Genomic DNA, 144,179 nt, shown 5'->3' with positions numbered 1-144,179 from the left:
TGCTTTGAACTGGAATATATGGCAGTGTGGACTCATACATATAACTCGGTTCAAAGGAAATATTGTGGATTATCTGCCTTGATATTTTGGGTTATATGGCTGTGTGGAAGAGCCCTGAGATGCATTTCTTCCCAGCTTGATTCTCAACTGGTCCTGATCCCCTTTAATATCCAGGGCCCTTCCACGCAGCCATATAACTCAGAATATCAAGGCAGAAAATCCCACATTCTCTGCTTTGAACTGGAATATATGGCAGCATGGACTCAAAAAATGCAGTTCAAAGCAGATATTGTGGGATTTTCTGCCTTGATATTCTAGGCTATAGGGCTGTGTGAAAGGGCCCTCAGTCACAAGTGTTTTCTGTTCAGTTAAACAAGACTCTGTTCTTCCCTGACAGGAGCCGACAAACTCTCCTTGTTCCTCCAGGAGGCGGATATTCCCATCATTCCTTATGAACAGTGCTGTTCCCAGCAAATACACGGGAATCGCATCACACAAGGCATGCTTTGTGCTGGATACCTGGATGGAAGAGCTGATGCTTGTCAGGTGAGCCCAATTTGGAGTAAAGGGAGCACAGGGAGATTTGAGGAAGCCCGGGGTCATAATAAGGACAGGCACTTAAACTAAGGGCCCTTCCACACAACCATATAATTCAGAATATCAAGGCAGATAATCCAGAATATCTGATTTGAACTGGATTATCTGAGTCCACACTGCCATATAATCTAGTTATACAGCTGTGTTGAAGGGGTCTAAGAGATTTTAATAGAAACTGCCATTTAACTACATGTTTAAACCCTGCTTTCGGCACTAGATGCCCCACAATAAACTTCAAGCAATAAGCCATTTATAGTTTCTCTACTGACACGCTTCTTTCAGTGAAGCTCAATCCTATCATAATCCCAAACAAATATAGCTGGCCCAACCATCAGACAGAGTAAGGTCAACCAAAGTCTCGGAGGAATGGGTTGTGCATCACACAGCTGGCCATGCTCTCCACTCCTAATCTGGCCTGCTGCCTTAGATGCAATGGATGATACTTTGAAGAAAGCTTTGGTTGCGGGTCTAGTTGGATTTTCTCATGGAGTAGAAGGCAGCTTCTTTGTCTGAGGGTGTATTTACACTGTAAAATTAATGCAGTTCAACACCACTTTAGCAGCTATGGCTCAGTGCTATGGAATCATAGAAGTTATTGTTTCATTAGGGCTTCAGCCTTCTCTATCAAAAAGTATTAGTGCCTCACCAAACTACAACTTCCAGGATTTAATGGCATTGAGGCATAGTAGTTAAAGTGGTGTCAAACTGTATTAATTCTACAGTGTAGAGCCAGCCCCAAATAGAAAAATAACTTGCTTCAGTCATGCAACCAAACTACCTTTCACTATATATACTCATGTTAGGGTGTCTGGGAAACTGTTCCCTGGTTCACCTGTTCCATGACTGTTTCAACAAAACCCACAAATGAAAGAAATTCAAAACACTGTTGTATAAAGGTATAGGATTCTGACATTCACGGGAATTATACACGTACACATGCCACTCATACCATGTTCCTTCTTACCTTTCCTTCTCCCATAAATTTCTTCTTCATGCACGAATCATGGGGCATTATTTACAGCAGATGTAGATTGCCTTTAGACTTTTAATACCGCCTTTATATATATTAGAAAGAAACTTGAAGTCCATCAATATGAGCCCTTTGGCATTGACCAAACTTGCTGGTAGGTTCCTAGAGGGGTTTTGTTTGTTTGTTTTTTTAAACCCAACATCTTTTCAAACCCTTTTAAAAGAGAAGCATAACCTTTTAGAGATCATAACCTTTTAAAGAAGAGTCAAAAACCTATTTGAGCAGAAGCTTCTCAAATGGTTTACAACCAAATGTAATTATGCAAGGCAGTTGACTTCAGTTGTTAGACTGAACAATCTGTTGTCTCTGATCTGTTAGGAAAACAGAGAATATGCCAGTGCATAAAAATAGCAGTTCTTCAGAAGTGTTTTTCAGTGCCCCAAAATATATCTACTCTCCCATAAAACAACTTGTTTTATTTTACAAAATAAAGTAGACTTTGGTAAAAAAAAAACCCAAACATATTGGGTTTACTCACGACCTTCATGAGTTCAGCACACATAGGTACACAATTTATTAGTTAGTAACAGACATGCTTGAGATAGTTTCTGTGCAATCTGGTAAGAATATCTCTCTCTTACAATAAACAGCAGGCAAATGTTTCCAAGTCTGCGATCTGAGCAGTCCCAAAGTCTAAAGAAGACTTTGTTCTGTGCTTTTCTCAGAGCAGATCACATAGTCTGCAGCCCCTCCCACAACTTCTCAGGAAAACGTAGAGCAAGGAAAGAAAGCTGCATATCAGAACATACATACAATAAGTAAGCAACAGGATTATAGAGAAACAAATTACTAGAAGAGGCTTGAAGTGGGGGCCCTTCCACACAACCCTATATCCCAGAATATCAAAGCAGAAAATCCCACAATATCTGCTTTGAACTGGGTTATCTGAGTCCACACTCAGATAATGTGGGATTTTCTGCCTTGATATTATGTGATATAGGGCTTTTTTGGAAGGGCTCAAGGTTGTAATTTCCAACACCCTTAATATAATGTTATCTTAAAAAAAAACATTCTGGAATGATTGAATAACTAACTTGTGGAAGAAAGTATGCAGTTCATGGTCCCTCAGACTGTTGGGGGAAAGTGAGAGAAAGTGGGATGCCAGGCAAGAGAGAGAGAGAGAACAACAAAAGAGTCTCGATAATAGCTTTGAGGAAGGACTGTGTCAATAGGAAAGTAGCTGGAGTCACAGAGAGCACATAGAGACTTACTTCTTGTAACAATACAGATAACAATACTGAAGGATGAGCAAGAGAGCTGTTGAGTTCTGTAACAGATGTAGGTGTAGAAGGATTTGGCACCTTTAAACATTTGTGAACACTTTCTCCCCTTCCCCTCATGTTTCAGGGAGATTCTGGCGGGCCCCTGGTGTGTGAAGGACAGAGCGGAGCCACAATCCGTGGCATTGTCAGTTGGGGGACAGGCTGCGCACAGGAGAATAAGCCTGGGGTCTACACCAATGTTGCTGACTACCTCGACTGGATTCAAAGTAACATGCATTAGCAGTCGCGAGGGTATCATTCCACTTCAGTCAAGCCCAACATCTGTGCTGGCATCTTATTTTCTCCAGCGGTTATTGATTATTTCTTATTGGTGTGGCATAGATCTAAATAAAGTAAGACACACTACTGATAACTGCAGAACCCAAACTAAGTAATAAACAAACCAGATCCATCAAGGTTTTTTGTTGTGTGTCTTCAAGTCCCTTCCAGATTATGGTGAGTCTCCGGACATTATCATTTGCGACTCTCTGACAGTGTGTGATTGTGTTGTGTTGCTTATAGCACAGTGTTGTAGCATACTAATGGCATTCTAACTTTCCCTACATTGCATGGCTATACCTTTTCATTCATGAGGGGAAACTATGAATAGGCTCCCAAAAGCTCAATGTTCCAATTATGCCCCCTGTGTGATAGGAAGCTGCTGAGATATTGAGTTAATCCAAGTGGTGTTGTGAGCACATTGTTGAATATAAACTTTCTTTGCAAAACTTCCCCCATTCCCAAGTTGCAGCCATTTAACTTCCAACAAGCAGACAGAAAGGACTTCTGGCTACATTGCCATTAATTACCCCCTTTGCCTTGTTCGCCTACATTAAAAAAAATTAATTGTGAAGTTTCACAGGTATTTTACTGGTTGTGATGTGTTTTATCATTTGTTGTGTAAGCATTGTCTTCATGTGGGATATACTGCGGAGATATTTTTGGAAAAGTTCCTGTTTGTTTGTTCAGCTACATTGATGTGCGTGGTAATGGCACTGATTTGTCAACAAGGATTGCATTATGAATGTGGATGCACACCTTTAATTGTGTTGTGGATTCAAATATTGTCACCAACTGCAACCCTCTGAGTTCTGCTGTTGTGGCCCCAGCACCCCAAAATGAGGGTTGGCCCTGATAATGACACCATCCCCTGGCAGCATGAACTATTTTTATAAGGCTGGGATTTGGATACCTTGTCATCCACAGGAGTCAACAGTATTTCTGTATTTATTATGATGAGAAGTATGGAAAGATCAGCATGTGCAACCGCAACCACAAAATCACATATTAACAAAAACATAAAATGGAGGATTCTCATAAACAGGGGTCCTCCAACTTTTTAAACAGAGGGCCAGGCCACAGTCCCTCAAACTGTTGAAGGGCCAGATTATAATTTGAAAAAAACACGAATCAATTCCTATGCACACTGCACATATCTTATTTGTAGTGCAAAAAACCACTTAAAAACAATATAATAATTAAAAAAGAAGAACAATTTTAACAAATATAAATTGATTAGTATTTCAATGGGAAGTGTGGGCCTGTTTTTGGCTGATGAGATAGGGTTGTTGTTGTTGTTGTTGTTGTTGTGTGCTTTCAAGTCATTTCAGACTTAGGTTAACCATGAGCAAGAGCCGGGTAAATGACCTTGGAGGGCTGTGTCTGGCCCTCAGGCCTTAGTTTGAGGACCCCAGCTCATAACAGTGGGTTGTTGTGAGTTTTTTGGACTGTATGGCCATGTTCCAGAAGCATTATCTCCTAACATTTCACCCACATCTATGGCAGGCATCCTCAGAGGTTGTGAGGTCTGTTGGAAATGAGGAAAACGGGGTTTGTATATCTGTGGAATGTCCAGGGTGGGAGAAAGAACTCTTGTCTGTTCGGTAGGTGTGAATGTTTCAATTGGCCAGTTTCCAACAGACCTCACAACCTCTGTGGATGCCTGCCATAGGTGCAGGTGAAATATCAGGAGAGAATGATGTTTTCCTGTTTAAAAAGATGTGGGTGGGGGGATGGGCGGACACTAGGAAGAGCAAAACATGGTTAGGGAGGAGTGGACTACAAAGTAGTGTGTTAAGCAGGTAGCACGATCTGTGTTAATAAAGTGCTATTAGGAGAACTGTGTGAAAGGAAAAGGGGCAATGCTGGTGTGTTCTCATTTTCACAGAGAACAGGATTGCAGCGCTAATAGAAACTAATAGCCCATGTCTTAAGGTGAGCCTATCACGGGGTTTTCTTGGCAAGGTTTTTTCAGAGCTGGTTTACCATTGCCTTCCTCTGAGGCTAAGACTGTGACTTGCTCAAGGTCAACCAGCAGGTTTTCATGCCTGAATGGGGGCCCTTCTACATTGCCATATAATCCAGATTACCAAATCCACGTTATCTGATTTGAACTGGATTATAAGAGTCTACACTGCCATATAATCCAGTTCAAAGCATATAATCTGGATTTTATATGGCAGTGTAGAAGGGGCCTGTGTGGTCTGAAAGAGCTTTGTCTCTAGTGCAAACTGGGTTGAATTGGTGGCCTCTCATCCTCTTTAGGATGCAACCATTGAATAATTTGTTATTTTTTCTTCTTTGTTGATCACTTGATGCATTGCGAAGATAGTTTCCTATCTTTTCCTTTTCTTCTGAATGCCTTAACTTTCCTCTCCATGCTTTCCTCCCCATTTTTCTCTCTCCATACACTTCATTTTCTTTAGCTCTAAGCAACATTCCTGAGAGGGGTGGAAGAATGAATAGATGTAGGTTTTGAAGGCACAGAACCACGGAAGCTGCAATGTCAGATGGTGAGATCCATGAAATCACAAAGTTGGTTCAGCAGGAGAGGGTTTTGTTTTTGTTTTTGTTTTGCATACAGTTGAATACCAAGATTATGGCCCAATCTGGTCACATCTTTATCTTTAGTATGTTCCTCTAAGAAGAATAAACCAAGGAAAATATGCCAGAAGAAAATATACGCATGTTTATGAGGACACATGATTTCTTAATCTCCACAGGATCTGAACACCAGAGGGCAGCCCATGACCACACTGTTCCGAATGAGAGACCAAAAAGCACGGAAGGCACTTTTGCATAGACTAAAAATGAAACCATTGAACACCAATCCCCTTTATTGTTGGACCCTAAGTTTTCAAAAGGAACTAAATTCCATCTAATCTTGGAAGCTAAGTAGGATCAGCTTTGGTAAGCAAGTAATCGGATGGGAGAGCATCAACGAATATCAAGAACCATAGGTCAGATTTCAGGAGAAGAAACTAGGAATACCACATCTGAGAATTCCTTGTCTAAGGAAACCCTACGAAATTAATTGGGTGTCATATGTCAATTGAGACTTGAAGGCACGTATACACACTCAGAGAGAGAATGAGAATGCAGACCCACATAATCAAAGAAACCAGAGTTCTCTTGTTTGGTGTGGCAATGGTACAATGGAAACGTACAGAGAAAAACAGAACATGTAAGAGGCCTTCTGAGGGGAGACTTTAAATTCTCTTAATCCATGCAAGCATTCACCAGGAGAAGGGCAGCCAATTATTCTCTTTGCCTCCCACTTTCTTAACTATATTGGGAGTCAGCACTGGCCATTTTCCAAGTTGTTGCAGTTACTAATCAAGCTTGCTCATTTCTAATCTTGACTGCCCTAAGGTTTGTGTGTGTGTGCTTCTCTGTGTCCAATTGGTCTATTTAAAGAAGTTCTCATTGTGGGCATTCCAATTGTTACCCGTTACCAGCTGCCACCATATGCACCTTTCTTACTCAAAGCCGTGTTATGATGGAAACTCAATGAGGCTTTTACTGCAGAATCACACTGCCTTATTAATGGCAGTGGACTTGAGGTGTCTGGACAGCATCATTTATCATTGTCATCTCTGTTGTTTTATCTTATCAGAGAAAACCTGTTAAGGAGGAAAAAAGGTAAGATAGGTGTACAATGCTGTTTGAGTAGTGAGTGGCTACTCCAAAATACAGTCAGCCCTCCACATTAGGTGTGGATAGGGACACAGGACCCCTGCAAAAGTGGGGAAAAGCAATTTTTTTAAACTTGAGGGAACACCTCTCTAGAAATCTCAAGGCCCACCAGTGCAGCAATACTGTCAATTTCTGCCAGTAAGTGACCTCAGAGCCCCAGGTGGTGCAGCAGGTTAAAGCACTGAGCTGCTGAACTTGCTGACCAAAAGGTCAGTGGTTCGACTTCAGGGAGAGGGGTGAGCTCCCACTGTTAGCCCCGGCTTCTGCCAACCTAGCAGTTCAAAATCATGCAAATGTGAGTAGATCAATAAGTATTGCTTTGGTGGGAAGGTAATGCCACTCCATGCAGTCATGTCAGCCACATAGCCTTGGACAACACCAGCTCTTGAGCACCCCAGAGTTGGACACAACTAGACTTAATGTCAAGGGAAACTTTACCTTTACTAGATGACCACAGAATCACACTGGGAGACCCACAAGTGCCTAGAGAAGTGTTCTCTCTAAGAACCATTGGCAACTGAAGGGTACGAAGAAAGCACAACTGATCCCCAAAATAAGCAACAATGGTGAAACAATTACAAATATGTAGCAAATTCAGAAGGTATTGGGAAATTACTATTCAAATCTATATAAAAAAGATCAGGAAGATATAGGCAGAACCTCACAATTGGTAAAAGAGGCTAAGGACAGTTCCATGTCAGGCTTCTTAAACCCAATTAGGCAAGGTTTGAAGTCCACACACCACCCGCCACTTTCCTGGGGGAGGGACATTCAGATACCCTGCCAGGCCTTCTGACAGGGCACCCAAACACAACCCCCCCCCCCCCCCCGAAAAGCTCTTTAAAAAGAAAACAAATTTCCTCCCCACTCCCCCCCCCCCCAGTGTGTCATTTCTACATGCCAGGAGAGCTCCAGTAGCATGGTAATGGTGGCCAGATAAGTTATTTTCTTGTTTAAAGGCTTTGGGGGGGGGGGGTTGGAGGTGGTGGGGCTTGTCTTGGGTTTCTTGGGCTCCAGGAGCCCATCAAACTTGAGACAGCTGTGTGGATGGGTACTGGTAGTCATGTGATGCAATTCCCAGGCTCAATCCACATAGTGCCTGCAGCTGGAAAGACCCAGGTCTTCTGAAAGGCCTGGGTCTTTCCAGCTGACAAATTACTTCAGGACTAAGCTGGGTTTTCCTGCTTTGTCTTGAAGGAATTCCTTTTTATGTGGGGTGTCATTTGGACGCCCCACGTGAAAACGTGGGAAGGCATGCATTTTGGGTGCTGTCTGTATGCGCCCTAAGATTACAAGACTAATACAAGCAATGAAAGGTAACCTAGATAGATTAATCATATCAGACAAATTAATGGAAAGAATAAGTAAGCTTAGATCAAATAAAGCCCCTGGTCTGGATGGCCTCTCGGCACTTTATTATAAAACATTTAATGAAGAGCTGACACCAATACTTGTTTCCGTAATGAATAAAGTTTTGGAAAAGGAGAGATACCAGAGTCTTGGAAAGAAACCATAAATAGTACTAATCCCAAAATCAGATAAGAATATGAACCAAATTAAAAATTACAGACCTATTTCATTATTGAATTGTGATCATAAAATATTTGCCACAATTTTGGCAGATAGATTTACTCAAATGCTAGCAAAGATTATTCATAAGGATCAAGCGGGATTTCTGCCAGATATACTTTTGAGTCAGAATGTCAGAACAATTCTGAACGTGCTGGAGATAGCAAAGAGTGACCCCAGTATAGATCTGATATTGTTTTTCCTGGATGCAGAAAAAAACATTTGATCATGTTAGCTGGGGGCTTTGGAGAAACTTCTGGATGTGTATGAGGTGGGCCACCGATTTTTAAAAAGCAGTGGGGGCAATATACTCTAAGTAAAATGCTAAGCTAAAAATAAATGGACAATTGACCAATGCTATAGATATACAGAATGGGATGAGACACGGTTGCCCACTCTCACCATTGCTGTTTATTTTGGGATAAATAAGTGGCTGCTTTAGAGACACCTTGAGATTGCCTGATTTTAGGAGCTGCTGATGGGAGATGGTAGGAGAAATTGACAGTCTTCCTCATTAGGGATCCTAAGGCAGAAAACGCGATATGGGGAGGGGAATGATTTTCAAAAAGGAAAAAACATTCAAAAGTGGTAAAGCAGCAACAACAGCATTAGTAGAAGCTTCTTACGCCAGCAGTAGAGCAATTGAGCTTAAGGAATTCAGGAGCAGAGTGAAGCTTTAAACTAGTTATTCAAAGAACTACATAACTAAATAGAATGGTCACCAGGGCCTTGCTATCTCACTCACTCACAGCTGACATCTTATCTCTCCATGCTCACAGGAGAAGAATAAATGAGGACTCAGGGGCGCACCATGTGCTTGGAAAAAGAGACATGTCCCTGAGAAGTATCAGTCTAACAAGCAAAGTGATAGGAAGAGAGAAAGGCAGATAGGCAGACATAGAGGCCAATAGGGGAAGGGCTTGTCCCTGCCAACTAACTAATCTGCCTGTCTAAGTCCTTGATGAGGACTACAGCCTTGTGCAGGATGTGCTTGAGTTCCAATAGGAGGCATGCCTCCAGTGCAAAGCTTCCCCAGATATTGTGAAGAGCATTGCAGAGTAGAGAAAGTCTTGAAGGCTTTGAGGAGCGGCTGCCTGAAGCATAAGGAAAGAGGACTGTTTGTTTTATGCATGGTATCAGCATAATATGGTGTTTGCTAAGCTGGGATGGAAAAGAGAATAGCCCTGGGCTGGGAAGCACATGACAGAAAGGGAGAGTGTGAAATGTGGGGGTGATTTACTGACAAAGTCTCCCCAAATGCCATTGACCACATGTGACAAAAAGAAGAAGAGTGTATCTTGAGATAAATAGCAGCTCTTCCACACTTTAATTCTGCTCTCTCTAGTGGGATAGAAGCAAAGGAGTAGCAAAGAGAACATGAGAGTCTTAGTGACAATTAAAAAGTTGAGAAAACAAAACAAACTCTTCTGTCAAGGAGCAGTTATAAACTGGGGTGAAGTTCTTTTATAATGGAAAGCTATACTACATTGTAAAATTTAGAGATGCAATATGAGGACACTATCCAAATGACACTCCAGCATTGAAACAAACACACTTATTTCACTTTTTCTTTTCTTTTCTTTTCATTTTGTCATGTCAGGAGCGACTTGAGAAACTGCAAGTCGTTTCTGGTGTGAAAGAATTGGCCGTCTGCAAGGACGTTACCCAGGGGACGCCAGGATGTTTTGATCTTTTACCATCCTTGTGGGAGGCTTCTCTCATGTCCCCGCATGAGGAGCTGGAGCTGACAGAGGGAGCTCATCCACGCTCTCCCCGGATTCAAACCTGCGACCTGTGGGTCTTCAGTCCTGCCGGCACAGGGGTTTAACCCTCTGCGCCACCAGGGGCTCCACTTATTTCACTGTGTCTCTTTGACTGTGACTGTACTGTTCTCTTTGGATTGTCTGATGGATCTCCTTCTTTCCACCCTATCCAGTGGCCAAAGGCTCCCCAGATTGATTGCAGATTAACTAGAAATAAAATCAAAGTTATGAGGAAACAGGATTCAAAATTAAGCAACTTGGAGATAATTTTTCAAAGATAGATATGTAGCTGCTCAGTATCGGGTGAGAGAAAGTACTAATCCAACCAAAATTTGAATTGTGCATTTTTACTACCATTTCCAGAATCCCCCAGCTATGATGGCCACTAGTCAAACTGGTTGGGGGATTATTTGAGAACTGTAGTCCAAAAAGGAACTTTTCCTAAGCTCTTTATCTACTCTAGTCCTCTAGGATCTCAGGCTGAAAACTCCCCACTCAGTGGCCCTCCAGGTATTGATGGACCGCAATTCCACCATCCCCCTCCATTGACCATGCTTGGCCAGGCTGATGGGTACAGGTGTCCAACAAGATCTGGAGGAGCACAGGTTCCTACTATTGCACTGGAGGTGTCAAGTGTTGAATGGGGGAGGCCTTCAGCCTAGTAAGCCTGTGTTTGTCTCCCTAAATAGTTGACAGGGAGACTGAAAAAAAAATCTCTTCCCATTTATAGACATGTTGTTGCTCTTTCTGTTGCCATTTATCAAGTAGGCAATCACACAAAACCTGTAGAATCCATTTACTAAAATGCTAAATCATAAGCCATAACCATTGTTTTCAGCCACTTCTCAGGTTTAATCTACACTGCCATATAATCCAGTTTCAGATCCTAATTATCTTCCTTGAACTGGATTATATGAGTCTACACTGCTATGTAATCCAGTTCAAAGTAGACAATCTGGGATCAGAAACTTAATTACATGGCAGTGTAAAAGAGGCCCCAATGTATCTGTGTAAATATATGTGTAAGAGACCATCCACACTACAGAATTACTACTCTAACACAAAATTGCCATAGCTCCAATGGGATCCTTAGATTTGCAATTTGTTGTGTCACCAAACCTCTCTGGCAGAGAAGGGTACGTATTTATTTTATTTATTTATTTATTAGTACACTTGTATACCGCTAATATCTCAGCCTAAATCGGCGACTCATTGCGGTTTACAACATTTAAAACAACAATATTCCGATTAAAAATATAAAACACATACATATACAATACACAGTATTGGGCCACCAATACAGACCAATGCATCTCTTAGTTTAAAATCATAATCCAATTTCGTTGTCTGTGATTGCCAGTCCTTGATCAGAAACTTCATCGCATCGGATTAGCCGAATGCTTGCTCAAACATCCATGTCTTCAGTTTTTTTTCGAAATACCATCAGCGAAGAGGCTGATCTTATCTCTATAGGGAGGGCATTCCAAAGCCGCGGGGCCACCACAGAAAAGGCCCTATCTCTCGTTCCCGCCAGCCGCACCTGTGAAGCAGGCGGGATGGAGAGAAGGGCCTCTCCCGAAGATCTTAGGGTCCTGGTGGGCTGATAGGCCGAGATACGTTCGGATAGGTATGTTGGGCCAGAACCGTTTAGGGCTTTAAAGGCCAATGCCAGCACTTTGAATTGGGTCCGGTAGCTAATCGGCAGCCAGTGGAGCTGGTACAGCAGAGGAGGGGAATTTCACATCACTACCAATCCAGAATTCCACATAATTGAGCTATGGCAATTAATGTGGTATCAAACTGCAGTGTGGATACAGCCTATAACTCCATATAGAATGATAGAATCATAGAGTTGGAAGAGACCACATAGTCATCTACTCCAACGCCCTGGCATTCAGGAATGCACTCTATTTCTCTTTTACTTAGCAGTTGAGTGCAAAGCTTGGAAATTTACTCTTTTGCTCCCACACATCACCACCTCCCTCCTCTGATGATGCGGGGATTTATAGTTTTTAAAAAGTGAAAGAGATTAGCTTTTCCAGGCTCTAATCATGTGTAGGAAATGCCATAAACGGCTGCTGGCTGGCTATAGCTTGTATTTGGTATCACAGGAAGAGCAGAGATCAACACCCACCAACAAAAGAGCCTGGGCCAAACCACAGCGATGATAGATGTTCGACTTAACCTGGTGGTCCTTGGTTTGACTGCTTATCTTGCAGCATCGCTGAGCTTAAAAGCTGAAGTCTGCCCCAGGATCTTGGAACTGGGCCCTCTTGGTTGTGGAATCCAGCTCCCATGGCGCCAACAGCCGTTTTTAGATAGGTGAAAGGTCAATGTTTCAAGTTTTTCTATTTTGAGCCACAAAGCTGGGGAAATTAGTCAGCCTCTGGCCTCTGCAATGTCTGAGCCAAGACGACTGGTCAGCCTGACTCTCTCAGAAACAGAGTAGGAGGGCTTAAGACCCCCACCCTTCTGCACAAAGAGGTCCCCTCTCTCCACACACATTTTTTGCCCCAAAATCCTATCTGGGGCCCCTCTGTGTGCTTCTATATTCTTCCTGCACCCTGGGGAAGGCCTCATTCAAACTGCCTCATAATTAGCCCCTTCTCATTGAAATCTGGTGGATAGGGCTTCCATTTCAGCTCTTCTGACAGTGACCCTCTCCCATTTCCTTGGATCTCAGTTCTGTGCTGCTCCTCCCATCAATTGTGAAACTTCCTCTATCAGTATCACTGAAAGCCACTGTGGTTTGAGCCCTGGACTTCAGTTCTGGAGAGCAAGATTGAACCCTCTCCCAACCATGGAAACCATGACCCTGGGCAATTAACACTTTGCATCAGTGGACGGCACCCCACCCCCTCAAATCTCGCCAACAAAACCCACTGATGGAGTCGCCTTGGAAACTATGAGACAACAATGAGAACACTTTATTTACATTTTACTTTAAGATGGAATTGTCCCTGTGCAGCAATGCACTGCTATGAGTTTCAATGCGCGTAGTTTCAAATCTCACTAAATATTTCTCTTGTAATTTTATGATAGTTCTATACTATTGGGATATTTCATCCTGTTAAGGATGTATAGATTTAGAGGAGGGGTTGCAACAGGTATAGAATTATAAACTGTGAAGGCTTCATAGTGTTTTGGTGACACCCTCTGTATGTATTATGTATGTTTCTATATGTGTGTATGTCTGGATTTTGGGTTGATTTGCTGTAAGTGCAGAACACATAGAGTCCCATTGTTGGGGAAAAGACTGGGTATCCATGGAAACTCACTGGATGATCATGGGCAAGTCACACTCTCTCATCTCAGAGGAATGCAAACCCTCTTAGAACATATCTTTAGAAGAAAATCTTGTGATAGGATTCCCATAAATCTGAGATGATGAAGGCACACAATAACAACAACAATAACAACAACAATAACAACAACAACAACAACAAGAAAACAAATTCATATGTTGCTACGGATAGAGTTTTATAATATATTGGCATATTCAAATGGAAAAATGCTAAATCACATAGGCATGTCCATGTGGTAAAGTGCTGATTCACAGTGGCTCATGTAACTATGAATGCAAGATTGTATCATAGGAGGGTATATAAGCAAGCAGCCATCATGTGCTGATTGAGGGACAATTGCTGTTGGAGACTTGGAGGATTGTTGGGGAGAGAGAGAAGGCCTTTCCACAGAACCATATAACCCAGAATATCAAGACAGATATCTGCTTTGAACTGAGTTATCTGAGTCCACATTGCCATACAACCCAGTTCAATGTGGATTTTATACAGATGTGTGGAGTGTACATCTGTGTATAGCTGTAAACGTCTGCAATCCTGCAACTAAAGATAAAGCCTTCCTGTTGGAATAAATCTCTGTGTCAGCCATGTGCTGTTCCTGCAGGTATCTCCCACACCAAGAGTGCCTATAGTCTGCTTAGTGTGTGAGGGCCCTTCTACGCAGCTGTAAAAAATCAAGATTATCTGCTTTGAATTGGATTATATGGCAGTGTAGATTCAGATCATCCTGTTCAATGTAGATTATCTACTTTGATAATCTGGAGTATATGGCAATGTAGAAGGCGCCTGAGCAGAGTTGCTTCCAGGACTCTGCACGGGTATTAGCCTGACAGATACATCTTTAAAGTACAAATAATAAACTATGCATAATCAGCCATCTGGCCCTTGTTGCGTTCCATGACTAGCCTGATCAGACTTGACTATGATTATGCTATATGCCAAAGATGGGTCTGTTTGCCATTGCTCCATCCCCTGCCTTTTTCTGGAAAGTCCTTTGAAGGGCTCATATTGTAGGACTTGGGATGTTATTCCCAGAGTCAGGTCAGGTTGCACCCAACATGGTGTAGATGCATTGCTGAAGATGGAAATGTAGAACTTCCTGGCTGAGACTTCCTGTCTTCAGCCTTGGGCCAGAAGGCAAGATAAAAGCTGTCTCTCTTCCCCGAACTGACACCTCTAAAGGAAACGGGAGAGAGATGGGAGGGGGGTGAGAATAGCAAGCGGGTCAAGGGGTAGCCAAGAAACAGCCTGAGAACATATTGCTCTCCCTACCTCCTTGCACAATCATTAACTATACTGCTCCCTCAGGGCTCATCCCTCCAGTCAGACACCAAAGCCAATTCCCACCCCTGTTCTCCCCTGCTCACACTGCCAGCTGGCTGTTGCTCAGAGATTTGGGGCGGGGGGGGGGGGGGACGGTATTGGCAAACCAATATTCAAATGTAACTGCCTCTGCCTTGGATGGAGAGAGTCATTTATTCCCAATACACTTGACCTCCTGTGCAGAGCTCTGCCAGATACTGTGGATCACAGAGGTGGCCACCAAAAAATGTAGGGCGTGCTCTTTGGTGACACAATTTCTCTCAGAGGGAGAAATATGGCAGGCAAACATTGTTTTAGATCAGGCCTGGGCAAACTTGGGCCCTCCAGGTGTTTTGAACTTCAACTCCCACAATTCCTAACGGCCTCAGGCCCAGGAAAGGTCCTGAGGCTGTTAGGAATTGTGGGTGTTGAAGTTCAAAACACCCGAAGCGCCCAAGTTTGCCCAGGCCTGCTTTAGATGAATGAAGAGAACTCACTGAAAATGCAGCCATACCCTTCAACTGTCTCAGTTTTTCTGGGACAAATAACTCATCTTTTGTCCCACTTTCCCAGTTATTTTTAAAATGCTTAAAGACTGTCTTCTCCTCCCACTTTTCCCATTTTCCCTGTTTACTCCAACTGCTACAAACTGAATTCAAAGGGCAAAAGTATTTAATACCTGATGCAGTTATTAAGAGTTTAAGGCACACAGCAGCCAGTGTCGTGTAGGAGGGGTAAGAGATGGACAAGAAGGCCACCTAACTGGACAGGATGCCAAGGATATTTTCTTTTAAAATAATAATGAATTTCTGGTTAACACTGTGTATGCACACGCATGCATGCTTTCAAATCACCTGTCAAGGTATGGCAACCCCATGAATTTCATTTGCAAGTTACTTCCTCTGAAATGTAGTCTAGAGCACCTTGATTTTGCTGGTATTCAAGCACTAACCAGAACTGACCCTGATTTGCTTCCAAGATTAGACAGGATCTGGTACCTTAGGGTACTTAGCCCTTTTTATATTATTATTATTATTATTATTATTATTATTATTATTATTATTTGGCATAAACATTGCGCTAACATTTTAGACCAGTGGTTCCCAAACGTTTTTTGACCAGGGGCCACTTGACCAGGGGCCACTTGACTCCAACATTAGTACCAAAAGGGTTACAAATCAGTTTTTGTAAATCAACTTTAGATTTGGTTTGGTGTGCTGGTTCAGAAAATTGCACAGGATAGACCACAGCAGCACTAGTTTCTGATACACAACGTATGCCATGGTCAGCAATAGGGAAGGAGTAGCAGGTGGCATTAAAGGAGTGGAAATAAATTAAAATAAAGAGGAAGGAGGCTTGTGGACCAGATTTTCATCCTTATGGCCCACTGGTAGTCCGTGGCCCACAGGTTAAGAACCACTGTTTTAGACAGTAATTTTGGTGTTGCACTCTCAGATGGTGTCACCTAATGCAGTTTGCACCATTGAGACAAAATACTGTGCTTCTTTGTAGACTCAAGCAAAAGCAAGCTGCTGTAGCCTCTCTCAGCTCATGTGTTCTCCCCCTTAATTGTTTGTTTAAAGTATTTCTGTATTGTTTCTCTCCCCACAAGGGCCCTGGGGACAACGAACAAATGAAAATGTTTTAAAAGCATGTAAAAAAAATATAAAACCAGTCTGAAAACAATTCTAGAACCCATTTTTGAAAGCACTGAAACAGCAGTTTCAAACATTGAATGCCACGTGGAACAGCACTGTCCCAAAGTCCCACTTTTGTCAGAAAGGTTCTGTCAAAGTCTTTCATTGTTGAAGAGCTAAGGAAAGCTGCATTTTGGATAACACCTATCAAATCCCCTTGCTATGTTGGAAAATTATGAAGCTGTAATCCAAAAATATTATTTCATACATACATACATACATACATACATACACACACACACACACACACACACACACACAGAGAGAGAGAGAGAGAGAGAGAGAGAGAGATTTCTTGAAGGTAAGATGTCTATTAATATGGAAGAGAACAGAGCTCCTGCATCTTTGGCTGTATCTATACTGCCCTATATCCCAGGATCTGATCCCTGCTTTGAACTGGATTATATGAGTCTACACTGCCATATAATCTGGGATAAGACGATTATTTGGGACCAGGCCTTGGGAGATAGGGCAGTGCAGATCCAGCCTACATCAGTTGAAACAAGAGGGAATTTCATTTATTTATTTATGGGAGGTTCAGACTAGTTACATGCCTGTTAAAATGCGTCTCCTACATAACGATGAAATGAATGAGAACTTTATTCTCTGAATGTATATTCCATTGTCAACAGCTTTTACCATCACGAAGGTCTTCTGAATGTTTAGACAGAATATCTTCTCTTAGAGTTTGAATCCATTGCTCCATGTTGTAGTCTCTAGAGCAGCAGAAAACAATCGTTTTTTCCTTAATATGACATCTTTTCAAATATTTAAACATGCCACCTCTACCTTCTCTTCTCCAAGCCAAACATATGAATCTACCTAAGATGCTTTTCAGAGCCTGTCCACATGGTACCTTTATCCCAGGAGCTCCCACAGCAAACAGGAGGGTGGGTGCTATTCCCTGTAAATGCAGAAGCAATCACTAGAAATAGCAAAAAATGTGAGATTTTCAGATGCGGGAATATCCCAGTTCTGAGCCAAAAATCCACATCTTTGAATGTCTCTATGTCCCTGCACTCAGATATCACGGGATTTTTTAATCTGGATTTGTTCCCAGGTTTTAGTTGTTTGTTCCTGATTGGTCGGTTCTGAAAAAGGTGACAGTTGAGTCGAATGTGAAAACATTGTTTGTGTGCCAGAAACTTAATGAAATGTGTGGAGGGTACGTTTTCTCTAGCCAAGTTGTGGCTCCCCCCCCTCCCCCACAGTCAACATTGTACATCTTTTCACAATAAGATCAATCAGGAACAGACATGTGTAACCCAGGAACAACACCCTGTTTGCACAGATGGCCCTGCAGCTTACATAACCCAGGAACAAAACTTATACAGTTTTTCGCATCTTTGCATGTTCGTATCTTAAGTTAAAAACCATTGAAATTTCCACCAGAAGTTCTGCAGTTGTCATCTTAGGAGCCTCTATATACTGTAATGAAGCAGCAAGTGTGGATGATGGAGGCAGAAATCTCGAGACCAACAGTCCTGTGTGTGGACCTCTTCTGAAGTCCAGGGATTTTATGTCCCTGATTTATTTATTTTGTATCAAAAACATTGCATAAATTCATATAAAACTGATAAAAATAGAAGGAGCACAAGTGGCTAAATATCTTTTGACCAAAAACGGGCAACAGCGACCACATTGTTTGTAGCCTCCAACAATTCTTCCCCCGTACATGAGGCAGAACATGATTAAAACCTGTGATTTGGTGCTATCTGGAATCAGCTTGGCTGCTGGACCTTCCAGATCCAACAAGTATCTGGGTGCAATGTTTCTCTTGCTTAGGCAAATGGGGTAGTGGCCACCTCTAACTCTCCCTACACCCCTCTCAGCCAAAGGCCCATGGTCCCACAATGCAAGGAAATAAGTTTGGTTAAAAAAATAGTTGTTTCTCTCTCTGGTGATCCCATCACGTGTTCTGTCACTTCCAGTGGGCGTCAGCAGAGGCTGCCTCGGTGCCAGACTCACAACTGTCTCTCTGTTTTTCTGATCCCTGTTCAGTGTCGGGAATTGCACTTGGCTTCTTTGTATATTCCATGGTATATGACTATGGAGACATCCGTGTATCATCAGGCATGCGGATAAAAAACAAAGTATGGTATATGTGTGTGCTGGATAGAAAAACTGAAAATTCACAGTTGGGCAACAGCTTTATTAAGACCAACTGAAAGTTCACAACATCTCTGGAAATGTTTAAACCTGTAGAATCCAGAATGGGTTGATTGGGGGAAACAGAAGTTGCAACAAAGTATGGCCATGTTTTTTGACACTCGGTGCATGTCACACCCAACACATTTACAAAGAAAGAAAGGCCACTGGCATTTTTAACAAATGAGGGAGGAATTAAATGTGAGAAGTGGGTAGAGATTTCCAGTCAACTTTCAGCTGACAAGAACCACCAGGAAGAATATTTTGTCTTGTAATCTGGAAGACATTTGAAACATGTCAGGTATTGGGGAAGCTTAGCTGTAGTGGCAGGAACATTGGATGTTTAAAGAGATGTGCATTCTGTTTGTAGTCTATTTCTTGCATCTACCCAAGTGGGCAGTCAGAAGCTGAACCCAACAAGAGTCTTCATCTGGAAAAGAGGAGTGTTGACCTGACAAAAGCCAAGTACAGGTGCCACTGAGTTACTGTATATACTCATGTATAAGTTGAGGACAGGTTTGGGGGCTAAAATTATGCATTTTGAAATGACCTGTGGGCAACTTGTGGGTCATTTCATCCCGAGGGGAATGTGCCAGTGGCACCTCAAGCAGGCAGCCGAGCATTTAAAAAGGCCAGAAGCAGCACCATGGCAGAGAGAGAAGGCAGATTGGTGCTTCTTTTAGGTTCTCCCAGGATGGAGTAAGCTGTCACCTTTCAGCACTCTATACAGAGAAAGTTTCATTTTGTATTAAGAATCAAGCTACAGTACTTGCAAAGTCCCATAAATAATTCGGCCTTGGCTTTTTGTGTCAATTTTTCTTCTAGACTTATACATGAGTATATACATTAAATTAATGATTAAATATCCTTTCTCCATGCAAATCTATGCAATGTTTACATCTCCACTGAAGTTCTTTCTTTTCTGGAAAAGTAAACTTCTGAGTGCATTTGTGTGAGTTATTTAAAATGTCTGCCATACTGAAGTTTTTGTTCATCTCTATAAGCACAAAATTGGTGATGCTGGAAGTACTTGGACGTATGTAAAATTCAGTCATCCTCTCTATTGGTGGGCTTGGGATAGATGTATTGCAGAAAAATGGTATTTGTCCTTCCAACATGTGGCCAAACTTTCCCATTGCATTAACCCCACCACAAGATCACTCCTACAACAAAACAAACAGGAAGCAGCTTTACAGAAAAGTAAATTACAAGCATAATATTTCCATGTCTTATTCTTATCCTACTTAGCAAGAGTTGTTGGTATCCAGCTAAGGGGGGGATCAAATAAAAGAGGCAGCTTGTGACCACAAAGCACAATCAGTCGATCAGCATTTAGCATTACAGCTGTCACATTTTGTTTCCTTCTTAAACAGGCACCATATCTTTAATGGGTACAGAATGAACAGAAATTAAATAGCAACAGCTCTCCACCCCTGTTTGCTATGTGAAGAAAAAGCTGCCTCTGTTGAATGTGTGCCTGACACACAGTGATTAAAAGACAGTGAAATGGGACGGGTTATCTAAATACAAATTCAGGAATGGAGTAGTTGAAACTTGTACCTGAGTCCACTCCACCTCTTGCAGTATTTAGGAAGGTTGTGTGTGGAAATATGCAATGTAGGGGAGGGGAGAAATAAGAAACAGGTCCTTGGTCCTGAGATTTGGGAAGCACACATTAGAAAGAACAGACACCTGTGCTACGGATTCAGCCCCAACTAACATACTGCTACAAAAAAACCTTGAGTAACAGAAAAAGCCAGGCATCTCCAAGGTTGCATCTGTGCTGTACAATTAATATAGTTTCACAGCACTTTAACAGCCATGGCCTCATACTATGGAATCCTGGGGTTTGTAGTTTGTTAAGATTTGCACTCCTTGGCAGAGAAAGCTAAAAAATCTTGCATAATTCCAGGACAATGCTATGACATCTTGTCATTGTCTTGGAATGATGTCATAGCATTGAACTATCGAACTGCATTAATTCTACAGTATTAATGTGCCCCAAGTAGCTGGATGCAGGTACTGCCTGCAATCTCTACCTAACATCATGGAGTGCCCTATTTGTCAGCCCAGTGTGACCAAAACCAGAAGAGCAAATACAGCTGGAGCAGCATCACCAGCTGGAAACATCCCGGGGCCTGAGTATAGGAAAAAGTCATATCTTTAAAGTTAAACATCCCAGGATCCTATCACAAGGCAGAGCCCTTGCCTCACCCAAAACAGTCAACAAGTCCCCTGGACACAGTGTGACTGACAGAAAGCCATTTTTCAATGTCTTTTGCTGGCATCTGCCCAGCTTTGGGATCTGGGGCAATGTTTCCCAGACCCGAAGCCAGATGGCTGACTGACTCATTCAACGTCTGATCTCCCTTTTGCGGTGCCGAGCTTTTCTCTGATCTGCAAACAGACAGGCTAGGCAGAGACACAAGGCAGACATCCCAAAAGCCCAGAGCTCCGTCCCCGAAACTAGGGACAGGGTGAACAAATAGTGAACAGAATAGGTTTCTCCCAGAACTACCTGTGTCCCTGAAGGAAATCTGCTCCCAAGGAAAAAACAACTTTCCATCAGGCTTCTTCTACATATTCTGCAAAGTTACATAGAGATACCAGTCTCTTGTTCATGTGTTTGTTTTCTACTCCTGCACCCAGTGCCCTGCAGAGATAAATGACATTGCCAAGCCTCCCTGTATTTCTGCTCTCTCTGAGGAGGGTGTAGGCCACAAATACAGCATTTTAGGCCCAAAAGTGATACAGAAACCATGTTGGGAGGCAGTGTGCCTCCATCTGTGAGACACAGAGGTCAAACAAATGAATATGGCTATATCTCCAGTTTGTGAACTACCTAAAGCTAATGATAGTGGGTTATTACCCCGATCTCCCATCTGAAAGTCACTTCTTATACTCTTCATATGCCCGCGCTTCTTTTAAACATTTGAGTGAATCTTTCCCTTTTGCTCTGGCCCACATTTATTTATTTATTATTTATTTCGAGGTTTTATATACCGACCCTCTCACCTTCAAAGAGGGATTCACATTCGATTCCTTTTCAAATACAGGCTGTCCCCAAGTTACAAACAAGATAGGTTCTGTAGGTTTGTTCTAAAGTTGAATGTGTATGTGTATGTAAGGAAAGGGTGTTTGTTTTGCTGTCTGTGCCCCTGTTCCAAAGATTTCACCTCACTTTCTGGAGCTCCTGGTGGCACAATGGGTTAAACCCTTGTGCCAGCAGGACTGTTCAAATCTGGGGAGAGCGGGTTGAGCTGCCTCTGTCAGCTCCAGCTCCCATGTGAGGGCATGGGAGAAGCCTCCCACAAGGATGGTAAAACATCAAACATCTGGGCGTCCCCTGGGCAACATCCTTGCAGATGGCCAATTTTTTCACATCAGAAGTGACTCGTAGTTTCTCAAGTCTCTCCTGACATGGGGAAAAAAACCATCACTCTCTCTCCCAGTGACAATTGGATTTTGAAAAATGTGGCTTGTTGTGGAAACAAGTCGCTTCTGGTCACTTCTGGAGTGAGAGAATCAGCAGTCTACGAAGACGTTGACCGGGGGACACCCGGATATCTTGCAATCCTGCAGGGAGGCTTCTCTCATGTGCTCTGTTTGTTTGTTTGTTTGTTTTTAATGCAATACAACTGTTTTGGTTCACTCCTGACATGATAAATAAAATGTGAAAACAAGGATTGGTGCTAAAGCTCCAGTGGAAACACCTTTTCCCATTTCCCCATGATCACTCTTTCAGGAGTGAATTTCCTTTCTGATCGAGTGGTAGATTTCTCTGACTTCCTGTTGTCTCACCCCCATTCTTAACTATGAGTTGTTTGTAACTCGGGGACTCCCTATATCCAATCTTTCCTATCCTGTTTATGAAGACCTTTGTGAATTTTGGAAACTTCTCGTCTGAGTAGACAAAACAAATAAAATCCCACTGCCATTATTTTGATAAAGTATTTTGAAGGAGGAGAAGCAGTTGAGATCCTCAGTCCTAACACAGAAATAAGTCACCGCATTTAATCTTTCTACTCGCAGTCCTCCTGCTATTCTCCCCTGTACAACACAGCAGCTCAAATGGTGTGAAGCTTTCAGGACTGAGAACAGTTTTGTATTAAGAAGAGCTACATATTTCAGAACATGGATCTCTGTGTCTGAACTAAAGCCCCAAAGCGGAGGCAGCAGAGAGCAGATCACAAACATGCTTACTTTTCTTGCAGGAGTGGCTACACTTTGTGGGAATTCTTCCACAAATCAAAAGAGAAGTTTTGTGGCCCATCTCTCCAACCACAAGGCCATTTTCTTTTTGGTGAGGCAGACAAAAATGTAAACTGAATTCTAGGCCACTACCAGGCCACATAAACTTAACATATCACTTGGCACAGTAATGGCAGGCCAAATAACCTAAGTGCATCACTTGGCACGCTTATGCCACTGGCGTGCAACTCTTGCTTTATCAGTTCATCAGCCAGAGCCGACCAGTTACCTGTTTTATCATCCCAGGCCTGCAAGGTTCTGTGCACTACTGTCTTTCTCACTTACACACTCCACTAAAGCTCTGCCAAGATTCTCATTTTCGACGCCGAAGTGGATCAGCCCGGGACAGAAGGTGCTGGAAGGCTCTGCGGAAGTCCCGGTTGAAGATAGTGTAAATGATAGGGTTGAAGCTGCTGTTGCAGTAACCGATCCAGAAGAAGACTTTGAAGACAGTCCTGGAGATGCAGCAGTCTTCCCCGAGCACAGATTCGAGGCTGTACATGAAGAAGAACGGAAACCAACAGAGCACAAATGCTCCAATGATGAAAGCCAGGACAAAAGTGAACCTGCGCTCCCGGGCCTGCATCAGCCGGTGGGTGGAGAAGGACATGTCCCGACTTCGGCGCCTCTGCTGGCCAGGGGAGAGGGGCAGGTCCCGACTTCTGCGCTTCTGTTGGCAGGAGGGCACAGACCAAGAGAGCTGTGGGGTCTTGCCTGGGCTGGCCCCACTGTTGCCCATCTCTTCCACCATCCTCCTTTGCCAAGAGAGATGGGGCACGCTTGGCCGGATGTGGGCAAGCTGGCTGAGCTCGGAGACTTCGGTCTGCCCTTCCTCCGAGTGCTGCTGGATGCTCACCCTCCTGGCGTCACACTTGCCCACTGAGTTGAAGGTGGGATGAGAGGCCCGCCTCGCTGCAATGACCACAGAGTTGCTGCGCTTGGCCACTTGGTAGATCCGGCAGTAGACGGCCACCATGATGAGGCAGGGGGCAAAGAAGGAGGCCGAACAGGAAGCCAGCACATACCAGGTGTCGTCGTTGAGCAAACACACATTGTCCTCGGGTGATGTCTTGAAAAGAGGCGGCAAGGCGACGAAGGCAGCAATGACCCAGACAAAGGCGATGGTGGCCTTGATCCTCCGGGGACTCCTTTTGAGGTTGTACCGGGCGGCCCGGGTGACCGCCCAGTACCGATCCAGGCTGATGGCACAGAGGTGCATGATGGAGGAGGTGCAGAAGAGCACGTCCAGCGACAGGTAGAGCCGGCACCAGAGGTTGCCAAAGCACCAGTAGTCCATGACCTCATTGGCCAAGGAGAAAGGGAGAATGAGGGTGGCCACCAGGATGTCCGCCACGGCCAGAGAGACCAAGAAGAGGTTCTGAGGAGCCCGGAGTGCCCGGCTGGTGCACACGGCCAGTACCACCAGCACGTTCCCCATCAGTGTCACACAGGCCATGGCCAGCACCGCCAGCAGGATGAGCGCCGTCTCCAGGGGCGTGTAGGGAAGGCCGATGGGCACACTCCGGTTGGCCGATGATCCATTGTGCTGCGGCTCCATCCCCTTCAGCCCCAGCCCAGGCCATGGGAGAGCCCAGAAAGGCCTGCACACTGCTCACAGGCGCCGGCCTTCCTCTGGCCCCCTTAAAGCGCTGGGCCCACTTCGCCTCCGAGAGGGGCGCCCAAAGTTGCTCTCCTCCTGCCAGGAGACATCCTAGACGGGGCCACCAAAGGGCACCGCATCCGGTTTTAGAGGCGAGGCGCAGATTGCAGTCGGGGCGGGAAGTCCGATGGCTCGGCTGCTCCAGAAAGTGCGCGCATCCCTTGCGGCTGCCTCGGCTGCCTTGACCCCGCGGCGTCGGGCCGGCCAGACCCTCCAAAGGCTCCTCGATGTGGCGGGACCCCTCGATTCCGCTCAAGCCGCAGCCTCCCTTTCCGCGGGTCCTCTGCGCGCGCCCTCCTTGCGCCCGTCCCTCGGGAAGAGACAGAGAGAGGGAGGGAGGCAGGGAGGGAGGGAAAGAAGGAACGAAAGAAAGAAAGAAAGAGGGGAGGGCTCTCCAGAACTTGGGTGGACGGGGGGGGGGGGGGTGGCTGCCCAGGCAGGCAGGCTCCCGTCCAGCTCCGACTGGCTTTGGATGCAGGGGAGGAGGAGCCCAGGAGCGCGGAGAGGGCGAGCTTGCCCCGCTGCCCCTTGCCTGGCGCACTCGCCTACCTTCCCAGGTAGCGAAGGGAACACAAGAAGGGCCCGGCCCGGCACTTCCGCGCAGGAGGGGCTCCCTCCCATCCAACTTCCCAGCCAGTCTCCTGCTTAGAGGGCAGGGCAGCCAGGAGCGAGCAGGGCGGGGTCTGAAGCCCTCACCCTCGCCTCACTAGGGAGCCTCCAGAAACTAACGGGACCAGCACTCCTCCAGTCAAAACTTCCCTGGACTATTCAGCAGGCCTGGGCCAACTTGGGCCATCCAGGTGTTTTGGACTTCAACACCCACCATTCCTAACAGCCTCAGGCCCTTTCCTTTTCCCCCTCAGCCGCTTAAGCTTAAGCGGCTGAGGGGGAAAAGACAGGGGCCTGAGGCTGTTAGGAATGGTGGGTGTTGAAGTCCAAAACACCTGGAGGGCCCAAGTTGGCCCAGGCCTGTTATACAGGGATTATATTTTATTGGATGCTTTTCTGGCTCAAATTGGTTAGTGAAACTTGATAAAACTATGTTGCTGTGCGTTTTCCAGGCTGTATGGCCATCTTCCAGAAGCATCCTCTCCTGAAGTTTCGCCTGCATCTATAGCAGGCATCCTCAGAGCTTGTGAGGACCACACAACCTCTGAGGATGCCTGTCATAGGTGCAGGCGAAACGTCAGGAGAGAATGCTTCTAGAACATGGCCTTACAGCCCGGAAAACCTACAACAACCCGTTGTGAGGTCTTTTGGAAACTAGGCAAGTGGAGTTTATATATCTGTGGAATGTCCAGGGTGGAAGAAAGAACTCTTGTCTGTTGGAGGCACGTGTGAATGTTGCCACCTTGATTAGCATTGAATAGCCTTGCAGCTTCAAAGCTTGGCTGCTTCCTGCCTAGGGGATTCCTTTTTTGGGAGGTGATTAGCTGGCCTTAAATGTTTATTGTCTGGAATTCCCCTGTTTTTTCAGTGCTGGAAACGAGGCTAGTGGGGTTTATATATCTGTGGAATGTCCCAGGTGGGAGAAAGAACTCTTTGTCTGTTAGAGGCAGGTGTGAATGTTGAAATTGGCCACCTTGATTAGCATTGAATAGCCTTGCAGCTTCAAGGCTTGGCTGCCTGGGGAACTCCTTTGTTGGGAGGTGATTAGCTGGCGTCGATTGTTTATTGTCTGGAATTCCCCTGTTTTTGAGTGTTGGAAACGAGGCAAGTGGGGTTTATATATCTGTGGAATAGTGTCCAAGGTGGGAGAAAGAACTCTGGTCTGCTTGAGGCAGGTGTGAATGTTGCAATTGGCCACCTTGATGAGCATTGAATGGCCTTGCAGTTTCAAAGTCTGGCTGCTTCCTGCCTGGAGGAATCCCCACTTTCCTGGTTTCCAACAGAACTCACAACCTCTGAGGATGCCTGCCACGGATGCAGACGAAACGTCAGGAGAGAGTGCTTCTGGAAGATGGTCACATAGCCCGGAAAACTCACAGCAACCCAGTGATTCTGGCCATGAAAGCCTTCGACAGCTCATTAAAACCGTTTGTAACTTTTTGTGTGAGATTGTAGCGTGAAATACAGTGACTTGACATTGGCTCCTTCGTTTAGAAACACCCTGCACCTTAAAAAATGGCTCCATTCTGGTGAGAACTGTTGGCGAAAGTGCCCAGTCGACTTTCCACCGCGTGGAGTGCCTTTTGGGCTCGGCTCCTCCGAGATGCTTCTCAAAGGCAGCCCTGAAAAGGTTGCCCTGAGTGGGGGTGATGAGGCTCGGGGTCCCTCCCGGGCGACTACAATGTGCCTTGCCTTCTCAGGGCTCTTCCAGACAGGCCCTATAGCCCAGGAGCTGGTCCCAGGTTTTCTGTTTATCCCAGATTATCTGGCTATGCGGACTCATCTAATCATATATTCCGGCAGGAGTTGGTCCAGCCTGGAATAGTTCTCCTTCCCCATTGGCTGTTCCTGAGATCTCTCTTGGAGCCACGCCCCCTTCGCCCCTCCCTGTCTCCCTCGCCGAGCGCCCTTCGGTTCTGCATTGCCACCTAGTGGCCAGCTGTGCCCATGACAGCCCATTTCCACTCCCGCTTGTGTAAGCTCCTTTTTTATTGACTGAGACGTTGTGGGTCACCTTGTCTTGTGCTGAAGCGTTAACCATCTTCAAAGGGGGAATTGGGTTGGCACATGGTGTAGCCAGCCTTGTGGAAGGGTGGGGCGGTATAAAAAGGCAAGTTGGAGGAGCTGTATTGCTAATGTGTGAATCAGTGCCTTTGTTCCATGTTTCCAGCTAGATGGGGTGCTTTTGCAAAGCACATAGATAGAAGATCTCACAGAATTATTTATATATTCACATGAAATATTGATTTCCCAGAACAGCACCAGGACCATTTAATAGGCCTGTATTCAGTGCAAGTATTCAGTGCCTATAAGAAAACACAAAATACTGCCATGTCTAATATAGCAGCATATAATGTGGTCCAGATCATGCTATCTTGCAAATCCCATGATCCCTAACCATTTGCTATGGTATCTAGGGCAGGAGGGGGCTCGCAGTCCAAGGCGGCTGTAATGTACCTTGCCTTCTCAGACCTCCCTTGACTTGTCCTTCTCTGGAGGCCCTTCCAGGCAGGCCCTATATCCCAGGATCTAATCTCACGTTTTCTGTTTGTCCCAGATTATCTGGTAGTGCAGACTCATATAAATCCAGTTTGAAGCAGAAAAACTAGGATCAGATCCTGGAATATTGGGCCTGTCTGGAAGGGCCCACAGAGGACAAGTCAAGAGAGGTCTGATCCCTAAGTCCAGCATAGCCACTCTACAGCTTGTGAATACAGTTGAGTCTTGCTTATCCAACCTTCGCTCATCCAATGTTCTGTATTATCCAACGTAGTTTGCCTCCCACCCAAATCCACAGCTTTTTCAATCACTTCTGACCACAAGGTCATGAGTTTGAAGCCAGCCTGGGTTGGAGTGAGCTTCCGGCCAATTGTGTAGCTTGTTGTCGACCTTTGCAACCCAAAAGACAGTTGCATCTGTCAAGTAGGAAAATTAGGTACCACCTATGTGTGGGGAGGCTAATTTAACAACATTTACAAGGCCATAAAAAAGACTCCAGCAAAGCACTCCAGCAAAAGCATGCGGGGAATGCGGAAGTACATCAGCATCGCAGATGGACGATGAAAGCGACAGCTCCCCTGGTGGCCAGAAAAAGTTAAATAGCCTCTGATTGTTGTCTACATCTGTAGTGTGTCGTTGGCACTGAATGTTTGCCATATATGTGTACATTGTAATCCGCCCTGAGTCCTCTGTGGGGTGAGAAGGGCAGAATATAAATACTGCAAATAAATAAATAAATAAATAAATAAATAAATTGCAATGTTTTGATGCTAAATGTGTAAATACAGTAATTGCAATGTTGTAAAACATGACATTTGGGTTCTTAATTTGTAAAATCATAGTGTAATTTGGTGTTTAATGGGCTTTTCCTTAAACCCTCCATATTATCCAACATTTTTGCTTATCCAACTGCCGGCCCATTTATGTTGGATAAGCGAGAGTCTACTGTACCTTATTCTTATCTTGCATTTGTAATTAGTGTTCCCAGATTTCAAAGCTTGTGCCTTGTTTTCTCATCTGAAAGGCAAGAGGGAGGAATTGCAGGGTGAGATGCTGCCTTGAAAAGTGGGTGCATATATCTATATATTTTTCCTTCATTTGTTGAAATGACATACTTTTGGTACAACCATTGTTGGTGCTTCTGGTACCATGCTTCATGGTGTCATCAGGGTCTGTCTCTTCTCACATCATTGAGGCTGCTTTTTGTGACATCATAAGGGGAGGAGGGTCATACCATGTATCAGATTTTGGCACAATTCAGCTGCACATACTCACCCCTTGCCATAATTATTAAAGCAGTGGTTCCCAACCTGTGGTCCATGGACCACCAGTGGTCCACGAGAATGAAAATATGGTCTGTGCCTCACCGTTACTACACTGTTGCCTCGAAATCATGCAGCAATGAGAGCAACTGGTCTTGTGAAACCCTCTTATAGTGCCGAGGTAACAGGAATGTCGGGAAGGGAGAGGCTGACTACCCATGAAAGATTACTACTAACACATCAGCTCTAGTTTATTAAACATGGTTTTCTGTGGACGAGCAGATGGCAACTACTGGATAGCATATGTTCTGTATCAGAAACTAGAGCTGATGTGGTCTATCTAATGCAATTTTCTGAATCAGCACCCCAAATAACCAAACCGAATCTAAAGTTGACCAAAAACTGATTTGTAACCCTTTTGGTACTAATGTTGGAGAGTGGTCCCTGGTCAAATGGTCACTGGTCAAAAAAGGCTGGGAACCATTGCATTAAATGAAATTGAGAGCAGTCTTTGTGTTGTTCTATATGGCTAGGACACCTGGCCCCATAACCAGTTCTGAATCTTCCATGAAAATATGTTTATTAAATGTGGCAGAAAATAATTAATTATAAGCATTTTGAGAAATAACTCATAAACATTGCTAATATCCACCCATTCTTCAAAGATAATACAGCAATCAGAGCTCAAAGAAATATTTTGATATCCTCTTACACAGACCTGGGCAAACTTCGGCTCTCCAGGTGTTTGGGACTTCAACTCCCACAATTCTTAACAGCTGAATTGTGGGAGTTGAAGTCCAAAACACCTGGAGGGCCGGAATTTGCCCATACCTGCTCTTACATAACAGCTTCCCATGGAGAACCTGCCACTGCATCAGGTTCATTCCCCAAAAGAGCAGCTTCTAAGGTGCTTGAATTCTCTTTAACCAAACACGACTACCCATACATAGGAAATATCTCTTTTTTATGAACACACATTTAATTAAACAATGGCTCCTAGCTGTTGATCAGCACTTTAATGCTCTGCTTTACTTTGGCTCAGATAGGGATGGAAAAAGAGATAACGCTATAACAATAATATTTATTTATTTTTGTGATATTTGTATACCGCCCTTCTCAACCTCGAAGGGGACTCAGGGCAGATGAATCTGATTTATTTGTTTATATTCTGCCCTATCTCCCCTAGGGGACTCAGTGAGGATCCTAAACTTTAGAAATAATTAAGTACTTCAGAATTTGAATTTCTATTTGTATGTAGAATCATAAAATCATAGAGTTGGAAGAGACCTCATGGGCCATCCAGTCCAACCCCCTGCCAAGAAGCAGGAATATTGCATTCAAAGCACCCAGATATGATCATCTGTTATCCAGTTAATATGAATGAAAAAAAAATCTCCTAACAAAAGATACATAGAAATAAACAAACGTCACTTAGCCATTTCTCAGATCTTGCTCCTATTTTGCTGACCGCTTCAGTTTGAAAATAGCCCTTACATCTATCCTGTAGAAATAAAAGCAGTGTGAGCATAGAGACAGCAAACACTTAATTATAACAAATACTTTAGTAAATATATTTGCTGTGAAGAAGTTCCTAGACTACTGAGTAATAGATAAAGGATTATGGTCCTGGCTGCTGTGACATTCTGCCCCAGGCATGGGCAAACTTTGGCTCTCCAGGTGTTTTGGACTTTAACTCCCACAATTTCTAACAGCCAGTAGGCTGTTAGGAATTGTGGGAATTGAAGTCCAAAACACCTGGAGGGCCAAAGTTTGCCCATGCCTGTTCTGCCCCTTAAAGAATTCTGACCCTTTGAGGCAGGAGGCTATCAACACCATATTGCAGAGGCGGAAATCTGTAGACTTCCAATCAGCACCAAGCAGTATGGGAATTTCTAGAGCACCATAGGAATTCCAGCTCTGTCCTTTTGTCATACCAGAGCAATGGGAAATTCCCTTCAAGCAACACTATTTAATTATGTTTAATGTCTCAAATCTGTTACACAACTTGTAAAATGCCACACTGGAGAATCACTAGTACTTTTGTAGGAGTAACTTCCCTTCTGCCTCCATGGGAGCTCAGATATTACTCAGATGTCATCACCTGCTCAAGGCAAGTATCCAGTACACTGCACACAAACATGGCTTACTTTGAGATATGATTTTACACTTGTTCATTGATGCACACCATAGACACAGCGAGAATTGTTTTCAGTTGCAGGCTCAACTAGGCATCCCACGCAAAATCACACAGAACAGCAGGTGAACACGAAGTGGCCAGCACATAGAGGCACATGTGGCAGTGATACAAGCAACACCAAACACTCAGACTCACCCCACATAGGGCATCTCATACACAATGCAGATGTAATATCTTGCCTTCAGAAACCAGCCTCTATCATTCTTTCCTCCTTTTGTAGGCAACAATGAGAAGTGTATTCCTGTCCAGTTTACAGGTAGGTAGCTTTCGGTGCTGGCTGTGAATTCACAAAGGATGAGGATTTTGGTGGGAAAGATAATTCCTCCAGGAAGCTGAGTGAAGGATTACACAGGCCCAATTTGACTTTTGCCTGGGGAGATGTAGCGCTGTGTTTCTCTCGGCTGTGTGAACAACAAACAGTGCAGCACTGCATGGTCCTGGTGACCAGCCCATCTATGGGTTGCAAGGAGCGCAGCCAGAAGGGTAGGAAGTCCCAGCTCTGAAGCCACTGAGGCAGTCGGCTGGGGTTTCGTGACTGCATGAAGTTGACAAAGGCCACACAAGCCAGAAGGCTCAAGAAGGGGGCTCCCACGCCCACCAGGACACGCCATCCAGCCAGGGAGAGTCCAAACACCAGCGATGGCAGCAACAGGAAACAGATGATCAAGTAGAAGATTGCGAACCAGCGGTATTTGGCTGTCTGTTCTCCGAGTCCTCTGGCCATTTGGATGGGGAGGCGGGTGCAGGGCAGAGGATACCACAGCAAGATCCCAGAGAGGTTGAAGAAAAAATGGCAGAGAGCAATCTAAGGAGGAAACCAAAGAATAGCTACCATCTCATAAGGGAAAGGAATATCTCACCAGGCTGAGAGCCATAGGGACAGGGCTAAATAACATCTCCATTCCTCTCTCCAGATATTGTTGGACTGCAGCTCCCATCAGCATCAACCAGTAAAGATATTGGTGAAGGACCATCAATGTTGAAATCTAAAGGATCTGGAATGCTTCCTAAGCCACACTTGGAGTAAGGCGTATCAAAGGGTGTCATATACCCTTTCCCCCTTTTTCTTTTTGAAACTTCTTTACTGTGATCCATCACAGTATGTAACAGGATTTTGATTCCTGGGTTATACATGTAATTTCCTAATTGGTACTATTATAAAAACATTTTGCTATAGTTTTTCAATTGATATCTCATCGAGTCTCAACTAATTTTGTGGCAACCACAAAAATGGGAGTATAACTTTCAAAGTAAGCACCGCAGAATTAAACAGGAATAACACTTTTAATTTTTTTCAAATTTTGTTACATAATGTAATTTGCTTAACTCATTGTTTGGTGGTATTCATTATGTGCATTTGCTTCAGTCTTGGAAGGGTTAGTTTCAAAAGGTAGGCTACATCAGCAGAACAGGTAGAAGCCATTTATTTGCTCACCTGAAAAGCGCTGGCCAGTTTATCTCCTGGACTGGCTAAAGCGGCTAGGATAGCGGTGGTTGTTGTTCCCATGTTTGAACCCAGAGTGAGTGGATAGGCACGTTCCAGGCTAATGACCCCAAGGCCTATCCCACAGAGAATGAGAGATAGCAGTCAGGAAAGCAGCATATTGGTTCTCCACAGCACACACATACACACCACCATCACCAGGCAGGGGAACATTCCTCCTTAAAGCTCTGGAGCACACTGTAGCTATGCTCTCTGGAGATGCTATGGGTTACTGTTCCAACAAGTGAGTTTTCCAAACTTCATGCCCAGTCAGAACCTCTTGAGCTATGGAGCACTTTTACTCATGACATCCTGTACCACAGAGCTCTTAGAAAGGGCTATGCTTCCCCTCAACTGCCAGGCAAGCAAGAATCTCAAGACCCCCTTCCCCTTCATATCACCCTGAATTAGGAAGGTAGAATGGAAAGTACTAGATGTCAAGGTTTCTCTTCATGTAATGAATAAAGAGTATGACTTTTTAGTTTCCTGTTGCACAGGCAAACATACCACACGTGCACTTGCATCTAGAACTTGGAAAGATCCTTTAAAAGTAAATTGTCTCTGATATTTGTTATAGGCTCTGGAAGTCTCTTCCTTCCATTGTATCCTTCTGGCAACAGATCATTGAGTATTGACTGCTTATGAGGAAATAATGTGCTATATTTTCTGTTGCTTCCCCAATGGATGTTTTCAATTTACTTTATTGATGACTTACATATATTTTAATTTTTATGTACTCAACCCCTAAAGGTAAAGGTTTCACCTTGATATTAAGTCTAGTTGAGTCTGACTCTTGGGGAGGGTGGGGGTTGCTCATCTCCATTTCTAAGCCGAAGAGCTGGCGCTATCCATAGACACCTCATAGGTCATGTGGCCAGCATGGCTGCATGAAGTGCTGTTACCTTCCCACAAGAACCAGTACCTATACTGATGTACTCACGTTTGCATGTTTTCAAACTGCTAGGTTGGCAGAAGCTGGGCTAACAGTGGGAATTCACCCTGCTCCCCGAATTTGAACTGCAGTGCCTACCTTTCGGCCAGCAAATTCAGCAACCCACTGTGCCACCAGGGGCCCCTACTCAACCCTTACCTTTGCAAATTTAACTTTTGTGGATTTAATTATTCACAGATTTTTAAAAATATTCTCTCTATGAATCTCTAGATCCTCCAGTGGAAATCATAGAGTTGATATGTAGGACCAGGAGATTCCTAGAGGAACCCTCCTCTAGGAATCTCCAGACTCACTTGCGTGATTCTGTGGCCAGTGCCTGGCAGAAGTTGACCATAGAATTATCTTTCATCCCTAACCCCTGCAATAAGAGTGGGACTATTGAATTAGTGATGTGAACTTCTATCCATATCTGTTTTAATTTTAATAACACCTTTGCTATTTTACAAAGCAGCCTTGTTACCACTCTTACCATCTGATTTTAACATTTGGGCTTCATTATGCCCTTGTTGGAGAGTGGAGAGAATATCTAACTCTTTACAAGTAACTGCAGTTATGTATTTGTTACTTCATTCCAAGCACTGCTTCTACTTGCCTTTGTCTTTGGCTATCTCTTTCTTTAAGAAAGGGAAGTAATGGCATACTCACCGATGAGTGGTGTGATTGCCGATGTGAAGACGGAACTGCTCTGTACCACAAAGGTCATTCCAGCACCAACAAGCATGGCGAAGTATCCAGTGACCCAACCAAATGGAGACGGCAGATCTGCTCAAGGAGGTAAGACTGATTTCTACACATGGATTCTGCCATAAGAGAGGCCCAGAAGAGAAACCACAGCCCCCTTGTAGAGCAATGGGGGGACAGGGTACAGATGGACAAGGTGCAGACTTGGAGTCCTACCTGTGTTGATGACCTTCTGGATAGCTCTGGCTACCTGGCCTTTGAGCACAGAGTTGAGTAGCTTAACCAACATGATGAGACAGGTACACAACATGATCAGGGACCCAGCCAGCAGCAGGAGCCCAACAGCCAAGTCCGGCAGAGAGGAGTCCACAAAGAGGTGGTTGCCTGGTTGAAAGAATAGAGGCAGAGCAAACCAAAGCAGAGAATATGTTGGGACTTACTACATTCCCCTTATCCACCTTAACTTCTGAATTTCTTATGTGGGGCCCATTTCCAGCTGGCACTCCTCACAAAGCTGTGCTGCCTAAAGGTAAGTCTTACATTTCTGTTTCATGGCACTGCTGAGATTGCCAGAACTTCCCAAGTGGCATGGAATAAGTGAGCTGCAATTTACGAGTCCTCCTCTATTGTCATTGGAAAAAACCTATAGAGAGGAAGGAAGGCACAAAGTGAAAAAGTCTGTTAAGCCACTAGAAAGAGGTTTAAAACAAAATCCACAAAAGAGTGATACCTTTATTGACCAACCAAAATGCACAAAATACATCACACAAGTTTTCAAAGCTCCTTGGGCTTCTTTATCAGGGAAAAGATGTTTAGAAATCATACAAGAGAAGAAACGTGATGATGGTAGAATCACAGGCACACATTTTGAATCAGATATTGTTTCTATTGCAGTTCAGTTATTCTGGGAGAGGTCACAATATAGACAAAGGTCATTACCCTTCTTGGCTATATGGGGACTAGGAACAAAATTATAGTCCCCAAACCTTTTCAGATTTTGCACATGATTTCATCCTCCATTTGTTACCCTTTCAGCTTATGTATGTATGTATGTATGTATTATTATTATTATTATTATTATTATGTTTCTGCTGTTTCCATCTTTTCTCCTTATCCACACACAAGTAGGTTAATGAGCGGGAATTAGAATCTATCAAAAATATCTTTTGAGGAGTAAGACTAAGAGTCTTGGAGAACATCTCAGGACCAGATTTCAAATATCTACCTGATGGCTATTAGAAAACATTTCTAAGATTGCCAGAACATCACATGAAGTGGGAAACTGTTTCTACACAAGAGGTGGAGCTGAGGAAATTGCAAAACAAGATGGTAGAAATGACAGTGGAGCTGAACGCAGCCCAAGAGCATAGTTCACTCAGCATCTCTCCCCGCTCCTGCTGTCTCTCCTGGCAGAACTCTCACCTGCCTGGATGGTGTTTCGCACCACACCTGGATCAGACTCTGGTTGTGCAAGCTCTCATTGCCTGTGGCGATGCCTGTGATCACTGACTTATCCAGCTGTAGGAAACAAGGAAAGGTGGGGGGGGGGTCATGTAAACCCTGTCAGTGATTGAAAATACAACCCCCTGGCCTAGAGTGTCAGGGAACTCATCTTCTCTAAATAAAATCTAGGCCAGAGATACTACATATTACCCTAAAACTATGGGTTAGGTCAGACTCTAAGATATTTGCTTTAGCAACACTTGCCCCCATCATAATCTCCCATTGCATTAAGGATTCCCAATATGTCAGTGTTGTGAGCATTTGTAACATATTGTAATATTCTCAAAAGTAGTTCAGTTCATACATCTAAAAATGTCACTTTTCTTTGGATCACCTAGACTATGTTTTGCTCACAACCTGGCCTCCATGTTGTCTGTGAGCTCTCTGCTATATTTTCTAGGTTGCCAGCTTGGCATACATCTCTGAAGCAAGCTGAGGACAACAGGAGAAATTTTAATTTTAGTCCTCAGCAGACAGAGGAGTAGCTGTGATTGTGAAATGGAATATGGTCTATTCACCAGGATGTCAAGCACAGGAAGGGACTGCCTAAATTTTCCACCCAGAACCAGAACTAAGTGGTCACACTTGTTCATTCTGTAGCACATACCTGAATAATAAGGCTAGTGAAAGGCTCTGTGATTACTTTTAGGAGCTCTGGAGCATCCTGTCCAACGCGGAACTTGAGGGCCTCCACAGCAACCTTGGTAGTTTGGTACAAATAGCCGGTGGTCACCTCAAGCGGCAGCAAAACCAGCACTGACAACCAGTTGAAGCAGTCATGGACGGTAGCCCCTGCAAAGGCCCTGCCAGGCAGTAGAGAAGCCATGAGGTGTAGGAGTTGTGGCATGGGAAGAGTGACAGCCAGGCTTCAGCTGGGCAATCTCCAAATTATCAGCCATCTCACCAGTCACTACATATAATTTCCTTCTGCACTTAACAAATTTCTATCTCACCTCACTTTTGTCCATTTGCATTGCCTTGCTCAAGGGATAAATTACTCTCCATTTGAGATGGACCTGTTTCCTCAGTTCCTATAGGATCCAGGAACCACTACCATCAAAATTCATGACACAAAGCATTGGCAATTGAGAAGTAGTTAGGGATGTGGGGCTACTTGCAACATCCTAGAGTTTGCCAAGTGCCTTCCACCCTCTGACTTACTTCTAGTTTCTGTCCACCATCCTAATTGCATAACTGCACAGCTTTTCTCTCTAATCTAGTGCATGGATGTACGCTGCCACCACACCTACCCGACTATTTCCAGTTTTCAACCCCCCACTTACTGCTATAATGCTCACCTCTTAAAATCATTTCTGTCACTGGCCTGCATCAGTGCCACAATGGTGTTGGTGACTGAGGTACCAATGTTGGAACCCATGATGATGGGGATGGCAGAAGCTACATCCAGCACTAAAAAAAAAGGGCAAGAGGTAAATGTTGAATGTTCAGATATTGCCACCAGGTGTGGTTTCATGAAACATTTTGATCAGAGAAAACACACCCATGAATGCATGTGTGGATACAATGCAATCTGGAGCACCAGAAACACAATGAAAGTTCACACAAACTGGGGTTTTTTTTGGGGGGGGGGCGTGTTTTCTCTCTTCCATCTTGTGCCTAACAACCACTTTGTACTCACCAGGTACCCCACCCAAAATTCTTTGGTTATATTCAAAGATCTTTCATTAATATAACAAAGTGTATACATCTTGCCAAATATATGTACTACCTACTATATATTTATAAATATTTATGCTTATATGTCCCAACCTACTTGAGGGACCGCATCTCCTCCTACCAGCCCACACGAGCCCTGAGATCATCAAGAGAGGTCCTTCTCTCGGACCCATCACCATCGCAAGCACGGTTGGTGGGTACAAAAGAGAGGGCCTTCTCAGTGGTGGCCCTGTAGTACTGGAACTCCCTCCCCAAAGAGATGTGTTCTGTCCCCTTGTTACTAGCCTTTCGCTTCTAGGTTGAAACCTTTCTGTAGAAGCAGGCCTTTCCCGACAACACATAATAAGCAATGACAAGGCAGCTAGTGATTATTGCCAAGAAACATCACTGAAGTATATCTTGCTCTGGCAAGGTTCGCATGGTCAAAGATGCGGAGCTTTGAGGATTCTTAATATAATGTTTTAAGAACAATCTTGGTGTCCTTAAGCACAGGGATTTTAAATATTAAATGTTGTTATTTATTATGCTTGTTTTATATGGTTTATGCAATGTGTTTATGCAATGTGTTTTTGTTTATTGGCTTATTCGTTTTGGTTGGAGGGATGATGTTGTGCTCTTGTATTGTGTAATTTCTATTTTTTAACCATTTTTTGCTGCTTTGAGTCCCACCCATGGAGGATCACAGTTACAGAAAATGAACATGTCAAACTCCTCTGGGACTTCCGAATTCAGACAGACGGAGTTCCGGAGCACAATACTCCTGACCTCACGATCGTGCAAAAAAACCCAAAAAAACAAAGTATGATTGTCAATATTGCAATCCCAGGTGACAGCAGGATTGAAGAGAAACATCTGGAAAAGCTGACACGATATGAGGATTTAAAGATCGAACTGCAAAGACTCTGGCACAAGCCAGTCAAGGTGGTCCTAGTGATGATCGGCACACTGGGTGCAGTGCCTAAAGACCTTGGCCTGCACTTAAACACAATCAGCATTGACAACATTACAATCTGCCAGCTGCAGAAGGCCACCTTACTGGGATCTGCACACATTATTCACTGATACATCACACAGTCCTAGACATTTGGGAAGTGTCCGACATGTGATCCAATACAACAGCCAGCAGAGTGAACTTGTCTGCTGTGGACTCATCTTGTTGTGTTTCTTCCTCTTCTTCTTCTTCTTCTTCTTCTTCTTCTTCTTATTATTATTATTATTATTATTATTATTATATCTTAAGTGTTATATCAAAAGAGTATGCAAACTGTAGGCTAATCTGTTTTAATGAGTCTGATCAACTCTATTTTGACAATAACGGATGTTTCCCTATGGCCTGTACTGTTTGCTGAGCTCTGTCATTTGTGCTATGCTACAACTGTTGCAACTGAAATATCATGTGCTAAGGGGCTGATAACCAGAAATTAAGGCATACCATACCAAACCTTCTTAAATAATCTCTTGCTGCATACTGCATTGGTCACACAGACCTCAGATAAGGATCGTCATGTATGCATTAGATATAGAAAAATAGTTTTGTTCATGTTCACTTTGTCACTGGTTGTGCTTTTCCTGCATAACAGGGGGTTGGACTAGATGGCCCATGTGTGGTCTCTTCCAACTCTATTCTGTGATTGCCTGCATAACTCTGAATATCTATGAAATACTGATGCTTGAAATAAACTTCATCCATCTTAATCAGTAATTAAGTTAGGACTGAAAACAGTGTCCTGGGGGATCCTTTGGCCAAAGTTATTGTTTGTTGTCCTTTTGCCTTCCTGACTTCATGCTGTGTTTCAGAGTTCATTTCAGCTTCATGTGCTACCTGAGGATATGATAGGGCTGGCATTTCAGTCCAAAGAGAAAAACCATTGACTTTTCTTGCAGTACAAATACAACAATTGTATTTGTACTGCAAGAAAAGTCAATGGTTTTTCTCTTGATGTTTTGGACTACTACGATTTCCACAATTACTTATTTTAGCTAGATAGCCAAAACATCTGGAAGGCCAGGTTCTTCACCGCCAGTGAACATTGAAGCCAATATGTATGTAGAAAATGGATATTCAATGAGGACTTTGTTTGTTTGTTTGTTTCCAGTATATCACAGACGGGGGGGGGGGGAGGTATTCTGGGAGAGAATGTGCTAGGAATTGACATTGGATACTCTCTGCTTATTCAAATAAAATACAGCTTACATGACTCTTATCAAAAATGCATGGGAACAGAAATATTTTGGATTTGGATTTCCCCCCCCAAGTTTTGGAATACCTGCATTTCAATATATATATATATATATATATATATATATATATATATATATATATCTTGGAGGTGGTACCCAAGTCTAAACATGAAACGCATTTGTTTCATGTACACCTTATATAAATAGCCCAAAAGTAATTCTATACATATTATGTTTGTGTGTGTGTGTGTTTTCCCCTCATTAACAGGCAGCTTATTGTACTTACATAAAAGATAAAAGATGAAAACAAAAAAAAGTTTGAATTCTACATTGATTCAACATGGCAGCAGCATTCGTTCAACTATTCTTATCTAGACGAAAATGTGACTGTGTAAACCGAAGCCTCGGGTTTGATTCCTGGGTGTGGATCTCAAAACACATTTTATTTTCAAATTCCTCTGGCTAGAATCCACAAGAAGAAGGCAAGCAAATCTTGGATCTCAGTGGAGGCTGGAACTATGTCCTGGAGTCTCTGTGGACTTCAGAGTGCCAGTGGATAAAGAGATTATGGTGTGTTAAAGCACAGAGCTTTCTGTGCAGAAGAGGAATTCTTACTTACTTAGGCTATCCCTCGTAGCCCGAAGATGATGATCCTCCAAGTCCAGTGTCTTGGCGGTGGATTTGTTAAGGTGGGTTCGTTAAATTGGTTAAGGATTACAATGTGGAATCTATATGGAGCCTCAGTCCATTCTTTCCTAACCTGAAAGACCTAACAGCCTCCTTTCTTTTCCTAGGCAATATTCCATCAGTGGATATATGAGCCTAAGAGTCACTACTAAGTGCTGGGGAAATGAGTGAAGTGCAAGACAGAATTTCTGCTTCTTAGAAGACTTCCAAACCCAGGACATTCCTGGGTACTTCTGATGAGAAGACAGTCCTTTCTAGTGTCTTCCATGCATCCCTCAGTGGATTAGAAATATTTGCTCAGCACTCTCCGTTGTCCCTTTAACTTTCCTAGGTGAGGTTTGGCCAATTGCCAGGAGGAATGCTATTGTCTGACCCAGCTGCCTTTCCAGACACATGAATTTAGTGACAAAGTTCTGTTAACCTTCAGAGCTTGCAGATTGTCTCACAGAGTTGCTCAAAATTCGACCCTTTCATCTAGATGAGTTCCTCCTTTAGTCCCTATTTCACTCCTGAGCCATTTTGTTTTAATAACTTTGTGCAGGAGAAAAAAGTTAGTGTACTTTGAACTATAAAAAAAGGTGTCACCATCTTAGCCCCTATGTGGATAATTTCAGATTTTGGAGTATTCTAGAATTCTAGGTAAGGGATGCTCAAACCTACACAATCAACATTTATTCTGTCTGAAAGATCCCCTCATTTCTGCTTCATCCCATCTGACCAATCTCCATGCTATTCTACCCCATCCCTCTTCTTGGATTCCTCTCCCTGTCTAGCCAGTACTCACGCCCAGAGGCAACCATGCTGACGACAATGGAGCTGGAGGTGCTGGAACTCTGGACCAGGACAGTGGCAAGGATTCCCACCACGAGCCCCGCCACAGGGTTGGCAAGGATAGCGTTGTCCTTGAATATGTCCCCTGCTACTTTACCTGGAAAATGACATTGGTTTGTAAACAATCCCAATTTATTTATTTATTTATTTATATGTAATATATATAAATAAAAATCAGCGAGCAAGCAGGATGATCTGACTTTTCTTTTTCTTCCTCCCAATGAGACTCATCTTCTCTAAACTGTTTTTCTAACATGATGAAAGAAAGATACATGGAAACTTCCGGTCCTTTTCAAGAAAGCAAGGTCAGAAACTGCTATCACTTACCATCATTGGTCACTCACTAGTAATAACTGAAGGGTGATAAAAAGTGTGGCCTTCTAGATACTGTCAGAGTTGCGATTCCTGGCATTCCTCATCCTTTGCTATGTTAACTCAGGGCCCTTCCACGCAACCCTATATCCCAGAATATCAAGGCAGAAAATACTACATTATCAAAGTGTGGACTCAGATAACCCAGTTCAAAGCAAATATTGTGGGATTTTCTGCCTTGATATTCTGGGATATAGGGTTGCATGGAAGGGCCAGGAAGGGCCCTAAGATTGATGGGAGTTGCAGCCCAACAACATCTGGAGGACTGTATTTTGCTTCTTCCTTTGCATGCTGTGCTTTAAAAATGTTCTATTTTCACAGTTGCAAGCTGCCTTGAGTCCTGAGCTTGTAAAAAGCAGAAATCATCACCACCATCATCACTGTCTGGTGAAATCACTGCTATAAAGCAGTGCAGCTGCTAAATGCCTTCAGAATACTCCCTGTCTGAAAGGCTCTCTTTCTAATAGCTTTGTTTCAAAAAGAGACTTTGATGAGTATTTTGGACTTTCTATCCAGCAGGCAAGTGACATATGGAGGAAAGGAACCTGCTTTGGCCATGCTTTCTTTCATAGCAAGGTGGGCCTAGCAGAATCCATGGCAGCTACATGAAAGTGGGATTAGTAACACTAAAAGGAAAGATACACTATTTTTGCAATCTGATATGGGATAAAATAAAAAGAAAGCAGTTTAGATCGGCAGGCGAATCTCACCTCCTGCCAGTTGAAATGCAGAGCTCAGTACATCAAGGGAGCAAACAAACAGGTACAAAAAGCCAAGCATCAGGGGCACCTTGAGAAGGGTGGTGAGGATAGATTTGGTTCTTGCACCTTTGCCAAGTTCTGCAATGGAAAGAACAGGCATTAAACACAGTCAGTTAGGCATTAGATGAAAAGCACCCAGTTCAGTTTGTTGCTCCCAAGATCGTGCAGTTGATCACTCAGCACCTGGCCTTTTCTGTTTTCTTCTTTCTCAACATTGCACTTCCCACTGAATCTCTCAGACATGCAAAGCAGGCACATCACATTAGAGTTCAGAAGAGCAAAGGTGGAGTATGACATGATCATTTTTCACCTCCTTCAAAACCTTTTTGCAGTCAAAGCAAGATGGCAAAGAGGCAGTCATCCATCAGGCGAGTATTCCCATTCTGAAAACAAGTCCACTTTACTTCAACCCTGGCTTGGGTTGCTTAGTAACAGTGTCAGAATCTGCCAGTCATTTGTCTATAAATGCCTAGTGCTTCGCAGCAGGAAAAATGGCCAGAAGTGGCAACCATAATCCTTCAGCAAAAGCCACCCACATAATTGGAATGGGCAAATGAGAACCAAGTAAAATGTGTTCTGACATAACACGAGCACCTTAACATTGAGTGGAGGACTGTGAAAATGGGGGCATCGTTGTGAGCCCCTGTGCACGATTTCATGACTCAGTCACTTGTCTTAAGGGAGACTTTCCCTGTGGGAAGTCTTCCCTTTCAATATTTATCAGCTGGAAACAGATTGGTAGACTTGTTGCTGTTACACAGCCTTGATGCTTTCATTCTAACAAGCAGGGAATCATAACTGATTTATGACAAAGGTCCAGCTAGAGCTTATTTAGTGCACATGGTGCTATTCTGATATTCCAGCCATTTATTTTATTTTATTGAAATGACTGGGGTAGATTTCATGGCAGGGGAGGAACCCATAGGACCCTTTAGATCAGTGTTTCTCAACCTGGGGGAGTGGACCCCTGGGGGGACATGAGAGGTTGTCAGAGGGGTTGCCAAAGACCATCAGAAAACACAGTCTTTCTATTGATTATGGTGGTTCAGTGTGGGAAGTTTGGCCCAATTCTCTCATTGGTGGGGTTCAGAATGCTCTTTGTAGGTGCACATAGCAGCGTGGTGTGCATGTGCGGGTGAGGGAGAGCATGTGAAGTGAGAGGTAGGCTCGCACCAGCAAGTCCCTTCAAGCTATGGGGGTTCTGTGTGGAAAGTTTGGCCCAATTCTATTCTTGGCAGGGTTCTCTTTAATTGAAGGTGAACTATAAATCCCAGCAACTACAACTCCCAAATGCCAATTATATTTTCCCCAGATTCCACCAGTGTTCACATTTGGGCATATTGAGTATTCATGCCAAGTTTGGTCCAGATACATCATTGTTTGAGTCCACAGTGTTCTCTGGATGTAGCTGAACTACAACTCCAGAACTCAAGGTCAATATCCACCAAACCCTTCCAATATTTTCTATTGGTCATGGGATTTCTGTGTACCAAGTTGGTTCAGTTCCATCGTTGATGAAGTTCAGAATACTCTTTGATTGTAGGTAAACTATAAGTCCCAGCAACTACAACTCCCAAATGACAAAATTAATCCCCCCCCCCCCCCAACAACCTCACCAGTATACAGATTTGGGCATTTTGGGTATTTGTTTCAAATTTGGCCCATTGAACGAAAATACATCCTGCATATTGGATATTTACATTACGATTCATAACAGGAGCAAAATTACAGTTATGAAGTAGCAACAAAAATAATGTTATAGTTGGGGGTCACCACAACGTGAGGAACTGTATTAAGGGGTTGCAGCATTAGGAAGGTTGAGAAACACTGCTTAAGAGTTCTTGCCCAGAATTTCTGCTCAGCTGTAGATGACATTATCAATGGTGAAGAATGCTGGGAATAGTAGTCTGAAGAGCCTCACATTTCCCATCCTTGATTTATGATGTTAATGGAAATCCTAATAGAGTTGCCTATTTCTTATATATTTCACTACACCCCATTCTGAGAGCTGGGACAAATTAATTCTGAAGAGTGCAACTCACTGGCTATGCTAGCTGGAGGATTCTGGAAGCTGAAGTCCATAAAAGTAACTTTTCAAACCTCTCCCATGGCATGTAGCCTGAGGCTCTGGCTTTCCCCTCAGAATTTTCTTACTAAGTTGAAAGGGGGCCCTCTTCCAAGTAATTGTACTCAGGTCAGCTTCTCTAAAAGAAGAAACAGTTGCTATGAAAAAGCTGAGTCACTTTCACACTGAATTGCAGGTCAAAATGACCTATGGCTCTTACAAGAATTTGAAACGAAATCTTCCACAATTCAGTCATGGTCACGATGGTCATGCTTTCTGTTCTGGGCATGAAGAAGCTGCCTGTTTTTCTATAATGTTTACATTAGGGGGCTTCTTTCATGTTATTTTTGCTCTTGCACAACACTGTATTTACTGTATATGCCACTATTCTGAATAAAACACTCCCCCAAGCTGCAGATGTTAATTAAAATAAATCTAAAGCAGAGGACACCAAACCATTGCATGACTCAGGGGGTATCCAACTTTAGAATTGACGTAGTTTGACACAACTTTGATTGCTATGGCTAAATGCTATGGAACCAGTGGGAGTTGTAGTTTTATATGGTCTTCAGCCTTCCCCACCAAAGAATAGCACTGAGCCATGGCAGTTAAAGTGGTGCCACCCTACATTAATTCTACAGTGTAGATGTACCCTTAGTATTAACTGCATTAATACACCCACAGCCATCTGGAATATCAGCATGCGAAGGGCTCTTGTAGCACCTTAGAGACAGAGATAAATATGTTAGTAGTCTAAGCTTTTATAGACTAAATGGCATCTGAGGAATTAGGCTTATGGCTCATCTACACTGACCATATAATGTAGTTTGAAGCTGCAGCAGCTAGATAACTCATGCTACAAAACACACTGCAGTACACATTAAGGAGATCAAAGTGGATCAAGCAAAGAAACCGGAAACACTGAAGTAAGCCCCTGAATGTAGCACAGTGTGGGCAACATCTAAACCACATTGCATGGAGAATGCAAAACACATTTCAACGAACTGATGAGCATCATAAAATTCAGAATGTGGAGGAGTGGGGACTGCCAAAATTGCCCCAAAGGCATGGCTGGGCAGCAGAGAACAACTGATTACCACCAGTGCTGTTTCTTTTCTGGTCCTTTTTTCCACCTCATATGCCTCAGAAGTGCTTTGTGTGCATTTCATCTGGAAATGGGGATGGGGGTACAGAAACCCACATTCTCTGTGGTTATCTGCCTGTAGATACTGTGGATTCTGGAACCAGTTTGAGGCCACCTTCCATCAAACCTGCTCCAAAAATGACAGTCTAATCATCTGCACCGTGAAATCAATGTCTGCCAAACCAGTTCCATAGAATAATAGAATCAGAATGGGAAGAGACCACAAGGGCCATCCAGGCAAACCCTCTGCTGTCCCTAAGTGGTCAGTGTAGAACTGCCTTTCGTCTACAAAAGCTTATGCTATCAACTTCATTTTTTGTTAATTTTAAGGTGTTTCAAGATCCTTTTGCACATTACTTTTCCACTTTGATTATTCCATTCGTGCGACATCAGCTCTTTGTCTTAAGTGGTTTGCCTTGGTACATCTTTTCTTGGAAGGGTGCTACTGCCATCTCTCCAAACTTCCTCTTTTCTTATAATGACCTGGTTGGCCTCTCTCTGAACCGAATGATGGGCTAGAGAGGCTTTTTGTTTGGTCCAGCAAGGCTCCTCATATGTCCTTATATCATCATTGCGCAATCCTGTTGAGACTAAACTGAGTTGGATGTTCTTTTTAATGTGATGAAATGTTTTATATGTATTTTAGAACTTATTTATTGTATGTTGTTTTATTATGTTATTTATTGTATTGCATTGAATTCTGCTGTTAGCCATGCTGTTAGTCTCTCCACGGAGGTAGAGAGGAACGGGATATAAAAGTTCTAAATAAATAAATAAACCAAAGAAGTAAAAACTTAATCAGAAAGGCTTCATGATAAGTTGGAGAAATAATGAGTTTTTGGTTCTGAAGGAAGTCAGCGAATGTGAGGTCAACTTGACTCAAGGTAATAAATTGGGAGAGTGAGTAATGAGGGAAGGAAGAGGAAATGATGGACGAAACAAATGAGAAAGGCACCTTTTCTATAACCAAGCCACATCTGTTTATAATGCATATGCATTTCACTTGAAAACTACTGATAATTGCAGAATTTGCAGATACATATGAATTGCATTCTTTAAAAACCTATAAAAGATCATAATCCATAGATATTTATGGCCTGAGATTTGCCCAAGTGCCTTGGGTCTTTACTATGCTGTGAACAACAAACATCCTCTGCTAAGATGCACTGACAGTCATTTGTAAAACTACGCAAGTACAAGCCTCATAAAGGAAAAGACAAAAAGATCCTGAAAGGCCAGTTGTGAGAATCATTTGAATAAAATAACTCTTTTTCCCCTCTGTGTGTACAGCACAAACTGTAATGGTGGTCTGATTCATCTCTAAGGAGAAAAGGAGTATTTGGCTACTGGAGGTGGTCCATCTCCTCATGTGGATTTGAAAGAGCTAGAAACGAAGGAGTTGGCATACAATGCTTTTCATACAATACAAATAAATAATTGGTGAACAGTAGCCTACTGAGAGTCAGATGTAATTGTCAGGTTTTTTTACTGACATTGTTACTAAGCAACAGTATCTACATTGTTGACACTACTTCCACAACATGTAATTTTGTATACATATACCTCAAGGCACACTCGTTCGCTAAAGAAGTCTATGAACAAGTTTTATTTTATTTAGTTTATTGTCTTATCAGTTGAAATTCCTGGCATGTGTGCAGCTTTCACAATAAAGGTGTTTAGTGTGGATTTTAATAGTTAATTTTAATATATTGATAGACTCTGATTTTTTTTAATTTTTCTGATTTTAATATATGTGTATATTGTATTTGTATGCTTGTGTTTGTATGGCATTGAATTATTGCCAATTTGGAAGCTGCTCTGAGTCCCCTTCGAGGTGAGATAGAGAAGGGTAAAATACAGTAAATAAATAAAATAAATAAGTAGTGCTATTGGCATTGCTTTGCTGAAATTTGCTAAATGAATTTTAAAAAGAGTGTCTTGCACACTCTTAATGCTTTATTCAACAATGCCTTTGTTGTCAGCTATTTTTATAATGTTTGATGTAGAAAACTACTTTCTAAACTAATCCCCAGCCAAAGGAATGGGGATTTTGAAAGATGCAGTCTAACTTTTACTCATACCTCTGCTTATCAATAACTTTCATTTAGCAAGTATTTCTGTCATTATTAAATTCCTTCCTTGTGGGTTTAGCACATTTTAGTGTTTCTGAGTGAATGTTGGTATGGATTAGAGATAGATAACTGAGCCAACTGTCTCTTTTCCAACAATCCCAGTTTGCCAGATACAGCCCTGATTTGGTTGTTGTAGGTTTTTTGGACTATATGGCCATGTTCTAGAAGCATTCTCTCCTGACATTTCACCTGCATCTGTGGCAGGCATCCTCAGAGGTTGTGAGGTCTTTTGGAAACTAGGAAAATTGGATTTATATATGTATCTGTGAAATGTCCATGGTGGGAGAAAGAACTCTTGTATGTTGGAGCTAGGTGTGAATGTTTCAATTGGCCACCTTGATTAGCATTTAATGGCCTGACAGTTTTTTTGGTGTGGCTTGTTACTGCCTGGGGGAATCCTTTGTTGAGAGGTGATTAACTGTCCTTGGTTAATCCCACTTTTTGAGCTGCTTTTCAAATTTCCTAGTTTTTCTCTCCTCCCACTCCACAACTACATCTTGGATTAATTCAATAACTACAAATTGAGTTCAAAGTGAATAGGTAGGTTTTGAGCTCTACCTCAGTAAGAAGGGAAGAGAAGGGAACAATCTTGCTCTTCCCTGTAAGATCAAGCAAAAGAAAACTGCCATAACTTCTAGATTGTGTCTTCTTCCTCATTAATAACATTTCCCATCTTGACCAGACTCCAATGTAGCTTGGCTACACATGTCCTAGTTGTCATCTGTGAAATATTGGAAGATATTGTTCTGCAATCCCAGTTCCTGATGGAAGAGAACACTCTGCCAGGGCCTGGGGAATCACTCCACGGCCTCTTCCCTCCTTGTGCTAAGTATATTTCTGGGCCTCTGGCCAGGGAAAGCAGGAGGCAATGGTGTTGGCGGCGGCTTACAGGATTAAAAGTAAATAGAGCCTTTCTTTCCTCATTCCTGTTCAGTAGCATCCAAGCAGGACATTTGCCAGCCCCCCTAGCTTGAATGCTCACAACACCCTTGTTTGTTCCCTTTTCACAGATGTCTTCATCATCTATAGGATAAGCAATGGGGCTCTTGGCAAAGGAAGCTGAGCAATTATCTATGCTTGCATGCTCAGTTTGTCGACATTATGTATTTGCAGCAAAAAAAAGAATGCCTTTGACTACTTGTTGCCAATGAATAATTAAACTTCAGTCGTTGACAAAAACGGCAAGAAAATTTGGTTGGGAGCCCTGCTGGGATTTGTATAGTGGAGGAGTGCAAAAAATTTAAAGCATTCTTGAAAGTCACAGAACAATATAAATAAAGAAACTATCACTCATCACACTGCCATTAATGATACACAGGAAATCAATGATGGTTGGTGTGATTCATCCAGTCCATCCTAAGCTTTAGATCAGATTTTGAAAGGAGCTATCCAAAGGCTGAACCCTATTCTCACAATAGGTTGAGCACCTTGGATGGGTCACTGGTACCTACAAAGCTTGTACTTATACAACACTTAAAAGCCACATCCTCAGTGGATCCTCTTAGTCCTTACAAAGGGAACCTTTTTCCCACTATCAAAATCTTTAGGAGTTTATCATATGAGGCTGACAAATCAAAATGACATCAAGATAATACCATGTTTGGCTGGTACTTCTCACATCATGTCTCTCCCGTTGCTGCTTTGCCTTTTAGTCATTACTCCTCCCTCCTTATGCTCTCTCATATTCCCTGAATGCTCCTACCCCTCCCTTCAGATTCTTCTCCCTCTTCCATTTCCTTCTATTTTTATTATAATTTTCTAATTAGTATTTTGTGTTTTAGTTTTTAGGTTAGATTCTAATGATTTTAATGTATTGTACTTTTATAAGACTGTACCCCACTCTCCTTATGCTGGTCTATGACTGTAATAAATATTTGATTGACAGTCATTAGTGGAGTACCTTTTATTATTTAGAAGAAAACCCAGCCAGTGGCTCCCAATATCACTATTGTTGTGATGCTGCCCCTGGAACAAAGGGTCCCTTCCACTGAGGTTATGATATTCCAACAGTCATGTGGCATGAGTGGGCATGATTCTCCTCGCCTGCCCCTCACAAGTCCAAAGCAGGATGAAGTTTTTACTTTATTTATTTTTTTGTTTTAATCATGTTGCCATAATTGTGCAACCACAGTAAAAATATATTAAAAATTAAAAGACACACAAGGACAGGAAGACAGCATTAGTGATCTGATGCAGAAGAGTGACCACAGGACCAAAGCAACATGGAGAAGTGTGAAAGTGATTGTTTCCATACTGGAATGTTTCCATTTGCTTCAATAACACAATTGCTACAACACAGCAGGCTGATGTGAGAAAGTCCTAAAATACTGTAGAAGTTATATCTGGATCCCACCTGACAAACCAGGAAAGGCAAAACTAATATTCATTCTAGGACAACGTCTTCACAAAAGCCTTTTATACTGGAGAAGGTCAACAGATCTCTCACTACCCCCATTAGCAAATTCTGAGAATCTGGAGTAGTATTTAATAAATTGTGGTCTTGTTGCATTCTCCTTGAAAACATTGGTGAAATCTGTATATCATGGGCCTGATTCCCTACCTTAGAGTGTCCTTGAAGCCCAAGATGCATTACTCCCCAGCAGTTATAATTCTGAATAGGAAAGATGAGTCAGGCTGACCATTTAACAAAGCTGGCAGGAACAATTGAAGGCCATTTCTTCAGGACTGGAGTGTGCATTCTGGATGTAAAAAGGAAGCTAGGGCAGGTTTTCTTATAAATCGTCTCTGCCATTATAAACCTGTACATCCCTTGAGATCCTCAGTATGCAGGGCTCCGTTCTCTGGCTTCTCTTAATAAAACTGACAGGTGGGCATCACATATAGGGCCAGCTCCATGGCAGCACAACAAAAAATGCATTCTCCAGGCAAGTCTGCCACGTTTCCTCTTGGTCTCTATGTTTATACATTTCCTTTTATTTTAATGCTGCTGAATTTTGCCTTTGTTTTATTTGAACATTTTTATTCTGTGTTGCATTTAGGGATATTTTGCGCAAACTACTTCAGACTAGATGATGCAAATTTCTCACATGCAATGGCTTATGTCAGTAGTTCTCAACCTGTAGGTTCCCAGGTGTTTTGGCCTACAACTCCCAAAAATCCCAGCCAGTTTAGAAGCTGTTAGGATTTCTGGCAGTTGTAGGCCAAAACTTCTGGGGACTCACAGATTGAGGACCACTGGCTTATGTCCTATTCTATTTCTCTTACCTGGTCTCTGCACTTCATCCATGTTCTGCCATGTTGTAGAAGGATGAGTCTCGTTTTTATACTTTTTCAGGTTTTCAGCCAGTCTCCCAGGAGAACCTGGGCAGATGCAGTCGAGATGATTCATCGTATTGACAATAGAGAATGGCTATACATTGAGGTCAGGGGTTCTCTGTACCCTGTGCAGAAAGAAGTACTATTATTCAGTCACATACATGAGCTTTAGGATTACCCCGCTGTGAATAAAACAGTTGTAAAACAAAAAGTAGCATATCTGGACATTATCCTTAGTATATATCCAAAGTATAGAGCAGCCATGGAAAGAGAACCATATGGTGTCCAAAGAACAAACTATCTAGCATAATATTTCTCCCTCTCCCACCATATTCCGACTTCTGTTCTACTGGTCTTTGTTTGGTGCTGGAGCTTACCAGTAGACAGCACAAACACCACAGGCACACACTCAAATCCATAGAACACCCCCCTGCTCCTGCCCCCACCCATTTTTCAAAGATAGCAGGAAATCAAGATGGCTTTCATGTACAGAAAATAAAACAATACCAAACTTTTTGAGAGGAAAGACATAAAAACAAGACGAGATATAACATCAGGGAATATTCATCAATGGTACTGTGTGCTGAAACACCCAGGTACAGGAGTAGACACCTTTGTTGAGTACCTTGGGAGTTGAAAGAGAAGGAATAAGGTGAATCCTGCAAAATATTTGCTCCTTCTCCTCAAGATTGATGGCATTATTAGACTGGTCTCTTCCTACTTTATATCATTTCTGCCTGCCAATTGAATATGCTAAGATTATAAACATGCCTGTAAGAAACTCTGGCTCTCAATCAAACATCCTCACCACCTTCCTGGTTCAGATTGCTAATGCAAAGAGCTGCATAGTTAAAGTTTCGGGCTAGTTCCATGTTGCCTTACAAACTTTATGCCAGTATCTGATGGGAATATGCTCTTGAAAGATTAGCAACTCAAGAGACTGGCCAAAGCAGGGCTCTTCTCAAATGATCCAAAAGGCCAACTGGATTGAGTCCAACATGGATATTATTGGTGTAGTCTTGACTAATATTGTACTGGACCTCCTTCCCTGTTTATAACAGAAGTAGGGGATGTGAGGCCCTCCAATGGACCTCACAGTCAGCTATGAGACCATCAAAACCAGTCCAAAATCTAAAGGTCCATGCATTATCCACTCCTTGTCCTATGTGAAGCTCTGGGCTTCCTTACATCTGAGAGCCAAAAAGGTGACCCAAAATCATCTGGAACCAGCTGTCAAATCCATATGTTCTGGGGAAGACTGGCCCTTTTGGTTGTTGCTCTTATGCTAAGCTAGTGGTGCTAAGATCCTTAAATATTACAGGATTACAATTCCTAGCAGCCCTGGCCAGCATAGGTTATGGTAAGAGACACTGGGGGTTGTAGTCCATTAATACCAACAGCCCCACCTGATTTCCACACTTGTTAGGCTTGACTAGGATTGCCACACCGCCCATTTGACCAGGTTTTATCTGGGTTCTAGGCATGTTACCTTCTATCCATTTGGATCACCACCCTGGCCTGGATGCCAAGCTTTTATCAGGAAAAGCTAGTCTCTAGCTCTTGTAGGAGTCAAGAGATGAGACAAAAGGTTCAGTCACTCTCCTGTTCAATTGCTTTGCAAGAAGCACGTTTTAGCCCTGCCTTTCATATATGAAGTGAGGTGAAGGAGAGCTGCAAGCAGTGGCATGCAACATGCAAAGGAGAGAGGCATTGCAAGGAGATGAGATGGGATGAGGGCATGGAATGCAAGAAACAAGGAATGACAGAATGGAGGTATGAAAGGCAGGAGGAGGAAAGGGAGAGTGAATGATAGAAGCGGTGAAATGCATGAAAGAAGCAAAGGGACACTTATTGCAAGGGGAGTGAAAGGAGCAGGTGTGGGGAAAGGAGGGAAGAAACAGGTCTATCGCTTTGAAAGGGAACTTCTTTTCTCACATGAAAGAACACCTTTCAAAGCTTTAAATCGAGCAGCCATGTTAGTCATTTGCATCAAAAAAATATGAATCTATATTATCTCCCTTCTCCACCTTATTAACTGATTAATTTGATTTGTCATGTGCTTTTGTGGACTGCAGCCACTTCATCAGAGCTGTGGACCATTGCCTGAGTTGCCAGGTGTTTGTGCTCCTGGCTCAGGTGGGAGGAGGGAATGGAAAATGGACAAAGTGCAAGCATTGCTTGTTACCTTAGCTGACATCAACAAGCAATAATTGAGTGACAGCATAGACATCGTAACACTGAAGTATGGGTTAGCATGTACATTATAATGAAAAGTCAAATAGTTTAAAGGAAGTTAAACTAAACTTTTTCCTAGTGTTAATAAAACACTTAAGCTGTATCCCTGGAGAAAATCATGTAATATAGTTTCCTACCAGTTCCTGCTGTTTGTCCTTACTTTTCTCTGCGTTTTGCTGTGAATCAAATAGCAGTCATTCTCAAGGGCTTTCTGTGGCATTTTCATGGATCTGAACTTTTTTGACATTAGCAAAAAAGTAGTGGTAATGTTTTCTACAGTTATCCAATTAAAATACCACTGAAAGTGATGATAAATTACAAAATGTTGACAGTATTGCTGTTCTGTTATTTATACTGCATTCTAAATGTGCATGCCCAATTTGCATGTCCCCTACTTCCTGTTAATCCCCACAACAACACCTTAAATAAGGTAGATATGGCAAAAGGTAGTAATAATGGCCCAAGTCAAATATTACATTTCACAAGCAAGGAGAAATTTGGTCTCCCTGTTGCAGGTCCAGCACTTTAAGCAGTGTACTGGTTATGTTAAATTAGTTGTTACTACAAAAATGGTACAAAAATTGAAATATATTGGAATAAAAATGAGTTTTTATGACTAAAACAAAAACTAGATGAATATGCATAATGATAATAACTTGCATAATATGCAAATTAGATACCCAGTTTTGAAAAAAAAAAAGCAATATAGCAACTGTAATCTTGGTTTCCCTCATTTCTTTATTCTCTTACCTGCTGCAGGTGAGCCATTCAATAACAGATCTCAAGGTCATGCACATCCATACTTCTTTTGTAGGGAAACTGTCTGGAAAAGTCACTATGCGTCCTTTATACACTGAACAGGAGCAAAGTCTAAAGAGGTTAGTTCTGCTTCTACCATCTATTGCATGCTTCCCTCTTCCCTAGAAATTCTTTTAGTTAATTGCTAACTTCTACATTACTCTGCCTTGTGCACCAGAGTAACCTAGGCAAGATTACCAAGGCATTGAATGCAAACCAAGTCTGGTTTGCCCATAGTTTTTATCTATACTCTTAGTGCACACTGAATGAGGGCAGAGTAGAGACCCAAACATGGCAACTCCATCTTTTTATAAGAGAAATCCCTCTGTTTTGGTAGTACTAGTGGCCTTACTATCAGCTGGTTTGGAAAACCAACCAAAGCCTTTTCAGATTTTTTATTTCATATGAACTCAAAGGGTTTTGAAGATGTATCCATGAATAGGAAGATTAAGGTATGTGTATGTAGTGTTTTCTGACGCAGCAGTAGATGTGAAATATGTGTAAGCAAATGTAATAGATAAAAACCATAGTCAGTGTTCAATTTGATCATCGTGGCCACATTTACACTGCCATATAAAATCTAGATTATCTACACTGATTTGATAATCTGGATTATATGGCAGTGTAGATTCAGCCTCTGTGTCCTCAAGCAAATCAAGCAAACCATGACAATTTTCACCCAGGCTGAAACAATGTTAACTAATTAGTTAGTGCAAATAAAACACATTTCTATTGACTACCTTGTTTGTTTTTCCATCTAGTTTGAGCCTGTGGTACCCAAGGCTCCTTCTTGCTTCCTTAAGATTCAGGAAAGAAAAGTGTAGCACTTTTAATCGTGGCAGGATGATAAGAGTTCTGTACCTTTTGACATTTCAGAGATGCAAACTGGCACACATGTATGGCTAAGCAACACCAAGAGTGGCTGGGATTGCAAAAAATACTAATGAAAAGAGTTGAATGTTTCATGAACACTGTATATACATATCCTGAAAGTAATCACATACACAATATTTTTCATAAATTTTATGCATGAAACAAAGTTTGGGTACATTAAAACATCACAGCCACCCGTGTGAATGATTCTGGAGTATTTTGAATTTTGGAATTCTGGAACAGGGATGCTCAACCTGTATTAAAGTAATCATCAGGAACAGGAAAACAATGAATGCAAATACATGTAAGTTCGCAAATATTGTGTAATCATGCGCACATAGACAATTATTTTTTGGTCGCTCCAGGCATCTAATTACATCCTCAATAAAACTATGTATTATTTATGATGATGATTTTGACGTTGCCTTTTAAAAACTAAGTGCTTCACATAAAATTAAAACAAGATACAGGGCTTGTCCTCAGGCTCACAAAAAGTGGGCTGTAAGGTATAAATAGTTCAGCCTGACAGCTGTTCTACTTAAATTCATTCAGACAATGAAGCCTTGTGGTGAAATTAAACAGTCCAGTCATGTTTCCTCTACTGGGGAAGGAGCAAGGTACAAGAGAAAAGAATAAACAATAAGAGTGGCTTTATATCAGGCTAAATATTTTGGATGGCAATTCCCATAATCCCCCTTCCAGCTGGCATGGTAAACTGGTGCTCTAACCCGGGATGATCAGGATTATGCAAATATACTTCAGGTAACAAAGATGGGTTCTTGAGCAGGACCAAATTTTCTGATAATTTTGTACCAATGGCAGACATAATATGGAATAAACAGAGAGAAGGCTCCTGTACCACAAATAAAGAACAGTTCAACATGTTTCTGCAAATGTTTTCTCCATAACTCACAATATTATTTATTTTTATTGTGTCAGAAGTGAATTGAGAGTAAAGTTATAATGTATAAAAAAAACCCACAACGTTAAAAACTTGGCATTATACTAAATTTCCTTTGACCAGAAGCTGGCCACTGTAAGTGCCTCTGGTGTCGCTATAAGAAGGTCCTCCATTGTACATGTGGCAGGGCCCAGGTTGCATTGCAGTAGGTGGTCTGTGGTTTGCTCTTCTCCACACTCGCATGTCGTGGACTCCACTTCATAGCCCCATTTCTTAAGATTGGCTCTGCATCTTGTGGTACCAGAGCACAGTCTATTCAGCGCCTTCCAAGCTGACCAGTCTTCTGTGTGTCCAGGAGGGTGTTTCTCATCTGGTATCACCCACTTATTGAGGTTCCAGGTTTTAACTTGCCACTTTTGGACGCTCGCTTGCTGATGTATTTCTGTGAGTATCTTAGAAAGCTATTGCTTGATTTAAAGTGCCATGCTGGCTGATCTCAATACAGAGGATGGGCCGGAGATGTCCATGCCTTGGTCCTTTCATTACTGACTGGTATTTCTCAGTGGATATCAGGTGGTAAAATTATACTAAACAGTATAATTTCTCCAGTGATGTGGGGCATAGTCATCCTGTAATAATGTGGCATGTCTTATTAAGAGCCACATCCACTGTTTTAACATGGTGAGATGTATTCCACACTGGGCATGCATATTCAGCAGCAGAGTACACTGATAATGAAACAATCATATCAGGTAAGCTTTACACAAGTACCCCTTCTGAAGTCAAATTTGAACTAAAGACCACAGATAGTGAGGGTCCTACCTGGCAAGCATTTATGCTAACACAATCAGAGTTCCATATTTAAAAACATACCCACCACGGCCGAAGGCAGAGATAGAGGCCTTAATTACATTCTGCCCAAAACGGATGCAGCTGGACATGCCCAAAAGGACAAGCATCACCACACTGAGAAGTACAATTATTTTTATACAGGAAAGTTTCTATTTGTTAACATTATCTAAGTTTGACTTTTCCCTCTCTTGTCCCCGACTGGCCAGAAAAGAGGCTGGCTAAGATGCATCCCAGGTTTGCTAGGCAAGGGAGGAGGGCAGCTGGGAATTGGTCAAGAGTGAAGGGCCGGTCAGCTGCAGAGCCGCCCCTGGGAGGACACAGTCAGGGAAACAAAGGGTAAAGGTATGTTCATGGCTTTTGGTGGGCTCAAATGTCTAGTTCCATTCCAAACAAAGATAGAAGTTTCAGAAAACAAAGGCGTAAGGCTCAAGGGACAAAGGGTGATGTCTCTATAGTCAATGTCTGAGTCTAGAATAAGAGAGGTCTATGAAGGTATGTACTGTTTTTGTTTTTGTAGGCAGCAATATCTCAGCTTTCTGGCAGGAAATAACTGATCGCTGCATATATATGAACAATGGGACTGGTTAATTGTTAGGCTTGGAAAAGGATCCCAGAGGGGTTTGTTTAACCTTCCTGTTCCCAGAGATTATTTTGCAGGGTCATGTAGAGTTGGCTGTCTTTATATGTTTTATAAAACAGTTTATACATTTCAGATTTAGGAAATAAATACAATATATCAAAATAAAATTTGTATAGAAAGTCCTGAAGAATAGATACAAATATGATAGCTGTTGCTGATCTTAGTTTTGTACTCAAGATTTTTGGTGTCAAAATAAGGCGTATAAACCTTCTGCTGGGCTGTGCCCAGACACACAACGAGTCTTTGATTAAGGGTTACCCCACCCCCGGGAGTCCAAGAAATTCCTCTGAGAGGTCAAGGGAAGGTGATTGACCCCGTAGCTCATTCTGGCAGAAATCATATTTTAACACGTTTGAGATAGATAGATAGATAGATAGATAGATAGATAGATAGATAGATTATTAAAAGATACATATAAAAGGAAAAATGAGTCTTTTGAGGGAGGCTTGGTAAACCCTATGAAGTTCATGGGGCTGCCTTAAGTCAACAGGTAATTTGAGGACATACATATGTACACATAAAACAACATTCCTCAACCTGGGGGTAGGAACCCCTGGGGAGGTTGTGAAGACCATCAGAAAACACAGTATTTGCTGATGGTCATGGATGTACGTGAACTACAACTCTAAAACTCAAAGTCAATGCCCAGTAACTTTAGGTGTATTGGGTATTAGTGCCAAAATTGATCCAGTGGATGAAAATACATCCTACAATTCATAACAGTAGCAAAATTGCAGTTAACAAGTAGCAACTGAAATAATTTTATGTTTGGAGATCACCACAATATGAAGAACTGTATTAAGGGGTTGCGGCATTGGGAAGATTGAGAACCACTGACATAGAAGATAAGGGAAAAGTACATTTGTGTTGCATCTCCCCACCACATTCCACTCCATAACCATGTCTTTCCAAACATTTCATGTGCACACATACATATATGCATCCATAAATGGCAGGCCAAATTATCACAGAAAAGGTGATAATGGGCTGAGAATGGCGGTTAATAAATGCATCAAATAAATGCATCAATGGTGCAGGCTAGCACTTTTTTGGGCAAACATTTAAGGCTGCCACCCAAAGAGATATAAATGTCTCTTCTTCCCAAGGACTACCTAATCTCTACACTTTCAGAAAGACCCAAAAGCATGGTTTACTGCTTAAAGCCACTGTATTGGGAAGAATTGCAGTCTGAAGAAGGAATGCTTTTGTGTGCACTACAACAAAAGAGTGTGAAGAGAGGGAAAGGCGGAGTGAATATGTCCATGAAGAGTTTTAGAAGTTTCAAAAGGAACAAGTATGTATGTGTTAAATATGTATGGCCCTGGGAATGGCTACCAAATTCCCAAGGCACAATGAATCTTCCTCTTCACAAAAGAACAGATTGTCAAGAATTAGGGTAGGTGGATTATTATAAGGCAGAATCATTTATCCTAAGCCCTTGCCCATAGCAGAGGAAAGAATAAAGTGGCACTTTCCAGGCTTAGTCCTGGCTGGGCAAATCTCCATGTAGCCACTGCATCAAGGTGACAGGTAACAGCTGCCTGCCTGAGGCCCCTGAAAACTTAAATCAACATTGGGAAGGCAAGGATATTTCCTTTTAATCACAGGGCCACACATAAAATTAGTTAGTGCTGATAGGAAGGACACGTGCCCTGCTGGCAATGGTATAGTACAACCTTTCATGGTGAGCAAATGCCAGGGAATCAGCATCAATTCCACTTCAGTGGTCAAGGAGAGGAAAGATGAAAGCAATCCATAAGGCAAAGACAACTATGAGCCGGGGTTGACATTTTCTGGCTACACGCACACACAAACAAACACACCTGCAAGAAATGTCAGGTATAAAAAATGTGTCCTTAGGCATATTTTTCCTGACAAGGGTTACATTTTCTCAGGAATGTCTGGCACAATTTATTTATTTAAATAAATATTTATATTTCGCCCTTCTCACCCTGCAGGGGACTCAGGGTGGATTACAATGCGCATACACATGGCAAACATTCAATGCCAAGAAGCAGGAAAGTTGCATTCAAATGGCTGTTCCCAACAGGGATGTATTTTTCTGTTATATCACCATTTTACTAATCCAAAGCATTTGGGGACTGTCTGGTTTTGAGTGAGTCAGAAGTATTATCTTTGCAAAAGAAATGCTCCACATAGGTGAGAGGATGGGTAGACAGATAGATCTCTCTAGATGGCCATCTACTTTTGATTCTCAGAGGGAATGTTGCTGTGGAGACTTTTATGATGAGAATTGGTACTTAAGACTTTATGACTCTACCACTACACACGGAAGCTAAGTGGACTGACAGCTAACAGAATGACATGACATTTTCCACTACATCTGAATCAATAATCTAGTTTATAGGGATAAAACAATGCCTGTGGCATACACTGCTGCATCTGCCAATACAGAGGAACTCACAAAACTCTCAGGGAATTAGGCCCACAACAGGCCCGTAGCCAGGATTTCGTTTCGGGAGGGGGGGGGGGCTGAATTTTTTTCAGGGGAAGTTTCGGGGAGGCTGAGTTTCGGGGGGGGGGGGGGGCTGAGTCTGAGTGAAAGAGGGTCTAGCCTAGCAAACCTTTTGTATCATTACCCCAGTACCCCCATGCATATGGGATATATTGAGTATGGTGATCAGATCATGATATGAATAAACATAACAGTTTAAATAATGCACCAGTAAGGCCTTTTCGCGAACCACCATGAGAATTTCGGGGGGGGGGGGGCTGAAGCCCCCCAAGCCCCCCAAGCCCCCCCCCCCAGCTACATGCCTGGCCCACAAGCTGCCACCATTGTTTCACAGTATCTGCTGCTTCACTTTGCCCAATGTATAGGACCATACTCTCTCCACACCCTCTTCTTCTTTCCTACCTAACATGTTATTGAAAGAGTGATGGATTACTTCCAGCAGGGTTCCAATCATTTGCAGAAGGCTTTTGAAATAAGACGGGCCACCCTTCCACCCTGTTATAAGCATCTGTCATTATCATGTGACCTGAGGCAGCAAGTGTGAGCTCTACTATGAAATAACCCATTTAGGTCTGAACTCACAATGGCCGAGCAGGGAAAGGATCTCCAGACTGTGGTGGAGGGCTTTGTGAAAACGTCAGATGTAACCTAGCGTGAAGCAGCAGTACAAAAGTCAGAACCCACACTGAGAATTATTATCCTATGTGGGCCTGAGAAATAGAATATGAAACTGTCAAAACATAAATGGTCAGAAAATTGACTAAAAATAAAATTGACATGGTGCTGGTGTTGCTGTGTTGTAGCATTCTAGCTACATCTCACAATAGGTATCATGGAGCTAGTAGAGACTGAGAGACAAAAAAAGGACAACTGGAAGGGCTGTGGAGCATCTTTCTGCCTTGAAAACAATTCTGAAGTAGACACATATACAGCAAATGATGGGGAATATTAGAATAGTTCATAAATTGGTACATAGCATGGAGAAAGTGGATAGATTTATCTTTTCTCACTCAGAATAAAATTAGAGATTAGAAATTCAAGTGACACATTTATATTGATATACACTGCCATTTATTTTTATCCCTGCATTGATCCTCACCTTTCATTTACTTCTTTAGTAGCTTTAGGACAGACAAAAAAGTTCCTCTTCACACAATGCATAATTAATTATGGAATTCACTTACACAGATTGTGGTGGCGGCTATGGGCTTTCTTGTTGTTATTTGCCATTAAGTCATCTTCACTATAGGGTGACCCACTGCTTGAGACCTCCAAGAGTCATCAACAGCCCTGCTCAGCTCTTCCAAAGTCAAAATTATCACTTTCTTGATTGAGCCAGTCCATCTGTAATGAGCCTTTCCTCTTTTCCTGCTGATTTTCCCAGCACTTCTCCGGTGAGTCATGTTCAATGAGTCATAATAGGGCCAAAGGACAATCATCTCCATTTTGTCACATTAAGGTGCCTTTTGATGGAATAGGTACAGAATGGGCAGTTATACACTCTGTCAGCCTCAGAAGAAAGTAATGGTACACCCCCTCTAAACAAATCCTGCCAAGAAAATGTGAAACCATTGAAGGTGTAAAACAACAACAGGAACAGTTTTGTTATGATGACGTACTAAACTGATGAAGACCCTTGGGTTACAGTCCAGATAGTAGGGACTGCTGTCGCTGAAATCAGTAGACCATCAGATCCTTGTCAGAATTAATGCAATTGCTTTTGCACTGTTGATAGCTCCTTTAAAATTCTGACAAAAACTCAGAGCAGGTTCACCACCTCACTGATATCGGTCCACTCACTTTGTTATGTTTTGGGCATCCATCAACAGTCTTCTGTGATCAGTGACCAGTGATAACCAATAAGAGGCAATTGGAAGGTGTCACACAAGACTGAATTCTGTGAAAGAGTTTCTAAACCCTAAATTACTGAAACATCCATGTTCAGGAAAACAACCTCTGATGCCACATATTAAGAACAAACAGGGCTGATGCTTTCATGTGCTGCTTGTGTAACCCCCATAAATATCTCGGTGCATACTATGGGGAAACGGATGCTGATCCAGCTGACTTTTTTATTTTCCTCATTATCTTTTTCCAGCACACTCTCCATCTATCTGTTGTTACTTGCATAATTATATTTTCATAAGTGTGTGTGTGCCATGTGAATACATGTGCCAGGCAAGGATAGAATTCATCATTTTTGAAGACCTTGGAAGGAAGAGGGCACTTCTTGCCAGGTCTGAGGGAAGAGCCGAATGGTTTGGACAGAATTAATCAGAGGACAGTACAAAGACCACTTTGATGGCCGAAAGCGAGGAGGAGCTGAGGAACCTTCCAACCAAGGTGAAAGAAGAAAATGCAAAAGCTGGGTTGCAGTTAAACATTTTAAAAAACCAAGACAGATTGATAACTGGCAAATAGAGAGAGAGAACGTGGAGGCAGTGACAGACTTTGTATTTCTAGGCACAAAAATTATTGCAGATGCAGACTGAAGTCAGGAAATCAGAAGACATTTACTTCTTGGGAGGAGAGCAATGACCAGTCTCAATAAAATAGTGAAGAGTAGAGACATCACACTGGCAATGAAGATCCGCATAGTTAAAGCAATGGTATTCCCAGTAGTAACCTATGGATGCAAGAGCTGGACCATAAGGAAGACTGAGCGAAGGAAGATAGACGCTTTTGAACTGAGGTGTTGGAGGAAAATTCTGAGAGTGCCATGAACCGTAAGAAGATCCAACCAGTCCATCCTCTAGGAAAAAAATGCCCGACTGCTCACTGGAGGGAAGCATATTAGAGGCAAAGATGAAGTACTTTGGCCACATGATGAGAAGACAGGAAAGCTTGGAGAAGACAATGATGATGGGGAAAATGGAAGGAAAAACGAAGAGGGGTAGACCAAGGACAAGATGGATGGATGGTATCCTTGAAGTGACTGGCTTGACCTTGGAGGATACAAAAATATGCCACCCAGTAGTTACCATCTGCTCACCCACAGAAAACTATATTTAATAATCTTAAGCTGATATGGTGGTAGTAATCTTTAGTGGGTAGTCAGCCTCTCCCTTCCCGACATCCCCATTGCCTCGGCAGTAAAAGAAGGTTTTGCAAGACCAGTCACTCTTGTTGCCTTGTGGCTTCAAGGCAACAGTGTAGTAATGGTGAGACCACAGACCATATTTTTGTTCTTGCAGACCACTGGTGGCCTACAGGCCACAGGTTGGGAACCACTGATGTAGGGTATCTCTTCAGGATAGTAGTGAAACTCCCTACCAAAGGAAATTAAGCTGGCCCATCTCTTTTAAGCTTCTTGTGAGCAACCAAAACAGGGCTGAGAGCTGTTCAGCAGTGGAACTCTCTGCCCCGGAGTGTGGTGGAGGCTCCTTCTTTGGAAGCTTTTAAACAGGGGCTGGATGGCCATCTGTCAGGGGTGATTTGAATGCAATATTCCTGCTTCTTGGCAGAATGGGGTTGGACTGGATGGCCCAGGAGGTCTCTTCCAACTCTTTGATTCTATGATTCTATGATTCTAGGGCTGATATACAAGGCATTCAATGTTTGACATTACTGTTTTAACTGTCTCATAACTTGATTCTGGAGCCCCCGGTGGCGCAGTAGGTTAAACCCGTGTGCCAGCAGGATTGAAGACCAACAGGTCGCAAGTTTGAATCCAGGGAGAGGCGGATGAGCTCCCTCTATCAACTCCAGCTCCTCATGTGGGGACATGAGAGAAGCCTCCCACAAGGATGATAAAAACATCAAATCATCCGGGCGTCCCCTGGGCAACATCCTTGCAGACGGCCAATTCTCTCACACCAGAAGCAACTTGCAGTTTCTCAACACGACAAAAAAAACTTGATTCTAGGACTGTTTGTAGACTGCTTTTAGGTTTTTTTAAAAAGTGTTTTAATCAGATTTTTAAAATGTATTTATCTTTGTATTGTTTTAATTGGTTTTTATTTGTTCGTCTTCTCAGGAGTCCTTATGGGCTTGGAGGTGAAACGGAAACACTTAATTAAAATGAATAAATAACCATGCTATTGCAGCCAATTTTCCACCTACTCAAGAAGCTCTAAATTAGCCAAAGTGACAGTAGGGAGTGAAGATTTTATCAGCTTCTACTAAAGACTAGACCTGACTTGTGTCCACCTTATAGATGCATGGATCCCTCTCAATTGTATCCATGAATATTTCACTCATATCGATATGGGAAAAAATAACCCACACTTGTAAATGCATCTCTTCTAGACAGAGAGATCAGGGACTGTTGAGTGAAATTGTGCTAATCTTTCCAGTAAACAGAATGCAAAGATAAAGGGAAGGGGTTTATCTGTTTCATCAAGTCAAACTAGGAAAAAATGATCATATGTACCTACATTATCTGGCTGTTTTGGTTGTCTCATCCAACAAGTGTTTTAGTGTGTTTTATTATGATTTTATTGCAAACCACTTTGAGAACCCATTAGCTGAAAGCAGTCTAAATAAAAATCAATCTAAATATAAATCAATCAACAAATGTCCACTTGAGCTACATACATAAACAAGAGCCAGATATACACAACTGTTAAAATCCATTTTTAATTTCTATTTTTTATAGTTTTTGTTATTTATAGGCAACATGGCTTTATGAGCATCATAACTTTGTTATTTACATCACATGTGCTTCATACTTCCATAACAACTGAGATTTTTTAATTTTCCAAGTGCATTTTTTTCCAGAGTATGCAACATTACTTTTTCAGGCTATTAGTTCTTACTCTAAAAATAGTTGTGATGGTGGTGGTGGAATTCTTGAATTTATAGTCCAAAAGATAATTCTCCATGTTCTAGTGGGTTTTTTGGCCGGGGGGAGTGGTGTTTTTTTTTAAAGTACAACGCGTGTGAGCCTGGTTTTCCTAGACATGTGCCTGTTTATTCACTGCACCATCTGAAAAAGAATGAGAAAGAACTCTGAAAGGCATTGTTGTGGTCTCCTAAAACATGACTCATTTCATGTTCTGAGCTTTGAGCAACGTAAAAACTGTTCAAAAGTATGAACCCAAGTCATGTATTTCGTGCCTGACGTCAAAAAGATTTTCCCCAAGGGTACAGAGATTCTCCCATTTGCTGCAATCATCTCAAGGACTTATTTGTGTAGAACTCTTGAGACTCTTGCCTTGTGATAGCCCTTTGAGCTCTTTATAGAAGGGGGCATGAGACCTTGGCCAAAAGAGACATGCGTGTGCTAGCAGAGAGCCAACAACCATCTCTTCAATACCACTTACAATCATTAAACTACTCATCCATTCCTATCACTCATTGACTGTGCCAGGCCAAAGTCCTTGACCAAAACCTAACGTGACGTCCTATTGACGCTCCATCTCTCCTTCCTCCTGCCCCCTCTAGTATGCCAAGTCAATGGGTTTCCAAGAAGGTAGGTGGTTAACTGGGCCAGTGTTTGCTGCAGAAAAAGGAAGATTCACTCACTCATATTCTCTCACTCTCTCTCCCACCCTCAGTTGTGGGCGCACAGTGAATCATCCTTCTTTTGTGGCCTGTGGCTTTGAAAGTAGAACAAAATGTTTGGTATTTTCTTCCCATTCAGAGCCTTCTGTCCCAGAGACATCTGACACCCAAAGCACATAGAAAGTTTCCCTATTTGTGTTATCTTTGGCATGGATGCTTCAAAGCTGATTTTTATGTACAAGGAGGGTATGCGGTGCAGCCCTTTTACAGAACAACATCATCACAAGATGCCAAGTGGAAAGTTTCCTTGACTGAAGCAGTCCTATGCTCAAGTTTTCTTTTGGGAGGATAACTTCACGCACACACACACACAACTTTGAAATGGAGGTGCTTCATAAGGACTCTCAGGTACATGTCTGGCTCCATATATGGTTGTATTTTCTGACAAGGGATGGGAAAAGTGAATTTTTCATTAGTTTTAGCAAGTAACAGATGCATGAAATGAAGGACCTTCCCCTCCCCAATGATAGGACTACCAACAAGGAAATCAATGGACAGAACTTTAGTAGGAACAAGAGCCGCCGCCACAAGGCAGATGCCTGGTGTGCTAGTGAGACACTAATTGTTAAACGTGGAAGCCTGTCCCTATCAAAACACAACCCACTGGCACTTTGATGCTTTATAAGAACAACTTTCGGATTCTTTACAGAGACAATAGCATTATATCCATCCATACATGAAATGACAGAGTCAAGTGACTTCATAAAATTTGGCCTCCAGTTCTTTTCACCCTGCCTCAATCCTCAGGGCCTGGTGGTAAAAATGACGATTGCATATATGTAGGAGATGAAAGCAAAGATGTTCCAACACACTTTATTGACCTAGATTCATTCCACAGAGAAGATAGACAGTCAGACAGCAACAGCTGGACAGACAGAACTACAGGGACATCCACAAGGGTGTAAAGACAGAGCAACAAGGCCAAGCCAAGAAACAGCACAAGGAATGGTCATGACTCCACTTCTTGGTAGTTGACGCTCAATCATCTCCTGTTCCTCAGGTCTGCTGCTGCTCTTGCTGAGTGGAGCCAGGTGCTGGGACAGGACAGGAACCCTGGAGAGCACAGCAGAATGGGACGTGACTATGGCGGGGAAAGCCAGGAATCCTCATTGCCATCTTTTGAAGGATGTTCAATGAGGCAAACCCATTATTTTTTAGCTCTTAAGAATCTCAGTGCCACAATTGCCATGACATCTCCAGGACCAGCCTAAGAGATTAAGCTGCCTTGCGGGAAATATTTGCTTATTAATGTAAGGTGCCCAACCCAAGTGACAACAAGGTTAAACAGAATGCAACTTTTAAAAAAAGTTAAAAACAATTAAATTAGCCAGCATATAAACCCACAAAAAACTGAAAACAATGTAAAAGCTATTTAAAGTAAAAAAAAAAAAATCAGAATAAAACTGCAACATACAAACCAGGAAAAGGTGGTGGCTCACACAATTACACTTAAGAATCCTTCTGGACCATTAGCCAAATCAGACTTTAATATTGATGGGGTAGTGCAAGGTCCATCATCATACCTGGGGGAGGGAGGGAGGGAGGACAGGGGAGAGGAGGGGCAGTCCAGGCCACCTGCATGCTACACCTGTCTTCTAATAAAAGGGAAGGGCTGGGGACAGTTACCATTGCCCCATTCACACCAGTCAGCACCTGCTCCCTGAGGCAGTTGTCTCATTTTGCTGTAAGGCAGGCTTAGCTCCAACCCTATTTCTATCCTTCCCACACTATCATCCCATTCCAGGTGCTCATAAGATTCTCACCTAGACTTTGAAAGTTTCTCTTGGGAATCATATAGTGTTATAGTACTAAAGCGTCATTTTACTAGTGCCTTGCTACACTGTAATTCTCCAAAATATTAAAGGAGAGAAAGAAGAAAATGCAGAGAATGAAAGAAAAATCCCTTTCATCACACTCTCTTTATCTTTCCCTGTGTTCAGTTTTGACTGCTTCCCAAAACGGATACAAACAAAACTATTGATGCAGGACACATCCAAAGTGACTAAAAAGTTCCAGATTTTGTTCCTGCTCTTTCTAATTTTATATTCGGCTAAAATAAACTAGCCTGGGGACTTGGTATAAGAAGTCACTGATCCTACATAGAGCTGACAGAAAATATTCAGGGATAAACAAAATAAAATCAGAAGGAACAGAAAGGAAATCTAGGACTTTCTACTGTTTTCAAACAGTTTGGATGGACCAAACTCCTAATGATGTCCTGGAGTTTAGTTTTGTTTTTTTAACAAAACCATTCAAGTGTGTGAAATAAAATGTTACAGTTAGTGCCAAGAATGTCTGGAAAATAGTCTGTGACTTGTATTCATGATCACACACACACAAACATATGAAAAAGCTCCTGTGAAATGCAGCAACAAATGCTGTACTCTGTCTGGAAGAGCCCTACGTCTCCCTTAGTCTATGGGCTGGCATCTGGCTGGAAATTGACTTTTTCCTCGGATGAGTCAATAAACACACCTTGGATTCATCTTCATCCATCTGGTTTGGTAAGGACTTCTGGGGTGTTTGGAATGCCTGTAATGAGAACCAGGACTAAATTTGCTTAAGCCTGAAACAATCCAATCAAGGGTGACAATCCAATAGTATATCATGAAACACAGGCAACTCTTTCACACGAAAATTATAGGACAGCAGACATATACCCTTGATAAGGAGTCTCTATAGACAGTCCGACTCTAGAATATGGAGCCTATAACAGCACTTCTGAGACTCCAGTTGCATTTCCCTTCAGAACATGGATGACAGCTCCCAAAATCTCCCAGCCTTGAGGGAGAGTGGCTTGGGAGTTGAAACTTTTCCCATTCTTAACTATGGCATGATCCTATTGTTCATGCACAATATCTGGACAAAAGGAGTAATGGGCAAACCCGAAACTGTGACGGGTCCTTTAATTTCTGAAAAGTTTATATCTCCCAAGAGACTACCCTATAAAAAAGCAAATAATGGAGTCACCGGAAGCTGTTTCATACCAGGTCAGACCATCTTGTCCACCCAGCCTGCAAATTCTGATGGGAAGCACCTCTCCAAAGACTCCCAGGCAGGGATGAGTATTTCCCATGACCTGTGATCTGATTACCCTCTTAAAAGGAAATGTCATTGATTGATCCTGGGACCTCTTAGATGCAAAGCAGGGGTTCTGCCACTGAGCTCCAGGTCCGTCTCTTTCTCTGAGTCTCACAGGTAAGGAGGACCAGATCTTCAGATAACAAAGATACACCACAGGATCCCTCACCTGAGCCTCTGTGACCACAGAAAAAACTAAGTTATCATTCCTCTGGTCATGAAACTCTTTACACAAAGATGAGTAAAATATGGTCCTCTAGATCAGTGATTCTCAACCTGTGGGTCCTCAGGTATTTTGGCCTGCAACTCCCAGAAATCCTAGCCAACTTACCAGCTGTTAGGATTTCTGGGAGTTGAAGGCCAAAACATCTGGGGACCCACAAGTTGAGAACCACTGCTCTAGACTGTATTGGACTGGTATTTCCATGACCTTTGGTAGCACAAGCATGGTGAAGAATGTTGGGTATTTTAGCCCAACAACATTTGGAGGATAGCATTTTGCCACCATAAGAACTATGGCCGTGAAAGGAAGGAGATTCTGGGAGTAAATAAACTTCCAAGGTTCTGGTAGAGCAGTGGTGTGACCAGCATTAAGGAAGTGATAGGTGTGCCATATCCTTTCTAAACCCAAGTTGCTGGCTTTCAATGGAGTTAATTTTGGGGCTGTGCCCAAACACTGGTGCAAGACTGCTTCCTTGAAACTCTACTTCACTCTGGAATTGCTAGTTTTCCATACTGAACCTTGTTAGCTCTCAGACATCCAACAGAGGACCTGTGGATCTCACTTGGCAATATAGGTTCTTCAGTCATGTAAGGTTGGCTGTAATAATTACCTTCTTGGCAGGCTGCATTTCCTCTGTGGATTTGGATCGAGCTTTCACTACATGCTTCTGAGGGGAGCTGGACTGTTCCTGTGATATAGGAAAGATAGATCAGGTGGAGGAAATACGCCTCTAAAAATCCTTGGAAGTTTTTGCAATCCCCAGGTTGGTGCTGCCACTTCAGAGACAGATATGAGGAATCATAGAAGTACTTCATTCACATACATAGCTAGTAGTGGAGCACACACATCTGTAAAGCAGGATCCCATCTCACTGCAGTCTATATCTGTATTATCTCTTTATCACCATGATAGGTCTGTGAAATGAGCCATGTTCAAAATCATAACATAGTGGCAAAAGATACCATTGCAAGGAAGCACCTCCTTCACTTTTGCCTGGGATATAGGCATGGGACCAGGACTGGTCTGGGTGCAGAGGCCTTTCAAGAGGAAATCAAGGGCACTGCTTCACTAAATATGGTCCACCTACCACTAGATAACACCTAGCACTTCATTTTAGGAATCATAAAGTAGACACTTATAGGTAATGAATATGGCAAAGGTGAGAATCATTTAGCCATACAGATGCTGTTGGGCTGCAACTCCCAGCACTCCTCACCAGTAGCTATGCTAGTTGAGCTGATGGGATTCCAATCCAACAACATCTGGAGGGCCACATTATTCTCAATCCTGCTGTGGTTACGTCAGCACATGTAGTCAGTTCAAAAAGTAATCCTTCCAAGCTCTACTCCTAATGATACTGAATAAATTCACCCTTAGGAGAAGTTGAGGTTCAGCGTCCTGATTTTATATATACCGGGGGGGGGGGGGGGGGGATAATCACCGGGAATGGAAAGTTGCTCTCTGGATATTTTTGGGATGCAATTTCCTGCAGTCTTAGCCAGCATGGTCAAAGCTGTGAGATCATGGGAGGGCTCCAACCCAACAAGCTCATGAACTTCAATTTTTCCTGACATACCTTTGAGTTCTGCTCCATGGCTCCTTCCTGGTGAGTAATTCTGAGATCTCACTTTGGTCAGACAATTCTGCAAGAAGATGCACATCTAAGAAACCACCAGTGATATCCACCCTCTTCTCTCTTAGAACCCAGTATACATATATGGGTAATCTTGTGGTGAATAGTAGTGCTAACATCAAAGAAAATATGGATTAAATGCCTTGTCTTTCCAGTAACAGCATGTGGCAGATTGTATGAAGGCTGCTATAGGAAAGAAAAGTAGTTGATTCTTCCCCTCCATTGCCCCCTCACTTTTCCCTTCAAAAGTAACATCCTTGAAGGGGAATCTATCCTTCTGATAACAACATATGGAGTCTATTCGATCATGCACACCTTCTTCTTCTCTACAGGAAACACATTCAAGGGTGGCCATGCAGCAAAATCCAACAACATCTTCAAAAGAGTGATCCATTTTTGGTCAACTAAAACAGAGACAACACATCATGTAAGTTTTTGCAACTTCACTGGTTCTTCATCATACAGAGGAAGAAAAGTGACAATTTTAGAGCCACAGGCCTACATTTTGTCTCAGACGTTACTCTGTTGTCAGTAAATATGCATTGAAGCGATGGTCCTCCAACATCAACTCCGCTGGGCCGGCCACGTTGTCCGGATGCCTGACCACCGTCTCCCAAAGCAGTTGCTCTACTCCGAACTTAAGAACGGAAAACGGAACGTTGGTGGACAAGAAAAGAGATTTAAAGATGGGCTCAAAGCCAACCTTAAAAGCTCTGGCATAGACACCGAGAACTGGGAAGCCCTGGCCCTTGAGCGCTCCAGCTGGAGGTCAGCTGTGACCAGCAGTGCTGCAGAATTTGAGGAGGCACGAGTGGAGGGTGAAAGAGAGAAACATGCCAGGAAGAAAGCGCGTCAAGTCAACCCCGACCGGGACCGCCTTCCACCTGGAAACCAATGCCCTCACTGCGGAAGAAGATGCAGAGCAAGAATAGGGCTCCACAGCCACATACGGACCTACAAGGAAATCCATAATGGAAGACCATCTTACTCGTCCAACGAGGGATCGCCTAAGTAAGTAAGTAAATATGGTCTAGAGCAGTGTTTCTCAAACTCTGCTGCTCTAGATGTTTTGGACTTCGGCTCCCAGAAATCCCAGCTGTTGTGAATTGTGGGAGCTGGAGTCCAAAACATCTGGAGGAGCAGAGTTTGGGAAACACTGTTATAGAGGGACATCTCCTGAAGTCCCTGTAAAGTTACGTCGGGGGGGGGGGGGGCAGATGCTGGGTAGGCAAAACTTTCCAACTGTAGTCAAAATGAAAGAGTTTTACTTTTGTTGGAGGCAAAAGTCTCAAAAGAATTAAATTCCAATCCATTAGTTTTCTCTTGTTAAACTTCCCCCTGCTGTTCACTGGGTAAGTTTATTCTCTGCATAAGAATGGGCCAGTTGGTTTCACATAGGACAGGGACAACCTGGATCTCCCAGGAAGTTACTTTTCTGTTGCTAATGAAGTTGAAATGTCATTACCTGACTTTAATTGTTCTTTGTCCTTGGTCCCCACATGGCCATGAAGGGGACTAGCCTCTGCCTGCATTGAGAATCCAGCATATACGTATATCTCGTTTGCTGTAACATACTGTATTTTTGTGTCAGTAAAATAATAATAATAATAATAATAATAATAATAGTCCTAAACACTTGTGAAATGTTTGACTTGTGATTTTGTGATATGAAATCCAGCACATATATCTTGTTTGCTGTGTCATACTGTGTTTTTGTGTCAGTAAAATAATAATAATATATTTTATTTATATTTTACTCTTTTTTCTCCCAGGTATACTCAGGGCAGTAAACATATACGGCAAACATTCAATGCCGTTATACAATTAACAAGGATAGACAATACATAAACAGAGGTAAAGGCTTTCCTGTCTTTTTCCATTTCCAGCATCTTAAACCTTTCTACTGACAATCTCTTTTGGCCTGATTTTTTTTTTTTACATAATTCTGGGTATCTGTGCAGTGTTTACAGTTGACTTTGCAGAAAATGATTCATCTGTTCTCCACAAGAAGGAAAATTGGGCTGTTAAGCAACTCTGGCAAATGCTGATTTATTATCAGTAAATGTTTGGGTTTTAGGACTTCAACTCCCAGAATTCCTGATCGCTGACAGTTGAAGTTTCTAGGAGTTGAGGTCCAAAAATCTGGAGGACTAACATTTGGGAATCACTGCCAGACAATTTTAACTGACAATGGAAGCAACATCTATGACAAAATCTGGACCCGTGGCTCTAACTTTTTTTCTCCTTCTATACGTTTGTTAATATCTTTGTCTGACGAAGTCAGTAATGCTTCAAAAGCTTGCATGAGATATTTTCTGCATTTTAACTAGCCAATAAAGGTATCAATCTTTTGTGCATTTTGTTGTATAATATTTATCTACAGGTGGTTCCTCAAGTTCTTGTTGGTTGGCACAAATGGAAAGAAGGGAGATGCCCCTTATCTCTTTCCCTCTAATAACCTGACCCCATGCAACAGGGCTTATCTTGTGACTTCTTCTAATACCAGCCAATTCCTCAGCAAGACACAGGAGTCATGTTAGGAAGGCTGTTCATGGGCAAGGAGGGCAAAACAGAGTAAGGGGTGGAAAACAGAATTTCCTAGAGGCAGGGAGCTTTTATGCGTGTCACTCACCTACAAAATTAGGCTCCTAGAAATTAAGGCCCCTTCTACACTGCCTTATATCCCAGGATCTGATCCCAGATTATCTGATTTAAATTGAATTGTATGACTCTCCACTGTCAGATAATCTGGGATAAGAAGATAATCAGGGATTGGATTCTGGGATATTGGAGCAGTGTGGAAGAGGTCCAGTTGTCCTAGAAACTGGTTCCAGTCTGCCCAGGACTGGGATGTCCTGGGCAGACAGGACATCCCAAACATATGTATTTATTAATTAAGAAGTATTTTATTTGGTGTTATTGTTTTGTTTATATGTATTTTTGCTCTATTGTAATTTGTTTGGGCTTGGCCTCATGTTAGCTGCCCCAAGTCCCTTCAGGGAGATGGTGGCAGGGTATAAATAAAGTTTATTATTATTATTTTATGTATTTACTATGTTTGGGCTGAAAAATGTGGTATAGAAATAAAGCAAATAAATAAATAAATAAATTTATATACCTCCTTTCTCACCCCTGGGGGGACTCAAGGCAGTTTACAACATACTAATGGCAAAAAATCAACGCCAACATACATGTAAAAAGAAAAATCACAATAATGAAACACTAGCATATACATTAAAATAATTAAAACCATTAAACATGAGACATAAACAACATCAAAACATTTAAAACAAAGCATTAAAAGCATCTTAATATAAATATTAAAATAATATGAACCAATAACCATACACCTGACCTGTCATTGTGCATAATTCCTAATTAGTCCCAACCAACCCAGTTAAAGAGCTCTGGAAAGTTGAGGCACTTGGGGTGCATCTACTGTTGAACTAATGCAATTGGACACCACTTTAACTGGCATGGCTCAATGCGATGGCATCATAGAATTTACAGTTTGGAGAGGCACCAACAGTCGTTGGCAGAGAAGGCTGAAGATGTAAAACCAAATTCTATAGCATTGAGCCCTAGAGGTTAAGGTGGTGTCAAACTTCAACAGTTTAAATCAGGTATGAGAAAACTTGGGCCTTCCAGGTGTTTTGGACTCCAACTCCTACCATTCCTAACAGCCTCAGCCCCTTTCCTTTTCCCCCTCAGCCGCTTACGTTGGAGTCCAAAACACCTGGAGGGCCCAAGTTTGCCATGCCTGGTGTAGATGGGCCATTAGAGCCAGGGTCCAAGCCGTCCTCAATGTAGTCCAGTCCAGTTCCGCCCTGCGCCACAGCGCCCCCTGGCGCCCAGTGAAGGAAGAAGGGTGCTCCCACTGAGCTCCTTGGCAGGGCGAGCGAGGCGGGAGACCCTTACTCAGACGGGGAGGGAGGCGCCTCGCTCCCTCCCTCCTTCCTTCCCCCTCCCCTCTGCCAGGCGCCCCTCCTCCTGGGCGGCTTACCTGGCTGCCGGTGGGGGTCTCTCGGTGGCGCCTGCCTTCCGTCCAGGATCGCAGCAGCAGCAGCCTGTGCCGGCTCCGCTCCCTTCCCGGCGCCCACTCCCATTCAGGCGGCGAGGGGCTGGGACATGCGGCCGGGGGCAGCCAATGAGCGCGCAGCCGCTGCCTCCTCCTCAGCCGTGCTTTGCATGCCAGGCAGCGGCGGCGGGGATGGAGCCGGAGCTGGGGAGGGGGCAGCAGGGGCGGCCAACCCCACCCCACCCTCCTTTCCTCTTCCCAGCAGATCCCTAAACAATCGATAGGGAAGAAGGTCGTAGGATTTGAAGGGCAGCACTCAATTGACGTTGAGGTCAGCAGAACTTCTATCCCTGCAAGAAGCTCTGATGGTAGAACTTCCCTGCCTATAGGACACACTTGTATCTACTTATTTATTCATTTGGAAGGGAGGTCCACAATTGTACTCAAGTTGTTGCTGGATTCCAAGTCGTTACCCATTCATAGCAACCCTATCCCAGGGGTTTTTGGAGAGCCAGGAAGGGTGACTTGCCCAGGGTCTTCTGATGGATTTTCATGGCCGAGCAGGGATTCAAACAGTGGCCTCCCGAGCCCAGCAGATAAAGCACAACACCAGGCTGTCTTGTGAATGGGAGATCTTCTACATCAATGGTTCTCAACCTGTGGGTGCCCAGGCGTTTTGGCCTACAAGGCCCAGAAATCCCAGCCAGTTTACCAGCTGTTAGGATTTCTGGGTGTTGAGGCCAAAACATCTGGAGACCCACAGGTTGGGAATCACTGTCCTAAAGGTCAATGGTCTTGCTTGAGTTCAGTTAACCCAGGTTAACCCAGTTAACCCAGCCCGAACACTGTTTCATCCTAAATATCTCGGTGTCATCATAGATTGAACACTACCATATAGGAAACACTGCTTGAACAACAAACACAAAGTAGCTGCACAAAATAACATCCTGCAGAAACTTACTGGTAGCACATGGGGTGCAGACCCAAAATTAGTAAGAACATCAGCCGTAGCCTTTTCTTACTCAACTGCCGGGTATGCCTGCCCTGTTTGGCATAAATCTGCCCATGCAAAGCAGGTGAACATAGCATTGAATGAAATATGCAGAATAATCACAGGATGTCTTAAACCTACACCTGTTGATAAACTCTACAAGCTAGCTGGCATTGCCCCCCCCCCCCCGACGTGTGACGGGAAGTTGCTGCTAAATGTGAGAGAAATAAGGTTGAACACTGTGAAAGCCACCCACAGCATGGCTACCAGCCTCCTCCCAGAAGACTCAAATCAAAGAAAAACTTTATGAGAATTACCACTCCTCTTGGCGTCCCCCCAACAACAGCAAAGGTATTCCTCTGGGCAGCTAAACCAGGAAATCCCAACTGGATGACCCCTCACGAGGGGCTTCCTCCAGGGGCAAACCAAGAATGGGCAACTTAGAAGTCCCTGAACAGACTCAGAAGTTGAGTGGGCAGATCAAAAGACATCCTCACAAAATGGCACTACCTAAAAGAATCCCACACCTTGTGTGATTGTGGAGCAGAACAGACAACTCCACATCTTTATGTTTGTCCACTATGCCCTGACTCATGTACAGAAGAAGAATTGTTGGAGGCTACAGACAATGCCATTGCTGTTGCCCGTTTTTGGTCAAAAGACATTTAGCCACCTGTGCTCCTTCTATTTTTATCAGTTTTATACTAATTTATGCAATGCTTTTGATACGAAATAAATAACTCAGGTAATTGAGGATTACCTGGTAAGGAATCCCACTGGAGCATTGCAGTACACCCAAATACCTGGGAGTTACCTTGGACCATGCTGTGACCTACAAGAAGCAAAAAGTGCTACAAACAATATCATATGAAAGCTGACTGGCACAACCTGGAGATCACAACCAGATACAGACTTCTTCCCTTGCGCTTTGCTACTCTGCTGCTGAGTACGCAAGCCCAGTGTGGAATACATCTCACCACGTTAAAACAGTGGATGTGGCACTTAATGAGACATGCCGCATTATCACAGGATGTCTACGCCCTACACAACTGGAGAAATTATACTGTTTAGCCAGTACTGCACCACCTGACATCTGCCGGGAAGTAGCAACCAATAGTGAAAGGACCAAGGCAGTGACATCTCTGGCCCACCCCCTGTTCAGATATCAGCCAGCACCCTAATGCCTTAAATCAAGAAATAGTTTTCTAAGATATACAGAGAGACTCTCAGGAACACCTCAGCAACCAAAGATTTTCACAGTCCAACAATTTTTTTCTTGGTGTCTTGGCTTTAGGCCTGTTTCTGGGATTGTTTTGAGGCACTGTTTCAGAAAATGGTATTGGATAGACTGCATCAGCTCTAGTTTCTCATATATAGTTATCATAGTAGTATATGTTGTGGTATATGTTCTCTATCACAAAAACTAGACCTGGTAAGGGAAAATTGGTGCCATTTTTGGAATCAGCATGCCAAATATACCCAGAAACAGGACTAACATTTGAGGTACCAAAATATGTTGGCCAGTCTTATCGCCTCTCGGGATACAGCCAAAGTATAACAGATTTAACTCCATCATCTTTGCTTATAGTGAGTGCTCGGGCTTAATTTGCTCTTTCTCTTTTGCAGCCATGCAGCCATTGGGAGTAAGATAATATGAAGGATCCTTGCTGTGTCATTCAATTTTTGGGGGGAGTGGAGGGGGCTCCCAGCTGCCATGAGCCTGCATGCTCTGTTTAGCAAAGCTTGCAACCTCCAGGTCTCACACTGAGCTTGATGGATGAGGCGCACTTACCTACTGATGTGCATAGGAATGCACATGCCCATCCTGGACCACTGAAAATAGATTGGACTCCTAAAGATAGAACAGTGAGAGTCTCTATTCCCCCTTCTCCCCAGTCATCAGCCTCGGTCTCTCTCAAAGGTGGCCAGTGAGTCATGCCATAGACAAAGCACTGGGTGTGGAAGGATGAGCTAAGCTCATATTTTGCTGCCTGAAACAAAACAAACAAACAAAACTCCCCAAATGCCCAAAGCTAGTAAAGTTATTTTTTTTGTTCCCGAGGTGTATAATCTCACCAACATCTCTTCTTCTACCTGGTAGATAAACACAACAGCAAGAACAACTTCCATGACACCCAAAATTTGCTACCTAGTGACAGTTCCCCAATCCCTAGGGAATAGAGGTAGTCCTGGATGATGGAGACCTTCATATTAAGAGGAAGTGTTGATTCCCAAAGTGTTTTGTTTTTCTGAGCGAACAATTTCTCATCTCCCCACACACACCCCACACAGACATACAGAGGCTCTGGGCATGTTCGCCAGTGTATTTTACATATTACAAAGACTAAAAATTACAAACTATGTACAGCATTGTCATCACTGCAGCCACAAGACATGGTCGACTGTTGGCAGTTGTTTTACAACACAGAGCAGTAGTGTGGTATAGCAAGTGTGCAACACGGGTGGTTTCCTGCCCAGCCAGCATGGGCAGTTCCAAGAAACTGAGAGAGTGCATCAAAACACTTAGGAGTTCAAATTTCCACTCCTGGAAGACAGAATTGGGTAGGTGAAGGGACGTCCTCAGAGGTGGGCATAGGTCCTTGCTGAGCCTCATCCATAATCCTACAGCAGAAGGAATATGGTGTATGGGGCAAACCATGATATCACAACAGATACTGAACAGGAAGGACCAGGCCTTCTTGCAAGGAACATGGGATACACTGGGCAGGATTGTTGTGCAAAGGTTGGAAATTTCACTTCTCAGACTATAACTCCCAAGAATCTCCCTTTGCTGGGGGTAGATAAGCCTGGGAGCTGTAGTCAACAAAGTGTCTTTTCCAAGCCCTGTCTTTAGAGGAGGCTAGGCTGGGGTTGTGTCCACAGAGTAGATCATATGGCTGAAGGTTTCCCATAAGCACTTGATGTTGATAGACTTCGTGTTTGCAGCTTTGGTGGGGGAGCCGCCTGGGGTTGTGGAAGTTGCTCCTTGGCCTGGCAAGTGGTGGCCTCTGGTGTGCGCTTCTTGTCAGGAGCAGGGCTGGGTAAAGAATGTTTTTTGCAGGAGACACTGTCTTGTTCAGGCTTCTGGAGAAAATCTGGCACTACTAGATCTTCTTTGGACAGTAGTCCACGTTGGTCATCAACTCTGGTATTCTGGACTCGGTTCAGCAGATCCACTAGCCCTAGGAGGTGGGATAAAAAGTGGTCGGTCACAAAAAGTTGATTTGATAACTTACTGGAAATTATTTTTACACTCTAACTCTCCAAACAAACTTCAGCATTTAGTGTTTTTCTATAGTTATTAATGTGACTTATCTGCACATCAAAACTCTCTATTTATTACCTGTTTATTATTCTGTGCAACAAGACTTCCTATTGGTGATACTTATTTCCTTCAGGGATTCTTGGAATGCCTAAGAGAAAAAACTACAATTCCCAGCATTCTTTGGGGAGAGGGAACTACTATCTATCTAGCTATATATTTGTATCTATATCTATATAGGATTTCCCCTGACATTAAGCTGGTGCTCATCTCCACTTCTAGACCAAAGGGCCGGTGTTGTCCGTAGACAGTCGTTACCTTTCCGCCAGAGCAGTACCTATTAATCTACTCACATTTGCATGTTTTTGAACTGCTAGATTGGCAGAAGTTGGGGCTAACAGTGGGAGCTCACCCTGCTCCCCGGATTCAAACTGGCAACCTTTCAGTCAGCAAGTTCAACAGCTCAGCAGTTTAACCCACTGCGCCACTGGGGGCTCCATATATATGAATGCAATTCCATACATACTTGCCTGCAAGTAAGTCTCACTTAACCCAATGGGCTTACTTCTGAGTAGAGTTGCATAGGATTGTGTGGTGTGACATTTATATAACTATGTCCCATCTACCTTCAACTGCCTCTTTACATAGTTTATTACTTTCTTTGCTGCATGAAGTTGGGGATCATCTGTTTATTTGTTTTCTCTTCTATTTCTATTCTTATTTCTTTGCCATCTGTCATTCTGCAACCAAAAAGCCATTGTAGAGTAATGGTTAGAACAGGGGAAGTTGACCTGGCACCTACCAGATGGTTTGGGCTCAAACTTCCATAGTCTGTAAAGTGCTTACACTAACCATCGCCCAAAATATCTAAAAGATACTATATTGCTTATATCTTGATTCGACTGTTAGGTTAAGACTGGAAATCCGGGTTCCAGTCCCAATTCAGCCATGAACTTAATTGCTCGTGGCCCTATCATGAGTTTGGTCACTGTTTTGCAGATAAACAATGTTGTTTATCTGTATTTGTTTTGTAGGTCATCATGGGATAAGAATGGAGTGAAAGTATTCTGTATAACACTCTGGGTTTCTTGTATAAAGAACATTATTGTAAATAAATGCCTAAATAATCCTTCGCTATTCACCCTTCCTTTTCAATGATAGTCCTCCTTCAAATACAGAGCTCTGATGAACAGGGATAAGAGCATGAAGTTAAGGAACTTGGAAATGTCATAGATGAGTCTTCTCCTCTCTTAATAACTTGCTTTCTCCATGTAGATTGCTTCATTTCTGAACTCTCCCCCCAACATGAAAAGATAATATGGGCAGAGGTGGGTGAGGAGTGAAAAATATTCATCATCTCACACTAGACTAGAGCATTTTGCAAAGCCTCCCTTCTGGCATCTGAGGCTTCACCAGGTGGTGCACGTGTCGTCTGAAGACTCTCTTTGTACCCATAAGGATTGGGAAAAATTAAAGGGGAGTTGACTTTCTCAGGGTAATGAATTATATCTTGAGTTCATCACACTATGACATTAATGAAGGGGCTGAGGGGGCTGCACTGCTGGAGACTTATTTATGCCACCATACTTTGAACTGCCTACTTTCACTTCAAGATATCCATTCCCTCTGTTTATTTGTGAAAATCAACCTGGTTGCTCACTATCACCCTCTCTAATCAAGTTCATATAACTGTGAATAATTTTATTAGAGACAGCACATACTGTTTCATGTACCTATAACTAAAATTTTTGTTTGATCAAATTCTGTAGAATATGTAGTGACACAAGGAAATTCTTCAGCATATGTTGTGTGCCAAGAGTTTGCAAAAAGCCTTTCATTTAAGACCTTCTGGGAAGGCCCTGCTCTCGGTCCCACCTCCTTTGCAGGTGCAGTTGGTGGGAACAAGAGACAGGGCCTCCCCATCAAAATTAGAGCAGCCCCCTCCCTCCTGACCTTCATGGTTATGTGACCAAGCTTTTGGATAGCAAATTTTAGTGCAATAAGAGAATAAGGAAAAGTGAAATGACAAATGGAACAGCCTTGGATTATGATTTTAGATGACATGATCTTAATAATTGGTTTTAACATTGATTTGTTTTAATGTTTTTTGATTTTAATGTAATTTTTTATTTTACTGTATGTATTTTTATGGCATTGAATTGCTGCCTATCTGTAAGGCCGCTTTGAATCCCCTTCGGGGTGAGAAGGGTGAGATATTAATGTAGTAAATAAATAAATGCATTTATCCAGGCTGTGGATGGCCCTACAACAGAGCAGCCACATGTGATGGAAAGGAGTCAGGTCACAGATAACTTTGTGATCAAACTGTTTACTCTATAAAATGTGCACCCACCAAGACAGATGATCACTGAAATGATCAAAAGTGGAGTACACAAGCTTTGATGAAGAGGGATTCAAAAGCACTTTGCAATAACTAGATCATGCCCAATAATTCTAACTACATTTATTCATATGAATTAGTATGTAAAAATATATGAATACATCTTCCTTCAAGATGAAAACTAACATTGTTTTGCTTTGTTCCTGAGGAGTACACTGCACACTTGCCACAGGTAATCAACATCCCCTTGGCCTCGGGTATGTAAGCGGACTCCAAGTAACATTGCTTACCTTCCAAGTCATATGTGCGGCGATTCTGGTTACTCCTGGCAGGTTTGGCAAAGGAAGTGGACATCTCTGGGAGTGGTTCAGACTCAGATTCCATCTCTGCACAGCTGTCATCCTGGCACCATTGTGAGAGAAAGCATGATTTGAGATAGATCCAGAAAATGATATTTTTCCCAAGGCAGTTAGAAATCTTTTTTTTTTTACATTCCTGAAGACTTTGTAGTGATTTTTTTTTTTAAAAAAAAGAACACATAATATTAGTCCATGTTTTTGAGGAAGAACTGGTATATCTTCTTTTTTTTTCCTGTGTATTTTGCAATCAGAATTAGGATCAGGGCAAAATGAGGGTGAGGGATGGGCACATCAGGAGATCCGGATGTATCTACATGGTAGCCTAGAAAGAATAGCACCATTTTCTTCCTCTGCACTCTGAATTTATGCAAAACATGGAATTAGATTTATTTATTTATTTGCTTTTGAATAGCATGATTATGGCAGTGCTCTCATACAGCAAGTACTTCAAACTACATACCTGGGAATAAGCACTACTGAACTGAATGGCACTTACTTCTGAACAGACCTGATTGGGTCCTGGGAGTATGCCAGAAATGAATAAAAAATACTGTAGCTGCTGCAATCTTGTTAGCTGTCTTATGACAGGACATAAACTGATGTGGTAGTGACATTTACACAGTAAAAACATTCCCTCACATGTCCTCATGTAATCACATGTACTCATGTGATTACATGATTGAAGCCCCATGTACCATCATTCAAAACTGACTTCAAATTGATTAAAACAGCTATGTGTGATAGTAAAAGGGTCAAATGGGGGCAGGATACTATACAGTGGAATCAGGATACAGCCCTTATGTAGATTCAGTTATAGGTTTCTTTTTCAATGATGGACAAGCATTATGTGATTTCCCCAGATGACATAATAAGTAAATACTGCATAGGTTTAGCTTTAACAAACAACAAAACTTTATTTATATACCGCTCTACCTCCCCTAGAGAAGACAATTATGCTGGGGAAAGTGGAAGGCAAAAGGAAGAGGGGCCGACCAAGGGCAAGATGGATGGATGGCATCCTTGAAGTGACTGGACTGACCTTGAGGGAGCTGGGGGTGGTAACGGCCAACAGGGAGCTCTGGCGTAGGCTGGTCCATGAGGTCACGAAGAGTCGGAGACGACTGAACGAATGAACTACCTCCCCGAGGGGACTCCGAGCGGTTTCCAAGTAACATCATCAATACATACAGAGTAAACAACATAAACATAAAATTAACAAAACAATATAAGCATAAAAGTCACAATAGCACATATATTTAAAATAATCCTGCCTGTTCAGGGCTATTTAAAAAGGCCGGGCCGAGGCTAGTGCAATTTCTAGAGGGCCCGGGAAATTAGGTGCAATGCTATAGGAGGCAACAACAATAATAAGTATACTCTATGGATGTTCATTTCCAGGGCCTAATAGGAAGAAGTGACCTGGGTAATTGGTAGAAAAAGATATGGCCATATTCAACAATATCGGGGCTGAGCTAGGACTAGTCATTCTCAAAGGCGTGTTGAAACCACCAGGTCTTCAAGCTCCTACGAAAGGAAGGGAGGGATGGAGCCTGTCTTATTTAACATTTTCACTTCCAAAGCTTACCTCGCTCTGCTCACAAGAAAGGTTTGCTGAAGCATTTCCAACACCAACAGGTTTCACTTCTACAATAAAAACATGAATGTTAGATTTCTAGAAGCACAAGGGAGCAAAGAAGCAAATCTAAAGCTCTGGCGATACTTGTGAGAGGTCTGACTGGAACTAAGGGCTGAGATCATGGATGAAATTCTTGGCAGAGAATGGATTGGACTTGTTTCTTAGAGGAACCAGAATGTAAGGTGGTTGGAAACTGTCAAACTGAAGTCCTGGGAACATAAGTTGATCCTTGCTGGAGTGATTTAATCGGGGAATGTTGATCCATGTCTCAGTGGATAACTCCAGGAAACACTGTGTTGCATTTGTGATGAGGCAAACTGTAGTTCAGAAATAGTTCTAGGAAATATCAATAGAGTTGCCAGCATTTTCCTCCTGATGAGGCTTCATGGTTTTTACAGTTGTATGAAACTACCAAACTCAACAGGCAAATCTTGTTTGTCTGCAACAACTCTGAGGAAAGACATATTTCCTTGGTTTACCACTCAGTTCGGCATCTGAAGTACAGGACATTTTTATTGCAGGAAATATCACACTGACTAAGCAAATAAATGCATTGGATAAGGAGAACTCTTCCTTTGTTTGCCTGTGGCAGTTGCCCTACTTATGGCAAATGACTCCTCTTGATTTAACATGTTCACCGGCCGCAGCCTTCATTAAATGTGTCCTTGCACATCATTCTGCTACACCTGAACAAGCATACAGGACAGAAACATGACCACGTCCCAGCTCACAGTGAACAAATAAGACAATACGTTCAAGATTTCTATGTATGTGTGTGAAAACTGGAGAGTGAAGAAAGTAGATAGAAGATAATAAATTAATTTGAAATGTAACGTTGGAGGAAAGTTCTATGGATACCATGTGCTTCCAAAAAGAGTCTGAGAGAAAATTAACACCGGTAGAAGCCAAAATGACTAAACAGGATATATTGTGAGATGGCAAGATTCATTGGAAAAGATGGTGATGTGTGGTAAAATTGTAACACAGCAGAGAAAGGGAAAGACTGCAGGTGGTTAGAATCAATTACAAAAACCATAGTAATAATAATAAAAATAATAAAACTTTCTTTATATTCCACTCTGTCTCCCCAAAGGGACTCAGGGCGCATTCCAAACATAAAAGGCAAACATTCAATGCCTGAATACAACAACAATACATCCATACTAACAAAATTTATACAACCCAAATATAAATACAAATTAGAACTTAACAAACTAAAATTAAATAAAAAGCACAGCCTGTTATAACAGACATAAGATAAAACTTAAAACATCAAATGGAAACAATAATTTGCCATTTCTTTGGGGCAAATCGATTAGCTCTGAAGGTCCAGTGCCTAAGCAGGAGAGCCGATGATGGGGACTCTTGGAGATCTCTAATTCAAAGGGTTTGCTAAAAGTCAAAGTTAAATTGACAGTAAATATCAACAGCAACCTTCAGCATTCATTCAACATCTGATTGGCCTGAAGCAGTGGAAATTATTTTCAAAAGTAGGAAAGTCATATACATTGCCTCTCTTTCTCCCCAGGATCCACGTGACACAGTATATGCTGTGTAGGCTACATATGTCCTAAGGGGGATTAACAAAGCCAAGAGCCCATGATTCTACATGTACAATGAGTCCTGTGTTGGAGCATCACATACCTTCATCAGACTCCAGCACAAGCCTCTGACCAGAGATGGTGCTCACCTTCTCCTCCATATTCAGAGCATGGAGTTCACCAGCCTGCAGAAGGAAATCAGCTAGATGTCTTAAAAAGCCACAATTAAAGGTTGAATAATTGCCATATTAAGCCACCTTGAGTCCCCTTCAGGGTAGAGAAAGACAGGGTATAAATAAGGTAAATAAATAAGGTCTCCTCATAAGGGTGGATATGATAAGATAATTCCGCCTACAAACTGCTACGGAAGGCAGCTCCTGAACAAGATAGTGAATGGAAATATTCACATATTGTACATCTTCTAGCTCCCTCACAAAGAAGTATTAATGGGCTCTGAGATCCTGGAAATCCTTCTGGAGAACATCTAGATAGACATTCAATGGGCAACAAGAAACTATGAAGTCTGGTCAGCAATTTCTTTTAGCTGTCCTTCAACCTTCAATTAATTAGAAGGCAAAACAATGCCCCTAAAGCTGAACAAGTGCTGAGTATAGTAAGGAGAAATATTAATGAGTGAAGCTTCATTAATAATAGCAATTCTACTGATTCCAGAATTCAGCAGAGGTTATATTCACTGAGACATCATTTACACATACAACTCCATCCCTTTCAAAACCACTCTCACCCGTCGGAGCCGCGCCCGTCTAACATCCAGGCCGTACTTCTCCAGGATGGGCTGCAATGCCTCCTGAAGGTTCTTAGTAGATTTTGCCAGAATACGCACTTTCTTATTGATAGGAATGAGTTCCAGCCTGCAAGGAGATCACAATAAACATATTCAGTCCTAGCTGAACCAATTCTTGCTAACAGCACTTATGGTATCCCCATGTAACATATATTATTACTATGTAGGATCCATGCTTTATATTGACCAACTCCAGATGAAGGATAACAGAATACCCTGGAGCCCCCAGTGGCGCAATAAGTTAAACCCTTGTGCCAGCAGGACTGTTGACTGAAAGGTCGGCAGTTCAGATCCGGGGAGCGGGGTGAGTTCCCATCTGTCAGCTCCAGCTTCTCATGCAGGTACATGAAAGAAGCCTTCCACAGGATGGTAAAACATCTGGTCGTCCCATGGGCAACATCCTTGCCGACAGCCAATTCTCTCACACCAGAAGTGACTTGCAGTTATCTCAAGTCACTCCTGACACCAAAAAAGAGAAGGAAAAAAAACCAGAATACCCTGTTCCATTGTAGAAATTTATGCTTGCAAATTAATGTCTTTAATGTTGAGCCCCTTTTTACAACCAAAATTGAGATCCCAAGAAAGGATCCAGGATAGGAGTCTGCATTACTGGGCACAGAGAACAATCTGGTTGATAAAGTGAAAGGAATATTCACCAAGGTCAGGTGGAGGGACACCTAATGATCAGTCCCATGAGACATAATTAAGCAATGAGAACTTTTTACTTATCCTTTTGATTTGTGCTCTGAGAAGCAGAATCTCTTTGGTGACAGTAAGTTCTGGCCAGTGGCCATACTGACTTAAAAAGGTGCTTCCAGATTGGGTAAAGTTACATAAATTCTTCCAGAATAGTTTTGCTTGTTGTTCTCTCCCCTGTATATCCTTCCAAATGCATATTCTTCTTGTAGTGAACAGTGTCAGCTCAATTTCCCTCCATTCCTAAATATACTGTAGTCATCTTAACTGTCCCTGCTCATCCACGGTTTCTATTTCTCTTTACACAGTATTCCACAATTAAAAAAAAAAACAATTTCAGTTAAGGATGGAAAGAAACTGTTGCAGCTAGTTCTGAGAATTTCCAGAATATACTCTGGGATAAAAACACGGTTTAAATTGAAGAACGAAGAATGACAGAAAGAAGCAGAACGAGCCCTTTGTATTCACTGGAATTTGGTTCCAGGATCCTTGTGGGTACTCAAGTGCCATTATATACAATACCACAGTAAAATGGTGTTCCTTATACGAAACGGCAAAATCAAGGTTTAGCTTTTGGGGATTAAAAAACTATTTTTCAAGCTGTTGATGGTTGAATCTGTGCATGCAGAATCCATAGATACAGAGGGCCAGTTGTACCACAACTTCCTGACATATTTTTCCCCCTCTGGACGTGACACTACAGAATCCAATGAGGCAGAGCGGGGAGAGGTATTATATCTCCAAGTGTGATGTAGACAGTGGTTTTGCAGGCTGCCTGCTAGCAACCCTGAAAATCTGCTCAATCAGCCATCAGTGGAAAACTAGAATATGGAAGATCATTCTGTGGATCCTGCATGTTCCCAGGAGACTCGGAGAGACATAAAGGAGCTCTGTTTACATTGTTTTGAGGGGATGTATATGGGCAGAAAACTCTGTCCATATGTTGAAATAAATGAAGCACGGTTTGCTAATTACAGAGTATGTGGCCAAAGCAAAATAGATGAATTTTCAGAGGTTTCACAAATAAACAGAGGTCATACTCACTCAAAGCTGATCCTAGTCTCCAGTTTAATTTCCTGGTCCACCAGGACTAAGCTTTCCTGGTTCAGTGCCAGTGGCTTCTATGAAAGGCAGGCATATTAATAAAGCAGAAAAGAACAATGAAATATTAATGCTTATTTATGTGCATATGTTTGTATGGAAATGTCTCAAGTTATTTTAAAACGACGGAATAAGGCTAAATGCACACACAAGTGGCCTCTTCATAAACTAGACAAAGAATACAATTCTCAAATGATAGCTCCCAAACACCAGTTCAAAAGCATTGTGTTACAAGAGAAAATGTAGGTGATTGGGAGCTTTCCATGACTGGCTGGAGACATTATACTGCTTGATATGGTACCACAACCAAGTCAAGATGCATACTTTCCAAGCAAGTTGAGCTGCAAATCCTGTAAGTTTCTCTCCACCTCCCTTACAGAAAAATACACTAATCACAAGTGAAATAACTAATAATATTTGTATCATCTAAAATCAGCCATTTCACTTTGTCTAAGGGGGGGGGACGGGACTGGTCTTCTTTTTTCCTATTTTACATGTTTTGAAAACATTCTTTTAACTGGGTGTCAATTACCTCTTAATGTGAGTCCAAGTAATGTAACATGTATCCTTGCACTATCCCCCTAAAATGTTTAAAAATGGCCACAAATATTTTAAGATTCAATTCCACGGGGCAAATTTAGTTTTTCTTTCTTCCTTGTGTATATCAGTCTTTGAAACTGTAGAATAAAAGATTAGATTTATGTGCTTGGATGGCAATGACAGCAATTCATTGACAGGAGGAAGAACTAGCGTGGAGGGCCATAACCTGCGACGTGCAAGACTAAGCCAAGTGGTTATAGGTGGCATAAATCTCACAGGAAACCCTTGTTCTCTCCAATCACCTACAACAGATACGAGCAATTTAAAAGCAATCAAACTGTAAATCAGTCAAGGAAGAAGGAGGTGTTCCTAGGGCGGAAATTGTCCGCCCTAGGAACACTTTGAATGGACTTACTTTGAATGGCCTTACTCTGCGGAATTGGCTAAACAAAATTTGAACAGCCCTATTACAAAAATTGTCAAGTAAATCAAGATATGTGAAGGGGGAGAAACATATGGACAATTATGATTAAATTTGGTTTCCCTCTAGTCCATCTTTAAATAAAGAGCTTTCTATGTGTCATTCACCAAAATGTCACTTGAAATTTTGGAAAGATATTTTAGCTGACCCTAAAACCAAAAGAAAGTAATTATATTACAGTATATGTAACCCCTTCTTGTTTTCTAGAGTATTAACAATCATGACACTTAATTCTGTTTTTTTTTTCTTTTAAAATTTTAAACAGAGCATGACATTACACCAACTATGAAATATTTATTTACTTACGGTATTTATTTATTGCATTTATATACTGCTTTTCTCTCTCTAAGGGAACTCAAAGCGGTTTCTAACATTATAAAGGCAAAATTCAATACTGTACATACACATGAAAACCAAAACGTAATAGCTAAACAATAACATATAACTATAAATTAAAAATACGTTCTGTTATTGTAGATTTTGTTCATTTTCTTGTTTTCTGTGTTTGTTACAGTTTTTAATGTGTATATTAGACTTTTAAAAGTAAAAATTGAAATAGGAAGAATAAAGCATGATGATCACAGGCTTGCTTTATATAATATTCTGCTGTGTTTCTGTGACTTACTTCTGGAAAAACGTACATACTACAGTAGTGCTTTGCCTGCTTGAAAGCTTATACTGTTATTTACTCCAGAGGCATGCACAGAAGAACTCCTTTTTCTCTTTCTTTCCTTTCTTGAATGCAGTCCTTGTTGTGGATAATGTTTTCAATTCTTTTTCCAATGTGAAGCACGGATTCAAAAAGAAATCAGAAGGAACCTTTGGACCAAGGTTGCCCTGGGGGGCTATTCACAATCCCATTCTTCTTACATGTGTAAGACAGTAATATTATTGGCCACATAATACTTTAAAAGCCATTTTAAAGATTACTGAGATGTCTTGAGATCAGACATTCTGAACAAATTCACTACATAAATGCTACATAAACTATGCATTTTTTAAAAAAAGCATCCAATGAATGCACTGTAAGATTACCAAAATTCCACTAAATGCAATAAGATTTATTCTCTATCTAACAACCACCTTAGGCATTAGTCCTATATATTAGTTGTAAGCAAGCCTATTTATATCAGTGAGACTTATTTCTAAGTAGCATGATCCAACAGGAGGGCTTTAATACATATCTAATTTAGGAAACAGGAAACTTGATTTATTTTTCTTAGGAATAACCAGTGAGCATATGCAAATCTTGTAATCAGCTATAAACTGAAAAGTATTTGTCTAGTGCAAATAGATCTTTTGTATCCAATCAGGGTGGTCATCTGATTTCTTAGATAAATATTTATTTGCTGCATTTTGCAAAAGAGGAATGCTAATAAAGCAATTCAAAAGTCAAATAAATTTGAACTGTGCAGTACTTAGACCACCATTTCCCAACAAGATGCTTATCAGTTGTGTTGAATTACAAGTGCCATAATCTACAGTCCAACTGTAGGGGTCACACGAAAAAAACAGGGCTTGTATACCTTGAATAGTGTAGCGGAGAAAAGTGTTATGGGCCTTCCACCAGCCAGCTAAACTGAGCTCAACTAAATGCCTTGGCCCTGAGATGCTACCCTGATAGCAAAGCTGGCCTGAAAGCTGACCCCCATTGTTTGACCAGCTGACCTACCAAGCCAATGAAGAGACATGAGGTCCTATGAAAACTCTTTCCTCTAGGCTAGTCCAATAGTTTGAGTAACTAATTACATCATGTACAAACCCAGAGCCACATGCCACACCACACTCTGTCTAACCACATTTAGACATTTGCCCAATCTGATATCTGACCTCTAGCCTGCCTGTGAGTGTGCATAGCATCCCATTAGTGAAGTATGAAAGTTTAATTAATATGCAACTTTTTTTGGTGGTTGTGAGTGGAACAATTTAATATTTCCACCTATTAGAACTATCCACAAGCAATCTACTGGTTTTCTGGCTGAATGGCAGAGGATATGGTGGAAAGGACAAAGGTGCAGGCAGGCAGTGAGTCAGATCCATTCCTGTAGTTGCCCACAGGAAGAACAAAGCATCCTCCTGGACCCCGGAAGGTCCTACAAAAGGTCAAGAGAATGCCATCTTCTTCCTGCTGCCAGGTCCAGCTATTTGTCTGTCTATCTGTTTACCTTCAGTCGCCTTCCATCCTACTTTGGCTCCTGAATGATGTGGAGATGTACCCACACAGAAAACAAGTGGGTCAAGTGTGCAGGGAGGTGGAAGCTCCACCCAGCGGAACTTTACAACCCAGCAGCACGATACAGGATCTTGGTCAAAGTCTCCTGCTTTGGACCTTTGTCTAATTTGGCACTTCACACATTGCTAATTTACACTGTCTTGCTCTCTATTTCTAGCCCTGGGTGTTTACCCTCTGTGACCTTCAGATGATGTTGAGATATAACTTCCATCATCGTTGCCCAGCATAGCCAGTGATGAGACATTACAGCAGTCCACCAACACCTGGAAAGATACATGCTGCCCATCCCTGCTCTAGTCCACCCCATTACTCACATCACAGCTATGCTCAGTGACAGTATGTCAAAAACCTGACGCCTGTAGATATGGAAGGGTATTTTATACATGATTCTAAACTTAACATTTGCTACACCAGCTATTCTAATGACAGTGTAGAATAACTACATTTCCTAAAAAGTACTTCTGGCTAAGAAACAGCTCTCTTATGTATCATATCTAGCATCCTCACCCACACATGCACTCAAATAACACAAACACAAATTAAAGATACTGTTAGGGTGATGTGAAAATGCCCTAATGGTATATACCACCAACTTAAATTCAAAAGGTGTATTCCAGCTTTTTAAAACTTATGGGCTTTCTTATTAGAAAAAATGAAATAAAGGAGGGATGGGAATCATGTAGTACTCTAGAGCTGGTTGGACTGTAACTTCCAGCACGCCTTACTTCTAGCTAAGGATGCAGGAATTCATAGTCTAATAACACCTGGAATGCTGTCTGTGTACTAAAAGGAGCGGAGGAGCCAAGGCTCTGGTTCCTACAAAAGTTTAGGCATGCAGTTGCCTTGATTTGCTGGCTTCCCAGCTCAAATGTTTATATTTATTGTCAGGTTATGGAATAGTGGAATGAAGCTGGGGAGCTGTTGTAAGCTTAACTTTGAAAGTGTTCCAAACCATTCAGATTCATTGTCTTCACAATCCGCCTTTCAAAGCAAATATTTGCACGTGAAAGTGGATGATTAGGTGGACAGAATACTGGGCTTCCAAACCCTTTTTACTTTACTTAGTATTGGTAAATACAGCACCGCATCCCCCTTCTCTTAGATTCCTGCAGTGGTGCTTTTTCTTTTAAGACTGCCTTCTTTTTCTCCTCAGCAAAAAAGTGGATCTTTTAGTGCTTGGATGAGAGACTGCGGACAAATACCAGGTGTGGTAGGCTATATTTCAGAGGAAGGGTTTGGCAAAACCATCTCTGAGTATTCCTTGCCTAATAAAACCTTAGAAAATCCATGGGTCACTTGAAGGCATACACACATACCTTTTCGTTCCCCACAAGGTAAATCTTGACATCCGGCAGATGGAGGCCACGGCGCTGACAAATTCCAGACAGCATTTCCTGGATGGAGAGACCAGGCCGCACTGGAGCTAACGAAGCAGTCCCGTCAGGCAGATAAACACAACAGTACTTGATGGGCTGGTTTTGATTTTCAGATTCTGGGCCTGTCAGGCTTTTTCGGTGATTCTGGAGAAGGGGAAAGGGCTTTTTACAGTGGTAGCTATTTCAATAATCATATATTTTCCTACTCCAAAGTCAGTCATCGAGATCAGCAGCACCCTAAATCTTCTCCCCATCCCACACAGCCATTTCACCTTTTACATTCATGAGAGACCTTATCACAATGGAGAAAATTGACCCTAACTGTATACAGGGCTAAGAAAAGAAAACACTTATTGGTTTCATTTTCTTTCATATAGTTTTCTCTAAATCCTGTTGCATGGGAGCTATTGTAAGGAAAGAGAATGCTGCAGGTTTTATTATTATTATTTGTCAGGAACAAATTGAGAAGCTGCAAGTCGCTTCTGGTGTGAGAGAATTGGCCGTCTGCAAGGACATTGCCCAGGGGATGGCCAGATGTTTTGGTTTTATCAGCCTTGTGGGAGGCTTCTCTCATGTCCCCACATGAGGAGCTGGAGCTGACAGAGGGAGCTCACCCTCAGTCTCCCCGGATTTGAACCTCCAACCTGTCGGTCTTCAGTCCTGCCAGCACAAGGGTTTAACACACTGCGCCACCAGAAGCTCCATAGAATTAACTATAGAATTAACACAGTTGGACACTATTACTATAGTTCAATGCTCTGGAATCACTGGAGTTTTACAAGGTTATTAACTTTCTTTGACTAGTAGTGGTGCTTCACCATGCAACTTGATTTCATAGCATTGAGCAATGTTTGTTAAAGTGATGTCAAATGGCATTAATTCGACAGTATGGATCAGGCATGGGCAAACTTCGTCCCTCAGCTGCTGCTGAATCTAATTTCCCCCTCTTCTTATTTTTTCTCTTTGCATGTTGTGTCTTTATTTTGATTGTAAGCCTGAGTGCAAGAAGGTTAAGTGGCTGAAGGGGAAAAGGAAAGGGCCTGAGCCTGTCAGGAATTGTGGGAGTTGAAGTCCTAAACACCTGGAGGGTTGAAGTTTGCCCATGCCTGGTATAGATGCACTTCTAGTCAGGCCCTCAGCTGATGATTGGCTGTTGCAGAAGGGCTTCCACATGGGTAATGTATCTCTTATCTTCCTTATCACATTTTAAATGTATTTAAATTGTTTAAAATTAGTATCTTTTAGTGGGATTGGTTATTTTTTATTTAAAAAAATTGGACTACAAATGGTTTTACTTTATTTTTTAAAGTTGTAGCCCACTTTGGGTCCCAGTGGGATATAAATATTAAAAAGAAAGAAATCAATAAATCAAGTCAAGAATTTTGCCAGATGAATCCACCACTATTATTCTGAGCTGTCCTAAGGCTAGTTCTCTGAAGTCGTCCCCATCTTTGCAGACAGTCCTTTGTATATATTTTTCCTTGGACTTTATTCCTTGCACATGTGCCAATTTTAAGAAACAAAAGCAGAAGTCCTGAATATATTTCACTGGGAAAATTAAATCCCAATGATTTAGGATTATGCTACATCTATTCTATGTGTTGTTGAAGGCTTTCATGCCTGGAATCACTGGATTGCTGTTAGTTTTTCGGGCTGTATGGCCATGGTCCGGTAGCATTCTCTCCTGATGTTTTACCTTCATCTGAGGCCGGCATCTTCAGAGGTCTGTTGAAGGTGAGGCAAGTGGAGCATTCTCTCCATAGATTTATATACACTCCACTTGCCTCCCCTACAACAGACCTCTGAAGATGCCAGACACAGATTTAGGCAAAATGTCAGGAGAGAATGCTACCGGAACATGGCCATACAGTTTAAAAATCTGACAGCAACCCTGCATCTGTTCTTCTGGAATGTGGTACAATCTCTGCATCCATGGAAGATATGTTCCAACACACACACACACACACACACACACACACGTGGATACCCGAAATAATGGATAACAGCAAACCTTACATTTTAACTAAAATTGGGCTGGAAGCATATCATAGAATTGCACTAGAGAGCAATATATAATGCACACGTTCTCACGTTTGTTCCATTTTGCAAAAGGGGCAGTGCTAGCTCTCTTAAGACAATGTCACCCTATGTATGTTCTCCTTTCATCAACCACTGTAATCAGGAGGGAAAGCTTCATCCCCACCAGCTGGGACTCTCAAGGGGAGTTTAAGCAAATCTGTTCAACTGTTTTGGGGAAGGGTGTTCATGGCGGGTGGGACTGGGACTGTACCAGCTGTACAAGTACTGCCAGTGGCAGTCAAAGAGATTTCCACGTTGCAGAGAACTCCTCCACACTGCACAGTCACATAGCTCATTATAGATTGTGTGGGGGTTGCATAGGACCCATGGAGCAACAGTCACGGCAAAATGTTAAGCAAGAGCCAAGCACCCACACAGTACAGCAGGGAACACCAATCACGCTGGCGGGTGGCAGCCCCAAATGTCTAAGCTACATAGGTTCCAGAAGCTCTCACCTCCGACTGGGAACTGCTGGTTGTATAGGAGGACAGGAAGCCCAGGTCCAAGCTAGCCGAGGAATTCAGAGAGCCTTGGGATTCACGCCAGTGGGATGGTCCTTCACTGCCATTTCTCTCCTCTAGGATAGAAAAGCCAGGCTAGAGCATGTGACAGAGACCAGTCTGGAATTTGGAATTACAGCTCCTAGAAACCCCCATGATCACGTTGCTTAGCCGTTTTCTAGGAGTGTTGTCCAAAATAGTAATGTTTCCAAGCCCCAGGCCAATCAATAAGCACTCCTGGTGCCACCCTAACCTCAAATTTACAATGGTTGTATCCCTGCATATACTCACCTCCCCGGGCACGGTCCCCTTTCCGGAAGGATCTCCGAGGACTCCTGCTGGGCACACTGCTTACTGCCTCCACACCAAGTGGCAGGGACTTCCCTAGTTTTAGTTTTGTTTTCTAGAGGAAAGTCAGAGATTCTATCAACTCACGGCATACTGGAGACAGACAGAAGGAGGGGAAATGGGGAACGGGCGTCCCTTAAATCCCACAAAACCTTGCAGCTACTATTCTCCCAAGCTGAAAAAGGAGACCTTGTACCTTGCCGTGTTCAGTTGGGGGGCTGCCACATTGGGAATGAGGCCTCAGTTCTGGCAAGGGCTGCCCTTGGCTTTCGGCCCTTGCACATGCCTGATACTGTGGAGACTTGACAAAGCGGGCATAGCTGTCAAATTTCATCAGGTTGAAGATCTGAAGCAAAAAGCATTGTGTTAGTTAATGACCATCTCTGCAGCAATTCGGATTTGAACCACCAATAATGGATGGAAGTGGTAGCAGTGTTGCTAATTAGAGTAAGAGGTGATGTTCCACTCTTGAGGGGCCTTTTTCTTTTTTCTACGAACACATCCACTTCCAGACTACAACTAGTAGATTATTCTCACCTGGAGTTGCTGGACATTAAACATATCTGGGGTGGGAGTAGCCAACATCTCCTCGCCAATCCAAGCCTGTCTGTCAATGTTGACTGGGTTTACAGAATGACTTGACAAGAACTCATTGTAGATCTTCCGAGCCTCCTGGGACAGCTATGGAGAAAACATGGGGAGTGAAAGTCAGAATGCTACTATAAAGAGGAAGCATAAGTATTAGGGCAGATTATACTCATGCCATCCGTGCTGCATTCCTAAATACAGAACGTAAGAGGAGAACAATTAGAGCCTGTCTGTTTGTTTAAGATGTTTATGGCTGACACAACAAAAGAAATTGAAACAGCAATAAGATTTTCCATACAGTAAAAATGAAAAGCCTTCAATTTTCAAGCATAATAAAAATCTAAAAGACCTAACAGAGGAATGCCCTGGCCTGGTCTCAAAAGGGTTTTATTTGGAAAAACATTCAACAGAGGATAGTTCTACAAATGGGAAAGCCCTTCATCTTCTACACTAATATTATTCAACAAGGATATCTGAGGAAGGAGTTTCAAAAAATGTAAAGGTAAATGTTTCTCCTTGACATGAAGTCTAGTTGTGTCCAACTCTGGGAGGTGGTACTCATCTCCATTTTTAAATGAAAGAGTCGCCGTTGTCCGTAGACACCTCCAAGGTCATGTGGCCGGCATGACCGCATGGAGCACCGTTACCATCCCACATTTGCATGTTTTCGAACTCTAGGTTGGCAGAAGCTGAGGCTAACAGCAGGAGCTCACTCCGCTCCCCAGATTTGAACCGCCAGCCTTTCAGTCAGCAAGTCAGTGGTTTAACCCACTGCCCCACCAGGGCCTCTTCAAAAAGTGTACCAGCATTTATTTGATGACAGAAATTCATATTCTGTGAAATTCTTTTTAGATGTTCCTAGCCTTTTTGCCTGTGTAGGTACATTTGAAAGTGTGTGAATAATCTCCGTCATCGAAGTGAAGGAATTTGGTACACTTCATTACTTCTTTGCCTCCTTTATAACTGGTAGAAGCAGAAAAAATAGGCAAATGCATATTTGCACAATGTATTGTACTTTCAGTATCCTGAAAATATGGTGCCTTCCAGATTTACTAAACTACAGCTTCCCTCCTCGCTTACTAGCATCCATACTAGCTGGATATTATCAAAATTTTAGTCTACACTTCTGGAAGACTATTGATTTACATTTTATTTTCTTAATAAAGCTGTTCAGGTTCTGAACTGCTGCTTGACAGCTGTGACGGTCTGGATTAGGGCAAACGAATTGAAACTGAATCCAGACAAGACAGAGATCCTCCTGGTCAGTCGAAAGGCCGAACAGGGCATAGGGTTACAGCCTGTGTTGGATGGGGTTACATTCCCCTAAAGACACAAGTTCACAGCTTGGGAGTCCTCCTGGATTAATTGTTGAGCCTGGAACCCAAGGTCTCAGCAGTGGCCAGGGGAGCTTTCGCACAATTCAAACTTGTATGCCAGTTGCACCCATGCCTTGGGAGGTCAGACTTGGACACAGTGGTCCATGATCTTGTTACATCCTGACTACTACTACACGCTCTATATGAGGTTGCCTTTGAAGATTGTTTGGAAGCTTCAAGTGATCCAACGAGAAGTAGCCAGACTCCTCACTGAGGCAGTGTACAGGGAGCATACAACCCCGCTGTTACATCAGCTCCACTGGCTGCCAGTCTGCTACCGAGCACAATTCACAGTGCTGGCTTTAGCCTACAAAGCCCTAAACAGTTCAAGCCCAGCTTACCTGTCTGAACCTATCTCCCTCTATGAAATACCTCAAAGATTGATCATCTTGGGAGACCCTGCTCTTGGTCCCATCTCCTTTGCAGGTGCAGTTGGTGGAGACAAGAGACAGGGCCTTCTCAGTGGTGGCTCCTCAACTGTGGAACTCCCTCCTCCGTGAAATTAGATCGTCGCCCCCCCTCTTGGCCTTGAGAAAGAGAGCAAAGACATGGCTGTGGGACCAAGCCTTTGGACAGTGAGTAGTGCAAGAATTGAATAGGGAATATGTGCAATTGACAACTGGAATGGCTTCATATTAAGATTTTGGATTACATGACTTTAATGTTTATACTAAGATATTTTAACTGTATGTTTTAATATCTAAATGTTGTTTACACTTTATGTTTTAATAAGGTTACTGTTTTTCATTTATAGTTATTTGTTATTGCCTAGATATTATGCTTTGATTTTCACATGTATGTACGGCATTGCATTTTGCCTTTATTATGTTGGAAATGGCTTTGGGTCCCCCCAAGGGTGAGAAAATATAAATGCAGTAAATGAATAAATAAATTTGTTTTCTTTTAAGTGCAATGTATTACCTTGCTATCTGAAACTAACCTGCAGAGTAGGTTTGTATCTGCATGTATAGTAATTCTAGTCTGAGGATAGTTTAACTGGCATGGCTACATTTTAAAGAATCCTGGGACTTGTGGTTGTGGGGTACTTATAATCCTTTCTAAACAGACGCTATAGCTGTCCCAACAAGAATCCTAAGTACTTCACTAAACTCTGGATTCCGTAGGCTGTAACCATGGTATTTAATGTGATACAAAACAAATACAACTTAGATAACCTCTAAGAATCATTTTAGCACATCTTAGCATTTCACCTTTCCTTTACACCAAGATACAGTGCTATCGTGGGTGTTACGTTCCAGGACCAAAAAGTGAAAATCCGCAAAGTAGGGACGCTATATATGTATATTGCATTCTGAGGATGAGGCAGAAGAGAGGAGAGATTTAAAGACACCGTGTACTTTTTTTTGCTAGCTATCTCTGCTTTGCTTTGCAATCTCTCTTGATTGGCTGCCTCTCTCCTGAGAGGGAGGGTGAAACCCCCTTCCACACTCCATCAGGAGGGGGGATTAGAATGACACTCTGGGCAATGGCAACCATTCATAAATTGGGAGGCAAAAACCTGAGAAACAGCAAGTCTGCGAAAAGCTAACTGCGAAGTAGTGAGGGAAGACTGTAGTTGTGAAATGCACCTGCCTGCAGTATTAAATCTTGTACAGAAACTCACTTCTTGAAAATCCCAGCCTTCATTTGTCTGCAGTGAGATCTCATGTCAGACTGGAATCAACCTAATTTATTCCTGCTCAGACTATATGTATTTCCCCTTTTAGTACATAATGCAGCCTCTTGGTGCAGAATTTGGTTCTCTCCTACTTAGTGCCCCAGGAAATCCTCTTACCTGTTCTGTACAGTTAGCTGGGATCTGCTGGAACCGTTCACAGGCTTGCCAGAAATACACATTCTCAGCACTAAACTCCTTCTTCAGAAACTCCTAGAAAAAGAGGGTAAGGATAAAGTTGACCTCACTCTGTCCCAATGTAGAGAATTTAGTATTTTAGGACAGGGGGAGTCAAAGGCCCAAGACCAGACTGTTCGCTAACAGTACAAGTTGTCCAGCCCATACAGGCAATGATGTCTACTACAGATAGAAACAGACAGCTTCAGTCAGTGGAGGAACTGGAAAGAAAAGAGGAAAACTTGCTGCCATTTAAACAAGATTAGAAGAACTGGAAAGCAGAGAGGAGATGGCACTGTTCATCTGACGAACAAAAAACAGTACTATAGGGAGTCTGTACACAGCAAAGCAGAAATCAGTCAAGGAAAGTGACACGTACAAGGCAAGGACTGTGCAGAGGGAAGTCAGGACAAGGAGTAGTGCAGTTTGGAACTCACAGTGAAATAGGCAACCCCAAGTCGGTCCTGCAGCAGTGTCTCAAAGGACTCAGCCCAGCGGGCTACGGATTGTCCCAAGGAGTGAGAAATACCCTGGGTATTTGGCAGACTGACCACACTGTCATTACTGCCCCGGACCCCAGAGCTGTTTAACTCTGTGAAACAGAGAGATAGTTCAGTTCCTTCACAGGCCCAATAGTTGCAGTGATGTTGTGACCCAAGGCCTGCACAACTTGGCAATGCTCAGGGCCACAATTAACCCCCCAAAAGCCTTGCTGCCTGAGGTGATGGATGAGAAGACACCTGTTCTTCCATTCCATTTACAAAACCTAATTGGACTGGCAGGTGTATCTTAGTTCAATAGTGGAAATAGGACAGAGTCCACCGCCACAACTGAAGGAAGCAAGTTCAGAACAGTTGCTTGATTGCCTCCCTCTCCTCCCCACCTCATGGGGAACAATAGCTACCAGGATTGGGGTGGGGCGGGCACAAAAGGGATTCAGTGAAACATGTATTCCCTGAGATCAGGCATGTAGCTGGTGGGGTGGGGGCTTGAGGGGCTTCAGCGCCCCCCCCCCCCCCGAAATTATCAAGGTGGTCTGCGAGAAGGCCTTACTGGTGCATTATTTAAACTGTTATGTTTATTCATATCATGATCTGATCACCATGCACAATATATCCCATATGCATGGGGGCATTGGGATAATGATACAAAAGGTTTGCTAGGGTAGATCCTCAGCCCCCCACCCCCAAATCAAAATCCTGGCTACGGGCTTGCCTGAGATGGCCACACACCCCTGTCTACTAGGAATGTCGACCTTGACCAAGGCTGCAATTCACTTTCCAGTAGATGGACATAGCCATTTGACATCATGAGTTCCACCCCCAACTAAACATCCCAGGATCTTCTGAGCAAATTGTGTTTTATCATCTAGGAGCACAATGCTGTTTTATGACATTCAAAGTATCAGTCTGGGTGAATGACAGATAACCAGATCTTTCTTTTCTGATTGGGTTTGCCAGCCATACCACTCCACACCTCATTAACCTGCCATTAAAAGGCATCTGAACCCACAAATCCACCACCATTTCCCAAGCCAGAAGCTTTACTTACCCCCATCTGATGATGCCAGGCCCTGCAAAAGAAAGCACAATTTGACATAATCCTACCTAGTATGGATAATGTTCCCTGCTCAGGTGTCGGGCATTTGGATTATTCGCAGGTGCAGCTCCAGGTCATTTGTTTCACAAATATCTCAGCCTCAGGAAAAGTGCCAGGTGATGCCTCATCACATCAGCAAATCAACTAGCAAAGTCTGTTGCCATTAGAACCTCCAGCAAGAAATGGAAAGCAGTGGTGCCTTAGAGAAGGCAATGAGCTACAGATTTTGCTTAGCCCCTATCCCTGGACTCACCTCAGGTGGAATGATCAAGATGATATCTGTCACTAGGAATTACTTTTCTACACAGTGGTAGAATTCTAGGACCATATACATCTATCAATAGGGATAGTTCAGATATGTTACAGTGACCAGCCTTGTTAAAACCCCACAGTTTATTCAATCAAATTACACACTGGTGAATATACAAACAGTGATTATATTACTGCTAAGAAGGGACCAAGTCAAAATTCCTTGATATACAAGGCTCCTTGGTTTAAGTACATTTCAAATCACACTGGTCTGAAAATAACATGTGCAGAGCCTTGTGACAGAACATATCTGTTACCTCGGCCTGTCTAACACCATGGCACAGATAATTTTCCATTTTAGCAATTCCTCTCCTGCAGGACCCCATGGCCAACCCCAAATACTTTGTTGCTTGAGGCAGAGAAGCAGATGAGACCTCTCCCCCTCAGAAGTCAAGTTCCAATGAGAAAGCCAATTTTTGAGGCACCTGAGTCCTACAAGACCCTCTTCATGCTCCTTAGCACTAATAATAATACACTAATAACGAATTGCAAAACAATTTGCTGTCCTTTAGTAACACTCAGAATAATCCGCATGAGGTGTCTACCTGATGGTAGGACCTGTCCAAGATGGCTTCTTGGGCCAAGTTCGCTCAGATCCTTTCCACACTGCCCCTATATTCTAGGATCTGATCTCAGATTATCTACTTATCTCAGGTTATCTGGCAGTGGAGACTCATAAAATCCAGTTTAAAGCAGATAATGTGGAATCAGATCCTAAGATATAGGGCAGTGTAGATCCAGGAACCTTCACACAGCCCTATATCCCAGAATATCAATGCAGAAAATCCCACAATATCTGCACTGAACTGGGTTATCTGAGTCCATACAGCCATATATTCCAGTTCGAAGCAGATAATGTGAGATTTTATTCAGCTGTGTGGAAGGGGGCCCAGTTTCACTTGCATCTTAGCTCTGGCCACACTGCCAACCCAACTCTGCATGCCAATAAAATTCTATGGTATACTGACAGCTGAAGGGGGGGGGGCATCTTTCAAAGAGGCTTTAAAATGAACAGGATGGAAGAGAGCTGTGCTTCTCAAACAGTTCTGAGGGCTTCAAATCATTTGTGACATATGGCAGCCCTAAAGTGAACCTGTCATGGGGTTTTCCTGGCAGAATTTGTAAAGAGACTCATTTTACCTTCCTCTGACGATTTGCTCAATGTCCTTAACTTAGTGGGGCCAGACAGGGACTCAAACCCTGGTCTCACAGTATTCCAGTCCAGCACTGAAACCACTACAAAACACTGGCTCTCTGGATTACAATGCTATTTTAAATTAGACCTATGCTTTGTTGGCAACTTATTCCAGTACAAGAATTGTTATTTTTCTGTCAACACCAATATGTGGTAGTGGCAGAAGACCCCCTTCAGGAGCCTCAGAGACAACCAGAAGAAGGCCATACCTATAGCCCATACCTCTGTTAATCTACAAGGTTGAATTAAATTGTAAGGAGACATTTACAAAACATGCAACACCAGAGAACCTATCAGAAAGTTAATACTTCATGTTTTGAACCACAGTCAAAGGGAACCACATCAACCAAAGGCTAGGTAAAGGTAAAAGTTTTCCCTGACGTTAAGTCTAGTTGTGTCCGACTGTGAGGGGTGGTGCTCATTTCCATTTCTAAGCCGAGGAGCCGGCATTGTCTGTAGACACCTCCAAGGTCATGTGGCCAGCATGACTACATGGAGCACTGTTACCTTCTCGCCGGATCAGTACCTATTGATCTACTCACATATGTTTTCGAACTGCTAGATAGGCAGAAGCTGGGGCTAACAGAAGGACCTCACACCACTCCAAATTCGAACCTGCAACCTACATTTTAACAATTAGTCCAGCTATTAAAGCTGTTTCACATTAACCTTCCATCTAAACAAAGTCCCCTCTTTTTCTGCAATAAGGCCACTACCCAAAATACCTACCAACTTGTAAACATCTTAAACTGCAACTTCTTCCTTCTGCTACAATGTGAGATTCCTGCATACCATGTTATCAGCCCATCTAATCTGACAAACAGCCCTTCCTCCCCTTTCCTGGCTACGAGTCATGCTCAGTTGTGCAACCCCATGTCAGAGCCTCTCACGCCTGCCTTGCGCTAGTGTGCTCCCACAGAAAGGCAGCTCAGTGCAAGCCAGAGTCCCTGAAAGGCACTGTGATTTCACAGGCCACAGAAACCCTCACACCCAATGTGACAAAAGGAAACCTCCAAGTAACCTCTCCGCAGCACACACTAACTGCACTCAGGAGGATTTCCCCCTCCCCTCCATGTCCTGTCTCCAAGGACTTGGAACAAAAGAGTTTAGATGTAACCCAACCAAAAGAATGTGAAAGTGGCTTCAAAAGTATCCCACATTCCCCAGTATAGTATCAGCCTTCCTTGTCAGTAATCCTGGAAAGGAAAAGGCCCTCGAAAGCTTTCACAGGCCTAGAAAGTGCCAATGGGCATCCAGCCAGTAAAAGCAGCTCTTCTTTCCTGGACAAACAACTATTCCCAGCCTCCTGATGCCAAGACTGGGCTGACCTTGGAAGAGCTGCTTTCTTGAAGCATCCTTTACTGGGGCAGAAGAAGGCAAAAGGACTTTCCACTCAGCTGGAGAGCTGTGACCTCTGGCCTTGCCATCCCCAAGTAGCAGCCGAAGTATCCTCACTCACCATACGGCCATTGGGGACGCCCAGGTGCTTGGGTTTTCCCAGCATGGCTCCTGCTGCTGTCCCAGGTAGCCCCAGGAAGCCAGGACCACCGGCCTCCCTTGGAGAAGGCCCTCCCTGAGGCTGCGGCACGGCCCTCTCAGAGCATCCCCGGCGGCGGCCGGCCGGGAGAGAAAGAAGGCGTGCAGCTGCCTGCCTGCCACACTCACAGTGCCGCACTCACTACCTCTTTTCTCTACCACAGGAAGTGTCACTATGGAAACCAAAACCACAGCTCAAAATGGGGTTTGGAAAGAGACTCCCTCCTTCTGAGAGCCCAGCCCCACACAGGCACCCACAGCCCAAGGCTTTGTCATCTGTCCAAGGCTGGAGCAATACATTTCCCTGCAGGACTGTGTCTCCGCCTGATAAGAAACCTGGAACTTCAGGAGCTCAAAGGAAGCCACACACATGTCTTGCCACCCGGGGGGGGGGGGGGGGGGAGGAGGAATTGAACACAGGCAGAAACACAGGTAAATGGCATGCTCAGGCAAAATTGCAGCGAAGGAGAGAAAGCCTGGAGACAAGGTGGCGACGAGGACAAAGTCTCAGACACATGCAATTGCCTGGAGGGATCACCCACGGCATCAGGAACACAGGCCCTTGTGGCATTATCCTCCCACAGTGGCAAACAAGCTCAAGGGACACCAATTAACTGGCTGGGACAAAGCTGGGGCTATTATGTCTGCATGTTACCTCTAGTCCAGCCAGCCAAGTGCAGACGTGATGCTACGTGTACAATTGTTCGGTACAATGTCAGTTGTATTTACTTCTGTATCACATATCACATATTTATCCTTCATTTCTCTAAGCTGGGGTTAAGATCGCAGAACTTCCTGTAGATAACAAAATCAGTCGTATACAATGACATCATAAAAAAGTATCCCTTATGTAAAAGGATTGCTTTTAAGGTTGTTTTTGAAGGGAGGTATATTTTTAAGCCATGGATGGTAGAATCTGCAGATGAAAGTTCCATGGAAACACAAGGCCAACTGTATAGGACTATACTATAATTCCATTTTAACAGCCATAGCGGCATCTTTTCTCTAAACTACACATTCCAAGAGTGCATATAGTGTTGCCAGTGCAGTTAAAGTGGAATAATAGCACTATAATGGAAGCCCCTTCTACTGTGCCATATAAAATCCAGATTATCTGCTTTGAACTGGATTCGATGGCAGTGTAGACTCATATAATCTGATTTAAAGCAGATAATGTGGATTATTTGCTTTAATAATCTGGATTATATGGCAGTGTAGAAAGGGCCCGAGTAGCATGAATAGACTCATAGTTTCTGCACACACATTCATTTTATCCTCCCAGCCACACGATAGGCAGTTTCACTGGAAAAAAACAGACCAAGCCAATTAACTCAGACCAGTCTACACTGCCATATAATCCAGTTCAAAGCAGATAATCTAGATTTTATATGGCACAGTATAAGGGCCCTCATATAATCCAATTCAAAGCAGATAATGTGGATTATCTGTTCTGATAATCTGGATTACATGGCAGTGTGGCTCAGAAAGTATTGTAGGTGTCCAAGGCCTTGAACTTGGCCTTCTCTGGTCCCAATCCTACAATCCAGCCAGTACATCAGACCTACTGGGGAAAAATGACAATTTTTGAGACTGGTTTGGCACCTAAAATAACAGTTCCTACTTTTCTGGCCCCTTCTACACTGCTATATAAAACCCAGATTACATCAGTGTAGATTCATATACTTCAGTTCAAAGCAGATAATGTGGATTATCTGTTCTGGCAGTGTAGAAGGGGCCTCCGATTCTACCAGAATTAAATCAAGGTGTGAATGAAAACAATGGTTGCCTGCAGCTTTACTTGTCATGGGTCACTGTGTATTTATTGTTATTGTTGTGTGCCTTCAAGTCATGTCTGATTTATAGCAACCCTAGGGGAATCCTATTACAGGATTTTCTAGGGCTGAAAGTCTATGACTTGTTCAAGGTCATCCAGTAGGTTTTCATGGCTGAATGTGGGATCACACCTTTGTTTCCAGAACTGTAGTCCAACGCTCACGCCACTACTCCATTGTAGTTTTTGTGAATACTTTACAATCAAAAGGTATATGACTTCTACATCCAGTTTGCCTCTTGGGGATCCCTCTGAGGAAGCTGATTTAGCTTTCAGACTGGAGAAGTAGATGTGTGTCATGGCTGTGTGAAGCCATTCCTGCTAAGCGTGGAAAACCATATTATGTAACCAAAGCAATTTGCTCTGGTGTTTATGACTCATAGGAATAAAAGAGTTGGGCATTTCTGATCCAGTGCAAGGATATATGAATGTGCTGCACGTCACACAAACACAAGGCAATCTGTGTTACCTCCAGGGTGTGTGAGCCTATGTGGGCTTAATACAGATGACACATCAGGTAACTGGATTAAAGACTCTATAAGGGTTTCCTCCTTGTATTGTAAACATTCTCAGGCTTGCCTGCCTGTGAATATACGTAATTAGTGTTTTAGTGGAGATGCTATTTTCTATTCTTCTGTCAAAAATCTAGAACCCAATTCACACCCATCATAGCTTATGTGCAGATTTTTTGTTGCAGAAGTACTGGCTTGTGCTTTCAAGTCATCTTCAATGTATGGCAACCCTATCCTGGGATTTTGGGTTTTCTCCAGAGGAAGATTTCCATTGTCTTTCCTAGAGGTGGAGAGAATGTGTCTTCCCCAAAGTCAACTAATGGGATTCCATGGTTGATCAGAGATTTGACTCTGGTTTCCCTGAGTCCTAGTCCAAAATTCAATCCAGAACACCATGCTGGCTCCCTATGTACAGAGTATCACTTTTAATTTCTGTCAGGTTTACCAGCCAGGAAAAGGATCCTGGATTCTAAGTGCTGCTATGATAGTTTGGGGGTGGAGGGGGTGGGTTATGATATATTTGTGTCTGGTGATAATTTATGATAGCACTTTTCAACAGACCATGAAAAGCTACTGCAGAGAATGGCAGAAGGTATCATTGTTCTAATAAGATTTACCTATAACTATCACTTTTCAGTGGTCTAATTGTCTCAACGTCACTAGGTCTCATTTGGAATTTGAAAGTTAAGCAGGGTCATAGAATCATAGAATCATAGAGTTGGAAGAGACCTTGCAGGCCATTCAGTCCAACCTCCCAGCCAATAAACAAGAAAATCTGTTCAAAGCACCCCCAACAGATGGCCATCCAGCCTCTGTTTAAAAGCCTCCATAGAAGGAGCCTCCACCACACTCCGGGGAAGAGAGTTCCACTGCTGAACAGCCCTCACAGTCAGAAAGTTCTTCCTAATGTTCAGATGGAATCTCCCTTCCTGTAGTTTAAAGCCATTGCTCTGCATCCTAGTCTCCAGTCAGCTCGGGTGGGTATCTGGATGGGAGATAATCAACAAATTATGCTTTATGGGCTATGCTTTAGAGAAAGGAGCTGCAAAACCATATCTGAGTATCCCTTGCCTCAGAAAACATTAAAATTCATGGGATCAACATAAGTCAACAGGCAACATGAAGGCAACATAAATACATCAATTTGCTTCTGAATTAAGGCAGGGGTACAAAGGAGCATTGGCCAAAATTCAACTAGCATGCATCCACTGAGTTTACTGCTGAATAGTAAGTCAGCACTTACATAAATCCAATTTATTCAATGGGTCTGATCTACCTGAGACTAGAACAGACATGGGCAAACGTTGGCCCTCCAGGTGTCTTGGTCTTCAACTCCTACAATTCCTAACATCCAGTAGCTGGCTGGGATTTCTGAGAGTTGAAGTCCAAAACAGCTGGAGGGCCAAAGTTTGCCCATGCCTGGACTAGAAACTGGATTCAGGCCAAAAACAGGGAGGTGATCTCAATATACAAAGCACAAACACTATTCTGACTTTCCCTTGAATTATACCATTGGAAGTGCTAAGACTCCCTGAGGAAGATCATCTGACTCATTTGGTTCTGTATGAATGTATTGGTGCTTTCAGAACCACGACATGACTGTTGGACTCTGTAACACCAAGGTCTTTACTTTTAGCCTATGTGCCCCTCCCTCCTTTTCCTCTGACACATCTACTACAATCAATGTACCTTCAGGTTGTCATTAAATATGCACACTCTTGTAAGTCATTGAATGCAATGAGAGAAGGAAGCAGCAGGGATGGATTTGTTCAGAAACTTGCTGAATTTTTTTCAAGGTTTGGACAATGCTTGTGGGTGGTTCCCTCCCACTTGGCTATTGTGCTGTCTATATATAGTGCTTCAGTAAGCACTTAGCATTCATGCTTGACATTCCAGAAAATGCTTAGGTTGTGTATTGCATTCCTTTTTAGTACTTCAGTAATCAAGGCATGTTTTCTGTATTTTATTTCAATTGTCTTCAGTTCTCATACTGATGACTTAGATGGCTGTGTATCTTTGTGGATAATTTAATTGTATGTGTGTATATATAGCTGCCACCTTCTCAGTGTACTTCATGCATTTGATTAAGCAGAGTCAAGTTACAAAACATCAGTTAGGGTCTTTCCAGATGATCAGAGATTTGTGCAATTATTGTTATGCACAACAGCATCACTTGTGCATGATTCAACAATGTGACACAGCAAGAAATGAACACAGGGGAATCCATTACTGTAAATATATAGATGTCCATATATTATTGTCTGTGGTGTAAAGGTAAATTTTGAAGTGAAGTCTGTGACCATGTCAGTTCCTAACAGAGGTACCCCAAAAGAGAATCCAAAAATGCCAACAGCTTGCTGATCCACAGCTCCATCAAGGTAAAGCTGGTCACTTCAAGGATACCATCCATCCATCTTGCACTTGGTCAGCCCCTCTTCCTTTTTCCTTTCCTTTTCCCCAGCATCATTATCTTCTCCAAGCTTTCCTGTCTTCTCATTATGTGGTCAAAGTACTTCATCCTTCCCTCCAATGAGCAGTCAGGCTTTATTTCCTGGAGTATGGACAGGTGTGATCTTCTCGTGGTCCAAGGCACTCTCAGAATTTTCCTTCAGCACCATAGTTTAAAAGCATCTATCTTCTTTCACTCAGCCTTCTTTATGGTCCAGCTCTCACACTCATTGGTTACTATGGGGAATTGTTGTTTATTCATTAAGTTGCTTGCTTCTGACTCTTCGTGACCTCATGGACCAGCCCACGGCAGAGCTCCCTGTCGGCTGTGGCCACCCCCAGCTCCTTCAGAGTCAAGCCAGTTACTTCAAGGATACCATCCATCCATCTTGCCCTTGGTCGGCCCCTCTTCCTTTTTCCTTCCTTTCCCCCCAGCATCGTCTTCTCTAAGCTTTCCTGTTGTCTCATATGGGGAATAACATTACTTTAACTATGCGGATCTTCGTTGCCGATGTAATGTCTCTACTCTTCACTATTTTATCAAGATTGGTCATTGCTCTCCTCCCAAGAAGTAAACATCTTCTGATTTCCTGGCTACAGTCTGTGTCTGCAGTTATCTTTGCACTCAGAAATGCAAAGTCTGTCACTGCCTCCAAGTTTTCTCCCTCTGTTTGCGAGTTATCAATCAGTCTGGTTGCCATAATTTGGTTTTTTTATATTTAACTGCAACTTAGCTTTTGCACTTTCTTCTTTCACTTTGGTTAGAAGGCTCCTCAGCTCCTCCTCGCGTTCAGCCATTAAAGTGGTATCATCTGCATATCTAAGGTTGTTACTGTTTCTTCCAGCAATTATAACTCCAGGCCTGGATCCATGAAGCCCCACATGTCACATGATATGTTCTGCATACAAGTTGAATAGGTCAGGTGAGAGAACCAGTTCTAATCATTTTTATTTCTATTAAGAATATGTCCTTTTGTAAAGCTAAATGTGTTAAATGTCATTCAGGAACAGGACATTCAAAACTATTTTGTGTAGTAGCATGGGTAACTGAGAACAACATATTACTGGTTAAGTTTACCCCATTTGCTACTGCAAGCATTGCAGTTCAGCAGGAACACATGAAGGGGTAACAGATGCTATCATCTTACCAGGAAATGAAAAAAAAAAGTAATCTAGTGGAGCCCAGGCGCTGTGATCCTGCAAGCCCTGGCTTCACTAAACAACTACCCTGTATACTCAACTACAAGTCTAGAAATTTCAATCACAAAATCAACCCAAAAACCTGAGTAACCTTATCCATGGGTCAAGTATTGTACCTTAATTCTTACAAAAAGGGAACAATTTTCTTCTCTGAGGAGAGTGGCAAAAGGCAAGAGCTTTGTTCATCTCAAGAGAACTTAAAAGAAGCACCGACCCTCTCTACTCTCTCTCCTGTGATATCACCTCTGGTCCTTTCCAATGCCTGGGTGGGAAATGGTGGTGATGGCAGCAGACAGTCTCTGGAGGCAGCATTGCTGCTTTCCCTTCTCTGTGGAATGACCCTCAACTTATCCATGGGTCTTATCAAAATCCTAATTTTGGTCCCCAAACTTTCTCTCAACTTTGATACATAAGGTTGACTTATACATGAATGTACAAAATGGTTACAGAGCTATCTTTGCTTAGTGCAAGTGTCATTGGGAGAAGGAATGCTCCAGTTCTCTTAAATCAGTGTTTCTCAATCTGGGGGTCGGGACCCCTGGGGGGATCATGAGGGGGTATCATAAGGGTTGTCAAAGACCATTAGAAAACAGTATTTTCTGTTGGCATGGGGGTTCTGTGTGGGAAGTTTGGCCCAATTCGATCATTGGTAGGGTTCAGAATGCTCTTCGACTGTAGATGAACAATACATCTCAGCAACTAAAACTCCCAAATGTAAAGTCTATTTTCCCCCAAATCCACCAGTGTTTACATGTGGGTATATTGAGTATTTGTGCCAAATTTGATCCAGATCCATCATTGTTTGAATCCACTGTACTCTCTGAATGTAGGTGAACTACAACTCCAAAACTCAAGGTCAATGCCCACCAAACCCTTCCAGTATTTTCTGTTGGTTATGGGAGCTCTGTGTGCCAAGTTTGGTTCAACTCCATTGTTGGTGGAGTTCAGAATGCTCTTTGATTGTAGGTTAATTATAAATCCCAGCAACTACAAGTCCCAAATGACATAATCAATCCTCCCAACAACCTCACCAGTATTCAAATTTGGGTGTATTGAGTATTCGTGCCAAAGTTTATCCAGTAAATGAAAATACATCCTGCATATCAGATATTTACATTACAATTCAACAGTAGCAAAATTACAGTCATGCAGTAGCAACAAAAATAATTTTATTCTTGGGTGTCACCACAACATGAGGAACTGTATTAAGGGGTTGCGGCATTAGGAAGGCTGAGAACCACTGTCTTAAATTGTTATGAGGAAAAATTGTAACTTATCCCACCAGTCAACAGAGCCATTGCTTTAAGGAGAAGGTCAATGCCAACATTGGGGCACCTGCAGCCTGCCAGAGAGTGTTGTACACGGGCTCCTATCAGCCTCTGCTTGCCTGACATAAGGCATTTTTACGGAGCAGTGGTGTGAGCCCACTTCCAGTGGAAGTCAACAATGGAGTTAGGCTGGAAGACCAAAACATTCCTACAGAGGTTTTCTCTCAGATGAACAAAAATAGTAATTTCTTTAGCTGCGGTTTCCCACTTTCCTTGGGGTCCTGGGCCCCTAACACCAGTGAATGTAGAGACTGGCCATAATCCTAACAAATCTGAAACACAGTACAAGCATTTTGGATAAGGGATGTTCAACCTGTAACACATCTGATAACAAATGGGACTAAATGCCTTTAGCTGAGATCCTGCTTACTTCATCACACTAGAGGGGGAAAATCCACTTAAAATCCGGCTTCTGCCTCCTGCAGAATTCTTGGGTTTGTAGTTTAGTGAGGCTGTTAAAGACTTTTCCCTAAACCACAAACCCCAGAATTCTGCAGGAAACAGAAACTGGGTTTTAAGTGGATTTTTTCTCGAGGTCTCATCACACTAGGGGTGCAGTGAGTTAAACCACTGAGCTGTTAAACTTGTAGATCGAAAGGTCACGGGTTCAAATCCAGGGAGTGGCGTGAGCTTCCACTGTCAGCCCCAGCTTCTGCCAACCTAGCAGTTCAAAAACATGCAAATGTGAGTAGATCAATAGCTACCACTCCGGCAGGAAAGTAACAATACTCTATGCAATCATGCCAGTCACATGACCTTGGAAGTCTATGGACAACGCCACCTCTTTGGCTTAGAATTGGAGATGAGCGCCACCCCCCAGAATTGGACATGACTGGATTTAATGTCAGGGAAAAACCTTTACCTTTACCATCACACTAGAGAGAAAAATCCACTTAAAATCTAGTTTCTGCCTCCTGCAGAACTCTGGGGTTTGTAGTTTAGTGAGGCTGTTAAAGGCTCTTCCTTAAACTACAAACCCCAGAATTCTGCAGGAAGCAGAAACCAGATTTTAAGTGGATTTTTTCTCGAGGCTGTCCTGTATCATGTTCTGCAGTTGTTGGTGGTCGGTGGTGGTAGGCCTAGCAGTTGATGATGGAAGGTTTAATGTAAGTCTTAGTTCTAAGGGGTTGAGTAATCTGTAAGTAAGAGTTCATGGTTGAAACCAATTAGGGGTGGAGGTATGCAAGAGATAGACTGCAGTTGGGTGTTTCTGGATATAATGAGCTAACCTTGAGACTGATCTTCGGGAGAAAAGTATTTGTTTTATCTTGGTGGTAGACGCTGCTGGTTTTCCCCCAGGTTTGTGAATTTTTGGTATCCTGACCTGTCTCCTGAACCCTTGGAACCTTGAATCTTTGGACTGGCTTTTGACTACGGTATAGACTCTTGATCCCTGGACTTTGCTCATTGAACTCTCAGCGTTTGACCACTGGACTGGTCCATTTGACTACTTTGCCAAGTGAGATGTTATCTTGAATTTGCAACAGCGTTTGCTGTCAGTTTTGTTTTATATTCTCTGGCTGAGTGCTATCTTTATTTTTTGGACTATTAAAACAGCCAGAGAGTATGTGCTGCTTTAATTAAATTGCTTAACACAAACTGGGAGTGTGTTTGGTTCATCTCTGCCTGACTAAGGCAGAGCCCTGGCATCCTGAAGGAGGTCTCATCACACTAGAGAAAAAAATCCACTTAAAATCCGGTTTCTGCCTCCTGCAGAGTTCTGGGGTTTGTAGTTTAGGGAGGAGAGCCTTTCACAACCTCAGTAAACTACAAACCCCACACTAGAGGGGAAAATCCACTTAAAACTAAGCAGGCTCAGCCCTGTTGAGCACTTGGATGGGAGACTGCTACTGGCTACACTTTAGAGGAAGGGACTGGCAAGACTGCTTCTGAAGAAACCCCCTTGAGACCCTGGGCAGGCGGCCGCACCAGCACTCGGGGTTCTCCGTTCTCACGACTCCTGGGGGCTGGGCTTTGGGAGGAGAGCCCTCTTCCCTCCCTCCCTCCCTCTTTCTTTCCTCCTTTCCATTTCCATGGCGACAGGAGGCGCAGGAAGTAAACGAGGAGCCCGGCTTGGCCTCCCCGGCGGCGCAGCCGGAGCCTCCGCAGCAACTTCTTCTGAACTTTTGGGCAAGTTTGAGGAAAGGCGGGGAGGGCGGCGGGCGTGGGCGGCGGGGCCGGGAAGCGCATGGGAAGCAGGCTTCGAGGAACGGCGGCGGCTGCGAAGGCAGGGAGGGAAAGCGGGACGGGAAAGCGGGACGGGAAAGGGGGGGGGGGCGGGTGCCTTTCAGAGGCGCCGGGCGAGGTTGCCTTCCTTGAGGCTGCAAAGCGGGTGCGCGCGTAGGTTTGGCTCCGAAAGGTCGTCCACACTTTGAGGAGGACGCACGCTTCTGTTTCCACTTGGCCAAGGAAGAGCCTCTGTCAGATGTTGTAACTTTGCCAGACAAGACAAGAGTTATCTTCTAATATTTTATTTTATTTTTAGCTAGCTTGGGACGAGCTCCCGGTGGTGCAATGGGTTAAACCCTTGTGCCGGCAGGACTAAAGACCGATAGGTTGCAGGTTCGAATCCGGGGAGAGCACGGCTGAGCTCCCTCTGTCAGCTCCACCTCCCCATGCGGGGACATGAGAAAAGTCTCCCACAAGGATGGTACAACATCAAAACATCCGGGCGTCCCCTGGGCAACATCCTTGCAGACGGCCAATTCTCGCACCAGAAGCGACTTGCAGTTTCTCAAGTCGCTCCTGACACGGAAAAAAAACTAGCGTAGGGACCTGGCGTTCCTCGATTATTAGAAGAAGACAATTTTGTGTATGTGTGTGTGTGTGTTGTCGAAGACTTTCATGGCCGGAATCACTTGGTTGCTGTAAGTTTTTCGGTCTGTATGGCCATGTCCCAGAAGCATTCACTCCTGACGTTTCCCCTGCATCTATGGCAAGCATCCTCTGAGGATGCCTGCCTTAGATGCAGGCGAAACGTCAGGTGAGAATGCTTCTGGGACATGGCCATACAGACCGAAAAACTTACAGCAACCCAGTCATTTTTTTAATTTTACAAAATGCATAAGGTTGTGGGTGTATTACAACTCACATCATGCCAGGTCAATTGAAATCCCATCAATACTTAAAATTTGTCATGTTGGCAAGTTTGCTCTAGATCAGGCACGGGCAAACTTTCTAACCAATTGGCTGCATGCTAGCACTCCCTGGTAGGAGGACTGGCTGACCAGTGATGGAAGGAAGGATGGAAGGAGAAAGAGGGTGAGATGGAAGAAGGGAGAGAAGAGGGAGGGAAGGAAAGACAAAAGAGAAAAAAGGGTGGAAGGGAAGAATGGAAGGAAGGGAAGGAGGAAGAAAGGAAAAAGAGAAGGAAAGAAGAAAGGGAGGAAGAGAAAGCTGGAAGAAAAGAAGAGACGAATAAAGGAAAGAGAGAAGAAGGGAAAGACAAAAGGGAGGGAAGGATGAAAGGGTGGAAGGGACGGAAGAAAGGAAGGGAAGGAGAGGGGGGAGGAAAGAGTGAAGGAAGGAAGAAAGACAAAAGGGTGGAAGGGAAAGATGGAAGGAGAAAGAGGGAGAGGAGGAAGGAAAGAGAGAAGGAAAGAAAGACAAAAAGGGAAGGAAGGGTGGAAGGGAAGGAGGAAGAAAGGAAAGAGAGAAGGAAGGAAGGACAAAAGGGTGGATGGATGGAAGGAGAAAGAAGCAGAGGAGGGAGGAAAGGAGGAAGGAAAGAGAGAAGGAAAGAAAAACAAAAAGGGAAGGAAGGGTGAAAGGGAAGGAGGAAGAAAGGAAAGAGAGAAGGAAGGAAGGACAAAAGGGCGGATGGATGGAAGGAGAAAGAAGCAGGGGAGGGAGGAAAGGAGGAAGGAAAGAGAGAAGGAAGAAAGCATAGGATGGTGAGAGAGAGGAGTGCCTGAGAAAAGAGCCCCAGGGGATCACATCAGGGTTTGCCCATACCTGCTTTGAATGCATCATTGATGGAGTTCAGTATGCTCTCCAGCTGCAGGATAAATTACAACTCCCACCATGGTGGATCAGTCCCATCAAATCCCTCCAGTACGTTCAGGTGGCCATGGGGGTTCTGTGTGCCAAATTAGGTCCAGGTCCATCATCGGTGGGGTGCAGAGTGCTCTTTCTTTGCAGGTGAACTATAAATCCCAGTACTTACAACAACTGTAATCTTGATGAATTCCCCCCAAACCTCTACAGTATTTTTCTTTGGTCATGGGGGTTCTGTGTGCCAAATGTGGTCCAGATCCATTGTCAGTGAGGATCACAGTACTCTGACTTGATGCAGGGTGAACTACAACTTCCATCATGTGGAGTCAATCCCCTGAACTCCTCCAGTATGTTTAGTTGCTGATTAGTTCTGCTCTGTTTGTTGTGCAGACAGAATTGAAAAGCATGTTTATAAGTGAGTTATATTAATTGTATTGTTTTTTGCTTATTGTTTTTGTTTTATTGGTGTATTGTTGGGCTTGGCCTCATGTAAGCTGCTCCGAATCCCTTGGGGAGATGGTGGTGGGATTTAAATAAAGTTTATTATTATTATTATTATTATTATTATTACTATTATTATTAGGGAGAGGCAGTGGGTGGGATCATGCAAATTCCACACCAATTGAGAGAGTAAGAAACACTGGGATGTCTGTGGTGATGGAAACACCTAAAATCTAGGATGAAATTGTCCCTGAATGAAAGCATTCCTTGGGTGGTGGGTGGTATTGTGTTTGGGGAAAAACATTGGCAGTGGTTGGGCTACATGTTCATAGTGCTCACTATAACCTGAAATGTCATTGGAGGGAGGGCTTTGGGTGGCTCCTCAGCACTGTGGTTAAAGCTGTTTGTGGAAGTGGGCACCCCACCACACACATTCATATGTATTTTCACTTTTATTATGGACTGACCCATAGGATCCATTTGGTGTCCTTTGCTTTACAATGTAGTCCAGGTCTGTGGTTGAGGAAACCCACTTTGCCACACCCCACATTTACCCTGCTTCCTCTTAAGAAAGAAGGGATTTCTGAGCTTTTCATCTAAGTTCCTCCAGTCTGGACCGGTGCCAGTTTGCAAAATGTTAGCTGCTAGCCTAGCCTATGGTGAGTACCCTAGAAAGGAAGGCAGGCAGGCAGGGTTGTAGCAAATTGATACGAACATAATGGTCCATGGGACATAGGGAAAAAACCCTGCTTTCCCTCATAACAAATATCTTGAGAAGCACTGATGTTGTGAACTTGAGTATAATGAGTTTATCAGGCAATGGATTCCAGAAATGTTTAGCAGGTTGAAGAGATCAGGGCTTCTCATGCAGGCTGATTTGGGGGACCAGCATTTTTCCTAATAGCCAAGAGACTGATACCATGTTTGCGTTCATTGGTTTCCAATATTTCTTTCCTGGAATCTGTCTCTAGACCAAAAGCCAAGGGCTCGCACATTGGCACTGGTTTTGTGACCATGAATTTGAGCAACACTGGAATAAATCCCACACAATACAATTTGCGGAGGAGCAGTATGAAACATGACTGCTGGGTGATTACCATGCCAGCATCCAGACTGCAGGTGTCTAAATATAACATGATTATTTGCAGCCTGTTCACATTATGTTCTGAAAAGCTCCACGTGTGAAGACAATGTGATTGTTAGTTATAATGGTTCTGAGAAAGACAAACCTGGAGACTTTCCAGAAGAGTCACTTTGTCCTCTTTCCCCCTCTCCATTCTCTTCAGACCACAAGGATGGCGATGCAAGAGCATCTGCGTATAAAGGAATGCCACCGCAGTCCCATCACAGCTCTGGGCTATCATACGGCTCGACGGGAGTGCCTCACTGGTTTTGCAGGTGAGTCTTAGCTAGAGAGACACATTTTTCTGTCTTTATCCTAAGCATTATAGCCGTCATATTCTATTCTACTTCCACCTCTGTTTCATACAGCTGTGCAGATCTTGAATAACTTCATCTTCATAGTGTAATCCACCATTTCTGTCCTCAGAACAATCACAGTCCAAAATACCAATTCCCCACGTACACCTGGGATGGGGAACATGTGGACTGCAACTCTCATCACATCTTAGCAGTGGCTGTTTTGGTTAGGGCTAATTGAGGGTACCAGTCAACAACATCTGGAGCCCAGCATTTCCTAATATGATGTATACCAGTATTCATGTCCATATTTTCAGTACATAGTTCCAGGTCCAAGTACTTCCTCTGAAAGCATATTTGAGCAGAGCCTGAAAATTCTGCTTTTAAAATGAATGAATATAATGAGACTTTGAAGTTATCCACAGCTGAGCAGTGGCAGGATGATATTTCCAGCCTCGCAGCAGCATCCTACCTTCTCCTTGGTTGTGGAACAGGGAGGACACATTAAGGTATAGCTTCAACATATCATATCATTGGATACCCTCTGTCTCATCAAGAAATGCTGGGGGAGTATCACAGGACCCTCAGCCAAAATTTGACAGTGTTTTCCTTGGGCTTCTCTCTGAAAATGTGAAAAGCAACGAATCCGGGGTATTTCCTAAAATGAGCACTTCCCTTAATTCAGTGTGTTGCTCTTCTTGCTCTGACAGATGGAGTGATCAAGTGGTGGGACATGGAGAGCGGGCGCATGGCTCTGCGCACCAAAGAGCATTCTGGCTGGGTCACCCACTTCCTGTCCTGGGTACCGGCTCGCCTGCTCTTCTCTGCTTCCAATGACAGCTCTGTGCTTGTATGGGCTGCAGGAGGCACTGTGCTTGACCGTATTCTGGTAAGAATCCCACCTCATGCTGACAGCAGTAACAGTGATACATGATGCTTTTTTATGCATCTGCATAAAATTAATCACATCCTGTAGAGATATTGTGCCCAGCTCTGGCACTTTAGGTCTTCCCTAGGGCATTGGGATATCTCCTTAGACAGAGATCTACTCAGTCCTCTTTGCCACTGACACAGGGTGGCCAACATAATTAAAAACTTGTATCTGCCAATATTCCTTGTAAATATAATTTTGGGCCTCCGAGGTTGTTGGTGAGATGCTTATTCTTCAAGACAGGACTCCACTTTGTGCTCTGCTTCCCAGCTTCAGAGAATTATTAACCCCCCACCACCCCACCCCACCCCAGGCATTCTTGCTGGGCAATAGATGGAAGGTACTGTGCCAATACAGCCAGCCCTCCAAATTCACAAAGGTTAGAGGCACAAGATTCCCATGAAAGTGGAAAAACCACTAATTTAAAAATTGCTTTTTTTCTTACCTGACAGAATATCCCTCTAGGAATCTCAAGGTCTACAAGCACAACTCTATATCTGCTAGAAATGGATCATAGTATTGTATTGGAGGATCTACATGTTCCTAAATAGGTGTTTTCCCTAGAAATCACTTAGGGCCCATCCAAACAGCCCCTTTATTGTGGAAACTTCTGCAATAAAAAGGGGGCTGTTCAGACAATGTTCTGGGCAGTCCCACATTAATTTGCTACAAATCAGGAAAATCCTGGTTTGTAGCGAATTTATCCACGCCTTTTTGGAAGGCACAGGATAAATGCACTATTTCCAGTATCTGGACCACAGTCCAGACACCATTCCCACAGTTTACTGGGCTAAATAATATCCATCCCAAGCCCCCAGACCCTTTAGAAAAGTTTTAAAAACTTACCAACCTGCAGTATTCCCTCCAAGCAGCTCTCCTGGCATGTACAAATGACACGGCAGGTCAGCGGGAGGGGTGGGGGAGGAAAATCGCTCCCCTCCCCTACTCTCCTGGCATGTCATTTTTTATGTGCCAGGAGAACTGCTCAGTGGGAATACTGCAGGCTGGAAAGTTTTTAAATTTTTTTCTAAAGGGTTTGGGGGCTTGGAGGGAGGGGGGAAAGGGCTCCACAGGTTCTCTCGGGCTGAACTCGAGATAACATGTGGACAACCTACCCCAGAAAGTGCACGTGTGGACAACCCACCCAGGAAGGTTTTTTAAAACGCGGATGCTTTTGGGATAAAGGGCTGTCTGGATCCACCCTATGTCTCCAGCATGACTGGAATAAGTTGATTATAGAATCAGACTAGAGGACCTACAGATTCCTAGAAAAAACATTTTAATCAAATCTAGGAATAATCAATGTAAAATCACAAATGTGAGGGGAGCATTTATTATCTTTCCTAGTCCCTACAATCTTTCTTTTGTGTAGACTCTTCATGTGCTTGATCTCAACCTTTCTCATCTCTCTGTCCAGCTAGGCTACCCCATCTTCACCTTGGCCATTAGCCTGGCTCGGCATCTCCTGCTTTGTGGCAGCAAGGGGCGCCTTGTGGCTTTCCCCTTGGATGAAAGGAGAGAATCTGGGCATGTGGTTCACATGGCCCAGGGCTATTCTGAACAAACGCACACAGACATTGTGTCCTGCATCTCCTGCCTAGACAACCAGATATACACAGCAGGGTAAGCTGGAAAATGGGGGAGGAGACCATTTCTGCTACCAATAATGGTGACTGTCAAAGGGATAGATGCAAACTGTGCCTTTGGCCCTTATGCAAAATATTGCTGTCCTGCATCCTTTATGTCACACAGAGCATCACTGAACAGCCCTTGAAGGGAACAGTGTGATCTGTAAGAAGGTGATGTAAACAACAATAAAATGTGATATATTTATTTATTTAACTATGTATTTATTATCTTACCTTTCTCTTAGCATGGAATTCAAGATGGCTTACAGCCATTTTAAAATATAGTTCATCTAAAAAAACTATTAATGTATTGTTGTTGTATGCCTTTTAAGTTATTTCCAAATCATGGCAGCCCTAAGGCAGTATCATGGGTTTTCTGGGGTTGAGAGTGTATGACCTACCCAAAGTTAAGACACAATTAAACCTCAGTTCTGTTTTTAAAGCAGAAGCTAAAAAACAAGTTTAAAGCATAATAAAATAAAGCACAACATTCCCCATTAAAATATCCATTTGCCACAGCATGTTAAAAGCAAATGCCTCTTCCAGATAAAAAAGGGGCTTTTCCTACCATCATGACATCTTTCTAAGACTTGAAGGGAGGCCACTTTTCTCCTGTGCAATAAAACCTCTCTCGTGACCCACTGCTGGGAAGTTTGGATAAACCTTGGGAATCCATCTCCACCTTCAGTAGAAGACTAATTTTCCATGTTCCTTTCCAGATATGATGGTAAGCTATTGATTTTTGACACCTATCAGACTCTGGGTAGGAAAGTCCTGACGGCCAAGCACTGCATCCGGAGTGCCCATAATGCCGCTATCACACATCTGCTCCTGGTACGTCACCAGGAAACCACCAGGTAAAAGCTTGGGATGGGATAAGGGATGGGGGAAATAGACCTGGGTGCTGATGTTGTTGGGTTGTGTCTCCCATCAGCCTTGGGGGCAGACGTAATCATAAAGGATCATCATGAAGGTGCACTCCAATAATGTTAAGAAGAATGTACATTCTCCATCTGAAATAGACCAGGATATGTGTGGAATCTGGAATTGTTAACAACCTTGAAAGTGCCCTTTTCTCATATCACCTGTGAACTACCTTTGCTAAAATTAGCTGTCATTCTCCAAAATACTAGAAAATAACAGCTAATTACACATCGGCAAGTGTTGGTAAAATGAAGGTTGCATTTGTACTGTAGTTGTACTGTTACCCCAAGTCCCTTTAGTGAGATAGTGGCGGGATACAAAAATAAAGTTGTTGTTATTATTATTATTATTATTATTATTATTATTATTATTATTGTGTGAGCTACCATCACTGGTTATATGGTGTGCAATGGATAGATTCCTAGTCCCTTTTATATAGCAGGATGAGAACACATGGATTATCTGGATATTATTGAACTCAGCTCCTGTCTATTCTAACCAGTGGTGAGGTTTTCATGAGAGCCCAGCTCAACATTGTCTGGAGAGCCACATTACCCATGACTTCTTTTACAGACTTTGATTAATTAGAACGAGAAGTATCTCCTATCAAAAAAACCTGCCCCCCCCCTTCCCCCATGGGGCTAATCTGGCTGTGGGTTTGTGTGTTTCTGCTTTCCTTCCTCCTTTGCTACTAGTTTTATGTTTGATATATTCTTTGTCTTTCCCCCCCTCTTCCCCTCATCTTCTGCACCAGCCACAATTTCCTTCCCTTCCTGAAGAACTGGCACAATGATGGGGAAGTGGAGGGCCAATGGAGGTTCCTGTTTTCTTTTATTGGATTGTTTTGTAGAAAGTGGGCTGTAGCAAATATATAGATCTAGCATCTCCTGCAAAGATGGTATTTAGCACAGAGAGGAAGGGGAAGCTGTCAGTGATGGTTTAAGTGGAGGGAGCAGTGTTGAAAGGTTAGGCATAGGGAGAGGTTAATGAAATGATGATAATTGATGCAGAAACAGATGGGGCCAAAGCTTGGAAAATGTATTTCCTTGGTCTTCCCTTCCAAAAATCCCGCAGCTGGCGTGTTTATTGAAGTAATTCTGGGAACTAAAAAAGGATTCCCCCAAACTCCATTATGCTGTTCTGTGTGTTTTCTCCTCTGCAGAGTGCTCTCAGGTTCTTTTGACCAGACTGTTGGCATCTGGTCCCAAGATGGGCAGCTGATGCAGCGCCTTGGTCCCTTCACTGGCAACATTACTGGACTGTGTTACGTGGCATCGGTTGGCATCGTCTGGATTGCCAGCGGCACATCCCAGCCTACCCTCTATGAACCTCAGTCTGGGGAAATAGTGAGTGACTCAATCAGACATTTCCCTGTTCCAACACCACCTTGTTATCTCTCTGCCCTCTACTGGCAACACATGGGTTTTGCAATCCTGTCAACTAGTGAAAGAAAAAAAGAGTGAAAGATGACTTTGCACTATCGGATTTTATTGTCAGGAAAGGAACACACATACCCCAGATATACTTATGCATACATACATACATATGTAGCCCCTCCTCCGCTCTCTCAATTTTGTTGTTTATTTATTCAGTCATTTCTGACTCGCCACCCCCAGCTCCTTCAAGGTTGAGCCAGTCACTTCAAGAATACCATCCATCCACCTTTCCCCTTGGTCGGCCCCTCTTCCCTTTTCCACCCATTTTCCCCAGCATCATTGTCTTCTCCAAGCTTTCCTGTCTTCTCATGTACTTTATCTTTGCCTCTAATATCCTTCCCTCCAGTGAGCAGTCGGGCTTTATTTCCTGGAGGATGGACTGGTTGGATCTTCTCGCAGTCCAAGGCACTCTCAGAATTTTCCTTCAACACCACAGCTCAAAAGCGTCTATCTTCCTTCACTCAGCCTTCCTTATGATCCAGCTCTCGAATCCATAGGTTACTACAGGGAATACCATTGCTTTAACTATGTGGATCTTCGTTGCCAGTGTGATGTCTCTACTCTTCACTATTTTATCGAGATTGGTCTCTGTACCTCTCTGTACCTCATTGCAAAGAGACATGCTCTGTTTTCCTTCCATTCCCCTTTTTGTGAGTAGCGATCAAAGTGATCACCCAGTTGATTTTTCTCTGCACACCACTGCCTTCACTAATTGTTTTCCACACTTGTTTGGAGACTTTCTTTCTATTTCTCTCTCACACATACACTGAGTTTATATTGTGCATTTCCAGCTTGTTTTTTGAGCAAAATCGTAACCATAATGAGGAACAAGAGTTGCTTGGTTACGTCGGCAAAAGACTCCCAAACATTTTGCTGAGAGCATTCATGAGCAGAATTCTTTTCTTGCTTTATTTAATCATTAGGCGGGCTTAAATGATAAAGCTTTCCATGGGCCTGTACCACTTCAAAGAGATGCCTGGGTAACATTCAAGCTCGCAGTTCCCTCCACCCACTGCCCCACAGCAGCCCAAAACATATTGTTCCAGCATTGCTTAATCACTTCAGCCTGCTGTATGTGTCAGCAGCCTGTTTGCCTGAGATACATTTACAGACCTCTAGAATGAAACCTTTGAGTCTCTGCTACTCTGCCTGCTTCAGCCTATTATTGTATGCCTGCCAATGATGCATGGGGAATCCAGGGAAGTCATGCTACCCCTCCATTCTGTCTTAGTTAGACCACATCTGGAATACTGTGTCCAATTCTGGGCACCACAATTGAAAGGAGGTATTGACAAGCTGGAATGTGTCCAGAGGAGGGCAAATAAAATGATCAAGGGTCTGGAGAACAAGCCCTATGAGAAGCGGCTTAAAGAGCTGGGCATGTTTAGCCTGCAGAAGAGAAGACTGAGAGGAGACATGATAGCCATGCATAAATATGTGAGGGGAAGTAATAGGAAGGAGGGAGCAAGCTTGTTTTCTGCTGCCCTGGAAACTAGGACATGAAGCAATGGCTTCAAACTACAGGGAAGAAGATTCCACTTGAAACTTAGGAGGAACTTTCTGACTGTGAGAACTGTTCAGCAGTGGAACTCTTTACCCCAAAGTGAGGTGGTGGCTCCTTCTATGGAAGCTTTTAAACAGAGGCTGATGGACATCTGTTGGGGGTGCTTTGAATGCAATTTTCTTGCTTCTTGGCAGGGGGTTGGACTGGATGACCCATGAGGTCTCTTCCAACTCTAGGATTCTATGAATCAAGTTCACTTTATTATGGTCAATGACCAGTTTGAGAGAAGAGGGACATAGTCCCCTACAAGCATATCAGATTGAAGGGGTTGAGAGATTTAAAACCTTAAAATAAGTGTATCATCATTAGGACATTAGGATAATTAACTTAAGAATCTAAGCTAAAAGCCATGTACAGGATTATGTTAAAACCCAACACAATTTATGGAATTAAAGGGAAGGGAATACGAAGAGAGGGAATAGGGGTGCTTATGTGGCACAGGGAGGGGAAGTTCAGTCAAACAGAGGAGGGAGCAACATCCATAGTATAATTAAAAGACTGTAATCCCAATTTTCTGCTAGTATGACATCCTGACTTGTACTAGCTTGTGCTATTAGTCATTGACTCCTGGATTTTAGTCACTGTTGTGCACAACTTGGCAACATTATAAGTTATAGCCAAGTTAGCACCTGAAAGCAACAGGAAGATGTAAAATTGTTTGCATAGCCATGGCATAATGAGATGGGATCAAATATCTCTATAGAACAGGCACTGAAGAAGCACATGTTCTGTTGTCTCTATGTGTCCCGCGTCACAGGGAAACAGTCTCTCCAAGTATGGGGCCTTCCAGTACAGCAAATGGGAGGCCATGGCAAGTGAAGAGGAATCAGTGGCTTATTCAGGGGAGGGGAGGAGTATGACCCAAGTTCCATGAAAGAGACATCTTTTGAATATAGATGACCCTAGGATCAATCCCCAGTTGTTGTTGTTGTGTGCTTTCAAGTATTTTTTGACTTAGGGTGGCTCTACAATAAACCCATCATTTGGGGATTTATTCAGGAGTTTATCTTTGCCTTCCTCTGAGGCTGAGAAAGTGTGACTTGTCAAAAGTCAGTCACTTAGTTTGCATGGCTTCGAACTCTAGTTTCGAGAGCCATAGTCCAATACTACAGTACCCTGCCTCTCTCAATCCCCAACATCACCAGGTTAAAAAAGTTAATGTAACACATTATTAGAAAGACTTCTGTCTGTGAAGCCAGATAACTGCTGTCAGTTAGAGCAGACAATATTGGGCTAGATCAGTGGTTCCCAACCTGTGGTACGTGGACCACCAGTGGTCAGCAAGAATGAAAATATTGTCCACGGCTTCACCATTACTACACTGTTGCCTCGAAACTACACGACAACAAGAGCAATTGGTCTCGCAAAACCTTCTTATAGTGCTGAGGCAACAGGGATGTCGGGAGGGGAGAGGCTGACTTCCCATGAAATATTATTACTACCACATCATCTTTAGATAATTAAATATGGTTTTCTGTGGGTAAGCAGATGGCGACTGCTGGATGGCATATGTTCCGTATCAGAACCTAGAGCTGATGTGGTATGTCCAATGCAATTTTCTGAATCAGCACCCTAAATAACCAAACCAAATCTATAGTTGACCAAAAAACTGATTCATAACCCTTTTGATACTAATGTTGGAGAGTGTTCCCTGGTCAAGTAGTCCCTGGTCAAGTGATCTCTGACCAAGTGGTTCCTGGTTAAGTGGTCCCTGTTCAATTAAAGATTGGGAACCACTAGGCTAGATGGTCAAATAATATGCTTGACCTGAAGTACCAGAACTCGATTTCAACTCTTCAACTCAAAGCTAAATTTCAACTCCCAGAATCTCATAACCTATATGGCCACCAGTCGTGCTGGCATGAGGATGCTGGTAAAAAGGAAGCGTTCCAACTAAGGCAAATTCCTCTGTTCCTATGAGTTCTAACTTTTTGCTAGGATGACTCTATCTTTAGTCAGCTAGCCTGATTGTAGGAAAATCTTTCTTATTCATTACTTAAATGACGTCTTTAAAATGACCTGGGGTGCAGAGATTGCTTTTAGATGAAGCATTTTCTTGTAACCAGTGGCTTTTGTGGCAGCTCAAACCCATCTTTTCTGATCATTATGTTATGGCATAGCTAACATAAGGATGATACACAGCTATTTTACATTGGAAAAAATACTACGAAGCCTTTCTCAAATGTCAGGTGGCAGATACAATTAAGATTAAATGATGTCTCTTCTCAAGTATTTTCCGGAGCGGTTGTATCCTCCTTTCTGGGGGCATGCTGAATAGCTGATTTTTCATTTGCCATTTCGCTTGAATAGATTCTTCAAAGGCTTCTAATGCCACTAGTAATGTATTCCTGGATCTTCAAATTTCTCCAAAATAGTTTCAGAGTTGACATTTCTTTATAACTCTTAATCATCCCAGCACCAGAAACTGAATTTTCTGCAATTTCCTCCCTGCTGTTATGTAAACTATTCATTCAAACAACAGCTTTCCACAGCTCCATCATAAGTTAATGTTTGATCTTTCTCCAACTCCCAGGGGAAATGACATGGCACTTGTCTCTAATTCTGCATGCTGGGAAAGGAATAAGGCGAAATTATTATTAAATGGCCATCTGTACTATATTCCTTTGTGCTAAATTCAGGTTTCACAGTTCATATCCACATTCCAGCAGAAGAAGGATGGCCCCCTTCTCCAACAGCTTTTCAGCCTGCCAGATTCGAGGCATGTGATTGGTGAGCACTCTAATAAAGCCGCCTTCCTCAACTGCAATGTAAGATCTCCCCTGGCCTCCCAATGATCTGTGCCAGGTTTTTGGATTCACCACCCTTTCTTATTTGTAGATCAAGTCCTTTCAAGCATTTTGGAGAAAAATACACTTAGACGAAGAAACAAGTACAATGTGACACATTTGTTAGAGCAACATAAGGGAAGCTGTGTCTCTTTGGACTTCAGTCTCCATCAGCCCTGGCCAGTATGGTGGTCACTGAAGAATAATGGCAGTGGCTGTTAATTAAGTCCTGGAGGATAGAAGGTTCTCCATATCTGGATTAAAGGGGTGGTTTCAGACTGCACAGACCTAGGTTCAAGTCTCCGCTCAGCTCTCAAGTTTGCTGGCTCCTTTTGTAGGACAGTCATTATCTTCCAGTGTAACTTGATTCATAAGGTATCATGTGGATAATAGAGGAAAACAAAACTATGTTTAGGATCCTACTTGGTTCTTGCCAAACAGGAGCAATTGCATAACAGATCACTGGGTTCAGGCCATCTGTATTTATTACTTCTCCTTTCTTCAGTGCCTGGCTCTCTAGGAGGAAATCTGGAAAGGGATACCTCAAGAAATCATCTGTCCAAAAGACAAAGTTTGTCTCTCAGATTACCCTTCCCAAAATAATGTGACAGCAAAAGTTCCACAGAGCCAGGTGCTGGGAAAAGAAGAGACTACTAGTCAAAGATACATACTGGGTGGCTGTCTTCTCTGGAAGTGGAGTTTGAGTTGAGAGTATGGCTGGGACTGAGGCCCCTTCTACACAGCTGAATCAAATCCCACATTATCTGCTTTGAACTGGAATATACAGCAGTGTGGACTCCGATAACCCAGCTCAAAGCAGATAATGTGGGATTTTCTGCCTTGATATTCTGGGCTATATGGCTGTGTGGGAGGGCCCTGCCTGCTAATAATAATAACTTTATTCTTTTATACTACCACTATCTCCACGAAGGGACTCTGGGCGGCTTACACACGGCACAAGGTGCCTATAAACAGAACATACAAACACGCTACTGTTTATTGCCACTGCCATTTGTTGTTACTTTTCCACTGGTGCTGAGAAGGGTCTCTAAGGGCCCTTCCTCAAAGCCCTATATCCCAGAATATCAAGGCAGAATATCCCACAATATCTGCTTTGAACTGGTTTATCTGAGTCCACACTCAGATAATGAGGGATATCCTTCCTTGATAATCTGGGATATATGGGCTGTGTGGAAGGGCCCTTAGATACCTCCCTGAGAAACCAGTGAGAAATATAAATTACCCCATCACAACAATGGCCATAGTATGAAATGCTTGGAGGAAAAGGGATACAAGTGTAATGCTGTTTGTTAATTTAATTGATCGATTGATTTGTCATCAGAGCACAAGTGAAAATGGAGAAAAGAGGATAATTTCAGAAGCCGGAGCCAAGCTACCTGAGTTAGCATGTGAACATGTAGGAATATGGTGTTGAACCTTTCTTACATTTCATTTCTGTGTCCCATTGCTGTCTCATATTCATGGGTACATACTGATTTGTACAAGCAGGAATAGAGCTGTTGTCTCCTTTTTAATATCACACTTTGTAGCTTGGGCATTCATCCCCCTTGAAAATATGGCAAAGCCAGGGATGTGGCAAGAGTTTATAGAACAATCTAAAGCATTTTAAGAAACAAACAAACAACAAACAGTCTGTTGGTTTCAGACAGAATAAGCAGAAGTTTTCCTCATTCCAGGCACAGCAAAGCCACAGCAAATACTAGTCTGGCGCTATAGTGAATTGGGCTGCATGACAGTGCTGGCCTCCAAACATCCACTTGAATGTTTAGCATATGGTAAGTGCTCAAGCTCTGTTTCCTACTTGACATCAGCTTCAACAGATCAGTACCAATAAGATTCACAAGGTGAGCCTTATCTATCTGGGCCAAACCAGATAGTAGTTTGGAGTGGGGTGGGGGTGATCTTTGCTTTATTTGACTAGCAATTATTCCTTGGTTTGGCTTCTCAAAGTCCAGTGATGTTTCAGTTGACCTTCTGAATATTCTCCCATTAGCTAAGAAGGAACCTATTTTGCTCTTCAGTGGTGACATCAGTGGATCAATGCAAAAATGGGAAAGGAGCTACATATCTCCCTTTATTTACAGGTAAGAATCATTTTCTGTGCAACTCAGATAAAATCTGCCATTCTCAGTTCCAACTAAGTCCCCAGTATTAGAAATACTAGTAAGCAGAGGAAAAGGCTTGGAAAGGTTACTATTTTGGTTCATCGTCATCTTTTTAGAAAATTAAGTCTCTTTAAACTATTTAAGCTCAATTGTGTCTTGATACTGTAACTTCTTTAACTGTGTTTTTAATAATACTGTATGAAGATTTTATTTGCAATTGTTTTTATGTTTTTATTTACAGTAGGCCTTCCATATTATCTGTGGTTACGTCTATGGAAAAACCATGAATTATAAATACTATTTATTTCAACTCTAGAGATCTCTAGGTTCTCCAGCATGACTTTATGTCATTTTATTCTACTGGAAGACCTACAAATGCCTAGAAAACCGTTATCTCTGGTTTCTCCAGTGCACGAGAGGACCTAGAGCAGTGGTTCTCAACCTGAGGTCCCCAGATGTTTTTGGCCTACAACTCCCAGAAATCCCAGCCAGTTTATCAGCTGTTAGGATTTCTGGGAGTTGAAGGCCAAAAACATCTGGGGACCCCAAGTTGAGAACCACTGACCTAGAGATTCCTAGAGGGAATATATTAATCAAATCCATGAATAATCAAATTTGCAAAAGTCAAACCCACGAACATGAAGAACCAACTGTATCTTGTTAGTCACCTTCAGTGCTAATTCTGTGGAAAAGTGGGATAGGCATAAATAAATAAATTTTGGATTACCATTCTCCAAATCTGCAAATCAACATGGCCACTGGCTTTTCCAGGCTCTGCCTAGGCTGAAGAATGCTGTTGATTACAAGAATTTAATCATAGTCCAGCCAGAAGACTGCTGTCAGCTACCAGAACTATGAGATGATTGATCAAACCTACTACACTTCTTTTGATCATAATAGTGACCTCCTTTCAGAGTAGAACACCTGACCGTGGTTACAAGTGTGTTGTTTACACCTACAGATGTACATCTCATGTCACCCTGTGTGTCTCTTTCCTTCAGCAAGGAGTCCTTCCGCCTCAGTGAAGCCCAGCTGGAGCGACAAGGGCCCGGGCCCCAGGAGAGGGATAAAGGTTGCAGGAAGGAGCTCCAAACTCGTCCAAACTCTCCTCAGAAATGGAGAAAGGGCCCTCGTGATCACCAGAGTAGCTACACTAGAGCCCGAAGCACAGCCAAAAGCACACAAAGAGAGATCATAGGCTTCACAAGGTATGATCTGTGGGAGCAGTGGGGACCCTACATCCAAAAAAAAATCCTCATCAGAGATCCCTTTGGAGAACCACAGACTGGATTTACAGTGCCATATAATGCAGTTTCAAAATGCAGATTAACTGCATTGAACTGGATTATATGGCTCTAGACTCATATAATCCAGTTTAATGCATTTAGTCTGCATTATATGCTTCTACATTCACCATATTGCAGTTCAAACTGCATTATTTGGCAAAATAGATCCAGCCACAGTCTCTCTTCATTGGTCATACAGCCTGGGGCTTTGGGGGGGGGGGGGAGTGAAGTAGAGATTACCTAGAGCAGTGGTTCCCAACCTTTTTGACGTGCAGAGCCCTTTTTAGAATCAGTTCCTTTGATGGAACCCCTTAGGTGTACCCAATGTCTTATAAATTAATTGTGCTTAGGAGTAGTTTTATAGGGAGAGGAAGCAGGTCTATAGAAATGCAAAGTAAAGAAATATCTAAACAGTTGTGCAGTTGCCATGAAATAAAATTGTATTTTAAAACTATTTGATTATTTTTATTTATTTTATTTTCCTGGAGTGGTCGCAGAGCCCCCCACCCCCCCACCCCCGAAAGTGCACACAGAGCCCAAGAAGCACAGATTGAGAACCAGAGACCTAGAGGGTCAAACTCTCAGGGTTGGTGCTCCCTGTGGCTGCTTTCCCCAAGCACATGTCACATAAATCAATGTACAGTAACCAGAGCACAATACTGGCACGTGTACTAAGCTGTATAAGGTGATTTAGACCAAAGCTCACTTCTCTGAACTACCATCTAACTTCGGCCAACACAGTCCAAGCACCATATAATTTAGGACAGGCATGTGCACACTTTGGCCCTTCAGGTGTTTTGGACTTCAACTCCCACAATTCCGAACAGCCAGTAAGCTGGCTAGGATTTCTGGAAGTTGAAGTCCAAAACACCTGGAGGGCCAAAGTTTGCCCCTGAATAATCTAGGACCTCCACACTTTAAACTGGCATGGGGATTCTGGGAATTACAGTGCAAAAAGTAAGCATTCCAACCTGTGATTATAAAGCAGATTCCTCTGTTCCTGAGAAATCTGTTTACTAGGATGACTCCACCCCTTTAAGGGCCCTTCTACACTGTCATAGAATCCAGATTATCTTCTTTAAAATGGATATGAGTTTACACTGTCATATAATCCAGTTCAAAGCAGATAATCTAGATTTTATATGGCTGTGTAGAAGGGGCCTTAGTTGGCTATCTAGAAGAAAGTAGGGAAGCATGAGTGTGTTTGTGTGTGCGCACACATGCGTATGTGAAGGAAGGAACTCAAGATTCAAGTATGGATGTAAAGCTCTTGCTATAATTTTTTGACAGGGCCCTGTTTGTTGATCAACTGGATATTCTGGTAATGTCAGCAACAAATGGGAACATTTATCTCTGGGAGTTTGAGAGGTTAACTCCATATGCTGATCTCCATGTCCAGGTGAGAACAAACCCCTATCTCAGTTTCCTTCCCATCATCTGACCCTCTTAATTTTATTGTCTAAAGAAGGCAGGGCTTTAGAGTTATTCTGCAGGAAGTTAAGTTACTTAAAATCAACTACATGTCCATTTGAAAAAATAGCAATAAAGTAATGACCTCATCACATTGTGGTTCATAAGACAGGGAACAGTGGGGGAAATCGTGGGGCAGTGTAAGGTTTACACTTTCCATTGGTGGTCATGGGATCACATCCCAAGATGTTTCCATGCTGTCTCCGGCTTCCTCCCTACACCGGACTCCTTTGGGCTCCACTTCTTGGCGCTGCCGGCATGGAGCCCAATGGAGCGCCACCGTAAGTAGCCCTGTGTCATTTAATGGACCTTAGGGGACTCCATTCTGGCAACATGCTGGCAGCACAGAGAAGTGCAAAAAAGACTCATGTGATGAGGTAGTAAGCGCAGACCCTTAAACTATGTTGTGGCAAGCAGAATATCGTAGGACTGATTATCAACTCAAGGCACAGGCTTGGCGACAAGAAATTCTCCACATGGGTGGCTGAGATAGTGACATCTTTGCTTTCAGTATACACAAACCTTTGTGTCATGCCTACATTTTAAAAAATAGATTTATATTATTTATAAAATTAACTTCAGGTTATGTGAATAAAGTATATATGAAAGATAAATTAATTTGTGTTTAGACTTGAGTTCCATTTCTAAGATATCTCATTATGCAAATATGTGCAAATATAAATAGTTCTAAATCTGAAAAAATAGGCCAAAAATTTTTTCATTAGTAATACCCAACTTGTGTCTCTACTCCTCTGGCAATAGTGATTTGGTTTTGGGTTTTTTTGGTTTTTTGCGGGGGGGAGGGGGTGTTTTTTTGTTTGTTTGTTTGTTTGTTTTTGTTGTTGGGTTGTTGTAGGTTTTTCGGGCTATATGGCCATGTTTTAGAAGCATTCTCTCCTGATGTTTCACCTGCATATATAGCAAGCATCCTCAGAGGTTGTGAGGTCTGTTGGAACTAGGAAAATTGGGTTTATATATCTGTGGAATGTCCAAGGTGGCGAAACGTCAGGAGAGAATGCTTCTAGAGCATAGCCATATAGCCCGAAAAACCTACAACAACCCAGTGATTCCAGCCATGAAAGCCATCGACAATACGTTTTTTGTTGGTTTTTTTTTTAGAAAAGGGGGCAACATCTTAGGAAAATGTCCAGATATAGAAATTTTCATGCTTAATAAACATGTGGAAGAAAAATAACTATAACCCTCAGAATTCCCCAACCAGTGTGAACAGTGGAGATTTATATCACCATATCATCTAGGATCTGTAACAATGAAATATTTCAGTCTCTGTGTATTAGTAGTCAGATGCTAAAGTTCTGGCATATAGTATCTTGAAACTAGACTGATGGTTTTAACCTCTTCCAAATGTACTCTTTCTGCATACCTTAGCAAGTCTTCGTTTTCAGAACTTTGGCTTCTGTACTAAATTACACTTCCCACAAATCTTTGGTCGAGAGGCAAACAGGTAAATAGTTTTGAGTGTTTAGCCATGTATAAATATGTGAGAGGAAGCCACAGGGAGGATGGAGCAAGCTTGTTTTCTGCTTCCCTGGAAACTAGGACGCAGAACAATGGCTTCAAACTACAAGAGAGAAGATTCCACCTGAACATGAGGAAGAACTTCCTGGCTGTGAGAGCCGTTCAGCAGTGGAACTCTCTGCCCCGGAGTGTGGTGGAGGCTCCTTCTTTGGAAACTTTTAAACAGAGGCTGGATGGCCATCTGTCAGGGGTGATCTGAATGCAATATTCCTGCTTCTTGGCAGGGGGTTGGACTGGATGGCCCATGAGGTCTCTTCCAACTCTTTGATTCTATGATTCTATAAATAAACATTTTACTCAACCAGGATGACCGAGCTAGAGGAGATGATAGGAATTCCATTGCAAGATATTCTGGTGGAATACGAGACATGTCATAGAAACACGGTTGCTCGTAAATGAAGGGCTTGTTGTAGAAGGAGATTCGAGCAGTTTCCTTAATTGTTGAACACACAAGCCAACAAGTATTTTTCATCAGATATAATTTCAGGTCATTCTTCTAGAGTTTTTTGTGCTGAATTCAGATCTGTGTTTATTTTTTCTCTATCATATGTAGTTTGTGCAATGAAGCCAATTGAATAATTAATGCATTTATGCACTGATATCAAGAGAATTTAATTGATATCAGTGTGTAAATGTATTATTTGATTAGCCTCATCGTGCAAAAAAATTACACATAATAGAGGAAAAAATAAGCACAGATCTGAATTCAGCACAAAGAACTCTATCAGAAGACCTAAAATTGTAACTGATGAAAAATACTTCTTGGCTTATATTACACGAATATGATGTGAAATGTTCAGACTTTACAAAAGTCTGTTTTAATGTACCATTCATCATATTTTAAAAAGTTGATGTGATGGGAATAAAGACAAATCTAAAATCAGCATAAAAATGCTTTCACTTGTGCTACTCTCATTTCTGATTGTTACAAAAAGTTTTATTTTGTTGGCTTGTGATATTTTTCTCTTGTGCTGTAGCAATGTCTATCTGAGCTGGATAAGGATGCTAGAACACTGGCTTCAACCTACACCCAAGATGAGGAGGCTCAAGAACATTCACCCTCTTGTATAGCAGGTGAAGACACTGGTTTGGGATGGGATAGGACCATAGGAGGAACATTAGAAAGGTGCACAGAAATAAACATAAAATGGTCTATCACATTTCAAATGTATTTTTCTTCAGACCTACTTAAATGGACTAGGGTTTGGAAAGTTATATTTTCAAAGTTAGCAATGGGATCTATTTATATGTGTGGTTGTGAAAATTGGACAGTGAAGAAAATTCAAGGATTTTTTTAAGTGTGTGCTCTAAGAGACTTCTATGGATATCAGAGACTGCCAAGAAGATAAATGAATTGGTCCAAGAATGCTCTATCCATAGAAGCCAAAATTTCTAAACTGGGGCTATAATACCTTGGACATATCATGAAATTACATGACTCATAAGAAAAGACTATAATGTTTGATAAATGGAAATCAATAGAAAAAAAAGGAAGACCACAACACAAGTGAATGGGCTCAGTTAAAGAAGCCATGCCCTGAGTCTGCAGGACTTGAGCAGGGCTGGTGATGGTAGAATATCTTGGAAGTCTCTACTTATATGATTGCCATAAATTGAAAGTGATTTTTTGAAATTAACAATTGCTGCTGCTACTCTTCCTCTTTATAGTCATATCTCAAACATTGAATAAAAAATCTCAATAGTACATGAGGTGCAAAACAAATTCTCTTCAATCCACCTTATGTCAGCACTCCCATTAAATGTTTTGATTCTGTAACTATTAAGTATTCATTCACATGCACCTTTGAAATTCCATTCTTCCCTGTTTTTCCCTTTAGTCCTGGTGCTTTTGCACCACTTCTCAATTGAAGAGAGTGAAATATTTTAGCACAATAGGGATGAAGATCCTTTTGCTTTCCAAAGTATTTGGACTAAAGGTGATAAATAACTCCCATAGTCTTTTTTCCAGTGGCCATGATGTCTACTCCCTAGACCTGCTCTATTGGGATTAAATAATTTTGGCCTCATCCTCTGGGAGTCTCCTTGTTGTTTTAAAAAAATCTGCCCATTTTCTTTCTTTGCCCTGCTACTGTCTCTCATGCCAGTGTTGCCTCTAACAGGGTTCACTTGCAGAATGGTACTTTGTGGGCACACAGGCATGGTGACAGCACTCACCTTGGCAGGTGATTACACTGACATCCACTTCCCCTATTTGGTAAGTGAAAATCATAATTTGGGGAAAACCATATAAGGTACCCCTACAGAAGGATAAATGTATTATGGGAAAGGGGGCATACATTAGTATAGTTTGTATTTCTGGTTATAATAATTTATCTTTTTGATTGTTTGGATTTTAATTGTATTTGTTTATTTTCAGACTGATATGTGGTGATATCAAATTGTGCCTGTTGTAAGGCTACCCTGAGTCCCCTAAGGGTTGAGAAGGGCAGGGTATAAATATGGGAAGTAAATAAATAAATTGTATAATACAGCTTGGGCATCCCTTTATTAAATACAAAATCTAAAATTATCCATATGAGTCCATATAACTGAGATCGTGACACCTTTGCTTTCTAATGGTTCAAGATATTTAAAAAACGTTGTTCATGCACAAAATTATTTAAAATATTGTGTATAAATTTACCATCAGGTTATGTTTGTATAGCGCATAAATGAATTTAGTGTCTTGATATGGATCCCATCTCCAAGATGTGTGTATGTGTGTGTATACACACACACATACACACACATATGCGTGCGCGTGCACAAATACAGCTATTCCAGAACCTGAAAAAAATCTAGAATCCAAAACCTTTTTATTCCCAAGTATTTTGGATAAGGGATACTCAACCTGGATTTGCATTCACTACAGAGATACAGATAGAGTTAAATTTGCAATGAATTAGTATAATTAAACCAGAATTACAATGGTTTGTTGTAGGTTTGTTACAATACTGGACACAGAGATGAGAAAGACTGGTATGTGTCTGCTCAATATGAAGGCCAGGTGCTCACTGCTGATGGGCAGCTTTTCACCTGCTGCTGCTCTCCCTACATATGGGGTTTTGAATCTTTAAAGTAAACCCAATTTGGTCAGCCCTTCATCTAGGGCACTGTCCTTTGTAAAGCAGGACATGTGGTTACCTGAAGATAATATACAATATATTCCCTGAGCGTCAAGAAGTATGGATTGGAGGAAGGCCACAGTTACAGGAAGACCTCTTGTGAGTGGGCAATATGTCTATGAATGGGGTGGAAAGAGCAGAGTTTAGTGAAGTAGGAGCTCACCTTGCTGCATTTTGTTATAGCTCACTGGAGGATGGGATGGAAGACTGTGTCTTTGGGACTTACGAAACCACTCCTTGCTAAATGACTTCTCCAGTCTGCCTGGGAATTATGAGGCCATCTTAGATGTGGCCTATTCCCCCAAAAGGTGGGTTAGTCTATTTGTCTGTCATGGGAGCCATTATATTTTATTATGTTTTGATAATTTAAATAAATTATAGGGCAGCTGTGGAATGAGCCCCCCCTTGGGGGTGAGAAGGGCGGGGTAAAAGTGACGGAAATAATAATAATAATAATAATAATAATAAGAGTAGGAGGGTTTTGATGAGTCATCTAGTTCAACCACTTACCGTTGTGTTACTGATACTATTACTTTCCCCAAAAGGCAGTGTGGTTTGGTATCTTAGTTCTATAGCAGGACAGCATAGTTTGAATCTCAGCCATGAAAACCCACTGTGTAACTTTGGACAAGGCACACTCTCTGAGGATGGAAAAAGCAATCTCTCTGAACAAATCCTTCCAAGAAAACCTCTATCCTACAGGGACTCCATTACTGGGTTTGGGTTCAGAAATGTTGATTTTTTCCAAAGGTTTTGTCATCCCTACATCCTCAGCTCAGACCCTCCTGGTCCTGGCAGGAGGGAATTTGCTTTCTCTTGTAGCACCGGCCGAGTTTTCATTTGTGCATTCAACCCTCTTTGCACTGACCTGCTACTCCTGACTGAGCTCAGTGGGCTCAAAGCCGCTGTTGTAGCCTTGGTCTGGCATCCTCTCAAGGACAAGTGGGTCTGTGGGTCTGAAGATGGCTCCATTCGAATCTGGGTAAGTGCAAAATCAGCTGGTGACTTCATCTAGCTGATCATCCATCATGGGGTATAGTTGACAAATAAATAATATGAGGGAAGAATTCCTAGAATGTAGTAAACCATTCTGTTTCAGAATTGTAAGGAAATAAAGGTTGGAAGGGATGCAGTTATCAAATTGCTTTGCTGTGTATTATAATGTTTGAACAATGGATGTGGTTGGGCACGGGAGAAACCTTGCTAGTGGAATGCAGTTCTTGGCAGAAGCTAATTTATTGTTGTGGTTTTTTTGGGCTATATGGCCGTGTTCTAGAAGCATTCTCTCTTGACGTTTCACCTGTATCTATGGCAGGCATCCTCGGAGGTTGTGAGGTCTGAAGCTACTTATATGGTTCACACACACAGAGTGAAGATGGTGAATGCTGTACACAAGACCTAACAGCCCCCAGGGGAATCACTTGCCTTTGCATTGACCAGGCCAATGGCTGCATTGTTGCTGGAGTGCATGACACAATTAGGTTTGAATGGGATCATATGGGAAGGGATGAAAGGGCAGCCCATCTTGAATATTTTTTTGCTACCTCTTTTTCTCCTTACAGAGTTTATGACCCATGCTCTGGAGTGCAAGTGCAGACTTACACAGGGCATCAAGACTCCATCAAGAGTCTCATCCATGTACCAGAAATGAAGCAGGTATCAGTAATAACTGAGATTTTCTCACTTCTGGTTCCAGGCCATGGTTGAATCAGCACACAGAAATGGGTATATGTTGTTGATGCATGATCGAACTGTGCCCAACATTTTGTTATATCATATTTAGAATCACAAGTGCATAGTGTTACAGTGTATAGCATATTTAGAGTCACAAGCGCATGGTGTTACAATGTGACTCTTAGGCTTCTTATGTTCACCGTACTGAGCAGAGTGGAACCAGGACAGGACTATTCTTCCTGCACTACATTGGCATTCTTGTCACTCACACAGTAATTAGGCATCCCATAAACGGATCACATTGTAAATAGAAGTACAGTACTGATACATTCATGCATCTTCATTACTGGTCTATCCAAGCAGTTTTGTGGCAGTGGCATGACTTGCATTGTGCCAGAGTAGAGTGTGTGTACAGTAGAATCCCCAGTGGCACAGTGGGTTAAACCACTGAGATGCTGAACTTGCAGACCAAAAGGTTGCAGGTTCATCCAAGGAGCGGCATGAGCTCCCACTGTTAGCCCCAGCTTCTGCCAACCTAGCAGTTTGAAAACATGCAAATCAATAGGTACCACTCTAGTGGGAGGGTAACCACTCCATGCAATCATGCTAGTCCCACGACCTTGGAGGTGTCTACAGACAACACCGGCTCTAGAAATGGAGATGAGCACCAACCCCCAGAGTCAAACACGACTGGACTTATGTCAGGGGAAAATCTTTACCTTTACCTTAGAGTGTATGTGTGTCGTACATGTGCCTACCTGCCTTTAAGTTGGCTGTCAGCTTATAGTGACCCCATTCATGTCATAGCATTTTAAGGCAAAGAATCCTGATAGGTGATTTTGCAGTTTCTTCCTCTGAAATGTAGATTACAGCAACGATATTCATTAGCAGTCCCCTCATTCGAGTACTAACATGGTACAGTGATACGATTTCTTACATGCCCTAGGCTCTTTCACTATAAGACTGTGTCCTAAATTCAAGAAACACCAAATTGTAACATAAAATTATTATTTAGAGAAAAAAACAAAAAAATGTGAACACCTCTATTAGCTATGCCTTCAGTTGTTCTTGTTAGTAATTTTTCCATGTGACAGAAAACATCCACCTCCGTTTGCATAGAAATGTGGTGGACTGAAGAAGTGATTTTCTTTTTTCTTAGAATCTGTTTGGTTCCCTAACAACAGTTGTCAACAAGATGAATTCCAAAATGAACAGGAAATCCCAAAAGCATGGAAAGTCAAATTACTGCCCAAACTTGGATACTTAGAACACAAAATAAATAATATACATTTTAAAAAAATCACAGTCAAACTCAAATTACCCTATCACAATTAATATGCACTAGAAATATAAAAATCCCTTCAATCTGTGATGTCTTCACTGATGTAGAGTATATTTAGATGTCCTGATCAAGCAGCTAAAGATGTTGACAGAAAATCACAACATCTTCAAGAGTAAATATTAAATTACAGTACTAAGAATGCCAAAGTCTCTCTGGGCTTTAAAATGTTCAGCCAAGAAGTCAAGAGTTGGCACTGAACAGTTTTGTTCTTATTAGCCTCCGGTGCCTTCCCAGATAAAGACATCAAAACATCACATACCAACAGTATCCTGAGCAGAGTGGCAATTAGCCATTCCTTCTCAGTGCTGCTAAGGATTACGGCGCTCTTATTTGGTTTGCCTGGGTGCCCAGCATTGCCAGAAACATAGTGCAAGAACCAGAGCACCTCGCCTGGGAAAAGAAGGCCTTGAATCATGCTGCCCCCTTGTGTCTGATCAGACCATAGACTGGTCTGATTTCCTACATGAAGGAAAATGTCCCTTATAAAACAGGTTACTAGTTCACTGCTTAGTGTAAATCTGTATACGCTTTGGAGAAGCCTACCCATCATGAAGATTTGATGTAGCATGAGATATCTTGGAGTGATCTTAAAACATGACTTGTACTGATAGTACAGTGCAATTCAGCCTGGCGCCTCTTATTCCCTTCTGGCTCGCAGCTAGATGAGAGACTAAAGTTCCAGAGCATGAAGGTATTACTGTATTGGAATACAACTAGAAGCCTCCACCAGTAACTTTTTATGAGGACCTTGCATAGTCAATTAACCTTAACTGTCCCCAATGAAAGTTCTGGGCAGGGATTGTTATGGCTACCATCCCATGACCTATTCTACTCTTTGCTTCCCTCCAGTATGTGTCAGTCTCCCTGGATGGTACAGCATGCATCTGGAAGGCCTATCACCCAGAGGCATAGCCTGAGGCCCAGTTCTGCTATAACACTACCTAGTCTCTGAAGTCGGGGATTCTCTGCATCAACATAAGTGAAAATATGCATTTACACACCTGTTGACTGCACAAGAAAGCCTGCAAACCCATGAGTAGCTGTACCTGTGAGATACTCAGAAACAAGGAAATATCTGGGCAGGGTTTCCAGCCAAGGGTGAGGCTCTATGTTGTAATTATTCTTGCCCTTCCCATAAATCAATGTCCCTTTTGCCTATCTTTCTTCCTTCTGTTCTTCCACATATTGCCCATCTATCTATCTATCTATCTATCTATCTATTCACACAATAAAAGTGAAAGTGAAAAATGTGTGTGTGTGTATGTGGTGGAGGTGTCCACTTACACAGACAGCCTCCTGCCTCCACAAACAGGCTATAGTTCCAAGTGCTAAGAAGCCTCCAAAGGCACTCCCTCAACTGGCATTGCAGGTTACAGCAAGCACCATTAACATGTAGCCAAAACAGTGCCAATGTCCTCCCCAAACATTGAGGCTCACCGCCCAAGGAATGCTTTCATTCAGGGAGAATTTCATCCTTTGATGTATTTCATACCACCACAGGCAGGCATCCCAGAGTTCCTTGTGTGAAATTTGTATGACCCCATCCACTGTCTCTCCCTTAACCTTTTACTCTGGCACACAGCAAACACAGAGGAATTGATCAGCAGATAAACAGACTGGAGGGGTTTGGAGGACTGACTCAACAGGACGGAAGTTATAGTTCACCCTACATCAAGGCAGAGCACTTTGACTCCCTTCAATAATGGACCTGAACCACATTTGGCACGCAGAGCCCCAAGTTTGACCAAGTTTGGCGGAATTGACCTTGGTTTAAAGGTGTTGTAGTTCACCTACATCCAGAAAGCACTGTGAACCAACCAACGATGGATCAGGATCGAAATTGCCATGGATCATGGGACTAGCAGTATCTTCACTCACTTCCAGAGGCCACCATGACTCCCATGAATGACGGATCAGGACCACACTTTGCACATAGACCCCCATGACCCCCACAATGATGTACCTGAACCAGATTTGGTACACAGACTCCCTATGATGCACTTCATGTCCTGGTGAGGGTTAGGGGAGGATGGATCATGGGATTTGCAGTACTTTCACCTACTTCCACACACCCCTGTGACCCCCACGAATGATGGGCCTGGATCTCACTTGGCACACAGACCCATCATGGGCAACTGTGCATACTGGCAGGGTTTGGGGGTGATTGTTCAGGGAATCTGGGAGTTGTAGTTCACCCATATCCAGAGAACACTAAACTCAGCTGACAATGGATCTGGACCAAACTTGGCACACAGACCAATATGGCAACTGTGAATACTAGCTGGGTTTGTGGGTAATAGCCCTAGAAATTTGGTAGTTCACCCTTATCCAGAGAGCACTGATTCCAGCCGATATCAGATATGGACCACACTTGGCACACAGACCCAACATGGTCAACTTTGAATACAGTAATGGCAGGGTTTGGGAAGGATTAACCCACAATTCTGGGACTTGTAGTTCACCCACATCCTTATGCATTTTCTAATGGGAGCATTCATAAAAAACAAAAGGAAAGACTGGCTTTTTCTAATAAATAACGTTGTACGTTACCAAACTGATATTACCGAACTTCAAAAAACAAACAATGCCCTTTCTCAAATAACCAGGGCACTGCCGGGTCCCCAAGCTAGTCAAGAATAAAATAAAAAGTTTTGTGAAAATCCAGTGTTTGTAATGGGAATAAACTATGCCAGCTAAGTACATAAAAGCCAATATGAATTCTCTCAAAACTTAAAATTTGAGCTCAAAAGTATAGCTAACTCAGCACTGTAAGTGACTCAGGTTAATCTACATCAGTGGTTCTCAACCTGTGGGTCCCCAGGTGTTTTGGCCTACAAGTCACAGAAATCCAAGCCAGTTTACCAGCTGTTAGGATTTCTGGGAGTTGAAGGCCAAAACATCTGGGGACTCATAGGTTGAGAACCACTGGTCTACATGGTAGAATTAATGCACTTTGACAGTACTTTAACTGAAATGGCTCCATGCTATGGAATCATGGGAGCTGTAATTTGGTGAGATACTATTTTACAGAGAAGGGTAAAGACTTCAACTCACATGATTCCATAGTGTTGAGCCATGACAGTTAAAGTGGTGCAAAATGCACTAAGTCTACAATATAGATGCACCCATAGACACAGTAGCGAATGCCTTTAATGGAAAACTGAATGCACCATTTTCAATTAAAAGATTATCACACTGGAAACTATGCAAAAACAGTTGATGGTGGAGTTCTTTCCCAAAAAGCTCCTAGGGGAGAATTCATCACTGTGGATTATCATGGGTTCTGATATATCTTGGTCCAGTAGTGAATGGTATACAAACTATATTGTGAATTTCTACTGTTAATCTTCACTGGTAGAATTCTCGTGTTTAAAACAGGATCCTTTTTGTATTACCAAAAATGGTATTCTGTACCTCTCAGTTTTTCTATTTGTTCCTCTTCCTAATCAGGCAGTGGTGCTACTGATGTAGCATAAACCTGCCGTTCTGCTTTGAATGCCTCTGTAATTGAGGTTGAAGCAGAGCCTGAGATTCAGCTGCTGGGAACTGCTCAGGTGCCTTACAGTTACTGGGGATTCCTGTTGCTGCAGAAGGCATACACACTCTTTATTTATTTATTTATTATTCGAACTTATATGCCGCCACTCCCCTGGGGCTTGGAGCGGCTTACAAGAACAGGCTAAAATCTAACACAATTTAAAAATAATTTAAAACAATTTAAAAACAGCAATATCAAAAATCAAAGGCCATAAAACCTGCAGACTTTGATGGTTATAGAGCTTCACACATTCATCACCCTCTGTATCCATATACATTTAGCACCACCTATCACATAATAATATGGCAATAACATACTTGGCAAAAGTACAGAAAGTCTCTGGCCCAAACTTTGTCATTAGGATCAACAAAGCATGTATTGGCAAATTTTTAATAGCTAGAATGAATAAATATCAAATACTTTTCCCAACTGAGAAAGTCAGGCATGGGAAAGGTTTCACCTAACTTGACTTCTGTGTCATGTTTTTAAAAACCTTTCCCCTACCCAACAGAAGAAAACAAAATTGAGACTCTGCCTCGGATAATGTTTATGGCTCCCAGAATCTCCCTTTAATTCTACAGGCGTCTCCACTTTCTCTCATGAGAAATCTGAAGACCTTCAGTTCTGTCCACAGCAAGGTCATTTGTGCCTCTTCAAGAAAAAAATTAATTCCCAGCTCCCACAGGCTACAGACAGCCTGATCAATGGTCAAGGATGGTGTTACCCCTATACTGAGAACAGGTACGTCCAGACACAAAGTTCCTGGATCCACCAGTGATGCTGTTTTGTCTTTAGCAACCTTTTCAGGGAAAATAAAAGATGGGGGAAGCAGTGGTAAATACAAAAGGATTACACATGGAAAATACAGTCATCTGGAGCCCTTCAAAAGTTCTGTGAATGAGGCAAAGCAATTGCAGGGTAAAGGGCATATCTGGGAGCACCCAACACCTGAGAGGGGCACAGTTCTCCACCTCTGGGAAGGAGAGAAAGAAAGGATGAATAGTCTCTTGAAACAGGCTAAAGACCCACTGAATCCAGGTTCTTTCTTCAGCAATATCCAACAGATACTTCCATGAAGCCTACAAGCAGAATATCAAGCGAATACATTTGCCTTCCCTCTCCTATCTGCTCCCCTCTTTACACACATGAATTCTATAAATATGAAAGTACAGATATACATTTGATAACCAAGGACATGTGAAATAACCATGGATATGCATATGGGAAATGCATCAACCAGGTCAGGTAAACCTTGCATAAGCAGACAAAAATGAAATCTTTTAGAGCTCACTTGAAGGCATTTTTCAAAATGCAGTCTGGGATTACTTTTTCTTTCACCAGCCTCCATTTTCCTTATAATTACCATATTTTGTGACCAAACATATATATCTGTGCTTCTTAAACATGCTGGGGGGAGTTGGTGGGGCAGACATATTTGCTCTTCCTTTGCTTTTTGTGTTGCTATTCATGTATGCTCAGTAAGAGATTTAGGGTGTAGTTGCTGCTTAGCTTGCAATGCATAGCTACAGCCAAAGCACGATCCTATTTCTTTTCTCAGCTCAGGTTTTGTTGTACTGTTTAGAACAGATTCATTTGTGCAACTCTTTACTGACAGCTCTTGTGTTTTTCCAGTCTTTCTTTACTACCCTTCCAATGTCAAATCTGTTTCAGAGAGGGCAGAGAGTTTAAAAACACTGGTAGGCAGAAAAATCATTTTTGTAAAAGGAACTTCTTTTTCAGAGGCTTTAAAAGAGATATGGCCATATTAGTTAGTGACTTCCCCTGCCACTGAGGAATTTATGGCATAGATGTGCTTCCTCACTGTACATTTTTAAACATGAAAAATGTCTGTAAAAAGTAATTATAAAAAAAATGAAGAAGGGAAGCAACGCAGCAGGAGGGCAGAGTTATCCTGCCCGCCCAGAAGTAGTTTCACACAGCCGGTGGCATCACGTGATTGTGATGACTTGGCTGTGAAGTCACTGATCACTGTAATGGTATTAAAATACAAAGGTAAGTCGCTGGTATCTTGTGTTATAGGAACAGTGCAGGATAATATCAAGTATGCAGTAGTGTCCTAAGTCTTGTTCATTAAACTATCCAGTTCAATGGCTTCATCAATGAATAAAGTTAGGATTTAAAAGAAGTTACTTTAATGTACATCATTTTACATTTACAGTGAATAGATGCTATTTCCCTCCAGTCAGCCATTACTGAGATACCTTTTTGGAGTTCATTGAAACATACTTAATTTCTCCTAAATAATTAAATACTATTTGCAAATGTGGCTCCTTTATTGCTTACTCCAATGTTTCAGGCAACTGGCTTTGACTGAGAATCAAATCAAATCAAAGACTGACAGTTCTCAATTTGTGATTGAGAACTGTCTGCATCAGTTCTGTAGCATTCTCCTTAGGTCAGGAAATAGAGTTTAACATAAAAAGAGGGCTACAAAGCCAGGGCCTCAAAACAAAAACAAAAAAACCTGTTAAAATATAAATTGCAATCTGCTAGTGTCATCACAGCATTTCTTAAAGATCCAAAAATTCAAACACGCACAGATGTTGGCTGGGTGTGGAATGTCTACACACTGATTGTGTATGCTCCTGCAAAAAAAAAAAATCTACAAAAAAGGACAAATGCTATTTATATTCTACAGGCATATCTACAATAGGAGCCACTCAACACATTAATAATATAAGACATTCTTTCCAAGAGACGGAGCTCACAGGCACAAGCTGAAAACAATCCCAATTAGCATCAGAAAATCTGCAAGTTGCAGAAAACC

The 144,179-nt window shown here is 42.6% G+C and overlaps 5 protein-coding genes across 8 annotated transcripts in view; 2 read left to right on the top strand and 3 right to left on the bottom strand.

Moving 5' to 3' along the window:
* F12 (coagulation factor XII) overlaps positions 1-3,305 on the top strand; it is a 21,254-nt gene extending 17,949 nt beyond the window's left edge. Inside the window, exons 13-14 of the mRNA XM_060765659.2 lie at positions 398-546; positions 2,975-3,305. Of these exons, the coding sequence (XP_060621642.2) occupies positions 398-546; positions 2,975-3,130 (305 nt within the window). The 3' untranslated portion in view covers positions 3,131-3,305. The remainder of the gene's footprint in view (positions 1-397; positions 547-2,974) is intronic.
* Positions 3,306-18,628: 15,323 nt separating this feature from the next.
* On the bottom strand, positions 18,629-24,900 carry LOC132769058 (alpha-2Da adrenergic receptor-like). Its single transcript, XM_067463646.1, has one exon. It carries the CDS (start codon positions 24,452-24,454, stop codon positions 23,210-23,212), a length of 1,245 nt encoding a protein of 414 aa, XP_067319747.1. The 5' UTR covers positions 24,455-24,900; the 3' UTR covers positions 18,629-23,209.
* A 6,173-nt stretch (positions 24,901-31,073) lies between these two features.
* SLC34A1 (solute carrier family 34 member 1) lies at positions 31,074-60,976 on the bottom strand. Its single transcript, XM_060760997.2, has 12 exons — positions 60,828-60,976; positions 50,818-50,993; positions 42,201-42,329; positions 41,072-41,215; positions 37,041-37,152; positions 36,350-36,545; positions 35,662-35,757; positions 34,780-34,882; positions 34,456-34,623; positions 34,204-34,320; positions 32,559-32,683; positions 31,074-31,928 (listed from the first exon to the last, which is right to left on the bottom strand). Exons 2-12 carry the CDS (start codon positions 50,939-50,941, stop codon positions 31,374-31,376), a joined length of 1,869 nt encoding a protein of 622 aa, XP_060616980.2. The 5' UTR covers positions 50,942-50,993; positions 60,828-60,976; the 3' UTR covers positions 31,074-31,373.
* Positions 60,977-77,403: 16,427 nt separating this feature from the next.
* Positions 77,404-103,057, bottom strand: RGS14 (regulator of G protein signaling 14). Of its 2 annotated transcripts, XM_060765661.2 has the most exons (15): positions 102,771-103,057; positions 99,760-99,781; positions 98,646-98,800; positions 98,152-98,244; positions 94,930-95,073; positions 94,589-94,738; positions 94,336-94,447; positions 94,000-94,121; positions 91,406-91,609; positions 86,779-86,855; positions 84,979-85,105; positions 84,337-84,418; positions 82,642-82,700; positions 80,988-81,099; positions 77,404-78,276 (listed from the first exon to the last, which is right to left on the bottom strand). In XM_060765661.2, the coding sequence occupies exons 1-15, from the start codon at positions 102,813-102,815 to the stop codon at positions 77,984-77,986; spliced, it is 1,797 nt and encodes a 598-aa protein (XP_060621644.2). In that variant the 5' UTR covers positions 102,816-103,057; the 3' UTR covers positions 77,404-77,983. The 2 variants fall into 2 exon arrangements, with proteins under 2 accessions (XP_060621644.2, XP_067319746.1); XM_067463645.1 differs by lacking the exon at positions 98,646-98,800 and having other exon boundaries at positions 102,771-103,056.
* A 12,685-nt stretch (positions 103,058-115,742) lies between these two features.
* Positions 115,743-139,064, top strand: LOC132769061 (uncharacterized WD repeat-containing protein alr3466-like). Of its 3 annotated transcripts, XM_060765665.2 has the most exons (17): positions 115,743-116,001; positions 116,733-116,911; positions 118,371-118,576; positions 119,301-119,438; positions 120,668-120,851; positions 125,145-125,235; positions 126,989-127,087; positions 127,306-127,396; positions 128,419-128,625; positions 129,994-130,102; positions 132,690-132,786; positions 133,833-133,927; positions 135,021-135,145; positions 135,636-135,819; positions 136,206-136,318; positions 136,400-136,493; positions 138,703-139,064. In XM_060765665.2, exons 1-17 carry the CDS (start codon positions 115,812-115,814, stop codon positions 138,763-138,765), a joined length of 2,265 nt encoding a protein of 754 aa, XP_060621648.2. In that variant the 5' UTR covers positions 115,743-115,811; the 3' UTR covers positions 138,766-139,064. The 3 variants fall into 3 exon arrangements, with proteins under 3 accessions (XP_060621648.2, XP_060621645.2, XP_060621649.2); XM_060765662.2 differs by having other exon boundaries at positions 136,206-136,493; XM_060765666.2 differs by lacking the exons at positions 136,400-136,493; positions 138,703-139,064 and having other exon boundaries at positions 136,153-136,326.
* Positions 139,065-144,179: the final 5,115 nt, after the last annotated feature.

This window comes from Anolis sagrei, chromosome 2, assembly GCF_037176765.1.
Source record: "Anolis sagrei isolate rAnoSag1 chromosome 2, rAnoSag1.mat, whole genome shotgun sequence".
Classification (NCBI taxonomy): Eukaryota; Metazoa; Chordata; class Lepidosauria; order Squamata; family Dactyloidae; genus Anolis; species Anolis sagrei.
The sequence above is the reverse complement of the archived record's forward strand: the minus strand, read 5'-3'. Positions and strand labels throughout refer to the sequence as shown.

Bases quoted from the DNA above. Each gene is read 5' to 3' on its own strand.
- RGS14 (XM_060765661.2), bottom strand. From the start codon at position 102,815: ATGCTGGGAAAACCCAAGCACCTGGGCGTCCCCAATGGCCGTATG. The intron at 99,782-102,770 runs GTGAGTGAGGAT...TTTCTTTTGCAG, and splicing joins GCGTCCCCAATGGCCGTATG to GGCCTGGCATCATCAGATGG. The intron at 94,448-94,588 runs GTACAAGGTCTC...ACTTTCCTCTAG, and splicing joins CCCCAACTGAACACGGCAAG to AAAACAAAACTAAAACTAGG.
- SLC34A1 (XM_060760997.2), bottom strand. From the start codon at position 50,941: ATGAATCATCTCGACTGCATCTGCCCAGGTTCTCCTGGGAGACTGGCT. The intron at 36,546-37,040 runs GTGAGCATTATA...ACTGCCTGGCAG, and splicing joins GACAGAAATGATTTTAAGAG to GGCCTTTGCAGGGGCTACCG. The intron at 34,624-34,779 runs GTAAGACTTACC...TCTTTCAACCAG, and splicing joins CAGTGCCATGAAACAGAAAT to GCAACCACCTCTTTGTGGAC.
- LOC132769061 (XM_060765662.2), top strand. From the start codon at position 115,812: ATGGTTCTGAGAAAGACAAACCTGGAGACTTTCCAGAAGAGTCACTTT. The intron at 127,397-128,418 runs GTAAGAATCATT...TCTTTCCTTCAG, and splicing joins ATATCTCCCTTTATTTACAG to CAAGGAGTCCTTCCGCCTCA. The intron at 133,928-135,020 runs GTAAGTGAAAAT...ATTTTGTTATAG, and splicing joins ACATCCACTTCCCCTATTTG to CTCACTGGAGGATGGGATGG.
- LOC132769058 (XM_067463646.1), bottom strand. From the start codon at position 24,454: ATGGAGCCGCAGCACAATGGATCATCGGCCAACCGGAGTGTGCCCATC.